Source organism: Amblyraja radiata, chromosome 16 (assembly GCF_010909765.2).
Source record: "Amblyraja radiata isolate CabotCenter1 chromosome 16, sAmbRad1.1.pri, whole genome shotgun sequence".
Taxonomy (NCBI): domain Eukaryota; kingdom Metazoa; phylum Chordata; class Chondrichthyes; order Rajiformes; family Rajidae; genus Amblyraja; species Amblyraja radiata.
Window position 1 is genome coordinate 7,776,002 of NC_045971.1, and position 144,179 is coordinate 7,920,180.

Below are 144,179 nucleotides of genomic sequence, written 5' to 3' on the forward strand. Positions count from 1 at the left end.
AGCTTGAGCATTTAGCTAGGAGCATTTTGCTGTTTGAGCATTTAGCTAGGATTAAAAGAAAAAACCTCATCCCTCCTTAGCAGGCCAGAATGGGAATATTGCTGAGGTAAATAAAATGCCAGGGGGCTACTTGCAGTAAATCCTCGATATTGCATTAATATAATAGATGGCAGAGCCATAAATGTCAAACAACGAACTGTAAATTAAAACCAGATATTGAAAGGAATTCCTTAATCCTTCTTGAACATAGCACATATTCGGTATCATCAAAAGTGAGTGGTTTTGCAGATAGTGAAGATGGTTGTGAAAGTTGCAGCAGGATCTGGATCGATTGGCCAGGTGGGCTGAGGAAAGGTTGATGGAATTTAACACGGAGAAGTGCGAGGTGTTGAATTTTGCGACGTCTAACAAGGGCAGGACCTACACAGTGAATGGTAGGCCTCTGGGGAGTGTTGTTGAGCACAGGGTTCTAGGAGTACAGGTGCATGGTTCCTTGAAGGTTGAGTCACAGGTAGATAAGGTGGTCAAAAAGGACTTTAGCACATTGGCCTTCTTCAGTCAGAGTATTAAGTATAGAAGTTGAGAGGTCATGTTGCAGTTGTATAAGATGTTGGTGAGTCCGCATTTAGAATATTGTGTTCAGGTCTGGGCACCATGTTATAGGAAAGATATTGTCAAGCTTGAAAGGGTTCAGAAAGGATTTATGAGGATGTTGCCAGGACTGGAGGGTGTGAGTTATAGGGAGAGGTTGAGTAGGCTGGGTCTCTATTCCTTGGAGCGCAGGAGGATGAGAGGTGATCTTATAGGGGTGTACAAAATCATGAGAGGAATAGATCGGGTAGACACTCTTGCCCAGAATAGGGGAATCGAGGACCAGGGGACATAGGTTCAAGGTGAAGGGGAAAAGATTTAATAGGAATCTGAGGGTTAACTTTTTCACACAAAGGGTGGTGGTTGAATGGAACAAGCTGCCAGAGGAGGTAGTTGAGGCTGGGACTATCCCATCATTTAAGAAACAGTTAGACAGGTACATGGATAGGACAGGTTTGGAGGGATATGGACCAAGCGCAGGCAGGTGGGACTAGTGTAGCTGGGACATTGTTGGCTGGTGTGGGCAAGTTGGGCCGAAGGGCCTGTTTCCACACTGTATCACTCTATGACTCTATCCAACAAAATGAGTAAGAAAAGGTGGAGAATTTGAAAGCATTTAATTCTAATTGGATATTATGCTGAGAAACTACTAGAGGGATGTAGGTTTTGATGTGGTGAATAATTTCATATTCACTTAAGTATTTTTACTGAGTGGTTATTAATCCCCTTTGATCGGTTATTTTTCTGTTGAGTTCCTTTGTTTCTTATGCTATGCACCTTATTTAGTCAAATCGCTGGGTGCATAACTTGCTTGACTGCCTTGAGACGAAGGGATCTGTGTAGATGACTCTCACATTCTCTCTCTTTCCTTCCCTGTAGTGATAACACTTGGATTCTGGGTGGGTGCTTACCCACAATAGCATGGCTGAAATTAGTCGCTGAACTACAATGGTGAACTACAAGTCCAGTTAAAAAAGAAAGTACAAAGTAAATGGGAATTAATCAGGGGAAGATTGTACTATTTGATCTTACATGGGATCAATGATACAACTAATCTCAATATGGTTACGAGCAGTTAGTCTTGTTTCACCACACAACCACTTCCACACTGTTATCAGGCTTCTGAATTGTCCTTCCATAAGCTAGGGTACTGTCCCATTCACTTCTACTCCAATGTAGACACTGGACTTTGTCTCTGGAACTGGTGCGCTACAATGCTAGAAGAACTATATTCTGTACTTGTAACCTTCCCCTTTGCTCTACCTATTGTACTTCAGTATGGCTTGATTGTATTTATAATAATGGATGGGATTTATATAGCGCCTTTCTAATACTCAAGGTGCTTTACATCGCATTATTCATTCACTCCTCAGTCACACTCGGTGGTGGTAAGCTACTTCTGTAGCCACAGCTGCCCTGGGGCAGACTGACGGAAGCGTGGCTGCCAATCTGCGCCTACGGCCCCTCCGACCACCACCAATCACTCACACACATTCACACACATTCACACACAGGCAAAGGTGGGTGAAGTGTCTTGCCCAAGGACACAACGACAGTATGCACTCCAAGCGGGATTCGAACCGGCTACCTTCCGGTCGCCAGCCGAACACTTAGCCCATTGTGCCATCTGTCGTCCCGTGTGGTTGTGTTTATGTGTGGTATTATCTGATTTGATTGTCTGGCATCTATATATTACTAAAACTCTCATCTTGTGTGTGTGTGTGCATGTGTGTGATTCATGGCCTGAATTACTCCAAAACCATACACAATAGTGCTACAATTTTTGGACCACCTTACTCACCATTGTGCTGTGGTGCATCAAGTTTCCTTCAGATTGATGGTAAATTTTACAAGTTATTCACATTTAAAACTTTAAAACATTTACTTTTCACTTAACTTCTCAGTGTCAAAAATCCAAATCCTTCCTGGTCCAGCCCGCAGCAATGTTGCAATCACAGACACTGAGTCCTGGCTGCAAGTGAAATTCAAAGTTTTTTCCTGGCAGCATTTTTTTTAAAGTTTAAAATGAGGGAGGGTGAATAAGAGGAAATTAGTCGCCCTTGCACAGTTGGGGCCTATGGGTGAGTGGTGGAATATTGTGTTGGGGAACAGGTTGCATTGGGGGACCAGGCCTCCCGTGTGTCAGGGACCCAATGGGTCCCACTTGGTCTAGTGTAAAATAAAGCTTTTCACTGTGCCTTGGTACATGTGGCAATAATAAACCTAAACTTTGATTAGTACGGGTGTCGGGGGTTATGGGGAGAAGGCAGGAGAATGGGGTTGAGAGGGAAAGATAGATCAGCCACAATTGAATGGCAGAGTAAACTTTATGGTACAAAAGACCTTATTCTGCTCCTATAACTTTTGAATTATGAACCTAGAAAATAGAGGCAGCACTGTGGTATAGTGGTAGAGTTGCTGCCTTACTTAATGAGTGTTTGTGAATAAATTACCAGGAGGTCAGTGTAAGAAGAGGAGAATCTAGGACAAGAAGTCATGGCCTCAGAATAAAACGATGTTCCTTTGGGAAGGAGATGAGGAGGAATTTCTTTAATCAGAGGGTGATGAATATGTGGAATTCATTGCCACAGTAGGCGGTGGAGACCATCAACGAATATTTTGAAGGCAGAGATAGATAGATTCTTGATTAGTATGGGTGTCAGAGGTGATGGGGAGAAGGCAGGAGAATGGGGTTGAGAGGGAGAGATAGATCAGCCACGATTGAATGGCGGAGTAGACTTGATGGGGCAAATGGCCTAATTCTGCTCCTATCACTTATTAATTAATTTGTGTTTAAGAAGGAACTGCAGATGCTGGAAAATCGAAGGTACACAAAAATGCTGGTAAAACTTAGCGGGTGCAGCAGCATCTATGGAGTGAAGGAAATAGGCAACGCTTCGGTCTGAAGAAGGGTTTTCTTCACTCCATAGATGCTGCTGCACCCGCTGAGTTTCTCCAGCATTTTTGTGTACCACTTATTAATTCATGATGGGATTACATGGAGAACAGCCATAAACTCAATGGGCTGAATGGTCTTCTTCTATGTCAAATGGAAATATGAAATACAAAATGAAATAGGTTAAAAACCATTCTTTCAGCCCACAAACACATTCTTTGATTACCCACCCCTGCAGTGCCAACTGTCTTGTTGACTGGTTGCTAAGGAGATGCATATTTCAATTGAGTGCAGTATATGTCCCTCGGCCTTTTGAAGTCATTTTTTCTGCGTTTGGTTTTTCACAGCGTTCCTCTCCGCTGCCTCCATTTATGATTTTATTGTCCTGTTTATTGCTCTGGCAGCATTGAAATAGAAAGGAAAATGTAAAAATAGATCAGAGAACAAGAACGGAGGACCGAGAGGAGGGGAAGAACAGCGGAGTGGGCAGATAAAGAGGTGTAGCGGGGAAGCACCGCGATGCAGTGTGAAGCTTTAAAACATGTAAGATTATAAAGGGTTTGGACACGCTAGAGGCAGGAAACATGTTCCCGATGTTGGGGGAGTCCAGAACCCGGGTCCACACAGTTTAAGAATAAGGGCTAAGCCATTTAGAACGGAGACGAGGAAACACTTTTTCACACAGAGGTTGTGAGTCTGTGGAATTCTCTGCCTCAGAGGACGGTGAGGGCAGGTTCTCTGGATACTTTCAAGAGAGAGCTAGATAGGGCTCTTAAAGATAGCGGAGTCAGGGGATATGGGGAGAAGGCAGGAGCGGGGTACTGATTGGGGATGATCAGTCATGATCACATTGAGTACTGGCTCCAAGGGCCGAATGGCCTACTCCTGCACCTATTGTTTATTGTCTATTGTCTCATATCACCGGCGAGCCAAGTTCAATCCTGACTTCTGGTGTTGCCTGCATGGGGTTTGCATGTTCTAGCTGGGAAGAAACTGTCCCTGAATCTGGTGGTAGACAAAAAATGCTGGAGAAACTCAGCAGGTGAGGCAGCATCTATGGAGAGAAGGAATAGCCGACTTTTCGGGTCTTTGGAGTGTGGGAGGAAACCATGGATCTTGGAGAAAACCTACGTGGTTTCGGGGAGAATGTACCAACTCCTTCCAGACAGCACGCATAGTTGGGATCGAACCCGGTTCTCTGATGCTACAAACGCTGCAAGGCAGCAACTCTACCGCTGCGCCACCGTGCCACCCGGGAATGATCTTAACTTTCTGTTTCCGTGCTGTTGGACTGTCAGACTCAATAAATAATTGTGCCAAATCTAGAAAGCAGTAGAAAAGTTACTTGTAATAACTATCTCCAATGCTGTGAAACACAAAGCAACAAAATGTGATGAGAACAATCAAAGTTATTTGTGAAGCTTTTATCTGCTGATTAAAATAGGTTCAATTATAGATTAACTGCTTGTTAGAAAAAAGACCAATCTTATTGGTCATAATTTTCCAGCATGATTCCAGCAGATTTTCCGGCAGATTCCATTCCGTGAAAATCAGAAACGGCAGCTGCTGGAAATCTGAAATCGAAACAGGAAATACTCTTGAGAAACTGTCATCATACCCAAAATGGTAGTTGGTTTTTCTTTCCACAGAAGCTGATAGAAATGTTCCAGCATTTGTTGTTTATATATATTAATATAAACCTGAAGGGTAACTTTTTTTATACAAAGGGTGGTGGGTATATAGAAAGAGCTGCCAGAGGAGCTGGTTGATGTAGGTGCTGGCTCGAAGGGCTGAATGGCCTCGTTCTGCACCTATTTTCTATGTTTTTTCTATGTAATAGTGCAACGTTTAAGAAACATTTAGACAGGTACATGGATAGGACAGGTTTAGAAGGATATGGGCCAAAAGCAGGCAGGTGGGATTAATATAGATGGGACATGTTGGTCGGTGTGGGAAAGTTGGGCCAAAGGGGGGTTTCCATGCTGTAAGACTCGATGACTATCATAGTAGATACGATGAGAATAGTGGAACTGGGAGATTAGAATGACATCGCTGCAGGAAGCAGAGCTAGTGGAAGTGTAGTTCCACCTAAACAACTTGCCTATGGACAAATATGTTCAAGTGAGGACAAACGGATGGGTAACCTTAGTGATTGAAACATTGCTTTAGATTTTAGATTAGATTAGAGATACAGCGCGGAAACAGGCCCTTCGGCCCACCGAGTCCACGCCGACCAGCGATCACCCCATACACTAGCACTATCCTACGCACACCAGGGACAATTTACAATTTTTACCGAAGCCTATAAACCTGTACGTCTTTGGAGTGTGGGAGGAAACAGGAGCATCCTGAGAAATCCTGGGTCACAGGGAGAAAGTACAAACTCCGTACAGACAGCACCTGTGGTCAGGATCGAACCCCGGGTCTCTGGCGCTGTAAGGCAGCAACACTAGTACTGCACCACCGTGCCGCACATTTGCTGTCCAAATTATGGCACCTACCATGCACGTAAAAACGGTTCCTTTTTACCCTTTTAATTTTAAATTACAAATTTCCTTCTACATTTCCTTTCTCTTTCTCACTCCTTGTAATCCCAACTTTCAACATAAAAATTCATTGAATGGGATAAAATTAGGATGTCTAGAAAAATAAGTTTTGCTTATTTCAGTCTACATATCCGTTTAAATACCGCCTGTCAGCTCTCAAGCATTAAAATTAACTGTTACATCACTTCAGCGGCATCTCTTGAGATCTTAATTATTGTTTCAGACGATAAGATGTCAGCAGTAAGTTAAAAATGTTCCTTTTTGACATTTCTTTTCAGTTTCTTTTCTCTTTCTCTAAACCCACTGTTTTTTAAATTTTCCTTGCTCTCCTAAAGGCACGTGCTTTGATAGGATAAAGTGTAGGAAATTGCAGCAGATGCTGGATTAAACCGAAGATAGACACAAAATACTGGAGTTACTCAGCTGGTCAGGCAGCATCTCTTGAGCAAAGGAACAGGTGATGTTTCGGGTCGAGACCTTTCTTCAGACTGAGAGTCAGGGGAAAGGGAAACGAGAGATATAGATGGTACACAGAACAAATGAATGAGAGATTTGCAAAAAGTAATGAAGATCAAGGAAAGGTGGAGCCCACAATGGTTCATTGTTGGCTGTGGGCGAGATTCTTCTTCTTTTCGTGTCTTTGAAGCTGGTTGACTATATGACAGTTTCCCATTCCTTTACACAGTCCTTTGCGTTTTTGTTGAACACTGCAAGATCCTTTGAGCTGCACTGGTTGGGTAGTAGGGGGCAGACAAGGCAGTGCTGCATTGTATGGTCCTCTTCTCCACATTCACAGGTGGTTTGGCCAGTTTCATAGCCCCATCTGGCCATGGCAGCTTTTGATCGCCCTGTTCCTGTTCTCAGGCGGTTGAGCGTCTTCCACTGGACCCATGGTGCTTCTGAGCCCGGAGGGAGGGCTTCAGAAGGAGGGATACCCATGTCAGTAGGAGGGGGGTCGTCCTCAAGCCTTTTTGTCCATAGTTGGAGTCTGGTTTCTTCCCATGATGTTATTAGGGGCTGGACATGGCTGAGAAAGCTTCTCCTGGACTTCAGCCGTTGGGCCGGGGGTACACGTCCATAGAGGAGGTGGCGTTCGTCACTGGTGGCCTTGGTCATCTCTACTCGGCTGGCGGCTTCCCGTCTCACATCAGCGAGATGAAAACGAGTTATACAGACAATGAAACTCAAAAGCAAAACTAGTACGATGACTAGGGTGGGGGAGGGACGGATGGAGACGGAATGCAAGGGTTACTTGAAATTGGAGAAATCAATATTCGTCGTACCACTGGGGTGTAAGCTTCCCAAGCGAAATATGAGATGCTGTTCCTCCAATTTGCGTTTGGTCTCACTCTGACAATGGAGGAGACCCACGTCAGGAAGGTCAGTGTGGGAATGGGAGGGGGCGTGAATGCATTTCACTTAGAGTCTGCAAACAGAGGGAGGGGGTGAAGAGAGCGGCTTTTACTTGAAATTGGAGACTTCAATGTTCATGCCTTTGGGTCGAAGGCGGTCTCATACCGTAGAGATTTTTACAGACCAATTGACGTCATCCACAGCGATTGATTCTGGATCGAAGGGACTTGGCTGCGTTTTGGATATTGACTGCCCAAGGCAGGAACTGGCTCTGGCTCTGGCTGACCGACCACCCCCCCCCCCCCCCCCCCACACACACACACACACACACACACCATACACAAATATCAGTGAATATACCCGACGGCTAAAATGGTTCGTTGCTGCTCTCGTTTCCCGAGTTTCCATCTCAGACACCCAGCATTGATTCTACCTTGAATTTCAAACATTTGCAACATTCGCTCTCTACTCTCCAATTTCAAATCTCCAGCTTTGAAATTACGACAAACAACAAGTGTTTTAACTGCAAATTTCCCACCAGACAAATCACAGGGCGCCGGTAGACTCACTGAACCCCAATGTGAATGGAACCACTCCGGCGATCAGCAGTGGGCGAGAAGAGAGACTTCGAACCGTGTATCTTAGTGCAGTGAAATCAATCAAACAGCGAGGCGTGTTAGAAATATTTATTTTAACCAACAGTGAAATATTTCGGGAAAAAAAATCCAAATCTTCCCACTCGTTTTTTTTTTGTTGACGCTGCAGTTAAAAAAAACCCTAAAACGACAACATCTGAACAGATGATTTTTCTAAATGAACAGGTTTTTTTTTAAAAACATTAGTTGTGACGCCCCCTCGTTGTGTTTAAAGGGGCCGCTTTCTTTACCCAGAAAGTGGTGAGCTACTATCGGTTGGCAAGTGGACAAGAATTAATATCCTGTCCATAAAATATGCAAAGTATATTGTTATGTACAGTGTGTGAACAGTTTTGAAGAGCGATCTAATCCGGATATTGATGTGGTTTACTGATGTAGTCCTTTTTGTTTTAACAACAAAAAACACACAATATACTTGGTTGTGGCAAATGGTGATTTGTAAAAAAAAGATATGCATTCTTAAAGACGGAAATGCCTCTTTAAAAGAGGGATTGCTGGCGAGAGCAGCCGCCTTGGAAATCCCTGATGTCAACAAACCGCCCACTTGTATCAGTATGTCGAAGATGGCAGCCCGCTGCCCCAGCGATCTGTTCAAGGCAGGGTTTTTGCCAGAACATTGGCTCGCGAGAAATTCTCACCTGCCCGTCCGAGAAGCCGCCGGGACCGTCGTCAGCAGCGAGGTACAATTATAAAAGAAAGGTAAATAGCCATGAAAGGGAAGAGGAAAGAGGAAAATAGCCTGAGCCGGTGCGGAAGCGGATTGGAAAGGATACAAAGAGAACATGTATCCGTGGATTGATACTGTACTGTAGAGGTTTGCGCCACCACGTGGTGCTTCTGCGGGGAGTGAAATTGCAACATTGGTGTAAGTTACAAAGAGACCGAGCCTGGATAGTGTGAGTGAGTGAGTGTGTGTGTGAGAGAGAGAGAGAGAGACACTACCACAGCCAAATGGGGTCCCAGGATCAACCACCAACACGTGAGTGCAACCTTTCACCCACACACACCCACCACCAGCGGCTCAGAAACCACAATCAACCTCTCTCTTCCTCATCTTTCGCCCTTCAGATAAGGCACACACACACACAGCCATATTTTTTCCCCTTCTCTCGATTGGACTCCCGATTTAATTCTCCGCTTAAAATGTGCATTCTGGCATTTACTTCAACGTTAACACGTGTACTTGACAATCGTCTTATAAAAATCGGCAATGATTTTTTTTTTTTGGTGTGTATGTGTGTGTGTGTGTGAGATCTTGCCTTGTGTTACTGTTCGAGGCGAGATGCTGGGTTGGATTAGAACAAGTGCGCAGGCGTTTCCATCCGCCGAGAAAATGAGGCTGAATCTACCGTGGCCAACATCACAGCTTTAATGAGCAGATGCTGGTTTAAACCGAAGATAGACACAAAAAAGCTGGAGTAACTCAGCGGGACGGGCAGCATCTCTGGAAAGAAGGAATGGGTGACGAGACTGAGAGTCAGGGGGAAAGGAGACGAGAGATATAGACGATGATGTAGAACAATGAATGAACGATATGCAAAAAAAAAGTAACGATGCTAAAGGAAACAGGCCATTGCTCGCTGTTTGCTGGGTGAAAACGAGAAGCTGGGGGTGGGGAGGAATGTAGAGGGAATACTTGAAGTTAGATAAATCAATATTCATACCGCTGGGTTGTATGCTTCCCAAATGAACCATGAGATGCTAATATTCAGCTTTAATATTTTCTCAAGTCTGCTTTGGTATAGATTATTCTGTGGGATTTCTCCATATTGCAATAAATCCCCTATAATAATTCCAAATATTTCAAAGAGCAATTTAGTGGGGTTTCTTTGACACTGCCTGTTAATGTAAACCATTTATTCCGAGCAATGAAGAAACTTTAGATAAATTATACACCATTTTTAAGGTCGCCATGATAAATGGTTCAGCTTAGCATAAATTTTACTTTTGCGAAAGTTCCCAGGATCGTAAACATAGATGCTCCACTGAATATTATGAATGAGATCCCCACACTAAGATAATATTGAAGGAAATATTTTCATTTATATTTGAAGATTATACTCTCCAGATCTTGTATCCAATGGTTGAAAGGAGCGATAGGATACAATGTATTTCATGCCATAAAGATCAACTGGGCCTGGTGGGGTTTATTCCTGGAGATAGAGTGATACAGTGTGGAAACAGGCCCTTCGGCCCAACTTGCCCACACCGGCCAACATATCCCAGCCTGCGTTTGGTCCATATCCCTCCAACCCTGTCCTATCTATGTACCTGTCTAACTGTTTCTCAAATGTTGGTATAATCCCAGCCTCAACTACCTCCACTGGCAGCTTGTTCCATACACCCACCACCCATTGTGTGAAAAAGTTACCCCTCAGATTCCTATTAAATCTTTTCCCCTTCACCTTAATCCTATGTCCTCTGGTCCTCGATTCACCCAGCCTGGGCAAGAGACTCTGTGCATCTACCCGATCTATAGATCTCATGAGTTTATTAACCTCTATAAGATCACTCTTCATCCTCCTGTGCTCCAAGGAATACAGTCCCAACCTACTCAACATCTCCCTAAAGTTCGGACACTCTAGCCCTGGCAACATCCTTGTAAATCTTATCTGCCCCCTTTCCAGCTTGACAACATCTTTCCTATAACACAGTGCCCAGAACTGGACACAATATTTTAAATGCGGCCTCGCCAATGTCTTGTATAACTGCAACATGACCTCCCAACTTCTATACTCAATACTCTGACTGATGAAGGACAATGTGCCACACACCTTTTTGACCACACTATCTACCTGCGACTCCACCTTCAAGGAACTATGCACCTGCACTCCTAGATCCAATGAGACAGTTCTTGCATCCAACACCATTATAAGGTTTAGGAAGTATTCCTGCTCTCCAGAGATGCTGCCTGTCCCGCTGAGTTACTCCAGCATATTGTGTCTATCTTCACCGTTATAAGTTAGAATTTACTACCTGATCTGAAAATTAACCAATGCTCCAGGTTTCAGCTCCGATCTACTATTCGGAAGAATATCTGCATTTATCTAGCACTCTTCATGCCCCAGTCAGGATTGCCAAAGCAATTTACATCCCAAAGTAGTTGTTAGAATGCAGGGAGCACAGCAGTCAAATTGTGAACAGTAAGTTCTTACCAATAACAATGTAATCATTATAATATAATCTGCTTTTCCAGTGATGTTGAAGGACAGATAAATACTTACCAGAAGACCAGACATGTTACCAGACAGAGAGGCACAGCTTCTTCCCCTCTGTCATCAGGCTTCTGAATGCTCTGTCCACTGTCCAGTTCGCCTCTACCCCATTGCGGACATTGGACCTTGTGTGTGGAACTGATGTGCTTCAATGCTGAGAACAATATTCTGTACTCTGTATCTTTCCCTTTGCTCTACCTATTGTGCTTGAGTTTGGCTTTATTGAATTCAGATAGAAGGGTCTCGACCCAAAACATCACCCATTCCTTCTCTCCAGAGATGCTGTCTGTCCCGCTGAGTTACTCCAGCATTTTGCGTCTATCTAGAGTATTATCTGAAGAGAGACACAAAATGCTGGAGTAACTCAGCGGGACAGGCAGCATCTCTGGAGAGGAGGTATGGGTGACGTTTCGGGTCGAGACCATTCTTCAGAGAACGTGTCAAATCTACACAGACAGCACCCCATCACGAGTGCATGGTTGTCTCTGGTGCTACTCGTTTTCATCACGTGGGGGATTTCCAGTCAGAGTTTGAGGAGTTTATTGCCACGTGTACCGAGGTGCAGTGAAAAGCTTTTGTTGCGTGCTATCCAGTCAGCGGAAACACAATCCGAGCCATCCACAGTGCACATGATAAGGTGAATAACGTTTAGTGCAAGATAAAATCTGATCGAAGATAGTCAGAGGGTCTCTAATGAGGTAGATAGTAGTTCAGGACCGCTCCCTAGTTGTTGGTAGGATGGTTCAGTTGCCTGATAACAGCTGGGAAGAAACTGTCCCTGAATCTGCAAGGTGTGCGTTTTCACACTTTTATACCTCTTGCCCATGGGAGAGGGGAGAAGAGGGAAAGGCCGGGGTGTGACTCTTCTTTGATTATGCTGCTGGCCTTGCCGAGGCAGAGTGAGATGTAGATGGAGTCAATGGATGGGAGGTTGGATTGTGCAATACATTTAAGCACCGTATTAATACATTTAAGCTCGTGCTCAATGGTCAATTAGGAGTGAGAACATTTACCAATAAATACCTGAGACCAGTGGCGGACTGGCCAGGGTGTCAGCTTGCCTGATGGCAAGTGGGCCCCTGATGAAGTGGGCCCCATTTGTCGCCTGGCAACCAATATTTTTAGACCCAGTCCGCTACTGCCTGAGACCAGCGTATGTTTTCTCCGGGATCTCCGGTTTACCCCCACACTCCAATGACATGCAGGTTTGGAGGTTAATTGGCTTGGTATTGTAAATTGTCCCTAGTGTGTGTAGGATAGTGTAATTGTGTGGGGATCGCTGGTCGGCGTGGACTCGGTGGGCCGAAGGTCCTGTTTCCACGCTGTATCTCTAAACTAAACTAATATTAAAAACATGGTAGACACTGATTTATTTGGCATTTCTTCAGGTACCTGACCAGTGATGAATAGCTGCAATGCCAAAGGTGCCACCTGTTTGAACGTAGAAATAATATAGCACAGGAACTGGCCCTTCGGCCCACAATGTCCATGACGAACATAATGCCAAGACAACTAGCCTTGTCTTCCTGTACGTGATCCATGTCCCTCCATTCCATGCATATCCATGTGCTAATTGTGTCTTACACACTACTATCGTATCTGCCTCCACCACCACCCCAGCCAGTATGTTCCAGGCACCCATCGGCCTCTGTGTATGAAACAAAAACCTGCCGCTCACAACCCTTTTGGTTTGAAGGGCAAAAGTGAGTGTTCTGTCTCCCCTCTGTTAAAAAATAATTCCGCTGATATCCTCACTGATATTCCTTGTGCCAAGTACCATGAAAGCAGATGATCTGGTCATTTATCTCAATTATGTCCTGTTCTTTTTAATGGGCTGCCAATTTGCCTGCAAAGAATGAACTGCACTTAAAAAAACAAACCTTTTACTGGCTGTAACTACTTGGCATGTTGGGGGCTGCGAAAGATTCCAAATGCTATCCATGTACCTGTCTAAATGTTTCTTAAACGTTGTGATAGTCCCTTACGTCACCTGAGACCACATCATGAAATCCAAAAGAGATATTGTATGTAGACAAAAGTGCTGGAGAAACTCAGTGGGTGCAGCAGCATCTATGGAGCGAAGGAAATAGGCAACCTTTTCGGGCCGAAACCCTTCTTCAGACAAATATATTGTACGTTAGTTATAGGTTAACATGCTGGGCGATAATCCCTCTAGATTGGGCAGTTTTAAACTTCACCTGATACTTATTTTGATATTGAATAATATAATTGAGCAGAATAGAAAATGAACATTAAAACCAAACCTGTTGGATTATGGTGGAAAGGAACTGTAGATGGTGGTTGACACCGAAGATAGACACTAAACGCAGAATAAGGGTCTCGACCCGAAACGTCACCTATTCCTTCTCTCCAGAGATGCTGCCTGTCCCGCTGAGTTGCTCCAGCATTTTGTGTCTACTGTTGGTTAAAGTAGGTTAAATGGCTTCAATGTGTGAATGTAACACTTCAGCTGTGACTCTGCTCACTTTATCTGTTATGTATTTCTCTTCAGTTCCCAGCACCATGCAGTAAGCCCTATATTTTTTGTACAGTGTTTGGTCCTGGATAGATGCCCTAATCCCAATATTGTCAGTTAATGCTGCCATACAACCCTCTTTATGGTGGTCATAGTGGACAGATTTCAATTGCTTCAGTTTGAAATGCACAGGGCTTTTAAACAAATCATCTAATCCACTCGGGCTGATTATCAGTCAATGCTTTCATTGTGGTGTCCCAGATTTACTACTTAGAATCTGTTTACATTAAGTTTATGAAGACTTGCATCATAGTGTGAGTGGTGGAGTTTTCAGGCAGTTGTTTTATATATGTTTGTACACTTGACAACTCTCACACCAATGAAGAAAGGCACCAAGTTGCTGGGGTAACTCAGCAGGTCAGGCAGCATCTCTGGAGAACATGCATAGGCAACATGGGGTAGGGAGGAACTGCAGATGCTGTCTTAAACCGAAGACAGACGCAAAAGGCTGGAGTAACTCAGGCAGGCAGCATCTCTGGAGAAAAGGAATAGGTGATGTTTTGGGTTGAGACCCTTTAGTTTAGTTTAGAGATGCAGCGCGGAAACAGGCCCTTTCGGCCCACCGGGTCCGCGCCGACCAGCGATCCCCGCACATTAACGCTATCCTATTACTCACTAGGGACAATTTTTACATTTACCAAGCCAATTAACCTACAGACCTGCACGTCTTTGGAGTGTGGGAGGAAACCGAAGATCTCGGAGAAAACCCACGCATGTCACATTGGAAGGACGTACAAACTCCGTACAGACAGCACCCGTAGTCAGGATCGAACCCGGGACTCTGGCGCTGCATTCGCTGTAAGGCAGTAACGCCACCGTGCCACCCTTCTTCAGACTCTGGGGGGGGGGGGGGGGGGAAGGGAACGAGAGATATAGACATTACTTAGGAGAATGAATGGAAGATAAGCAAAAAGTAACAAAAATGAAGGAAATGTGGGGCACACGAGGCCATTGTTGGCTGTGGGGAAGATGATAAGTTGTACAGACAGATAAGCGCAACAGCGCAACAGTAAAACTAGTATAAAGACTAGGGTGGGGGAGGGATGGAGAGAGAGGGGATGTAAGGGTTACTTGATGTTGTTCATACTGCTGGGGTTGTAAGCTGCCTAAGAGAAATATGAGGTGCTGCTCCTCCAATTTGCGTTTGGCCTCGCTCTGTCAGTCGAGGAGGCCCAGGACAGAAAGGTCAGTGTGGGAATGGGAAGGGGAGTTAAAGTGTTTGGCAACTGGGAGATCACGTGGGCTGAGGCAGCATTTTGGGTAAGGACTGTTCTTCAGACTGAATAATTTCTATCCATATTCTCCAGAGATGCTGTCTGACCCGCTGAGTTATTCCAGCACTTTGTGTCTTCTTTTTGTCAGCAAGCATCTGCAGTTCCTTATGTCTAGAGCAGTGAAGGTGGTTTACAGATTGATCTATCATAACAAATATTTGCCATACATTCCTTCGATAAACTCAAATGTATACACAAGGAACTGCAGTTGCTGGAAACTTGAGCAAACCACACAAAGTGCTGGAGGAACTCAGCGGGTCGGACAGCATCTATGGAGGGAGATGGATAGACCATGCTGTCTGTCCATTCCCTCCCCCGATGTTGCCTGGCCCGCTGAGTTCCTCCAGCATTTTGTGTTTCGCTCAATGAACTCCAAGCCTGACACCCAAGAACTTCTTAAGAACTCTGTGGGAAGGAACTGCAGATGCTGGTTTAAACCATAGACACAAAATGCTGGGGGTAACTCAGCGGGGCAGGCAGCATCTCTGGAGAGAAGGAATGGGTGACGTTCCAGGGCGAAACCCTTCTACAGACTAGTCGGGGAAAGGGAAACGAGGGATATAGACAGTGTTGCCAATTTCCTTTATCATCTTTACTTTTTGCATATCTTTCATTCTTTTCTTCTATATCTCTCTACATATTCTATCTATCTATCTATCTATCTACATCACTGTCTATATCTCTCGTCTCCCTTTCCCCCAACTAGTCTGAAGAAGGGTCTCGACTCAAAGTCACCCGTTCCTTCTCTCCAGAGATGCTGCCTGTCCCGCTGAGTTACTCCAGCATTTTGTGTCTATCTTCTTAAGAAAACTGAGGCTTCGGCGAGGAACATTGTGAAGCCTTGTATTTTACCAGTGATTCGGCTGTGATTGGGAAGGGGAGGCACAAAAGCACAATGCCAGTGATTTCTGATCCTTCGACTCTACGGACGGCTGCAGTTGGCAGATTTTTAATGACCTGCGTATAATCTATTCATGGAGATGGCAATGATTTCTGCCACTCAGATTTACAAACAGAAACCAGGAATTGATCAGTGGGAAGTAATAATTTGGCCATCACGGCTGTGCCTAAGTCTTTGAACCACGTATCCAATTAGTCTTGCACCCTGCTGTGAGTCCTCAGCGCTACAATATTTTCCTTTTTAAATATAATGACAAACCTTCACATCTCGACCTTAAAGAGATGAATTGCTAAACTATATGCTGGGGGGGGGGGGGGGGGCGGGGGGCGGCACAGTGGTAGAGTTGCTGCCTTACAGCGTCAGAGACCTGGTTTCGATCCTGACCATGGGTGCTGTCTGTATGGAGTTTGTACGTTCTCCCCGTGACCGCATGGGTTTTCTCCGGGATCTCGGGTTTCCCACACTCCAAATATGTATAGGTTTGTAGGCTAATTGGCTTTGGTAAAAATTGTAAATTGTCCCTAGTGTGTGTGGCATAGTGTTAGTGTACGGGCTTCGCTGTTCGGCACGGGCTCTGTGGGCCGAAGGGCCTGTTTCCGTGCTGTATCTCTAAACTAAACCATAAGGCCTGTAGATCATTAACATTTTAAATAATTTTGTTATTTTATGATCAATAAAACTAATTATTGAAAATGATATTAATGAAAAAAACGAAACTAACCCCAGATAGCGAATAATAACTGAGAATAATTTTGTGTTTTTTTTTCTTTTCAATGAGATTTCTTATTGCACCAGTTATTGCAAGGCCAGAGCCTCTCCAAGAGCTTGGGCCCTTGTAAAATTGTAAAGTTGTCCCTCGTGTGTGTGTGTGCGTGTGTAGGATTGAGCTAGTGTAATGGGTGATTGCTGGTCGGCATGGAGTTGGTGGGCCTGTTAACGTGCTGTATCTCGCAAGTAAATTCTGGTTAAAATTCACTGGAAAGTTTTGAATTGTATATGGTTGGTTTTCTTTGCTCACCTTTAAGGATTCAGAGAAAACATTTGCGCTTGTCATTGTTTTGGTACCTTTAGCTGGTTAATCACCTTGAAGAAAGCCCACAATTGTGTGGCATCTGGTCTCAGATGAAAAACTAACTTGCTGTAAGGAAGCTAAATCATCTGTCTCCAGCCCTTCATCACACTGACACATTTCTTTCTCTGCCCACTGTCTCAGACAGGTTCCGGTTCGATCCTGGCGTCTGTATAAACTCCTATTTCCTTCCCATTGAACCTAGATCATCACAAACATCCGACCAATCGGCCTCAATACAACAATACAATTAAAACATTTATCTTTGCTTTTGCTACACGTAGACTTGTTTAAAGAGTCATAGAGTCTTACAGCGTAGAAACAGGCCCTTCGGCTAACTCGCCCACACCAACCAACATGTCCCATCTAGACTAGCACCACCTGCCTGCATTTGGCCCATATCCCTCTAAACCTATCCTCTCCATGTACCCATCTAAATGCTTTTTAAATGTTGTGATAGCCCCGGCCTCAACTTCCTCCTCCGGCAGCCCTTTCTTTATACCCACCACCCTTTGTATAAAAAAAAGTTACCCCTCGGGTTTAAAAGCAAATGCTGGAACTTTTCTATCGGCATCTGTGGACGGAGAAACCAGCTAACATTTTGGGTCCCAATACATTATCTGGCTTATTTTTCCATGTATGCTACTTAACTATCAAACCCAATGACAAAGTCCAATGTCCACAATGGGGAAGAGATGAATTGGACAGTACCCTCACTTATGGAAGGACCATTCAGAAGCCTGATAACAGTGGGGAGGAAGCTATTCCCGAGTCTGGTGTTATGTGGTTTCTATGCCAAAAAATCTAAACCAATACCGGAAAATCATTTTCGTGTCCGTTTAAAAATAAATAAATAAATAAATAAATATATATATCTATATCTATATATATATATTTTTTCAATTAGATTTCTGGTTTGGCGACCAGTTATACCAACCCCTTTGCCTCTTACTGACCTTGGGCCCTGCTCGTTTAGTTTAGAGATGCAACATAGAAACATCACCAAGTCCACGCCGACCATCGATCACCCAATCTCATGTTCATAAGTTCTAGCAGCAGAATTAGGCCATTACGTCTACTCTGCCAATCATGACTGATCTATCTTTCCCTCTCAACCCCATTCTCTTGCCTTCTCCCCATTACCCCTGACACCCATACTATTGAAGAATCTGTCAAACTCCTCCTTTTAAAAATATCCATTGACTTGGCCTCTACAGCCAATGCATTCCACAGATTCACCACCCTCTGACTAAAGAAATTCCTCCTCATCTCCTTTCTAAAGGAACGTTCTATAACTGAGGCTAAGTCTCTGGTCCTGGGCTCTCCCACTATTGGTGACGACAGATGGCACAATGGGCTAAGTGTTCGGCTGGCGACCGGAAGGTAGCCGGTTCGAATCCCGCTTGGAGTGCATACTGTCGTTGTGTCCTTGGGCAAGACACTTCACCCACCTTTGCCTGTGTGTGAATGTGTGTGAATGTGTGTGAGTGATTGGTGGTGGTCGGAGGGGCCGTAGGCGCAGATTGGCAGCCACGCTTCCGTCAGTCTGCCCCAGGGCAGCTGTGGCTACAGAAGTAGCTTACCACCACCGAGTGTGACTGAGGAGTGAATGAATAATGCGATGTAAAGCGCCTTGAGTATTAGAAAGGCGCTATATAAATCCCATCCATTATTATTATTATTATTGGTGACATCCTCTCCACATCCACTCTATCCAGACCTTTCACTATTGGGTACGTTCGAATGAGGTTCCCCCTCATCCCTCTACTTTACTGATCCTTCCTGTACGTCCTTCACTACCTTCCTGTCTGCTTCAGTGTCTGGTTTTATTTTTTGTTCCTATCCCTTTGCTCGAGGGTCTGCATGGCTCAATTTCCACCCAGATCAGACTGTATATAAGTTTGCTTGCTATGTGCAGTTTCTTCAATATTCTGGGGTTTTGGTTAATGAGAAACGAGTCACTGTAAATTCGCAACCAGGAAGTGAAAGTGTAAGAGGAATAACCTTGGTGCAACTGAAACCACAATCGGTATCAAAACCTGAGCCTGGCCTTTTGCAGTGAATAACATTGGGTTTGACTAGATGCCTGAAGGCATCAAAACATTTCTTGGAGAATCCCCGATGGGTTGTGGAGGGATGGAATGAGAATGATCAAGAAAGGTTTATGAAACATTTTGTTCATAAATTCATAAGTGATAGGAGCAGAATTAGGCCATTCGGCCCATCAACTCTACTCCGTCATTCAATCATGGCTGATCTATCTTTCCCTCTCCACCCCATTTTCCTGCCTTCTCCCCGTAACCCCTGACACCTGTACTAATCAAGAATCTATCAATCTCTGCCTTAAAATATCCATTGACTTGGCCTCCACACCCTTCCATGGCAATGAATTCCACAGATTCACCACCATGTGACGAAATAAATTCCTCCTCATCTCCTTCCTAAAGGTACGTCCTTTTATTTTGAGGCTATGGCCTCTGGTCCTAGACTCTCCCACTAGTGGAAACATCCTCTCCACATCTACTCTATCCAGGCCTTTCACTATTCAGTAAGTTTCAGTGAGGTGTCCACTCATCCTTCTAGACTCCAATGAATACGGGCCCAATGCTGTTCTTATGCAGATTTTATTCAGGCATGCAGGAGAGATGGGTGGTGGCAGGAACCTTGTATGCAAACCTGTTGATTTATGGTCACCAAGTTGCAGTACTTGGTATAATGTGTAGAAAGGAACGGCAGATGCTGGTTTAAACCATGATAGACACAAAATCCTGGAGTAACTCAGCGGGTCAGGCATCTTCACTGGTGAAAAAGGAACAGGTGATATTTCGGGTCGAGACCTTTCCTCAGGCTGTGACACAAAATGCTGGAGTAACTCTGGTGCATCTCTGGTGAAAAGGAATAGGTGATGTTTTTGGGTCAGACCCCATCTTCAGACCAGATTGAGGAAGGGTCCCGACCTGAAATGTCACCTTTTCTTTTTATCCAGAGATGCTGCCTGACCCACTGAGTTACTCCAGAATTTAGTGTCTATCTTTGGTATAAACTAGCAGTCTGAAAAGTGAAATATTTGTGGATCAGGCAGCATCTGGGGAGGGAATGGACGGATGACTCTTTGGGTGGGGACCCTTCTTCAGACTCCCCTGTAACTCTGAGGAGTTTGAGTTTGGTGATTTGGATTTAAAGTTGCAATGGGAAATCAACTTCAAAGGTCTATTTTTAATCATTATATATAGAAAGGAAACCATCAGCAAAGTCAGGAAAAAGCTTGTATCTCTGCCAATTGTGGTTAACTCTTTTGTTCCCAAATGAATTTATTTCTAACTTAGGAAGAATTTATCTTGTAGTGCAAAATATTCGTCATAGTGGAGAAATAGGGTGGGTGAAGTCTGAATTTTAACCTTTAGTAAGTTTTGTTGCGATTAATGGCAGTGACTGGCAGAAGAGTGGGGAGGCTGGAGCAAAGGGGAGTCAAATGTTTAGTTTAGATTAGAGATACATGGAAGAGACGGGACCTTCGGCCCACCGAGTCTGCACCAACCAGCGATCCTACACATTGGAGACAATTCACAAATTTTTTTTTTTTACCCGAAGCTAATTAACCTGCAAATCTGCACGTCTTTTGAGTTTGGGAGGAAACCGGAGCACCCGGAGAAAATCCATGTGGTCACGGGGAGAACGTACAAACTCCGTACAGACAGCGCCCGTAGTCAGGAACGAACTCTGGTCTCCGGCGCTGGAAGGCAGCAGCTCTACTGCTGCGCCACCGTGCTGTCCAAATTGGCAGGTTAAAATACAGTAAGATAATATCAAAGTCAACAACGCAAGGCTCACTGGGTGGATATTTAATATCTCCCTGGCTTCGTTTGAAGAGTAGACCCATGAAGATGTTGAGACTCTTTCTCTCTGGGTTGTGTATGGATGGAATGAGACTGATCGAAGTGACGCAGATCTAGTTTCCTTTGTCAGCCCTGGAATGGGAAGAGTTAAAAGCAGCAAACTTCATTGTGAGCTTTGCTTTCGGTTTGAATCTAGAGGGAGTGCAACGTTACTGAGGGAGAGGTGTACCATCAGGGCTATCAGCCTTGAAACGGGACGTTAAGTGGGCACAGGTCGTATAGCTGTTGTCTCGAAGCTCTGAGTGAATGATCCTGACATCCGGTGCTGTCTGTGTGGAGTTTGTACGTTCTCCTTGTGGCTGCATGGGTTTCCTTTTAGTTTCCTCCCCCATCGCAAGGACGTATGGATGGGTAGGTTGATAGGCCGCTGTAAATGGCTCCCAGCGTGTAGCAGTGGTAGAATGCGAGGGAGATAATTGGAATATGTGGAGAATGACATGGGACTAGTCCACTGGCTGCTTGGTGGCCAGGGATTTCTCAGTGTGTTGAAGAAACTTGTGTAAAACTCTGACTTGAACTTGACTCTGCAGCTGAATGTTATAGCCCTGTCCCACGGTACGAGTTCATTCCAAGAGCTCTCCCGAGTTAAAAAACAATCAAACTCGTGGTAAGCACGGAGAATGAACGTAGCGGGTACGTCGGAGCTCGGGGACGTCTCTTAGCGGCTCGTAACGCTAACGGCAGGCACTCGGGAAGACTAGCTAACGGCAGGTAAGCACGGGAAGACTCGTGAAGATTTTTCAACATGTTGAAAAACGTCCACGAGAGCTCCGAGTACCGACGAGTGGCCATTACCGTAAATCTCCGAGTTCGAATCAGGGCAAACTCGGGAGAACTCTTGGAATGAACTCGTACCGTGGGACAGGGCTTTGAAAGTTTAACCTGAGCGGTAATTTTTTTTACACAAAGGGCGGTGGGCGTATAGATGCCAGAGGAGGTAGTTGAGGCAGGGACTATCATTATGTTTAAGAGATATTTGGACAGGTACATGGATAGGATGGTTTAGAGGGATATGGGCCAAGTGCGGGCAGGTGGGACTAGTGCGGTTGGGACATGTTGGTCGGTGCGGGCTAGTTGGGCCAAAGGGCCTGTTTCCACGTTGTATGACAAAGACTGTATGATTCCTATGGGATAGGTTTGTGGAAGTTCTCCCAGTGTTCTGGGCAATCTCCATCCCTCAACAAACATCACGAGCAGAGATGATTTGGTCCTTATCACATTCCCGATTATTAGCGTTTATTGTGCATGTATCATCTGCTGCATCCTGTGTGGAAAGATTGGACAGACTGGGCTTGTATCCATAGTTTAAAGGAGTGAGAGTGAACGAGAATGAGTTGTATGAGATTCTGCTGGATGCATGTGGACTGGACGTCCACTCTAGTGGTCAACTCCACAACCAGCGGTCACTATTTTAGAATAAAGATTTAGTGATACATCATGGAAACAGGCCCTTCCATCCATGGAGTCCAGGCCGACCCATATACTAGTTCAGGCCTACACACTAGGGACACTTTTACAGCAGCAGATTAACCGACAAGCCTGCTCATCTTTAGAATGGGGGAGGAAGCAGGAGCACCCGGAGAAAACCCACTTAGTCACAGGAAGAACGTGCAAACTCCACACGGCCAGGATTGAACCCAGTGTCTCTGGTGCTGTCAGGTAGCAACTCTACCGCCGTTTAAGACACAAAGTTGAGAATTTGTTTTTCTGGAACTGCCGATGCTGGTTTATACTGAAGATAGACACAAGATGCTGGGAGTAACTCAACGGGTCAGGCAGCATCTCTGGAGAAAAGGGATCTATCTGAAAGTTTCCGATCTGAAATGTCACCTATTCCTTTTCACCAGAGACGCTGTCTGACCCGCTGAGTTACTTCAGCATTTTGTGTCCATCTAAGAACGTGAATTTAGTTTTGTTGATAACAACAGGGAAACAGGCCCTTTGGCCCACCTAGTCCATGCCGACCAGCGATCACGCCATTCACTAACACTATCCTACACGATAGGGACATTTACAGTTTTTACCAAAGCCAAATTAACCTACAAACGTGTACGTCTTTGGAATGTGGGAGGAAACCGGAGCACCTGGGGAAAACCACGCGGTCACAGGGAGAGTGTACAAACTCCGTACAGACAGCAAGCACAGTCAGGATGGAACCCGGGTCTCTGGCGCTGTAAGGCAGCAACTCTACCGCTGCGCCACCGTGCCGTCCCAAACTAGAACACAAGATAGGTTTTCTGCTTGAATAAAGGGGAGGCTGATTTGTAATTGTCTCTCACTTGTAACAGTTTCCTGATGACGGCCTACTATGGATTCTTACAACTTCTTCGAAGAAGATATCAGTATTCTGGAGCAGGAGGGACTCCACGATGAGGAGCTCTGGGTGGAGACGCCCAACACTGACCTTACAGGAGAGGAACACTCCGCGTCCCACTTTGCACTGATCACCGCCTACAACGATATCAAGCAGAGGTTGATCGGGATGGAACGGGACAACTCCACTTTGAAGAGGAAGCTCCGACAGTACGATCTCAAGGTAAATCTCGGCAGCAGATATTGTGATTTTTAAAAAATATATTTTTTTTGTTCGTTGCTGTGAAGCCACACAGATGAGGATGTTTGGTTTTTGCAAAAGTGGGTGGTTTTGCAGATAGTGAAGATGGCTGTGAAAAATTGCAACAGGACCTTGATCGATTGGCCAGGTGGGCTGAGGAATGGCTGATGGAATTTAATACAGAGAAATGTGAGGTGTTGCAATTTGAAGGTGTTGCAGTTCTAATCTAAAGTAGGTATGAATGGTAGAGCTCCGGGTAGTGTTGTGGAGCAGAGGGGTCTAGGTGTGCAGGTGCATGGTTCCTTGAAGGTGGATTCGCAGGTAGTTCAGGTAGTCAAAAAGGCACATTGGCCTTCATCAGCCAGAGTATTGAGTATAGACGTTGGGAAGTTACGTTGCAGTTGTATAAGGCGTTGCTGAGGCCGCATTTAGAATACTGTTTTCAGATATGGGCACCATGTTATAGGAAATATATAGTCAAGCTAGAAATGGTAGAGAGAAGATTTACTTGGATGTTGCCAGGACTAGAAGGTCTGAGCTATAAGGAGAGGTTGAGTAGGCTGGGACTCTATTCCTTGCAGTGCTGGAGGATGAGGGGTGATCTTATAACAGTGTATAAGTTCATGAGATGAATGCAGCGGGTAGATGCACAGCGTCTCTTGCCCAGAGTAGATGAATCAAGGACTAGAGGACATACAATAGGTTTAAGGTGAAGGGGAAAAGATTTAATAGGAATCTGAGGGGTAACATTTTCACACAAAGGCTGGTGGGTGTATGGAACGAGCTGCCAGAGGAGATAGTTGAGGCTGGGACTATCCCAACTTTTAAGAAGCAGTTAGACAGGTACAAGTATAGGACAGGTTTAGAGGGATATGGCCGAAGGGCCTGTTTCCACGCTGTATCACTCTATGACTCTAAGCCGTGAAGTGTCCTATCTTAGTTGAATATTCCTCTGTGTATTAAAACATGAGCTGCCCATGTGCTTTTACTGCTGGCAGCATGATTGGTGACAAACCTAAATGCAAGGTTTACAGAGAATGATAAGTTATCTAGGGCGGCGCAGTGGTGGAGTCGCTGCCGTACAGCGTCAGAATGATGGGTCTGAAGAAAGGTCTCGACCTGAAACGTCACCCATTCCTTCTCTCCAGAGATGCTGCCTGTCCCGCTGAGATACTCCAGCTATTTGTGTCTATCTTCCGATCACATATGCCATACATAGGTACAATTAGTTCAAACTCAAGTACAATCGATAGAGCAAAGGGGAAGACACAGAGTGCAGAATATAGTTCTCAGCATTGTAGTGCATCAGTTCCCTAGACAAAATGTGGGGAAGTCAATCAGTTTGATGAAGGGCACTGATCTGAAACGTTACCTGTTCATGTTCTCCAGCCTTTATGTATAACCTGCCAGGTACCTAGTCCAGCTATTTGCGTCTTAAATGACATAGAACGGGTTTGATTGAGTTTAGAGATACAATGCAGAAACAGGCCCTTCGGTCCACTGAGTCTGCACCGACTAGCGATCACCCCATACACTAACGCTATCCTACACAACAGGGGAAACTTACAATTTTACCAAAGTCAATTAACCTACAAACCTGTACGTCTTTGGAATGTGGGAGGAAACCGGAGCACCCGGAGAAAACCCACGCGGTCATGGGGAGAACGTACAAACTCCGCACAGACAGCACATTGTCAAGATCGAACCTGGCTCTCCCCCTGTGAGGCACCAATTTTACCACTGTGCCGCCATGAGAAGAATAATTGAGAAGAAGGCTCTCGATCCAAAATGTCACCCATTCCTTCTATCCAGAGACACTGCCTGTCTCGATGAGTTGCTCCAGCATCTTGTGCCTATCGTTGCTGCCCCTGGTCGTGATGAGTTGATTTGATTGAGTTGGAAGTTTGGGCAAAGTCAGTAATATACCAGCAAAATTAATGGACTGAATCACCACTCATATTTAGTTACATTGCTGTCCTCCACATGGAGCACACGCATGTATGTATATATTTATACAATGGAATATGGACACACTGATCTGTTCTGTATTCATGCCTTCTATATTCTGTTGTGCTGAAGCAAAGCAAGAATTTAATTGTCCTATCTGGGACACATGAATAAACTCTCTTGAAGCTTGAATCTTTAATCCCCGTGACCTGCATGAGTTTTCTCCAAGATCTTCGGTTTCCTCCCACACGCCAAAGACGCACAGGTTTGTAGGTTAATTGGCTTGGTGTGGGTGCAGGACAGTGTTAATGTGCGGTGATCGCTGGTAAGCGCGGACCCGGTGGGCCAAAGGGCCTGTTTCCGCGCTGTACCTCTACACTAAAGTTAACTAAAAAGCAAGAGGTTCCTTTGTTAAAGTTGAAGCTACAATTGAATCTCTGGGCCAGCAGGGGAGCTGGTGCTCAAACCTAAATATAGCACGGTGTATGTGAACGGGATACGGTGTGATCTGTGTGAAAGTGGGTCAGTTTGTGAGCTCCTCGATTACCTGAGACATGAGGGTTACCCAGCAAACGCGGGCAATCAGCCAGTCAAATCTTTCTCTCCTGAAGGGGAGTTTTAGCGCGAGGGAATTAGCAAATAGGTGTTTGGGTAAGCAGTAACCGAACTGCACAAGCTAAAATGTTTTTAATTCACAAATATATTCAAAGCCAGAACAGACAAAGGGCTCAGGTATTCATGGCTCCAGTCTGAGCAGCTTTTTCGATTGTAGCATTAACATTCTTATTGTCTGATTTCAAACTGTGTCTTATCAATGAATAATGAAATCTTCACCAGTCCTCCTCTGATATCTCTATTCTAAAATTCTCACTGGCATTGAAAATGGCTTTGAAAGCTGAGAGTTGAGTTTGGTTTGGTCTATTATGCTCACCTGTACTGAGGTACAGTGAAAAGCGTTTTTGTTCCGTGCTGTCCAGTCAATGAAAAGACTATACGTGATTAGAGTCAAGCCTCCAACAGTGTACAGATATAGGATAAAGCAAATAACGTTTAGTGAAAGGTAAAGTCTGATTAAAGATCGCATGAAGGCCACCAATGAGGTAGATAGTAGCTCAGGACTAGTCTCAAGTTGTAGATAGGATGGTTCAGTTACCTGATCATCTTCTTAAGGGGCTGTCCCACTTGGGTGACCTAATTGGCGAGTTTTGAAGAGTTTAAAAAAATGACACGTTGAAGACCTCCTTCGACTATGTTGAAGACTAGCTTCGACTAACTACGACTAACTTCGGGAAAATTGGATACCGAATGGTGGAGAGCGAAGACGACCTCCTTCGATCTCCCTTCGACCTCCCTTCGACTATGATGAAGACTATCTATGACTGCCGACCAACTACGACCTATTACGACTAAACCTACGAGTAAAAATATAATCGATTTTTTTCCATGGCAACCTTATTTTACTCGGGGGCATTTTTTAACATATTGAAAAAAACGCCGCGACTTAGCCAATGCCTCGAGCACGCGGAGACCACTCTCGAGCATGAAGGAGAGTTACGAAGACCTCCTGTGACCTGGTGTCGACCATGCTGCGAGTATGAGTCGAGGGCAAACTCGCCAGAATTTGCGGATTAGGTCGCCCAAATGGGACAGGCCAGGCCCTTATCGAGTCCACACACAAGATTAGTTGTTGTTCAGCCAGAGCTGAACACACTTCTCGGCATCTGCACACAATGGTGTCTGTCTTGTCGCTTCTTGTGCTTCTTGTGCGTGCTGGTGGAAAGACTGGTGGAAACAGGGCCGCGACGTGAACGCTCTTTCCTTGACCCCAGTTACGTGATATTTGCTGGGGAAAAAACTATCTGTGAATCTGGAGGCATGCATTTTCAAAGTAGGGTAAACAGTGAAACACATTTCCCTTTGCTGAAGCTAGACAAAAATGCTGGAGAAACTCAGCGGGTGAGGCAGCATCTATGGAGCGAAGGAATAGGTGACGTTTTGGGTTGAGACCCTTCTTCAGACTGATACCTCCCTTCCCTGAGATCTATAAACACAAGGCAAAGCTTTAAGCTGAGAGTTAGGAGATTGATAGGGCATTTGGAGAATAATTTTTTTCACCCACTGGGTAGCTGAAATTTGAAATGCATTGCCCGAGGGGGTGGGGCAGGCAGCGACTTCATAACATCTGATTGGTATTCAGATGTGCACTTGGAAAGCAGTGGCATAAAGGCTGCAATCTAAGTGTGTTTAGTTTAGATATGTTCTTCAAGACTAGTCAAGGGTGTTTCATTATCTCACGCACTGGGACCAGAAAAATGAAATTCCTACGCGCTGCAGTTTTATAGGCATATTAATGCAACAATAGAACAAATGAATATACACAGAGTGCTGGAGTAACTCAGCAGGTTGGGCAGCATCTCTGGAGAATATGGACAGCTGATGTTTTGGGTTGGGACTTGTAACGTCATGTATTCATGTTCTCCAGAGATGCTGCCTAACACGCTAGCACTTTACTTATTTTTCTTTTGTAAACCTGTATCGGCAGTTCTTTATTTCTGCAAATAAATATACAATAAACTATAATAAAAAATTATACTCATAAAAGTTACCCAGTATAACTTAAAAGTTAAAAGTTATACTAGCTATTTTTTGTAAGTATAATGGCATAATATGTTATACTAAGTAGCCAGACTATAATAGTACAGGCCCAAGTAGTTTGAGTTTTTTTAATTTGTCACATGTATCGAGGTACAGTGTCGAGTATTGAGTGCAAAGTTGTACAAACTCTATAGTGGTGAAGTAGGGTTGTGGTTAGGGATGTACAGGGTGATTCAAGAATCTGATCACTGATGGGAAGAAGCTGGAGGTTAGGGTTCTCGGGCTCCTGAACCTACTTCTCAATGGTTACAGCCAGATGACGCCATGGTCAGGGTGGCGTGGATCTGCCTTCTTGAGACGGCGATTCCCGTGGAGTTAAGCTGGGATAGACATGTTGGGCCGAAGGGCCTGTTTCCGCAATGTATGACAAAGACATTCAGTGTCTCTTCAAACAGTGCAATGGAAACACACGAGAGGCCGAGACGTGTCCCTGGTTGGAGATCTTATCCAAGAAAGATTCCCGTCCATCATCTTAACCCTCCTTTGGTGCTCGAGTGTCAGTTGGCATATGATGAAAGAACGGATCGACTGGGCTTATATTCATTAGAATTTCGAAGGATGAGAGGGGATCTTATAGAAACATATAAAATTCTTAAGGGATTGGACAGGCCAGATGCAGGAAAAATGTTCACAATGTTACATAGAAACATAGAAAATAGGTGCAGGAGTAGGCCATTCGGCCCTTCGAGCCTGCACCGCCATTCAATATGATCATGGCTGATCATCCAACTCGGTATCCTGTACCTGCCTTCTCTCCATACCCCCTGATCCCTTTAGCCACATGGGCCACATCTAACTCCCTCTTAAATATAGCCAATGAACTAGCCTCAACTACCTTATGTGGCAGAGAATTCCAGAGACTCACCACTCTCTGTGTGAAAAATGTTTTTCTCATCTCGGTATTAAAAGACTTCCCCCTTATCCTTAAACTGTGATCCCTTGTTCTGGACTTCCCCAACATCGGGAAGATTCTTCCTGCATCTAGCCCGTCCAACCCCTTAAGAATTTTGTAAGTTTCTATAAGATCCCCCCTCGATCTTCTAAATTCTAGGGGGAGTCCAGAACCAGGGGTCATAGTTTAAGAAAAAGGGGTAGGCCATTTAGGACTGAGATGAGGAAAAACCTTTTCATCCAGAGTTATGAATCTATGGAATTCTCTGCCACAGAAGGCAGTGGAGGCCAATTCACTGGATGTTTTCAAGAAAGAATTAGATATTGCTCTTTGGGCTAACGGAATCGAGGTATATGGCACGAAAGCAGGAACGGGGTACTGATTTTGGATGCTCAGCTATGATCATATTGAATGGCGGTACTGGCTCGAAGGGCCGAATGGCCTACTGCTGCACCTGTTTTCTATGTTTCTATGTTTCCATGAGATGCTTGTTCTGAAATCTTGTAAAGTGTGGCTGCAACCTGCAGCTTCCTTATTGCACTCAGAATTGTCACTAACTAAGCTGTGATTGCTGGAGAGAAATAAAGTTGGTGGGTGGATGGTGTGGGGAGAATTCTCCCGCTCGGATGTCAGTGGATGCTCAATGAACCAACCTGAGGTGTTTGAACCAGACGGCTGACAATTGTAGCGATCAAAATGTTATTTGGTTTAGATTGTAATTGCCACGTGTGCTGTGGTTGTGAAAAACTGTTTGCTTGGTGCTACCCAGTCAGCGAAAATACAATACATGATTACAATCAAGCCTTCCACAGTGTACAGATACAGGCTAAAGGGAATAACATTTTGTGCAAGGTAAAGTCATATTAAAGTTAGTTTGAAGGCCTTCACTGAGGTTGAATATAGGCCAAGACTGCTCAAATAGGTGATAGGATGGTTCAGTTGCCTGATAACAGCTGGGAAGAAACTGTCCCTGAATCTGTACGCATTTTCAAACTTTTGTACCTCTTGCCTGATGGGAGAGGTGAAAAAGCTACTTTTCTTAACAACTAAACAGGTTCGCTTCTTAATAAACAGACACCACACAAACTGTTTGGTAGACCAGTTCAAAACTTTACTTAACATCGGCCGATGGAAGGGAGCGAGAATTCCAGTCAAGTGACCAATACAGACACTTGACCGTCCTCCGTCCACTTCTCTGAACAACAGAATTACATTGCCTTAAATAGGGTTTTTTGTCCCCTTAGCACATTCCACAGACATTAGTCATGGTCAGAGGTACAGGAAAAGGTTTCCACAGAATGCATCACATCAAAGGCATTTTGTTTACATGGTACAAGATAACATTGGCCATTTGGTTTACGACATTTTATCTTTCTACTTCCCTGGTTCCTCTCTCGTCACTTCGTCCTTCATAAACATTGGCCATTTGGTTTATGCCATTTTATCTTCACAGAGATCACCCTAGCTCTTTCGCTGCTTCCTCTCTGTCATTTGGTCCCTCATAAACATTGGCCATTTGGTTTACGGCATCTTACTTCACAGATATGACTAGCTGTTTCTCTCTTCCTTTCTCGCCTCCTCCCCCATAACATTGGCCATTTGGTTTACGGCATCTTACTTCAAAGATGTGACTAGCTGTTTCTTTCTCTGTCACTTCCTCACTTGGGAGACAATGTTATGGTATTTATTATCCCACACACTGCAACCTGAGGCAAGCCTAATTTGACACTAAATATAAGCTGTAAGCTAGCCCAGAAGCCAATTTAATATCTTCTTATATTTTAACTAAAATTCGGCTTCATCATTCCATCCTTTTATCAAATTTTTGATAACAACTACAGTTCCTTGCTGAGTACATACGAAAGACCATAAGCATCTCATCAGACAAATTAATAGTACACTAGTAACACAATCAATTCATAGTGGACAATCGTTCCACAAGTCCCTCCAAACATTTTAAATGGCCACCAACCTCCCCCGGACGTGACACTAAGATACTACCATAGGACAGGAAAAGGATTATAAAAATTGCTCAGCCTTTATTCGGCTTCGCTTGGAACTCCCCTTGTGCTGGTGTAACTGGTTCATGCTTCTTTTGTGTGGCACTGCAATTGCAACATAACAATGCCCTGTCACAAATATACTGTTTCCTAAAAATACACCAGTGCCTTGGTTGTGGCAAAAACAGGTAGATTTAACTGGCCTTTGCAGACCTCTTACTGTCTGTAGTCAGGGTATCTTTGCTGCGCTTGTCATGTTTGACTCCAATCTTGTTTAAAAGGAGGTGTGTACCATCCTTTAAATGTGGGTTAGTCCACAAGCTTGCCATTCTGAAGAAAGTTCAGTCCATGTGGGCTGGGCCACCCCAGAATAAAGGGAGCATCAATAGCCCATCGTCCTTGTTTCCACAAACTGTTCACAGTCAATCAAATGTAACCAGCGACGATGATCTTCAATCTTTACAGCAGTTCATGTTGTTAGCAACACCTGGTTGTTCTTTTCAACACAATCTCAATTTCTTCTTGTCCCAGCACCATCATCGTATAGCTTTTATGGCCTTGGTCACTGGTTTCCAGCAAAAACTCCTCCAACCTGGGAATGTAGATCTGGCAAGACATGGGTTAATTGCCGTCCATACATAATTAGTTAATTGCCCAGGGCCTGTAGGTGGCTTCCCCCCACTCTCCAGGGGGTGGACACAGCAGCTTTTCCTGCATCAATAAAAAGTTGTAAATCTTGTTCACCAGCTGAGTTTCTCCAGCACTTTTGTCTACCTTTGATCCTCCAGCATCTCCAGTTCCTTCTTAACACTTCCCTGTGAATTTATTCTTTAATCCGATTATATCCGAAGAGGCTCACTCCACCTGAATATTCAATTCACCAAATATGTTCTCTTCCCCAATCTAGTTTATCTTCTCACCTTTTATCCATCATTGTGAGTTCCCTCAAACCCCCTTTTGTAAGCCATAAGACAATTTTTCATCTACCTTCATTTCCCTCACACAGCACATGCTTCAACATCTTTTTGTTTGCTTGAAAACAGTAATCTTGCTTCATTTGCATTTTAAAAGACAACCTCTGTTATCATATCAAAACAATCTTTCCCAAAAGAACTCACTCAGAATCAGTAATCAATAATACATTTTCTTTTTCTCTGTAATTTTGACATTTCCAATCTCATTTAACACTTTAATCGGGATGAGTCTATTTTTTTAAAACTTGGTTCAAAAGCTTTATAATCAACCAACATTTTATCATTCGAGTATAGCTCCGCCCCCCATTCATGCCTGTTTCTTAACGGAGCACACCATAAACTGTCCATTTGCATTTTCAAGGACAATTTCTTAAAGCGACACACAACTTTGCTCATTGCTTCGAATTTCACACATTCCACATACAAAAAACATTGCTTTACAATCAGTACATATACAAAAACATTGTTTTATCAGCAGTATATAATTTCATCTTCAAAGACGTCTCTTTGTAATTTACTTTCCCTTTTTCTGACAAGACTTCTGTTTACCAAAATCCTGGTTACCTAACCCTAATTGGACATTGATCCAGATCATGATTAGTCAGACTCCCCTTGACTTTTCAGTCTCCCTAACTCTTTCCTCATTTCTCCATCAAATTTTCCTTCATCCCCAATTTTTTTTATAACATAGTTGCCTGTCAGAAAAAGGATTTACCTCCGGGGTAATTTTGTTTTGCAATCCCCATTAACTCTTTCCGCCATCCCAGATGCCTGTGGGTGGTGTACACAGTGAAATTGCAGTTGAATATTAAAATGTGCAAATTTTTCCTTATTAATAGTGGTTAAAATGAGGACCATTGTCCGAGTTTATGGCAGTAGGTAGGCCAAACCTGGGATTAACAACAATGTTACTGTAGTTTCAGCAGTATTATTTGTGGTTGGTAGAGCTTCACTCCACCTGCTAAATAAATCTAAAATCACTAACCAATATTTATAACACTGGGCCCTTGGCATTTCAATAAAATCAATCTGTATGCATTCAAACGATCGTGATGGCATTGGCGTCACCCCTGAGGGTATTTTAAATGGTTTGCCTGGATTACTTTGTTGGCAAATTTTTACATTAGATGCCTGCTTCAGTGCCTCTTATCAAATTTTCGGGTGCCACCACGTTTCCTTTGTTATCCTATCATTCCCTCCTTACCAGCATGGGTAAGACGAGTAAAAATGTATCGAATACACCAACTTGTCCAAGCGGGGTGTGCTGAATCAATGGCACAGCCCTCTTGTTTCCATAGTTATTTTTATATATTAGAGGCGTCCCTCTGTAATGTACATACCTCCCTCATGTTTGGCAGGACCGTTCTATTTGCTAGCATCTGTTTAGCTGCTGTCACTACGCATTTGGATGTACAGGCTGCACTGTTTGGATACACTATCGGCAAATCATTGCCTTTTGCTATAGGGTCCCCAGCACCAGTGTGTGAAGTACATTTAATAATGACCGGCTGTTCTGGTAGCATCAATGCTTTAAACAAATTACGCACAGAAAGGCATTCCCCTGCTCCCAATCCTGGGGAGCTTTGTAAGGTCAGAACTTCAAGGTATAGGGATGTTACTGACGGAACTGTCACAGGTAAAGATGCCATTGCTACTGGTAGGGCATAGGGAGGTGGACATCTCCCAAAATTATCTAACTCCTCATCTTCATTACCAAATAGGGTCGTCGTGCCAGACATGAAGTCTCCTCCAGAGGATTTACCAGTACTGGGTTTATTTTTTACTAACCATCACCTGTTTCTCACCTCCTGTCTGTCTTTTAATTATTTTCTCTTGTTCCTCTGCCCACTGGCATTCTAGTTGCAATACGTTCCATCCTTTCCGAGTGCTATCCTTGTTTCTTAACTCTATCCCCTTCTTACATACAGCATCCATCCAACTTCAAACTCTATACTCTCCTCATGCTTCTTCACTGCGTCTGCGTCCCATGTTTTAATTCCTTTCTTCCATTTCTTTCCTGCCTTCCTTTCCCATATAAATGTCTCTACATTCCATGTTCCCCCTACTGGCCAGGCTTCATCCCCTAACCGTTTGGTCAACTTGTAACTTAACATTCTAAATTTCTTATTATACTTAGGATTCAAATAACACATATGTTGGACTGTTATCCAGAGCATTCCCCATAGATAGATAGAAAGAGAGAGAAAACAGACTTCTTAATTCCGAATCGTTCCAAATATATCAACCAGGCCGACCCGCTAAATGAGACCCCAGTTTCTCAATTTGGCTGACTTTTTAATTCTGAATTGTTCCAAATATATCAACCAGGCCGACCCGCTACTCGAGACCCCAGTTTCTCAATTTGGCAGACGTTGTAAACATAATATACAACGCCACTTATTTCTCAATCCGACAACTCTTCGGATGTCTCAATAAGCCAGACGCCTCAACCCCCATTCAACCCGACAAATCACGGATGTCTCAACGAGGCCGATGAGCCCTTAATAGAGATAGAGAAAAAGAGAAAACAAAGAGAGATAGACAGAGAGAGAGAAAGAGAAAGAGAAACCGCTCAAGTCCTTCTTAAAAATATACACAAGCCCTTCTTAAAAATACATGCACAATTCTGTCTTAAAAATACATACACAATCCCTTCTTAAAAAAAACATATAAAGCCCAACTGCTCTTACCTTTGTCTGTATCTAAGAACCTCGGCAGGGAACCAATTCAATGTCTGATGAAGGATCACAGACGTTCCCGGGAGTTTCTAGGGAGTCGATCTTACAAAGGGGCCGATAGAGCTCAGTTATCTCCCTTCCAATCCCGGCAACCACTGCAACCTCTTGCACAGTCAGCTGTTGATGTGGTCCCAGCGAGGCCTGCATAACTACGCCAATGAAAAAGCTACTTTTCTTAACAACTAAACAGGTTCGCTTCTTAATAAACAGACACCACACAAACTGTTTGGTAGACCAGTTCAAAACTTTACTTAACATCGGCCGATGGAAGGGAGCGAGAATTCCAGTCAAGTGACCAATACAGACACTTGACCGTCCTCCGTCCACTTCTCTGAACAACAGAATTACATTGCCTTAAATAGGGTTTTTTGTCCCCTTAGCACATTCCACAGACATTAGTCATGGTCAGAGGTACAGGAAAAGGTTTCCACAGAATGCATCACATCAAAGGCATTTTGTTTACATGGTACAAGATAACATTGGCCATTTGGTTTACGACATTTTATCTTTCTACTTCCCTGGTTCCTCTCTCGTCACTTCGTCCTTCATAAACATTGGCCATTTGGTTTATGCCATTTTATCTTCACAGAGATCACCCTAGCTCTTTCGCTGCTTCCTCTCTGTCATTTGGTCCCTCATAAACATTGGCCATTTGGTTTACGGCATCTTACTTCACAGATATGACTAGCTGTTTCTCTCTTCCTTTCTCGCCTCCTCCCCCATAACATTGGCCATTTGGTTTACGGCATCTTACTTCAAAGATGTGACTAGCTGTTTCTTTCTCTGTCACTTCCTCACTTGGGAGACAATGTTATGGTATTTATTATCCCACACACTGCAACCTGAGGCAAGCCTAATTTGACACTAAATATAAGCTGTAAGCTAGCCCAGAAGCCAATTTAATATCTTCTTATATTTTAACTAAAATTCGGCTTCATCAGAGGGGAGAAAAGGGAGTGACTTGGGTGGGACTGGTCCTTGATCAACTGAAGAGAGACACAAAAAGCTGGAGCAACTCTGCGGCACAGACAGCATCTCTGGAGAGAAGGAATGGGTGACGTTTTGGGTCGAGCCCCTTCTTCAGACTTGATTATGCTGGCGGCCTTGCCAAGGCAGTGTGAAGTGTAGATGGAGTCAAGGGAAGAGGGGTCGGTTTGCGTGATGGTCTGGGCAGCTTCCCACAGCTCTCTGCATTGTGATTAACGGGTCGGGTTCAAGGAGCTGAATTGTCTTTGATCTCTGGCGTTCAATCTCTCCTCTTCACTTCCCAGTTTTCCTTCTCCAACGAATGTGCAGATGATCGGAAATCACCTCAAGGCCTGCTCGATGTCACCTTGCTTCGCAACGAGAACAGGCGTCTGAGGGAACAGCTGGAGCATCTCCGGAATCAGGTTCGAGTTGCGTTTAAAGTCCGTGGCCTCTCCCTCCGAACCTTCCAACCTTTCAGGGCGCTCTTTTAGAAAGGAGGTGAGGAGGAGCTTCTTTAGTCAGAGGGTAGTTAATCTGTGGAACTCATTGCCACAGAGGGCTGTGCAGGCCAAGTCAGTGGGTATTTTTAAGGCAGTGATGGACAAATTCTTGATCAGAACGGGTGTCAAGGGTTTAGGGGGAGAAGGCAGGAAAATGGGATTGGGAGGCAGAGATCAGCCATGATTGAACGGCGGAGTAGACTCAATGGGCCGAATTGTAAATGTGACTTGTAAATGTGAACCAAAGGGGCACAGGTTTAATGTGAGGAGGTAGAGATTTACAGGGATCTGAGGAAGAATATGTTCACCAGAGGATGATTAGTGTTTCAGTTCAGTTTTGTTTATTGTCACGTGTACCGAGCTACAGTAAAAAACATTTGTCGTCTGCTAACCAGTCAGCGGAAAGACAATACATGATGACAATCGAGCAATTGTGCAGGGTGTAGATACATGAGTCGTAGAGTGATACAGTGTGGAAAAAGGCCCTTCGGCCCAACTCGCCCACACTGGCCAACAATGTCCCATCTAGTCCCTAGTCCCACTTGCCTGCGCTTGGTCCATGACCCTCCAAATCTGCCCTATCCATGTAGCTAGGGTAGGCAAAAGTGCTGGAGAAACTCAGCGGGTGCAGCAGCATCTATGGAGCGAAGGAAATAGGCAACGTTTCGGGCCGAAATTTTGCCTATTTCCTTCGCTCCATAGATGCTGCTGCACCCACTGATTTTCTCCAGCACTTTTGTCTACCTTCGATTTTCCAGCATCTGCAGTTCCTTCTTAAACACTATCCATGTACCTGTCCAATTGTTTCTTAAACTATGGGATAGTCCCAGCCTCAACTACCTCCTCTGGCAGCTTGTTCCATACACCCACCACCCTCTGTGTGAAAAAGTTACCCCTCGTATTCTCATTAAATCTTTTCCCCTTCACCTTGAACCTGCGTCCTCTGGTCCTCGATTCACCTACTCTGGATAAAAGACTGCATCCACCCGATCTATTCCTCTCATGATTTTGTATACCTCAATAAGATCTCCCCTCATCCTCCTACGCTCCATGGAATCGAGACCCAGCCTACTTAACCGCTCCCTATAGCTCACACCTGGCAACATCCTCGTAAATCTTTTCTGAACCCTTTCAAACTTATACATCGTTTAGTGCAAGGTAGTGCCAGCTAAGTCCGATCAAAGATAGTCTGAGGGTCACCAATGAGGTAGATAGTAGCTCAGGTCTGTTCTCTTCTTGTGGTAGGATGATTCAGTTGCTTGATAACAGCTGGGAAGCATGTCTACCCAGGAAATGTGTCAAAAACAGGAAAGTAGACTATTATCTGAATGGTGGCCGATTAGGAAAAGGGGAGATGCAACGAGACCTGGGTGTCATGGTACACCAGTCATTGAAAGTAGGCATGCAGGTGCAGCAGGCAGTGAAGAAAGCAAATGGTATGTTAGCATTCATAGCAAAAGGATTTGAGTATAGGAACAGGGAGGTTCTACTGCAGTTGTACAGGGTCTTGGTGAGACCACACCTGGAGTATTGCGTACAGTTTTGGTCTCCTAATCTGAGGAAATACATTATTTCTATAGAGGGAGTACAGAGAAGCTTCACCAGATTGATTCCTGGGATGTCAGGACTTTCATATGAAGAAAGACTGGATAGACTCGGCTTGTACTCGCTATAATTTACATGATTGAGGGGGGATCTTATAGAAACTTACAAAATTCTTAAGGGGTTGGACAGGCTAGATGCAGGAAGATTGCTCCCAATGTTGGGGAAGTCCAGAACAAGGGGTCACAGTTTAAGGATAAGGGGGAAATCTTTTAGGACCGAGATGAGGAAAACATTTTTCACACAGAGAGTGGTGAATCTGTGGAATTCTCTGCCACAGAAGGTAGTTGAGGCCACAGTTCATTGGCTATATTTAAGAGGGAGTTAGATGTGGCCCTTGTGGCTAAAGGGATCAGGGGGTATGGAGAGAAGGCAGGAACAGGATACTGAGTTGGATGATCAGCCATGATCATATTGAATGGCGGTGCAGGCTCGAAGGGCTGAATGGCCTACTCCTGCACCTATTTTCTATGTTTTCTATGTCCCTGAATCTGGAGGTGTGCGTTTTCACAATTCTGTACCTTTTGCCTGATGTTGAGAGTGGAGAAGAGGGAGTGGCCAGGGTGCGACTTTTCCTTGATCATGCTGCTGGCCTTGCTGAGGCAGCGTGAGGTATAAATAGAACACAACACGCTGCCTGAGAAAGTGCTGGATCTACAACCAGATAATCTAGCTGAGCACTTGAAATACCGAGGCATAGAAGGGTCAAGGTGTAATTGGGTAATTGGCCCGATGACTTGGTTCCAGTGGAGAGGTGACTTGATGGAACTGAACCCCAGTAAGTAGTCAAATGATCAGAGACATTTAATTTTATCCCCCCCCCCCCCTTACCCCTCCCCCCCTGCATCCTTCTACCCATGTCTCACCCTCTAGCTTTACATTTTGTACCTCTTATTGTTCACCATGTACTATGTTTATACATCCTGTTACTTTGTTGCGTGTCTTTCATTCATTGTTCTTTATCTCTCTACATCATCGCCTAAATCCCCTTTCCCTGACCAGTCTGAAGAAGGGTCTCGACCCGAAACGTCACCCATTCCTTGTCTCCAGAGATGCTGCCTGTCCCGCTGAGTTACTCCAGCTTTTTGTGTCTATCTTCGCAAGTAACAACTTCATCGTTCTGTCTGGGACACTCTTGACTCTACTTATCTGACGCCCTTTGGTCTCCTTTTCACCTTTTACTCCGCCCATCTGCCAAGCGCCCACCCCCCCGCCACTCCCCCACCACCACCCCTCCCCCCCCCCCCCACTCAACTGTATCCACCTATCACTCGCCGGGCTTTGCCCCACACTCGCCTCTCTTTTGCCACACTCTATCGGTCTGAAGAAGTGTCCTGACCCTAAAAGTCAACTGTCCATTTTCTCCCCAGATGCTGCCTGACCTGCCGAGCACCTCCAGCACTTCTGTGTTTTGCTGAAGATTCCAATATCCGCAGTTTCCTGCAGCTCATTCCCTCGAAATACAGTAAAAAATATACATTCAGCTGAGATATATAATAATGAAGGAAGTGCAGTACAATGCTTCTGCCCCCTCCCCCCTCCGAGAAGATAGATTCCCCCCTTGCTTCTCATCAGTCACATGATTTTTCAATTAATTTCCAGCTTCAAGACAGCAAAGAGAGAGAGGACCACCTGGACGAGGTTATTCAAGCGTACGAAAAGCTAAGTGTGGAGAAAGAAGACCTCAGTCACCAGCTTGAGGAAATGGTACATCACCTCTCTGACTCTATCAGTGCTGTGACTGATTCATTATTTTGCACCTCAGCGAGTTAACACACCCGTCATTTTCTGATTGGGTCAGCTGGCAGCAATTCCTCGGAGAACTGCCACCGACTGCTTAAATAGGGGTGAACCTTTCACAGTTATCCACAAAGGTTGCAATCGGAATAAAGAATAACTGGCGCTGTGTTATATTACTGTGCAGAAAGTCCAGTCAATTTATTTGAGTGCTCTTGTGAAGAAGTAACAAGCTGTGGATAAAGAGGAGCAGGGACTGTAGAGGGGGGGTTATATGCGAGCATAGTTAGATTTATGTTTAGTCTTTAGGCTTGGGTTTGTTAATGTCACGTGGACCGAGGTACAATGAAATATTTAGCATGTTATCCGAACATATCAGATATACTGAAGATAAACACAAAGTGCTGGAGTAACTCAGCAGGTCAGGCAGCATCTCTGGGGGGGAAATTGGATGGGTGGTGTTTCAGGTTGGGATTCTTCTTCAGACCCTTCACCAGATCCTCCACCCGAAACATCACCCATATATTTTTCTGAAGAGGGGGTTCCCGGAAGAAGGCTTTTTCTTCTTCTTCTGAAGAAGAAGGGTCCCAACCCAAAACGTTACCCATCCACTTTCTCCACAGATGCTGCCTGACCTGCTGAGTTACTCCAGCATTTTGTGTCTGTCTTTGGTATAAAGCAGCATCTGCAGTTCTTTGTTTCGACAAGATCAGATATACCTTACATCAATACAATCAAGCCAAACTCAAAGGCAATAGATGGAGCAACAGGGAAGATACAGAATGCAGAATCTCGTCCTCAGCATTGTTAAGCATCAGTTCCATAATTGCCGCAGAACGCACTTGACATAAATATTTATCTTCTAGTTTTGCAAGATGTAATGACTGCTATGCCCCAGGGAGTACTGTTTGTGCCTCTGCTTTTTACTCTTGATATAAATAACTCGGATGAAGGCATCAAAGGGTACTGTATTTGCTGACAGCACAAGAATAGGATGCAAGTCGAATTGGTAGTAAAGAAAGGGAACTCAATGCTAGCATTTATTTCAAGAGGGCTTCTATTCAAAAACAGGGATGTAATATTGAGACTCAATAAGGCCGCATTTGGAATATTGTGAGCAATTTTGGTCACCATATCTGAGGAAGGATGTGCTGGCTCTGGAGAGAGGAGGTTTACAAGAATGATCCCAGGAATGAGTGGGTTAACCTATGATGAGCGTTTGTCGGCACTGGGCCTGTACTCGCTGGAGTTTAAAAGAATGAGGGGACGTAATTGAAACATACAGAATAATGAAAGGCTTGGATAGAGTGGATGTGGAGAGGATGTTTCCACTAGTAGGAGAGTCTAAGACTAGAGGTCTTAATTAAAGGACATTCTTTTTGGAAGGAGATGAGGAGACATTTCTTTAGTCAAAGGGTGGCCAATCTGTTTCAGATAAATGTTGGAGGGATGTGATGCTTTAGAGTGGAAATATCAAATACTGGAGGGCATAGCTGTAAAGGGCCTGTCCCACTGTACGAGCTAATTCAAGAGCTCTCCCGAGTTAGAAAAAAAATCAAACTCGTGGTAAGCATGTAGAATGTACGTAGCGGGTACGTCGGAGCTCGGGGACGTCTCTTAGCGGCTCGTAACGCTAACGGCAGGTACTCGGGAAAGGCGGTAAGCTCGTGAAGACTCGTGACAAATTTTCAACATGTTGAAAAATGTCCACGAGAGCCCCGAGTACCTGCGAGCGGCTATTACCGTAATTCTCCGAGTTCGAATCAGGGGAAACTCGGGAGAACTCTTGAATTAGCTCGTACAGTGGGACAGCCCCTTTAAGATGAGAGGGCAAAGTCTAAAGTCACTGTGCTGGGCAAATTTTTCTTTTCACAGGGTGGGAGGTGGGTGCCTGGAACGCACTGCCAGGGATGGTGGATGAGGCAGATACAGTAATGCATTTATGAGCCTTTTAAATAGGCAGGGAATGCAGGATATGGATCACATGCAGTCAGATTAACTTAGTTTATGGTAGACACAAAATGCTGGAGTAATTCAACTGGTGAGGCAGCGTCTATGGAGGGAAGGAATTGGCGACGTTTCGGAAATTGACGAAACGTCGCCAATTCCTTCTCTCCATAGATGCTGCCTCACCCGCTGAGTTACCCTAGCATTTTGTGTCTACCTTCGATTTTACCAGCATCCTAAGCTTTAAATTAATTTATCTTGGCTTCATGTTCAGCATGGACATTGTGGACCGAAGGGCCTGTTCTTCTGCAGTGCTGTTCTATGTCCTGTGTTATTCTAAACGCCGTTATCACTGCCAAGTTTTTATTTCAGAATTTATTTTGCATAAAGCGGAATTGAGTTGATTAAATCGTGCCGAATTTATGGCTTGCATCCCCTGACTGCCGATGCAGCCTTGTGAATTGTTAAAACTGTACTCGGAGTGTCACCATACCCCCCTGAAAAGCTGGTCAACATTTTGAGATCATCTTGGAACAGCTGGAGCTGTTTTTTTTTTTTTTTAACGTTTCTTTTGATTTTTGCAATATTCATGGCTTGTTCCGTTCCACTGCACTAGAGGCATGCGAGAAATTGTTTTCTCTTTTGCCTGCTTCTATTTTCAGCAACTGATGCCCCAAGGGGGCTTCTGAGCAAGAGTTTCGAAGCGTTAAGACATGCTTCCTGTGATCTCTGTGTACGCTGGGATTTTGAGCTAACCTGCTTCAAGGGTTCAGTCCGTGTGCTTGACATTGGGGCCCTGTCGGGTTTGTTACGCTGAAGCACGCTGACCCTGAGGCTAGAGATGATTGTTTGCAAAAATAATGTAATTCCAATCACACCGTAGCGAGCTACTCCACTTGCCCGGTTACAGTCTCCATCTAGACCTTTGAACTGATTGTGTTAAGACCACAATGTGCAATGTCCTCTGATTGTCGATTTCCTTTAGAGACGACGCATCTTAAGGGCAGAGCAGATGTTGTTCCAGCAATCCTGTGGGATATTAAACAGTTATAATCTCCACCATACATTCTGTTCCCAGTAAGGGATGAGATTCACTTCCCATAGAAACAAAGAAACATAGAAAATAGGTGCAGGAGTAGGCCATTCGGCCCTTCGAGCCATGGAGGGGGGGATCGCGCGCGGACTCGGTGGGTGGAAGGGCCTGTTTCCGCGCTGTATGTCTAAACTAAACTAACATTTTCCCGGTGGTTTTCTCCCCCACAGACAGTCCTGGTGGAAGATCACGTGTCAACGATTCGGAGGCTGGAGCAGGCTCTGCGGCTGCGGGACAATTCCGTTCAGATACTCAGCGACCAACTGCAGGCGAAGGATGAGCGGATCGTACAGCTGAGCCCGCTGCCGGGTAGTCCGCACGGTAGATTGAGGATTATTATTATCCCCTGTACCGAGGTGCAGTGTAACGTTTGGTTTTGCATGCTGTCCACGCAGATCAGATACACCGCACACAAATACAATCAAGTCAAACTCAAGTACAATAGATAGAGCCAGGGGGAAGATTCAGAGTCGATGCCGACCAGCAATCCCCGCACATTAGCACCATCTCACTGAAACATATAAGATTGTTAAGGGCTTGGACACGCTAGAGGCAGGAAACATGCTCCCGATGTTGGGGGAGTCCAGAACCAGGGGGCCACACACAGTTTAAGAATAAGGAGTAAGCCATTTAGAACGGAGACGAGGAAACACTTTTTCTCACAGAGAGTGGTGAGTCTGTGGAATTCTCTGCCTCGGAGGGCGGTGGAGGCAGGTTCTCTGGATGCTTTCAAGAGAGAGCTAGATAGGCCTCTTAAAAATAGCGGAGTCAGGGGATATGGGGAGAAGGCAGGAACGGGGTACTGATTGGGGATGATCAGCCATGATCACATTGAATGGCGGTGCTGACTCGAAGGGCCGAATGGCCTACTCCTGCACCTATTGTCCTACACACACACACACACTAGGGACAATTTACAATTTTTACTGGAGCCAATTAACCTACAAACCTGTACATCTTTGGAGTGTGGGAGCAAACCGGAGCTCCCGGAGAAATTCCACGCCATCACGGGGAGAACGTACAAACTCCGTACAGACAGCACCTGGATCGAACCCGGGTCTCTGGCGCTGTAAGCGATGTAAGGCAGCAACTCTACCGCTGCTCCACCATGCTGCCCACATTGTATTATTGATCATTACAGACAGAGTATAGGTTTTATTCAGGATTAAAAAAGTGTGTTCAAAAGGCTTGCAGTTGTATAAGATGTTGGTGAGGCCGCATTTAGAGTAGACAGGTTTGGAAGGATGTGGACCACACGCGGGCAGGTGGGGACTAGTGTAGCTGGGACACGTTGGCCGGTGTGGGCAAGTTGGGCTGAAGGGGCAGTAACTCTATGTGGCTGGGTTTGGGCGCTAAGGGTCTGCCTTTCCATTGCAGCGCTGGAGAGCCCGCGCCGGCGGCAGAGTTTGCAGACCCTGGGGCGTCAGCTGGACGAGCAGGAGGTGCAGCTGCTGCAGGACCAGGTGGACGAGCTACAGCGGAAACTGCGCAACTGCCAGTGGCGGGAGGGGCAGTACAAGGAGGAATGCGACCGTCTGCAGTCGCAGCTGAGCCAGCACAGTCTGCAGGAAAGCTGCCCAACGGTCAGTGCAGCTCAACTCCCCTCCCTCCCCCTCCTCCCTCCTCCTCCCTCACCCCTCCTCCCCATCCTCTTCCCTCACCCCTCCTCTCCCTCCTCTCCCCCCTCCCCCTCCTCTTCCCTCACCCCTCCTCCCCCTCCCTCCCCTCCCCCCTCCTCTTCCCTCCCCCCTCCTCTTCCCTCACCCCTCCTCCCCCTCCTCTCTCTCCTCTCCTCCCTCTCCTCCCTCTCCTCCTCCCTCTCCTCCCCCATCTCCTCCCCCATCTCCTCCCCCATCTCCTCTCCCCCCCTCCTCTTCCCCCCCTCCTCCCAGTTCTATCGTATCGTATCGTTAAGGGTGGAAACATCCGACCCAAAACGTCACCCATTCTTTATCTCCAGAGATGCTGCCTGACCCGCTGAGGCACTCCAGCACTTTGTGTCTCTCTTCGGTATAATCCAGCATCTGCAGTTCCTTCCTACACATATAACAAACAGCACAGCACAGGATCGGTCCCTTCGACCCACAATGTCTGAGCCAAACACGATGCCAAGTTGAACTGAAATCTAAGATAGACACAAAATGCTGGGGTAACTCAGCGGGTCAGGCAGCATCTCTGGAGAAAAGGAATAGTTGTTTTCGGAAGCCGCGGTCTCCGGTAAGGGAAGCAGCCGTTCCAGGGTTCCCAGGCCGCTGAGAGGATTCTCCCGACACCGGAGCACTATCACCAGGCGAGAACGGCCTGGAACATCGGGCCTCCGTAAAGGCAACTGTGGAGGCCTCAATGGGCCCGACTATGGGTGGACATGGGGGATGGGGACTGGACTTTGTGCCTTCCCTCATAATGGGAACCATTGTGGGGGGATGTTTTTATGTTTAAATTTCTTTATTACTGTTATGTTTGTATTCTTTCTTTATGTGCTGCACGGCAAGAAGCATTCAACTCCACCCATCGGTGTATGTGAGAAGTAAAATAACCTTTTGAACCTTTTTTTAGTTGACATTTTGGGTCGAGACCCTTCTTCAGTCTCGACCCAAAACCCGACTAGATTTCACCCATCCCTTTTCACCAGAGATGCTGCCTGTCCCGCTGAGCTACTTCAGCGTTTAAACCAGCATCTGCAGTTCCTTCTTAAACTAAAATCTCCTGGATCTCTAATTCCCTTCTGGTGAGAATCCCTTCCACAATCAAGACTCCAGGCTCCTGCACTGACCCCTCATTCTCTCTCGATGCCCGAATGAGCCACTTGGGTTGAGATAATCACAGGTAGTTTTTAATATCAGCTCAGCAAGTGATATTCACGGCCGATGAATAAATAAAGATGCAGCTTGAGTCATGTGGATATAAGGTTGAGTGGTGTGGGTTTTGTGTCTACACATCTAGACATTGCCTCTCTCTCTCTCTGTGGGTTGAATCACCAGCAGTACCATCCCAGCGAGCTGATTCATTGATCGATACAGTATTGTCACGTGTACTTGGTACTCCCCCAGGGCCTCTTTGTTCTCGGTGACCACCCCCCCCACACACCGGGTCCTTGTTGTTCTTCTGTCTCTGACGTTCAGTATAAAGGAACATAATCAAATTTGAAGAGTGGTTTAAAATGTATAACTATCTTGGTGTAAGGAATACACTGAGCCAGTTAGCTCATTGAAGGGAGATGATTATTCCTGTGTAGCTCAGAGATAGGGAGAACGTGCAAACTCCACACAGACAGCGCCCGAGGTCAGGATCGGGCCTGGGTCTCTGGCGCCATGAGGCAGCAACTCTACCAGATGGGGCTGTCGTGGAACATCGTAAACCGATTGAAAGCCGATCGGTGGCGATCTTCCTGTCGTGGTGATCACACCCAGGAACGGGAGGGTGGGATTAGATCAGCCAAACAGTGATATGTTGCCCAGGTTTTAAATCATTTCCATAGTTTTCCCTTAATAGGTGTTTTCCTTAATATCTCTCCCCTCCAGGAGCTGACCTGTGACCCCCATGACATGGAGTGGATAAAGATCACCGAGGAAGAGCAGTAAGTACTCGATCAGAATGTCTCCGTGACTGGACTGAATGAATCTGCTTTACTTTGTACTATGTCGGTTTATTCTTGGTATCGTCCTGCAGTTGGGATAATATCTCTGGCGTTAGAGGTGGCACGGTGGTAGAGATGCTGCCTTACAGCGATTACAGTGCCAGAGACCCGGGTTCGATCCTGACCATGGGTGCTGCCTGTATGGAGTTTGCACGTTCTCCCTGTGACCTGTGTGGGTTTGCTCCCACGCTACAAAGACCTACCGGTTTGTAGGTTAATTGGCTTGGTATAAATGTTAATTGTCCCTAGTGTGTGTGTTGGATATGCAGGTATCGCTGGTCGGTGCGGGCTTGGTGGGCCGAAGGGCCTGTTTCCCACACTGTATTTCTAAAATCACTAAACCACTTAACCGTGCAAGTTTGTAGGTTAATTGGCTTCGGTAAAATTGTCCCTGGTGTGTAGGATGGTGCTAGTGTACGGGGTGATCATTTGTCGGTGTGGACTTGCGACGAGGAACTCAGCGGATCAGGCAGCATCTGCGGAGGGAATGGGCAGATGATGTTTCAATCCGGCACCCTTCTCCCGAGTGATCTGTTCCTCCAGCACTTTGTGTTTTGTTCCAGATTCTAGCATCTGCAGTTTCTTGTGTCTGGAAGTTGGTGTTAGTGGGGGTGATGTTGGCAGTGTGCTGCTCCACAACTCACCCAGTGCCCCATGGCCTCTCTGGTAACCCCTGGATAGTCAGCGGTTGAGGAGGTTATGGGGACCTACAAACACTGTAGGTTGAAGGGCCTGCTCCTGCACTTTAGTTTAGTGAGACCTTTTTTATCTACCTTCACTGCCATGTCCAATAAATCATCCTGTTGCCTGCATGGCGATGAGATAGCTCCGAATGAGCTGGTCACAGCTCAACAGGAAGACATTTTGTGTTTTAGCCCAGCCCTTGGAGCTCGAAGTTGGAAAAAGAAGGACCACATGACACACTAGATGCAGGAAAAATGGTCCCGATGTTGGGGGAGTCCAGAACCAGGGGTCACAGTTTAAGTATAAGGGGTAGCCCATTTAGGACTGAGATGTGGAAAAACGTTTTCACCCAGAGAGTTATGAATGTGTGGAATTCTCTGCCACAGAAGGCACTGGAGGGCAATTCACTGGATGTTTTCAAGAGAGAGTTAGATATAGCTCTTGGGGCTAACGGAATCGAGGGATATCATATGGGGAGTAGGCAGGAACGGGGTACTGATTTTGGATGATCAGCCGTGATCATATTGAATGGCGGTGCTGGCTCGAAGGGCCGAATGGCCTCCTCCTGCACCTAGTTTCTATGTTTCTATGTTTCCATGAAAGCACACAATGATGATGTGAAGATGTGTGAAGATGCTGGTTTAGGCAAAGGCACAAGATTCATCCTTGAGAATTATTAAGGATCAGTATCTATGATGCCCAATTTTGCCAATTAATTCATATCTTCAAATCAGGAAACCAGCGAGCAACTACACAAAAGGAAAAGCAAAGAGAATGAGATGATGTTAGCAATGTCAACGTTGGAAATGAATTGAAGAACACCAAGAAAATGATAATAGCAGTAAGTCGGGCCAGACGGATTTCGAAAAGGGCAGTCATATTTGATTAGTCAGTTGGAGTCCTTTGAAGACCTGACAATAGAATTAATCGGAGTAGATTTAAGTTTTTGAAGGCTTCGGATAAGGTCTTATCAGTTTAGTTTACTTTAGAGATACAGTGTGTGGTAACAGGCCCTTCGGCCCACCGAGCCCGTACCGACCAGCGATCACCCCGCACATTAGCACTACCCTACACATTAGGGACCACTTAGTTTCACAGAAGACAATGAACCTAATAGGCATATGGACGGGAAAGGAATGGAGGGTTATGGTCTGAGTGCAGGTAGATGGGACTAAGTGAGAGTAAGTGTTCGGCACGGACTAGCAGGGCCGAGATGGCCTGCTTCCGTGCTGTAATTGTTATATGGTTATATGGAACCTACAAACCTGCACGTCTTTGGAATGTGCGAGGGAAACCGGAGTACCCGGAGAAAACCCACGCGGTCACGGGGAGAACGTTCAAACTCCGTTCAGACAGTGCCCGCGGTCAGGATTGAACCTGGGTCTCCAGTGATGGTAAGGCAGCAACTCTACCGCTGCGCCACCGTGAAGTACCGTTCCGTGTTATATCCGGAGCTGGTGTCAATCTCTGATTATGAGAACAAATCGACCACATCCCTGTTTAGAGGGATTAATGAGGAGGAATTTCTTTGGCCAGAGGGTGGTGAATCTGTGGAATTCTTTTGCCACAGACGGCTATGGAGGCCAAGTCATTGGGTATTTTAGAAAAAGAGATTGATAGATTCTTGATTAGTAAGGGTGTCGGGGGTTATGGGGAGAAGGCAGGAGAATGGGGTTGAGAGGGAAAGATAGATCATGCATGATTGAATGGCGGAGTAGACTTGATGGGCCGAAGTGCCTAATGCCCCTGTCCCACTTAGGAAACCTGAACGGAAACCTCTGGAGACTTTGCGCCCCACCCTAGGTTTCTGTGTGTTTCCCGGAGGTTGCAGGCAGTTGCCGGAGGTTGCGGGTAGTGGAAGCAGGTAGGGAGACTGACAAAAACCTCCGGGAACCTCCGGGAACCGCACGGAAACCTTGGGTGGGGCACAAAGTCTCCAGGGGTTTCCGTTCGGGTTTCCTAAGTGGAACAGGGGCATAATTCTGCCCCTATGTCTTATGGAAATACCAACCATCAGTTTTTGCTGCCCCCTCCTGGTTATCATAATCTATTACAACCCTTCCCGACATGATGCAATCGATTAGTTTAGAGATACAGTGCAGAAACAGGCCATTCGCCCCTTCGAGCCAGCACCCCCATTCACTGTGATCATGGCTGATCATCCCCAATCAGTACCCCGTTCCTGCCTTCTCCCCATATCCCTTGACTCCGCTATTTTTAAGAGCTCTATCTAACTCTCTCTTGAAAGCATCCAGAGAATCGGCCTCCACTGCCTTCTGAGGCAGAGAATTCTGCAGATTCACAACTCTCTGGGTGAAAACGTTTTTCCTCATCTCCGTTCTAAATGGCCTATCCCTTATACTTAAACTGTGGCCCCTGGTTCTGGACTCCCCCAACATCGGGAACATGTTTCCTGCCTCTAACGTGTCCAATCCCTTAATATTCTTATATGTTTCAATAAGAAAACCTCTCATCCTTCTAAACTCCAGTGTATACAAACTCAGTCGCTCCATTCTTTCAACATATGACCGTCCTGCCATCCCGGGAATTAATCCTATGCTGCACCCCCTCAATAGCAAGAATGTCCTTCCTCAAATTTGGAGATCAAAACTGCACACAATACTCCAGGTGTGGTCTCACCAGGGAACAATCCAGCGAATTCCACTCCCGAGTGGCTGCTGATCTTTTATTTAATGAGTGGCAGCATTTTGATATATGAAAGAATTATTTATTTATTTAACAACTGCAGAAGGACCTCTTTGCTCCTATACTCAACTCCTCATGTTATGAAGACCAACATGCCATTAGTTTTCTTCATTCTGGAGTGTGGGAGGAAACAAGAGCTCCCGGAGGAAACCCACGCATGTCACAGTGAGAACGTGCAAACTCCGTACAGACAGCACCTGTATTCGGGGTTGAACCCGGGTCTCTGGCGCTGTAAGACAGTAACTCCACTGCTTCGTACTAATGAAGGGTCTGAAGTAGGGTGTCGACTTCAAATGCCTACTATCCATATTCTCCAGAGATACTGCCTGACCCGCTGAGTTACTCCAGCACTTTGTGTCTTGTACTGTTCTCATTGGAGCTTGTATCTCCAATTAGGTAGAAGGTTGGTCAGGACCGCTCTCGAGTTGGTGATGGGGTGGCTCATTTTTCCGATGACATCTGGGAGGAAACTGTCCCTGAATGTGGAGGTGTGCGTTTCCACACTTCTGTACCTCTTGCCCGATGGGAGAGGGGAGAAGAGGGAGTGTCTGGGGCGAGACTGATCCTTGTTTATGCTGGTGGACTTGCCGAGGCAGCGTGAGGTGTAGATGGAGTCAATGGGAGGGAGGGAGGTTGGTTTGCCCGGATGATCAGGGCTGCGTCCACAATTCTTTGCAGTTTCCTGTGGTCTTGTGTGGAGCTGTTCCCAAGCCATGCGGTAACGAATCCCGATAAAATCTCTGCTTACCTTAAAGCTGTGTCCTCCAGTCTTTGACATTTCCACCCAGGGAAAAGGTTCTGACAACCACCCTGTCTATACCCCTCATCATTTTATAAACCTCTATCAGCACTCTCCTCAACCTCCGAAGCTGCAGAGAAAACAATCCGAGATAGACCAGGCTTCCCTTGTATCTAATGTCAAGTCAAGTCAAGTCAAGTTTATTCGTCACATACACATACGAGATGTGCAGTGAAATGAAAAGTGGCAATGCTCGCGGACTTTGTGCAAAAGGACAAACAAACAAACAACCAAACAAACTACAAACAGGATGGAACAGAATGACATATTCTTTTACATATTAAATATTGTGGGCGGAAGGAAAAAGGGGAAAAAACAGCAACTTAAAAAAAAAAGCAACAGAGTGGTCCAGTAAAAGTTAGTCCCTGGTGAGATAGGAGTTTACAATCCTAATGGCCTCTGGGAAGAAACTCCTTCTCAACCTCTCCGTTCTCACTGCATGGCAACGGAGGCGTTTGCCTGACCGTAGCAGCTGGAACAGTCCGTTGCAGGGGTGGAAGGGGTCTCCCATGATTTTATTGGCTCTGGAGTTGCACCTCCTGATGTATAGTTCCTGCAGGGGGGGGCGAGTGAAGTTCCCATAGTGCGTTCGGCCGAATGCCCTTGAATCCAGGCACCCTGCTGGTAATCCTGAGCTGTGTTCTCTCCAAAGCCATGCTTCCTGTAATGGGGCGACCAGAACTGTGGGCAATGAAGGGCTGGTGAGGCGGTTTCAAATCGGGATGGTACCTAACTTCTTCTTATTGAGTCCACACACAAGATTAGAAGGTGGAGAAACTCAGCGGGTGCGGCAGCATCTATGGAGCGAAGGAAAGAGGCAACGTTTCGTCCCGTGGGACGAAACGTTGCCTCTTTCCTTCGCTCCATAGATGCTGCCGCACCCGCTGAGTTTCTCCAGCAATTTTGTCTACCTCCGATTCTCCAGCGTCTGCAGTTCCTTCTTGAACACACAAGATTAGAAGTTGTTCAGCCCAGAGCTGAACGCATTTCTCGGCATCTGCATCCAATGGTGTCTGCCTTGTGCTGCTTGTGCGTGGTGCTATAAAGATTGGTGGAAACAGGGCCGCGACGTGAACGCTCTTTCCTTGACCCCACTACCTAACTGAGAGGGAGCAGTGTCCCCATGTGCCTACTCCCCCAACCCTTGGTGAAGCCTGTGACCTGTTTGAAAATAACCACTACGTCTTGTGGTGATGACTGGGCAATGCGGTCACAGAGTGGTAGACTGGAGATTATAGAGTCATAGAGTGATACAGTGTGCAAACTGGCCCTTCAGCCCAACTTGCCCACACCGGCCAACATGTCCCAGCTACACTAGTTCCACCCATAAGCATTTGGTCCATATCCCTCCAAACCTGTCCTATCCATGTAGCTGTCTAATGCCCCTGTCCCACTTAGGAAACCTGAACGGAAACCTCTGGAGACTTTGTGCCCCACCCAAGGTTTCCGTGCGGTTCCCGGGGGTTTTTGTCAGTCTCCCGACCTGCTTCCACTACCTGCAACCTCCGGCAACCACCTGCAACCTCCGGGAACCGCACGGAAACCTTGGGTGGGGCGCAAAGTCTCCAGAGGTTTCCGTTCAGGTTTCCTAAGTGGGACAGGGGCATAACTGCTTCTTAAATGTTGGGATAGTCCCAGCCTCAACTGCCTCCTCTGGCAGCTTGTTCCAAACACCCACCACTCATTGTGTGAAAAAGTTATCCCTCAGATTCCTATTCAATCTTTTCCCCTTCACCTTGAACCTGTGTCCTCTGGTCCTCGATTCACCTACTCTGGGCAAGAGACTCTGTGCGTCTACCCGATCAATTCCTCGCATGATCATATGCACCTCTATGAGATCGCCCCTCATCCTCCTGCGCTCCAAGGAATAGGGATCCAGCCTACTCAACCTCTGCCTATACTGCCCTACTTTGACAAAATGAAGCAACTGACAGACAGGAATTTTCTTGTAAATGAGGAAAATGTGTTTTTCTTTCAGCTCTCTGTGATGGAATCTCTTACTTCCCTGGTATAAATATTTTCAAATTGTACTCGGAGAAGGACGTGTTTTGTTCACCATTGTGTGGAGCATATCTCAAATACCCTAAAACAAGCAATAACTCAATGTTGACAAAATTGTCAGTTGCTCTAGAGCTGGCGACATCCTCGTGTTGGGATTGTTTCCCTCCTCTTGCTGTGAGACTGGTGGGTGTGTGAGAGAGTCTGGCATGAAATGTGTGACGGGGTCAGATGAGTGAGCACAGCCCTCGAACGGGCCTGAGATCATCATCAGTCCGTCTACTCATACACTTCTTCCTCAGATGAAAACTCTGTGGCTGTTCTCAGGGTTAGTGATTGTTCCCTCAGTAAACTTGACAAAGACTTGGGTCCATCAGGGCGTACTTAGTACACATGACAATAAAACCCCCTCCGGTTTGTCGAGAAAATAGCAAGAATAGCCTGCGATAAGGCTGTTCAGAATCTGAAGGGGCAGGCGGAGGGATCTTTATCAAACTAAAAGAAGAAACAAACCTTTCTCAATAGTGTGAGGGAGAAGGGAGGAGCTGTGATTGTAGCGGTTCTGTAAGAACCTGGGCCTAAACTCTCTCTCCTTTCCGGTATTGATCCAAGCCAGCAGCTGCCGGTGCAGGTAGGGCCAATGTGAATTTTAATGCTGTAACTGTGGACATTGTAAGGAGGCAGAGATCTGCCCGCTGATATTGGACAGGGTACATTAAGTGAGGTAAACCACACCAACGAATGTCGGCTTGTCGACATGTGGTTAACTAGAGCAGTTTGTACAGTGGCTGAACAGCCTTGCAGCTTATGGTTTAGTCCCGAGAGGTACGGCACGGAAACAGGCCCTTCGGCCCACCCAGTCCGTGCCGACCCAGCGATCCCCACGCACCGACACCGACACACCAGGGCAGTTTTACATTTATACCAAGCCAATTAGCCCACAAACCTGTACGTCTTTGGAACGTGGGAGGCAGCCGGATATCCCAGTGAAAACCCACGCAGGTCACGGGGAGAACGTACAAACTCCGTACGGACAGCACCCGTAGTCGGATTCGAACCCAGGTCCCTGGCGCTGTGAGGCAGCAACTCTACCGCTGCACCACCGTTCAAGTTCAAGAGAGTTTATTGTCATGTGTCCCTGATAGAACAATAAAATTCTTGCTTTGCTTCAGCACAACAGAACATAGTAGGAATTGTCTACAAAACAGATCAGTGTGTCCATATGCCATTATATAAATATATACACACATGAATCAATAAACTGATAAGGTGCAAATAACAGATAACCGTTAGCTAAAGAAATATAGTCCTGGCCATCTGATAAGAGTTCATTTTAGCTTATTGTCACGTGTGCTGAGGTACAGCGGAAAGCATTGTGCTGTGCGCTAACCAGTCAGCGGGAAGACAAGACATAATTACATCCATAATGTACAGATGCATGATAAAGGGAATAACGCTTAGTGCAGGATAAAGTCATACAGTCCGATTAAAGATAGTCGGAGGGTCTCTTATGAGGTAGATAGTAGCTCGCGACTGTGCTCTTTAGTTGGTGATAGGATGGTTGAGTTGTTCAGGTTAAGGAGTTCAGGCTTGGGTGTGTTTATTGTGTGTTTATCCGGTCACCCCTTTACAGGAGAGAATGTGGAAGAGGTTTACCAGAATGCTGCCGGCGTTGAGGGCATTAGCCACATGGACAAACTTGGATGGTTTAAGTGTCGGATGTTTAGGGGAGACCTGATAGAAGGGCATAAAATTGTGAGACAATAGGTGCAGGAGTAGAGGCCATTCGGCCCTTCAAGCCAGCACCACCATACAATGTGATCATGGCCGGTCATTCTTAGATGGGGAGATGGTCAGAACCCTTTCCCCCCCCCCCCCCCTAAGAGTAAAATGTCAGAGACTAGAGGGTAGAGCTTTAATGTCAAAGGGAGAAAGGTTAAAGGAGATGCGTGGTACAGCCACACTGGGTGGTGAGTGCCTGGACTGGGCTGCCAGGAGCAGCAGTGAAAGCAGGTGGGCAGCAGAGTGGCACATCGGTAGAGTTGCTGCCTTGCAGAGCCGGAGACGGGGTTTCGATCCCGACTACGGGTGCCATCTGTAGGAAGTTTGTACGTTCTCACTGTGACCATTAGACAGGTACGTGGATAGGACAGGTTTAGAGGGATATGGGCCAAACGCAGGCAGGCGGGACTAGTGTAGATGGGACATGTTGATCAGTGTGGGCAATGTGGGTCGAAGGGCCTGTTTCCACACTGTATAAGTCTGTGACTCTTCAATCCTTTTGTCTCGCGCCTTGTCTTGACGTGTCGATTGTATGTTAATTACAGTTATTGAAGTTTTGCCCCTCGGGAAGCAGGAGACTGGGAAGTGAATGGATGCAAGAGGGAGAATGGGATTGGGGATGGATGAGGGGCTTTTGGTCGGCCTGGGCGCATCAGAAGTAGATAGAAGGCGTACTGAATTCTCCAAGACAGTAAAATGAGCAAAAAAGACTGCAAAAAACATCCCGTTAGGGCAAAATCACATTAAGAAATTACAAGTCCATGGTCGTGTAAGAAGAGGTGTAAGAATGAACTGCAGATGCTGGCAAAATAGAAGGTAGACACAAAATGCTGGAGTAACTTAGCGGGTGAGGCTGCATCTATGGAGAGAAGGAATGGGCGACGTTTCGGGTCGGGATGTCTGAAGAAGGGTCTCGACCCGAAACGTCGCCCATTGCTTTTCTCCAGTCGTGTAAGAGGTGGACCGTGGTGTTCTGTTGTTGAGGTACCACTAGTTGATAATCAGCACTGAACAATTCTAGGTTTCTTAGTTTTGTTCAGACTGGGGTTTCTTGTCCTCTGCTTCCAGAGGCTGCGAGGTGTATACTTTCAAGCAGTTTCTTCACTTGTTGCAATTGCACCCTAGTTCCACTTGGAGGAGCTGGTGAGCTTGAACTGCCTAGTGCGTGAACATAGAGCTGCCATCTTTCTGGCTAGAAGGATTAGGGCAGCACGGTGGCGCAGCGGTAGAGTTGCTGCCTTACAGCACTTGCAGCGCCGGAGTCCCGGGTTCGATCCCGACTACGGGTGCTGTCCGTACCGAGTTTGTACGCTCTCCCCGTGACATGCGTGGGTTTTCACCGGGATCTTCGGTTTCCTCCCACGCTCCAAAGAGTTTGTAGGTTAATTGGCTCGGTAAATGTAAAAATGGACCCTAGTGTGTGTAGGATAAGTGTTAAGGTGCGGGGATCGCTGGTCGGCGCGGGCTCGACGGGCTGAAGGGCCTGCTTCCGAGCTGTAGCTCTAAAACTAAAAAAACTAAAGGATGAGGAGGGGGACCTCATTGAAACTTACCGAATAGTGAAAGGCCTGGATAGAGTGAATGTTGAAAGGATGTTTCCACTTGGACCAGAGGCCATAGCCTCAGAATAAAAGGCCGTTCCTTTAGAAAGGAGATGAGCCCTCCAGCACAGCCTATTCTTGATGCCCAAGGTGCCACATCCTAGCTGGTCACATTTGCCCGCTTCTGGCCCACATGCCTCCAAACCTATTCCTGTCCATGTAACTATCTGAGTGTCTTTTAAATGTAAACTCATTGCAAAGTCGGCACTGAACAATCCAACAGAAGAAACTTCTCCACCCAAGGAAGAGTTTGAAGTCATGCGCATGGATGCATATTAGGGGATTGTGGACAAGAATATAAGGAGAAAGGAATAAAGGGCCACTTGGATGATGAAAGTTGGGAGGTTCAAATGTAGCACAAAGGCTGGCATGGAGAGGCTGGGCCAAAGTGCCCTGTTCTGTGCCCTTATGGAATCAAGGGAGATGGGGAGAAAGCCGGAAAAAGGGTACTGATTTTGGATGATTATATTGAATGGCGGTGCTGGCTGGAAGGGCTGAATGGCCTACTCCTGCACGTATTGTCTATGTTTCTATTTCCACGTCATCCTATATGTCCTGACTCTTTAAGGATTGTTACTGTTAATTTCAGGATCATAAGTTATAGGAGTAGAATTAGGAAATTCGGCCACACTGACCAACGTCCCATTTACTTTAGTCCCACCTGCCTAGGTTTGGCCCATATCCCTCTAAACCTGCACTATCCATGTACCTGTATAAATGTTTCCTAAAGGTTGCGATACTATCTGCCTCAACTACCGCCTCTGGCAACTCATTCCACGCTATCCAGTCTGTGGAAAGACTTTAAATGATTGCAATCGTGCCGTCCACAGTGTACAGATACATGATAATGGGAATAATGTTTAGTGTAAGATAAAGTCCAGTAAAGTCTATTGCAGCTTTCTCCCTCCTACTGCATGGTACCGACCCAACCCGACCCTTATGGGGCTGTCCCACTGTACGAGCTTATTCAAGAGTTCTCCCGAGTTTCCCCTGATTTGAACTCGGAGAATTACGGTAATAGCCGCTCGTAGGTACTCGGGGCTCTCGTGGACATTTTTCAACATGTTGAAAAATCTTCACGAATCTTCACGAGCTTACCGCGTTTCCCGAGTACCTGCCGTTAGCGTTACGAGCCGCTAAGAGACGTCCTGAGCTCCGACGTACCCGCTACGTACATTCTTCGTGCTTACCACGAGTTTGATTTTTTTTTAAACTCGGGAGAGCTCTTGAATTACCTCGTACAGTGGGACAGCCCCTTAAGGCTGCCGAACCCGCTGAGTTCCTCCAGCACTTTGTGTCTACAACTGCTCTAATTGTGTTTATTCTTCTGAATTGTTGTTTTAAATGAGAAGCTAAACAACAGCGGGTCAGGCAGCATCTCTGGAGAAAAAGAATGAGTGACGTTCTGAGTTCGGACCCTTCTTCAGATTAAAGATTGATTAAAGATTGCAGATAGCCTGAGGGTCTTCAATGAGGTGGATAGTAGCTCCCTAGTTAGAAACGATCCCTAGCTGTTGGTACTAGAATCGAAATAGACAATAGGTGCAGGAGTAGGCCATTCGGCCCTTCGAGCCAGCACCGCCATTCAATGTGATCATGGCTGATCATCCCCAATCAGTAACCTGTTCCTGCCTTCTCCCCATATCCCCTGACTCCGCTATTTTTAAGAGCCCTATCTAGCTCTCTCTTGAAAGCATCCAGAGAACCTGCCTCCACCGCCCTCTGAGGCAGAGAATTCCACAGACTCACCACTCTCTGAGAAAAAGTGTTTCCTCATCTCCGTTCTAAATGGCTCGCTCCTTATTCTTAAACTGAAATAGAACTCGAGTGAAGGAAAGTCGGAATGCCGAGGAGAACATCTCTCCTAAGTTCCTGTAATACCTTTTCATGTCATTTCAAAGAGCAGAGAGGGGCTTGGTTTAATGTCTCAGCTGAAAGCTGGCACCTCTGTCAGTGCAGCACTCCCTCACTTCTCCAGTGGTATGGTGGCTTCAGGGATAAATTACTGCCACGCCATCGCCCCAGACCTTTCCTGCTTCAAAGTTGCACCTCGCTCGCCTCCAACACGTTTCCCGCTGAAGTCGAGCTGGCCCATAGAACAAATGGGGAAAATGGTAAAACCTGCTTCGTCTCCTTTCCAGAGCTAAGGTCACATTAGCTTTCTGCATTGTGCTTCAGTGTGCACATACCTCTTGTGTTCGTGTCTATTCAGAGGCTGACATCCAATTCATGATGGCTGAGCCATTCATGAAATGGCAGTCTTGACACTTTTCATCCATATATCTGAGATCCTCTTCAACATCCTCCAGTTGCACAACGCTGGCCCTCTATGTGACCCTGGGTACTATGAGCCACCACTTTCAGAACCTCTTCTCGCAGAAGCCAGATATCCACCAATGAATATTTAGCTAGAACTCTATCTCGGATGTAGCTGACGTATACAGCTATCTCAGCTATGGATGTGAAAGACCTCATCCATCTCAGAGCTAGATGGTGTGAGGACCATCAGTCCTGCTCCTGAGGTTAAAAAAAAAAAACAGCCCTGGTTGAATGAAGAAGTGGGCACAGAAAACTAATGGGCCTGTCCCACTTATGCAACTTTTTCAGCGACTGCCGGCATCCGTCATAGTCGCAGTAGGACGCCGAAACTTTCAACATGTTGAAAATCCAGCGGCGACCAGAACAAGGTACGACTCTTGGGGCAACCACTCACGACCATACAGGCGTCACCCCGCGACATGTCGCCAGGTTGTCCCCCGTACGGTCGTGAGTCGTCTCTTCAGTCGGCCAAAGAATCGTAGCGTCTTTCTGGTCGCCGCTGAATTTTCAACACGTTGAACATTTTTGGCGACCTGCAACGACCTACGACGGGTGTGGGCATTCGCCAGTAAAAGTCTCGCAAGTGGGACAGGCCCATTAGAAGCCTACCCCAACTTGTTTTCTTTGGTGCTGTCTGCCCTCTTGGGTGGCTGTAAATTAAACAAAACTAGTTACCAATCCAGCAACCACTTCTTCAGTCTCGACCCCTTTCTTGTTGCGTATGGCGTGCAAAACCTAAAGTTGGAGGACAACTTGTTCTATTTAATCTATTTGTTTGTGCACGTCGAGTTGATTGCATCCAATAGATCACCCATTCCTTTTCTCTGGAGATGCTGCCTGACCCGCTGAGTTACTCCAGCTTTTTTGTGTCTGTTTTCTGTTTAAACCAGCATCTGCAGTTACCTCCTACACACTGAGAATACAATCTATCGCAGGCGTCCAGTACAATTCTAACGTCCCACCCGCCAGTAATCCCTTCAGTACATGGCCATGCCTTTTGTAAGCGATGTCAGACTCGCATACACATTGAGCAAGGGACATGGTTCAAAGGTCAGTCAGGGACAGACGCTAAACATCAGAGGCGCTTTCACCTTGGAACAAACACCTTTGTGCTCAATGTTCTGCTACTGCTTGGGGGCGGAGGCTGCATCTGCTGCGGCAGGTGTGATCGAGACTGCTGGCTGTTGCGAGCTGGGTTGCGTAATGTGTTGTTTGTTGGCCAGTTTCCATGGCTGGCAGCATGAGGGCGGGTACTTCATGTGGTCACCCCAACCGCTGGCCACGTCCTTCTGCGCTCTCCGCACCCGAGTCGCACTGCGAGCGACCGGTGGCAGCACAGGCCTGTGGTCAGGTGCGCGTGCGGTGCCTCAGCAGAGGACTAAGGGTCCCGTCAGCTCGCAGCTCTGGCTCTCAGCCTCGTGCTAAGCAAGTATCCGGGCTCAATGAAAATACCAGCTTCAGGTTGACCACAAATGCAACGAAACGCTCTGGGGGGGAAAGAGCACACCGTGAGGTGGCCTGGCGCCCAATGTAAAGGACTGCTTGCTGCAGTACGTCTCAAACTGATTTACTCCGCACCATAAATTCCAAGCACCATTTCAAATGAGGCAGCGAGTATTTAATAGACACAAAAAGCTGGGGTGACTCAGTGGGACAGGCAGCGTCTCTGGAGAGGAGGAATGGGTGACATTTCAGGGCGGGATTGGGCCTGAAGGAGGGTCTCGACCCGAAACGTCGCCCATTCCTTCTCTCCAGAGATGCTGCCTGCCCCGCTGAGTTACTCCAGCTTTTTTGTTCTATCTTTGGTTTAACGAGCATCTGCAGTTCCTTCCTATAACGCAAGTAATCAATAATGGTGCCAGATGGTAATAATGGTTCCTCTGCCTACCTGTGAGTTACTACCATATTCAATGGGTAGTATATCTCCTTTCTGAGTCAGTGTAGATAGTCAGTGTAGATTAGTCAGTGTAGATTTCACTCATAGTATGCATGCTGAGATGAAAGCTCTTTGAGTTACCTCTGCAGAGTTGCTAGTAAAAGACTATGGATTCTAATCACTTTGTGTGCGTCTGGTCTTTATCCAACAGTCAGAGAGTGGGGGGTTTGTCCCAGTATAAAATGCAGGCTAACTTTCCCAGAGTAGAACCATTGGAGTGCTACGCTGAAAGAGGTGCTCTTATTCTGATCCAATGCACATTGAGTTATAGAATTATACCGTGTAGAAACAGGTCCTTTCTGCCATCTTGTCCATGCTGACCAACATGCCCCATCTACACTAGTCATACCTGCCTGCGTTTGGCCCGTATCCCTCTAAATCTCTCCTCGACATGTACCTTTAGATTAGTTTGGACATACAGCGGCCCTTCAGTCCACCGAGTCCACGTTGACCAGCGATCCCCGCACACTAACACTATACTACACTACTCTACACACACTGGGGACAATTTACATTTGTATCCAAGCCAATTAGCCTGCAAACCTGTACGTCTTTGGAGTGTGGGAGAAACTGGAGCACCTGGAGAAAACCCACGCAGGTCACGGGGAGTACGTACAAACTCCGTACAGACAGCACCCGGGTCTCTGGCCAAGAATCCCTGTCCAAATATCTTTGAAACATTGTGATAGTGCCTGCACCAACTACCTATCGAGGTGTGAGATTGTTAGATGTTTAGATGTCAAGGGATGGTGTGGGAGATTGCAACCTTCGCCGGGTCCGCCCTGTTTCGACGAATGCAATCAACCCAGCGTGCACAATCAGATAGGATCAAATAGAACAAGTTGTCCTCCAACGTTAGGCTGTGCACGCCATACGCAAGAAGAAGAAGAAGATGTCAAGGAATATGAAGCTAGAACTAATGGTCCTGAGGTAAAGGATCAACGATGGTTGAATGTTTACGAAGGAACTGCAGATGCTGGTTTGTACCAAAGGTAGACACAAAATGCTGGAGTAACTCAATGGGACAGGCAGCATCTCGACCTGAAACGTCAACCATTCCTTCTCTCCAGAGATGCTGCCTGTCCTGTTGAGTTACTCCAGCATTTTATGTCTAACCATGGCGGAGTAGGCACAGAGAGCGAAGATGTCTTCTCCTATGTGTTTTTTTCTTGTGTTTTAAACCAAGGTTGTGTCTGCCCTCTTTGGTGTTTAGTTTAGTATTAGTTTTGCTTAGAGATACAGCGCAGAAACAGGCCCTTCGGCCCACTGGGTCCGTGCCGACCAGCAATCCCCGCACACTAACGCTATCCTACACCCACTAGGGACATTTATTACATTTACCAAGCCAATTGACTTACAAACCTGTACGTCTTTGGCATGTGGGAGGAAACCGAAGATCTCGGAGGAAACCCACGCAGGTCACGGGGAGAACGTACAGACAGCACCCGTAGTCGGGATCGAACCCGGGTCTCCGGCGGTGCATTCACTGTAAGGCAGCAACTCTACCGCTGCACCACAGCGACCTCCTATATAAAAAAAAAAAACTAGAATTCTCAAGTGATATACAGTGCTGCCCATCTTCGGTGTAAACCAGCATCTGCAGTTCCCTCCTACACAAGTGTTTGTACGCTCCATTTTACAGAGGTGGGATATTCGGGTCCATATTGTGCTCCAGGATCAATGGAGCATTACATTCCAGCATACTTACAGAACAAGCAGCTACAATAGCATTGTACATGAAGTGGTTTGGAGCGCTACTGAGACACCTGAATTAATGCATGACTTTATTTCTAAGTTACATTGTGGTATTTGAATTGAAAAAAAAACGTTGCAATTTCCGTAACCTACAGAGGCGGCATGGTGATCCAATAGACACTAGACAATAGGTGCGGGATTAGCCATTCGGCCCTTCGAGCCAGCACCGCCATTCAATGTGATCATGGCTGATCATCCCCAATCAGTACCCCGTTCCTGCCTTCTCCCCATATCCCCTGACTCCGCTATTTTTAATAGCCCTATCTAGCTCTCTCTTTAAAGCATCCAGAGAACCTGCCTCCACCGCCCTCTGAGGCAGAGAATTCCACAGAATCACCACTCTCTGTGTGAAAAAGTGTTTCCTTGTCTCTGTTCTAAACGGCTTACTCCTTATTCTTAAACTGTGGCCCCTGGTTCTGGACTCCCCCAACATCGGGAACATGTTTCCTGCCTCTAGTGCGTCCAAGCCCTTAACAATCTTATATATGTTTCAATGAGATATCCTCTCATCCTTCTAAACTCCAGAGTGTACAAGCCCAGCTGCTCCATTCTCTCCGCATATGTCAGTCCCGCCATCTCGGGAATTAACCTTGTAAACCTACACTGTACTCCCTCAATAGCAAGAATGTCCTTCCTCAAATTAGGATCCAGCGGTAGTGTTGTTGCCTCACAGCCCCAGTGACCCAGGTTCGATCCTGCCTACGGGTGCTGTCTGTATGGAGTTTGCATGCCCTCCCTGTGGACGCGTGCGTTTTCCCCGGGTGCACCTCTTTCCCTCCCACACGCCAAAGGCGCACAGGTTTGTAGGTTAATTGGCTTTGGTAAAATTGTAAATTGCCCCCAGTGTGTGTAGGATGGTGCATGCAAATATTCAAATGTGACTGCTTCTGAAGTGGTGACAAGCATGCAAATAGTGGGTGCAGGCGTGCAGTGCTTAGCATACTTGATGGATATTAGGTGCGGGTGTGGGGAAGACCCTGTGATAGCCAGCACTCCATTATGAACACATCTGCCATCTGCAGAGGGTGCTTTGTATTAGTGTTGCACTTCAAAAACGTGGTTGCACTTGCAGCGCAGGAAACACAGCAGTTGAAGCTCCCAGAAGCTTCCCATTTCTTACCCACACTGACCTTTCTGTCCTGGGTCTCCCCCAGTGACAGACTGAAACCACACGCAAATTTGAGCAACAGCGTCTCATATTCCTCTTGGGCAGCTTACAACCCAATGGTATAAATATTGAAGATAGACACACAATGCTGGAGTAACTCTGCAGGACAGGCAGCATCTCTGGAAAGAAGGAATGGGTGACGTTTCGGGTCGAGACCCTTCGTCAGACTCTAAGTAACCCTTGCATCCCCTCTCTCTCCATCCCTCCCCCTCCCTGGTTCTCTGACTAGTTTCACTTTCATGATTAATTTTACTGATTGAACGCCTTGTCACCTTCCCCTCAGCTAACAATGAACCGTTCTATGTTTCCTTATCATTGTCCTTGCTTTCCCTTTCTCTCCGTCCCTTCCCCACCCACGGCATCATATTAGTTCCACAACCGACCTGCTCGTTTCACTCATTAGTTTCACTCGTTATCCCCTTCTCCACAACCAACAATGGACCATTGTGGGCTCCACCATTCCTTGATCATCATTGCTGGCTTTGATTTGCCGACCTTTCATCCATTTGTTCTTTGTACCTCTTCATATCTCTTAGTTTAGTTTCCCTCTCCCCTGGCTCCCAGTCTGAAGAAGGGTCTCGACCCAAAACGTCACCTATTCCTTTTCTCCAGAGGAACTGCCTGACCCGCTGAGATACTCCAGCACTTTGTGTCTATCGCAGAAGTAAAGTCGAGGGGGAGGACTCTGACAAAGAGCAATCCAACCAAGACCTCAACGGTGGAACAGGCGGAGGACGATGGCTGACCTTAGTGGAACGTCACAGCATGAGGGCTGCAGCAGAAAAGGGTCTCCGGTCGTCTTGGACTCCATGCCACTGGATCCTGACCCAGATCTGTCAAGGATCGTGTGCTGTGGTGGCTGTCTGTGCACCAGTCTCACCACGTTAAACAAAGTCACGCACAGGCATCCTCCAACCCTGGAGACACCCATGGTCAGCCATGACCGAAGGGAGGCCTAACTAAACTGACTATGGTTCCTCTGCCTACCTTTCAGTTACTGCCACAGTCATTTTCAGATCTTCCTCTACCACTGCCATCAAAGATGCAAAGTTAGGGCATTCCTCAATTTGATGCTGCAAGCTGGTATTGATTCCTGAGGACTATATTTTTTATATTTCATAAATAAACAAAAAGCTTTTGACTGTACCTAGGTCTGTACACGTGAGAATAAACCAAACTAAAACTAAACTTTATTCATAGTTAAATATACACACAAAAAAAACTCTTAGTACCTTCTTAGTTTAGTTTAGTGTAGCGATACTGCATGGAAACTGAGTCCGCACCGACCAATGATCCCCGCACATTAACACCACCCTACACACACACTAGGGACAATTTACATTTTTAACAAGTCAATTAACCTACAACCCTGTACGTCTTTGGAGTGTGGGAGGAAACCGAAGATCTCGGAGAAAACCCACGCGGTCACGGGGAGAACGTACAAACTCCATGCATACAGCACCCGTAGTTGGGATTGAACCAGGGTCTCGGGTGTTGTAAGTGTGTTCTAGTACAATACTCAGTCGTATTAGCACCTGTCTTTGCACAAAACACCCTTGCCATTCATGTGGCCTCCTGGGGTGATATTATTTCACTTGTTTGAGGGGTGTCCCCACCAGATTCTGCCCCTCAATGTCCAGCAGCGGAAGGACCCTAGACTGTGGTCCTCATCCCACAGAGCCTTGGCGTTGGCTGCCCCGAGTTTCAGTCGGTCCCTCAACAGATACTTGAACCGTATGGGTGGAAACATAGAAACATAGAAAATAGGTGCAGGAGTAGTCCATTCGGCCCTTCGAGCCTGCACCGCCATTCAATTTGATCATGGCTGATCATCCAACTCAGTATCCTGTACCTGCCTTCTCTCCATACCCCCTGATCCCTTTAGCCACAAGGGCCACATCTGACTCCCTCTTAAATATAGCCAATGAACTGTGGCCTCAACTACCTTCTGTGGCAGAGAATTCCACAGATTCACCACTCTCTGTGTGAAAAATGATTTTCTCATCTCGGTCCTAAAAGACTTCCCCCCTTATCCTTAAACTGTGACCCCGTGTTCGGGATTTCCCCAACATCGGGAACAATCTTCCTGCATCTAGCCTGTCCACCATCTAGACTACAGAGATGCAGAGGGGCTATTGGCACAGGGGACTCAGGATGGCATCGTGCGGGTTTTATTTATATCGGGACCAATGTTAGAGCGCAGGCGTTAAGGAGTTGACAGGAGAGAGAGGGAGGGAAGCCACTGGCCCTCGCCCCAGGTTCTGGTCTGAAGCTTTACAGGTCTGCTTCAGAGAGCAGCCTTATGGCACAGGCAGTCAAGGTGAGCTTTCACACGTCTCTCAACCACTTTCAACCCTGTCTGGTGAGACTTATCACCTTCTCTGAGTGAGAACGTCAACAACACATGCCCTCGTCTAGAAGGCATCCCAGTCTGTCGATGACAGCCCTTCAGTCCGAGCGGCAACCTCACTGCATATCTGCTGAGATCAACATGTACACTAGACAGGAGGTGGCGGAGAGCACACCACCAGCGTTCTGGAGAACGTCAAGCCTTCCTCAGCAAGGACTGGGTGACTTGGTCTGTATATTACACCTTTGGCATTTTGCTCAGTGTTAATTACTGTTCTGTATAACATTTATAACAGGCAGCTGTCGTTGCCCACCACCAGTTGTGTCCATGAGCGGCACAGTGGCGCAGCGGTAGAGTTGCTGCCTCACAGCGCCAGAGACCCGGGTTTGACTACGGGTGCTGACTGTGCGGAGTTTGCCTGTTCTCCCTGTGACCGCGTGGGTTTTCTCCGGGTGCTCCGTTTTCCTCCCACACTCCAAAGACGTGTGGGTTGGCTTCGGTAGAATTGTAGATTGTCCCTAGTGTGTGTGTAGGATGGTGCTAGACTACTGGGGTGATCGCTGGGTCGGCACGGACTCGGTGGGCCGAAGGGCCTGTTCTCTGTTCTCTGTATCTCTAAAATCTAAAGATGGCATTAATCTGTGGTTCATCTCCTGCCTGTGTCATGTGATCGGCAGTAAATGGACCATGCGATGAAATAAAGGGGTGTCATTTAAAAAAAGAAACCACAGCTCTGTCCAAAACAGGTGAAATAAGCAAAAATGTACAGAGGCGAAGCTAAATATAGTCCGGAAATTCCAAACACCTTAGTGACCCCAGCATTTCCTCTGCCCCTGTCGCTGATTCTAAACTGCTTCATCAGTTCAGGAGCATTTAGAGATGGACTATCAATGCCAGCGGTGTCTAAATCTCATGGGTTTACAGTCAAATCTAACCCTGAGAGAGTTTTATTGCTGCAATGTTTCTTCGTTGGTTATGCAAGATAAACCAACACCCCTTTCCGGCTGTAACTAAAACTCCACTGTGCAAAGTTAATTTATCTCACAATAATTCATCCGATGGTTAGATTCCTTTTTTTGTTGTTGCACGGGGCAAATTAGCACCCATATTTGGAGCAGGAGTTGTTGTGGGGATAGATAGAGGGTGGTGGTGGGGGGGGGGGGGTGATATGGGGCATAGAGTGCCTGGCACCGGTTCTAGTGAGATACGATGCTATGTTTGTCGCGGAGCAAGTTTCCGTTTTGCAGTTTCACACAACCTGCTTGTAAAACTGCTCACGGTTCAGGCAAGGCGCGCGGAAATCTCACCGACCGCCTGTGGAATCACAAACCATTTATTAAAAATCAATAAATGGTCACTGGAAACTTGCTCCACACATGGTCCTGCACTCGCTGGAGTTTTAGAAGGATGAGGGGGGAGGACCTCATTGAAACTTGCCGAATAGTGAAAGGCCTGGATAGAGCGGTTGTGGTGAGGATGTTTCCACTCGTGGGAGAGTCCAGGACCAGAGGTCATGGCCTCAGAATTAAAGGACATTCCTTTAGGAGGGAGATGAGGAGGAGCTTCTTTAGTCAGAGGGTGGTAAATCTGTGGAATTCTTTGCCACAGAAGGCTGTGGAGGCCAGGTCAATGGATATATTTAAGGCAGAGATAGATTGATTCTTGATTAGTATGGGTGTCAGGGGTCAAGGGGAGAAGGCAGGAGAATGGGGTTAGGAGGGAGAGATAGATCAGCCATGATTGAATGGCGGAGTAGATTTGCTATGCCAAATGGCCCAATTCTGCTCCTATCATTTATGGCCTTATGACGTGAGTCGCTCTGCTTGTTGGGACTTGCGTTGTCCAGAACAATGGAAAAATGTTGCTCTTTGTGGCTTATGTTTCACATTGCACCTCAGCGGGCGTTACTGTGTCATGGACTGTGTCAAGTCATACATTGCAATAGGAATCCTGACCTTTACAACTTTACTGTTGTGTGTAGGAAGAAGCTGCAGACGCTGACTCTGAAGATAGACACCAAATGCTGGAGTAACTCAGCGGGTCAGGCAGCATCTCTGGATAGAAGGAATGGGTGACGTTTTGGGTCAAGTCCCTTCTTCAGACGTCTGAATGTCTCGACCCGAAACGTCACCCATTCCTTCTATCCAGAGATGCTGCCTGACCCGCTGAGTTACTCCAGCATTTGGTGTCTATCTTCAGCTTTACTGGCATCTTGTTCGAACTAACATCCCGTCTCTTTCTCAGCATCTAAAGCCAATTTTCTTGAAAGAACAAATCTATCTGACAGACAGATTCCCTTGCGACAGGAATGTTCTCGAGGCATCCCAATGCACTGCATGCTTGATGATTAGTTTGGTTTGGTGCTGTCATGTGTACAGTAAAAAGCTTGATGTTGTAATGTAGGAAATGCCATGGTCAATTAATTTTTTAATTTTTTAATTTTTTAATTTTTTATTTTTGTTAGAAGTACAATAATGTGGAATCACAGTACCTAATACTTATTGACATATTACATTTCATATACAACTTCTTATTTTTACTTTAATAATAAAACAGGAAGAAAAGAGTTGAATAAGAGAGGTTGTCATAGATTGGTGCGTGAGATAGTAAGATTGCCTGAGAGAAGAGAGACGTACACAAAAAGAGAGAGAGATAGAAAAGATGAAGTAAAAAGAAAAAGAGAAAGAAACAAAGGAGATTGAAAGAGATATACCTATTTAATGTTGTTGGCCACCCGTCACCTGATTCTGCCATGGTCAATTGAAACAAGTTGAAACAAGTTTATTCATGGATAACCCCTTGAGATGGACAGTCATCTCGTTTTCGAGGGGGTCCAACATAGAACATACAGCACAAGACATAACATACATAGAGTCTCTCATTGACCCACCTACCCACACGCCAATCCCAAAACCCCTCCATCCCCGCTTGTTATAGTTTATAACAATTGTTAATTGGCTTTACATATCCAATAATAATAATAATAATAGTTATGTGTTACAACATAATGTTGATGCATAATACCATATACCACCTATCATACATCGTACGTTAATACATACTTTCAACATTATTACATGATATATTATTTCATGATATTGTGACATAATACAATATAAGACCTTGTTACACTATGCAATACAATAATACATAAGTGTAATGGCCATGCATATACAATAGTTATGCCAAATGATCACACACAGAGCAAGCTAGATAAAGGAGCTCGAAGACTCTAATACTAGAAGCAGGTACATGGTTTTGTAAGGAAGGGTAAAAGTGTATTTTTAAATAGACGAAATGAGCTAATAGTTCTTATGGTACTAGGCAGAGTGTTCCAGTCAGAAGGAGCTTTGAATTTAAATGCACGTCTCCCAATTTCTTTGTTAGTTCTTGGAATGAAAAAGAAGGGTTGCTGAATATGTCTTAGTGAATATGAGGGTGTGTATGGTAATGGGTCTTGTTTTAAATAAGAAGGGTAATTGAGATGGATGCATTTAAAGATGAACTGGAACCAGTGGTAGCATCTTCGAGCGTGGGGGGATAACCAGTTTAGAGTTTCGTACATAGAACAGTGGTGAGTTATCAATTTATACCCAACAAGCTAGCACAGACAGCACAGTGTAATTATCTTCAATTTACATGAAGCTTGTTGTGAAATGAATATCCAGCACCATTCCCTGCGCATTGAGACTGTTCATCAGATGAGGGTGGATCTTGCTTAGCTTAGACAAGACTCCATTGGATGTTTTGTCTGAAAGATGGCAGCTTTAGCTGTAGCATGTTGCCTCCGTACTGTAGTGGAAGAACTAGGCCAAGTCAATAGATATATTCAAGGCAGAGATAGATAGATTCTTGATTAGTACGGGTGTCAGGGGTTAAGGGGAGAAGGCAGGAGAATGGGGTTAGGAGGGTGAGGGAGTTTTGCATTTGAGCTGGACCACGAGACATGTTTTTAGAGTCACAGAAAAACAGAAAGCAGGTTTTTTGTTCCATCTATGAGAGGAGGAGTTCTTCAAAGTAGGCAAACCTTGAGAACCTTCTTCAGAAGGGTCTCGACCCGAAACGTCACCATTCCTTCTCTCCTGAGATGTTGCCTGTCCTGCTGAGTTACTCCAGCATTTTGTGTCTATCTTCGGTGTAAACCAGCATCTGCAGTTCCTTCCTGCATACTTGTTCCATCTAGTCCATTGAGAGCAGTTGGCAATCAATAGGATATTTAAGAGTCAAGTTGTCCAGAGTGTTAAATTGTCCTATCTTCTGACACCGGAATGATGATATTCGTACTTGCCACAGCTTAATAGGCTTTAGGTTTTTTTCTAGGTTAGAGATACAGCGTGGAAACAGGCCCTTCGGCCCACCGAGTCCACACCGACCATTGATCACCCGCACACTAATTCTGTTATGTCACTTTCGCATCCCACGCACTAAGGGCAATTTACAGAAGGCTATTAACCAACAAACCCGCATGTCTTTGGAGTGTGGGAGGAAAGCTGAGCACCCGGGGAAAACCCACGTGGTCACGGGGAGAACGTGTAAACACCTCACAGGCGCACATGATGTCAGGGTCGAACACGAGTCTCTGGCGCTGTGAGGCAACAGCTCCGGCACTGTGCCACCGTGCCACCCATAAATGCAAAGCACACATATATAAAATATATATGTTTTAATTGAATAAACACGGGCCTCTGGCATGCTGAGGCAGTGGCTCGACCAGTTACGCTACTGTGCAATGATGTGGAAATCTAAATCAATGCAAAGCTCAGGGTAACTCCTCCACTGCAGTATCAGTTGGAGCTTCCATTGGCCAGGTGCTTTTAAATGGAAAAAGTCTGACTTCAAGTTCAAGTGAGTATATTGTCATGTGTCCCTGATAGGACAATGAAATTCTTGTTTTGCTTCAGCACATAGAACATAGGAGGCATTGACTACAAAACAGATCAGTGTGTCCTTATACCATTATATAAATATATACACACATGAATAAATACTGATAAAGTGCAAATAACAGATAATGGGTTATTAATAATCAGAGTTTTGTCCGAGCCAGGTTTAATAGCCTGATGGCTGTGGGGAAGTAGCTATTCCTGAACCTGGTTGTTGCAGTCTTCAGGCTCCTGTACCTTCTACCTGAAGGTAGCGGGGAGATGAGCGTGTGGCCAGGATGGTGTGGGTCTTTGATGATACTGCCAGCCTTTTTGAGGCAGCGACTGCGATAAATTCCTGGATGGCCATAAAGAATCTGGCACCACCTCAATAAAGAGCGCGGACAGTATCTCCTTAGCTGTTCAAAACTTTTAAGATATGAATCTGTGGAAGGTTATAGTGAGATACAGCAAGAATACCAGTTCTTTGGACCACTGCGTGTACTGAGGTACAGCGAAAAGCTTTTGTTGCGTGCTGTCCAGTCAGCAGAAAGACGATACATGATTACAATCGAGCCATTTACAGTGTGCAGATACATGATAAAGACTCATCCATGCCTTCATTTCCTCCCGACTGGACTATTGCAACTCACTTCTCCTTGGCATCAGCTCCACCTACATCAACCGACTCCAACTGGTCCAGAACGCAGCCGCCCGACTCATCACCCACACCAAATCCTGGCATCACATCACTCTAGTCCTCAAACAACTTCACTGGCTTCCCATCTCTCACCGGATCACCTACAAAATCCTGGCCCTCACCTACAAAGCCCTCCACCATCTGGCCCCCCCATATCTCACTGACCTCCTCTCCCCCTACCAACCCTCACGGTCCCTCAGATCCACATCAGCCGGTCTCCTCTCCATCCACAAATCCAACCTCCGCAGTTTTGGGGACAGAGCCTTCTCCAGGGCAGCTCCCAGGCTCTGGAACTCCATCCCCCAACTGATTCCGCAATTCCGTGTCCCTCACCATCTTCCAGTCCCGCCTCAAGACCCATCTCTTCACCTCTGTCTATCCTTAGCCCCACAGTCCCCCTCCCTTTTCATCTGTGCATTAATTGCCTCATATTGTGTTTTGAATTGAATTCTGTCTTTACTTTGTGTACTAGTCATGTCTCTACTATTTATTTCATTCCCCTTACATGTTTTCCTCTACCTGCTAAATTTTTGTAAGGTGTCCTTGAGACTCTTGAAAGGCGCCCATAAATAAAATTTATTATTATTATTATGATAAGGGAATAACGTTTAGTGTTAGGTAAAGGCAGCAAAGTCCGATCAAAGATAGTGAGAGGGTTACCAATGAGGTAGATAGTAGTTCAGGACTGCTCTCTAGTTGTGGTAGGATGATTCAGTTGCCTGATAGCAGCTGGGTAGAAACTGCTCCTGAATCTGGAGGCATGTGTTTCACACTTCTATATCTTTTGCCCTGTGGGAGAGGGGGGGAAGAGGGAACGGCCAGGGTGCGACTCACCCATGATTATGTTGCTGGCCTTGCCGAGGCAGCGTGAGGCATAAATGGAATCAGCTGGAGCCTGATGAGGCGTACGTACTCCTGCCTCTCAGTTAAACGTTTCTGGGTCCGAGGGCCTCAGTGAAAACCAGAGAACAAAACAGTACCAGTGGTGGCATCTGAGTGTGGTAATGGGAGACGGCCTCACTGCCTCACCTGCTGTCTTTCACATTAAGCCAAAGTCCTGCCTTCTCACACAAAATGTAAAGAATTCCCTCAGTAAATTTCAAAGAAAGCAGGAAGGGAAATATCCACAGTGCACACATTGTTTAACCAGTATTTTTATTTCTACTATCTTGCACTATGACCAGACGCTAAACTGCATTTCGTTGTACTTGTACTCGTATTTGTGCAATGACAATAAAGTTGAATTGAATTGAATTGAAACTAATGGCCCTGTCCCACTGTACGAGTTCATTCAAGAGCTCTCCCGAGTTAAAAAAAAAAATCAAACTCGTGGTAATCACGGAGAACGAACGTAGCGGGTACGTCGGAGCTCGGGGACGTCTCTTAGCGGCTCGTACCGCTAACGGCAGGTACTCGGGAAACGCTGGTAAGCTCGGGAAGACACGTGAAGATTTTTTCAACATGTTTTGAAGAATGTCCACGAGAGCCCCGAGTACCGACGAGCGGCCATTACTATAAATCTCCGAGTTCGAATTGTGGGAAACTCGGGAGAGCTCTTTGAATGAACTCGTACAGCGGGGCAGGGCTTTTTTTAGTGTGTCCTTTCACCAGGTTAGTGAAAACGAGAACACGAATCGAGAGTTAAAGGAGTCAAGAGTGTTTAATTGACAATGGAACAATGAAACTCTCATTTGCAGCAGCTTAACAGGACCGTAAACACAGTGCTCATGGATTATATAATGAATGAAAAAATTAAATAAATTGAAAGCCCCAATTTTAGTGGCAAAAGGCCAAAGTCCTTCGTGCGAGTAAGACAGATCATGGTTGAACATTGCCAGTCAAGTACTTCTACAGAGTGCTCAGTGGTGTCCAGTTTTAAGAATGATGTTGAAGTTGCGATTTAAATGCAATCTTCAATTCAATTAAGAAGCAGGTCGATAATTCACAATTGAACATATAAACCCACCTATCTGCAACTGTAAGAACGATATAGGTGTGAATTACAACTCCCGTTGACATCTTGCTTTGGAACTTTATAAATTATGATATTAATTAAACTTTAAAATGTGTTTGGCTTGGTTTAAAACTTCGTCGCTTAATTATTAAACTCTCCATTTCATGAAAACCAAGTCACAAGTATAAAATACTAACAGTGGGACTGGTTGCTCTATTATTGTGCGGCTTTAAGCAACTTAGTGTGGGAGTATTTTTTTAATAAAATGTTCTCGCTGTTATTTTTTTGCAACGAGTGTGCAAACTGCCCCGCTAAAGGTGCTAGTTGGCTCTTCCTGTATCAATGTGTCGGTCTTTGTGGTTATCGAGACCATCTCTGATAATGAGATAGATATCAGAAACATTTCCCTTAATTTGCACCATTTCATACAGGATTAGACACTCTCTCTTTCAAACCCAATCATAAGAATTCACCATAAAATATATTTTTGTTTCTAGTCTTCCTTGATTTTATCTGGGCGTGCGTGAATATACTTCCCGTGCTTCGTGTGCTTGTATCAAGTTGAGTATACAATCTAGGACGCTCCTCTAGTGCCCTCTTAGTGTAAACTTTCCCAGGATTTGATGGCGAATACTATGCTAGCATTTATTTCAAGAGGGCCAGACCTCACTGTGACCATGTGGGTTTTCTCCGGGTGCTCCGGTTTCCCCACACAGACGTGTGGATTTGTAGGTTAATTGGCTTCTGTAAAATTGCCCCTAATGTGTAGGGAGCGGATGAGAAAGTGGGATGACGTGGAAGAATTTAGTCCCTAAATCTCTTAAACTGGGCCTCGCAAAATGGTTCTGCTTTAATGCAACTTTTCTAGTCTCTGATACACCACTCGGTGTGAGGTTACTAACTTAGTGTCGATTTATAGCATCTTACACCTATAGGTGCAAAAGTCTCTTTTTTTTTTGTCCTACCTGTAAGGTTTAGTTTCACACCTAGACTTTTTCGTGTGAAAAAAACTTCACGGACTGTGCTGCTCCTTAGCCAAATCTAAAGATTAATGGGGAAATCTACGGGAAAATACCCAATGTGTCAATGAAATTTATCATTGCAATATCTAGTATGTTTGTGTCAGATTCAGATTCAGATTCAACTTTAATTGTCATTGTCCGTGTACAGTACAGAGACAACGAAATGCATTTAGCATCTCCCTGGAAGAGCGACATAGCATATGATTTGAATAAATATTTACATTGGCATATATACAGATATAGTGTTTTTCCTGTGGGAGGAGTTTCCGGGGGGGGGGGGGGGGGTGATTGGCAGTCACCGAGGTACGTTGTTGAGTAGTGTGACAGCCGCCAGGAAGAAGCTGTTCCTGGACCTGCTGGTCCGGCAACGGAGAGACCTGTAGCGCCTCCCGGATGGTAGGAGGGTAAACAGTCCATGGTTGGGGTGAGAGCAGTCCTTGGCGATGCTGAGCGCCCTCCGCAGACAACGCTTGCTTTGGACAGACTCAATGGAGGGGAGCGAGGAACCGGTGATGCGTTGGGCAATTTTCACCACCCTCTGCAGTGCTTTCCGGTCGGTAGACAGAGCAGTTGTCCATACCATACTGTGATACAGTTGGTAAGGATGCTCTCGATGGTGCAGCGGTAGAAGTTCACCAGGATCTGAGGAGACAGATGGACCTTCTTCAGTCTCCTCAGGAAGAGGAGACGCTGGTGAGCCTTCTTGACCAGAGTTGAGGTATTGTGGGTCCAAGAGAGGTCATCGGAGATGTTAACACCCAGGAACCTGAAGCTAGAAACACGTTCCACCTCCGTCCCGTTAATGTGGATGGGGGTGTGCGTGCCGCCCCTGGACTTCCTGAAGTCTACAATGAGCTCCTTGGTCTTCTTGGAGTTAAGGGCCAGGTTGTTGTCAGCGCACCATGCTGCTAAGTGCTGGACCTCCTCCCTGTAGGCCGACTCATCGTTGTTGCTGATGAGGCCAATCACCGTTGTATCATCTGCATACTTGATGATGGTGTTAGTACCATGTACAGGTGTGCAGTCATAGCTGAAGAGGGAGTAGAGGAGGGGGCTCAGCACACAGCCCTGTGGAACGCCGGTGTTCAGGGTGAGGGTTGAAGAGGTGTGCTTGTCTAACCTAACAGACTGTGGTCTGTTGGTTAGAAAGTCCAGTATCCAGTTGCAGAGGGTGGGATCGATGCCCAGGTTACCGAGTTTGGTGATCAGTTTAGATGGGCAACTGCCAGTGAAAATGCAGGTTAATATTTCCACTGGGCAAACGTGAAGGGGATGAAATATTAGAAGTGAGTCAAGTCAAGTCAAGTCAAGTTTATTCGTCACATACACATACGAGATGTGCAGTGAAATGAAAAGTGGCAATGCTGGCGGACTTTGTGCAAAAAGACAAACAAACAAACAACAAACAGAATGGAACAGAATCACATATTCACATATTACATATTTGTGGCAGGGAGGGAAGAAAAAGGAAAAAAACAGCAATTTAAAAAAGACACCACCTAACAGTAAAATGCTACAGTAAAGTTAGTCCCTGGCCTCTGGGAGGAAACTCCTTCTCATCCTCTCCGCTCTCACAGCATGGCAACAGAAGCGTTTGCCTGACCGTAGCAGCTGGAACAGTCCGTTGCTGGGGTGGAAGGGGTCTCCCATGATCTTGTTGGCTCTGGAGTTGCACCTAGAGAAAGCAGCGGTGGAGTTGCTGCCCTACAGCGCCAGGGACCCGGGTTCGATCCTGACTACGGGTGATGTCTGTACGGAGTTTGTACGTTCTCCCTGTGACCGTGTGGGTTTTCTCCGGATGCTCCGGTTTCCACCCACACTTCAAAGATGTGCAGGTTTGTAGGTTAATTGGCTTCTGTAACATTGCCCCCACATGTGTAGGATGCAAAACTGGGATCCAAGAGAAGAATTGGTCTTGGGATCTTGTTTGGCGCAAACATTGAGGACCGAATGGCCTGTTCATGTGCAGTACTGTTCCATGTTTTATAATAATAATAATGGATGGGATTTATATAGCGCCTTTCTAATACTCAAGGCGCTTTACATCGCATTATTCATTCACTCCTCAGTCACACTCGGTGGTGGTAAGCTACTTCTGTAGCCACAGCTGCCCTGGGGCAGACTGACGGAAGCGTGGCTGCCATTCTGCGCCTACGGCCCCTCCGACCACCACCAATCACTCACACACATTCACACACATTCACACACAGGCAAAGGTGGGTGAAGTGTCTTGCCCAAGGACACAACGACAGTATGCACTCCAAGCGGGATTCGAACCGGCTTACCTTCCGGTTGCCAGCCGAACACTTAGCCCATTGCGTCATCTGTCTTCCCAATAATTTATGTTCTCATTTGCTTCCAATAGCAGCTTTATGCTCATGATTCCAGCACTGGAGTTTCTTGTGTCTTTGGTCAACCTTGCTGACCATAAGACCCATCATCACCAGAGTGTCTAACTTGAAGACTTGTATACTTACACAGCATGGAAGGAAACAAACCCTGTGGCCTAAGTCATCAATGCTGACACAAAGTGCTGGAGTTAGATTAGATTAGATTAGATTAGATTAGATTAGATTAGATTAGATTAGATTAGATAGCCTTTATTGTCATTCAGACCGAAGTCTGAACGAAACTTCAGCAGTCATACATACAATACAATACAATAAAAAACAACAATAAACACATATTAACATCCACCACAGTGAGTCCACCCAGCATCTCCTCACTGTGATGGAGGCAAAAGTCTTTAGGGCTGCAGTCTCTTCCCTCCTCTTCTCCCTCTGCGCTGAGGCGATACCCCCCGGGCGATGGCACAAACAGTCCCGCGGCTCAATCACCGCGCCCCGGGACTGGGCCGTCACCGCCCACCCAGCAGCCGCTGGCCCGCGGCCGAACCCCGGACTCAGGCCACCACCGCCAGAACACCGTCCCCAGCCACCCTCACGTGAGTATCGTGCCGTCTTCAGCCTCGGGCTGGGCCGTCCCCGACATGGGCGCCGTACCTCCCTCGGGCTGGGCCGCCCCGACATGGGCGCCGTACCTCCCTCGGGCTGGGCCGTCCCCGACATGGGCGCCGTACCTCCTTCGGGTTGGGCCGCCCCCGACATGGGCGCCGCTCCTCCCTCGGGTTGGGCCGCCCCCGACATGGGCGCCGTACCTCCCTCGGGCTGGGCCGTCCCCGACATGGGCGCCGTACCTCCCTCGGGTTGGGCCGCCCCCGACATGGGCGCCGTACCTCCTTCGGGTTGGGCCACCCCCGACATGGGCGCCGCTCCTCCCTCGGGCTGGGCTGCCCCGACATGGGCGCCGTACCTCCCTCGGGCTGGGCCGCCCCCGACATGGGCGCCGCTCCTCCCTCGGGCTGGGCCGCCCCGACATGGGCGCCGTACCTCCCTCGGGCTGGGCCGCCCCCGACATGGGCGCCGCTCCTCCCTCGGGCTGGGCCGCCCCGACATGGACGCCGTACCTCCCTCGGGCTGGGCCGCCCCCGACATGGGCGCCGTACCTCCCTCGGGTTGGGCCGCCCCGACATGGGCGCCGCTCCTCCCTCGGGCTGGGAACGCCATACCTCCCCGAGCTCAGCCACTCCGACGGGAGCACCGTTCCTTCCTCGGGCCAGGCCGCCCTCCCGGGAGCGTCACAGCCCCTCACGGAAGCACTGTTCCAGCCCCGAGCCGGGCCGCCCTCACGGGTGCGAGCTCAGGGCGAGTCCTGGCGGGCTCTGCCTCCTGAGCCTCGAGGTCGCCAGCCCCGCCATTAGGCCTCAGGGCAGACGGAGGCAGAGAAGGGGAATACAACAAAAAAGTCGCATTCCCCCGCAGGGTGAGACAGCAAGCCCCGTTTCAACCCCCCCCCCCCCAAACACAAACTAAAAACCAAAACTAGACTAACCAAAAACGAAATAAACAACACAAAAAACACAAAACAAACAGGACTGCCGGTGAGCCGCTGCAGCCAGAGCCGCGCCGCCACTCCGCTGGTCAGGCAGCATCTGTGGAGAACATGGATAAGTGACATTTTTGTTCGAGACCCTTCTTCAAACTGACCAAGTTGCAAATCTTAGCCAGTCAGGGAATGGAGGTATATGAATCATTTGCAGACAGTGGTGATTAGTTTACCTGTAGGGTAGCACAGTGGCGCAGCTGGCACAACTGCTACCTCACAGCGTCAGAGACCCGGGTTTGATCCAACCATCTGATGAATCCAACCTTTGTTTAACCATCTGCATATCACCTCCCCCCTAGCCTGTGTTCACCTATGACCTACCATGCTTTGTCCTGCCCCTCCACTCTTCCAACTCCCCCCCCACCCCCCCCCCCCCATCCCTGCAATCAGTCTGAAGAAGAGACCCGACCTGAATCATCACATACCTGTGTTCTCCAGGGATGCTTCCTGACCCACTGAGTTACTTCAGCACTCTGTGTCTTTATTGAGGGGTAATTGCTGTTGCAAATGGCAAGTCTTGCCCTTTTCAACATGTCATAGATTCATAAAAACGACTGCCTCCATAAATTCCATCGTTTTCCTTGTGGGGGGTGATGGGGGTGTTTGGCTTTGGGGGGGGGTGCCTGTCTCTGGGGTGAGCCCACCCCCACCCCCCCCCACCCCCCACCCCCCCCCACCCCCACCCCCCCACCCCCCCCCCCACCGCGCGTTGGGGGACAAGGCCCAACAGGTCCCACTTGGTCTAGTAGCTTAATAAAACTCACAAAAACTGATGGGAAAGAAGGTACAAAGTGTTATAGTGATGAAGAATTGTAGTATGTATCGGGCATTAATCACAAACCTTGATTGGGCGAGAAAGTCAACATAATCGTTTGCAAGATCACCAGCGCTGATATCCTGCATTCTGTTTGCGGCTCTTTAAGAGTTAATTCTTTTTGCATACTGATATACAACCAGATACGACATATGCAAAGAATATAATAATTCAAATGCATTGCAAAGTTATTATCCACTATCAACATCCAACATCACCATCCTACCTTTTCACCATGCTAAGTATGCCCAGGTTAAGCATGACTTATGTTCACCATCCGGTTCTGTCTAATAGCTGCCAATAAGGTCTGTGGTTTCAAAAGATTGTACTCAACTCAGCAAATTTGTTTTCAAGCAGCAATTGCTTTTGACTCTCAAAATAAATAATATGATAGGTATCCAGTTATATTTCCAACCACTCCTTTCTATGCACAACCACCGTACAGTAAAATCAATCTGTTGCCAACTGCGTTCTGTGTAAGGTTATCAGGGGGGCAGAGACTGAGAGATTGGGGACATATTTGTTTGTGGATTGTCACGTACACTAGGGTAAGGAAGATCAGGAAGTTTAGTAAAAGATCGGGGTCTTAACAACAACAAGAAAAGACAAAGTGCCGGAGTAACTCAGCGGGCCAGGCAGCACCTCTGGAGAACATGGGTAGGCGACGTTTCAGGTCTGGACCTCTCTTCAATCCCATCCTGAAAGGTCACCTATCCATGTTCTCCAGAGATGCTGCCTGACCCGCTGAGTTACTCCAGCACTTTGTTGTATTTGTGTTGTTGTAAACCAGCACCTGCAGTTCCTTGTGTCTGCAGTAAAACATAAGTTTATTTAGCACCATTACCCCAATGAAGCACTACAACTGGCTAATCAGAAGGGACGCGAGCACAATTAGATGCTGAGTCACACTTAGTCGTGAATATTTGGATTGATGTCCCAGAGGGATAGTAGCTAAGGAACTACCAAACGGGGGGGGTGGGCAGAGAGGGGAAGGGGGCAGAGAGGGGAGGGGGGCAGGGTGGGGAGGGGGGCAGAGAGGGGAGGGGGGTAGAGAGGGGAGGGGGGTAGAGAGGGGAGGGGGGCAGAGAGGGGAGGGGGGCAGGGTGGGGGAGGTACAGCCTCGTCACCAATAGTGGATTGAGAAACATCCATTAGAGGAAGTATGTGGATGCTTTGGAAAGGTGCAGAGGAGGTTTACCAGAATGCTGCCTGGAATAGAATCAGTTACAAGGAGAGGCACTGGGTAGGTTCATGGATGGGAAAGTCTTGCAGGTAAATGGCCCAAATGCTGGCAGGTGGGACTAGTCCAGATGGGGTATCATGGTCGGAATGTTTCCGTGCTGTATAACTAGATGATTGTAGCTTTATAACTTTTATAATGTCAACTTCATTGCATCAAAGTCATTAAAACCACACAACATACTTGCCGCCACTTGCAGGCACTGCACTTCCAGGAAGTGGAACTTACACCACAACGGACAAGCCATTATGTCCAGCTGGTCTGGACTGATTTACCCCACTTAAACCATCTCTGAACCTTTCTCTCCCTTTCACCACTTTTCTCTGTTTCCTTCTTTGACTTGTGTTAATCTACTGTATGTTGCCCTTAAACATTTCGATGCCATTTGCAGCCAGTGTAGTGTGTTCTCAATAGTCTCCGGGTCGGGAGATTTGCTCTGCATTTGTTCGTTGATGACTATCTTATTAACTTTGGACTTGCATAGTGCTGAGAACTGTGGCTTGTGGGTTTGATAAGATCATGCTGAGAGAGTGGTGCACTTGCAGAAATGCTCCTCTGCAGATGAGATACTAAAGCAAGTCTGGTATTGGAGAGGGGAACGATTTAATAGAAACCTGAGGAACAACCTTTTCCACGGAGGAGGGGAGAGGATCTATTGAATGAGCTACCAAAATGTTGGAGTAGCTCCGTGGGTCAGGCAGCATCTCAGGAGAACATGGATGGGCGACATTTCAGGTCGGGACCCTTCTTCAGACTGATGGATGGAACAAGACCTGAAACGTCTGAAGATCAAGTCAAGTCAAGTCAAGTCAAGTTTATTCGTCACATACACATACGAGATGTGCAGTGAAATGAAAAGTGGCAATGCTCGCGGACTTTGTGCAAAAAGACAAACAAACAAACAACCAAACAAAGTACAAACAGAATGGAACAGAATCACATATTCTTTTCCATATTAGATTTAAGAGGGTTTCCCTGCCATACTTTGTTAGTGCTAGGGAGTTAGAAATAATTTGAAAAGGAACATGAAAGTTAAAAACACACACAATCTTCGCGCATCTGCCACAACGGCGACTGGACAGGGCCCCGCCTTTTTTTGTATTTTTATTTTACTTATTTTTTTGGAATGATGGATACCGACCCAAAATATCACCCATCCATGTTCTCGTGAGATGCTGCCTGACCCGCTGAGCTACTCCGGCACTCTGTGTGTAACATTGAACGATGAATAAAGATTTAAGATCACAAACCTACACTGATCTTCCATCATTGAGAAGTGTTGCATCAAAGACGAATCTGTTTGAAAACTTCAGCTTAAACATCGTTCTATTTAACTGAATGGATGATTCTTGTTTAGGCATAAACACACAAGCGAGGTTTGTGCTCTAATGGTAGATTTATTTATATGGATAAATATTCAGGGTGATTAACAACAGCTGACGCACTTGCAAGAGACGCAGCCACTAATGTCACCTCGTTTTCATTTATCGTCAGAAGTCGGTGAATTCATGTTTTATTGAGTTTGTCCTGTCAGATATCTGTGGGTAGCACGGTGGCGCAGCGGGAGAGTTGCTGCCACACAGCGCCGGAGACCTGGGTTCGATCACGACTACGGGTGCTGTCTGTGCGGAGTTTGCACGTTTTGCCCTGCGTGACCTGCGTGGGTTTTCTCCACGATCTCCGTTTCCTCCCACACTCCAAAGATGAGCAGGTTTGTAGGCTAATTGGCTTGGGTATAATTGTAAATTGTCCCGAGCGTGGGTAGGATGGTGTTAGTGTGCAGGCAATTGCTGGTCAGCGGGGACTCGATGGGCCGAAGGACCTGTTTTTCTGCGTTGCATCTGCAAACAAAACTGAACTAAACTAAACTAAAAGGCTGGGTCGATTCGTACTGGAATCTAGGAGACCTTAAAGCAATGTCCTCTGGTTTTCTTTCCACACTCCTTCTATGTTATCCCACTATCTCTGCCACGCCCGACACACTAGTGGCCATTTTACGGAGATCAATTCACCTACAAACTGGGATGTGGCAGGTAACCAAAGAACCAACAGACGAGGGCATTCGATCCAATTTGTGATCCCAGCTACAAAGACAGATGTGTACAGCAATTCGTTCTTCCCCCGCACAATTAAAGCATGGAATAATCTCCACCCTACTATAGTTACCCAACCAGATGCAACTAAATTTAAAGTAGCTCTTTCTTCCCAATAACCATTTCTGGCTTAAGCCCTCCCTCCACCACCTCCAGTTTCAATTCCATTTGGAATATTTTGGAGGACCAAGAAACCAAGAACCAAGAACCTGGAGGAATCCCACACGGTCACAGGGAGAACGTGCAAACTCCACACACACACGCACAACATCTGGCTGTAGAGGACAAGTCAGTGGATATTTTTAAGGCAGAGATAGATAGAATCTTGATTAGGACAGGTGTCAGAGGTTATGGGGCGATGTCAGGAGAATGAATGGGGTTAGGAGACAGAGATAGATCAGCCATGATTGCATGACGGAGTAGACTTGATGGGCTGAATGGCCAAATTCTACTATTCCTTATGACCTTCAGACTTATGACCTTGTGACATCCGAGTTCAGGATTGATCCGGGTCTCTCGCGCTGCCGTTCCTTCCTACACATAATTGTATTTGTTTATTGTCTCTATGTTTGGCCTGTGATTGAGGGGGGCATTGTTTGAATTATCCTTAGGTGGCATTATATTGGAGGGAAAGGGAGCAATACTGTATTTTTTCAGTTCTGAAGGGGTCGGTGGCAAGCAGGCTTTAATGTTGCGTGGGTACACGTTTAATCTTGACGAAGGTACTTTGTTTTCCACATCTAAAGGATAAAGAGTCAAACCTGACCCAAAACAGAAAGCCACAGTCTGGAGCATGATTAATAACAGTGACAATGACAAGTACAGCGTGGCACAGACAACCATGAACGGATGACTCACTCGTCATTTCTTCTAAACATGTTGGATTCTTTGAAACATTTTCAGAAGCTTGGCACCAACTGTTCCTTCCAGTACTGATTTGTTTTTTTTCTCTTCATAACAGTGTTTAAATTAACGCAAGGAGCCGTACAAATTTAACCCCGAGCAGCCTTCGAATGCCAGCGCAGGAACCAATAAAGAGAAGATAGAGACAAAATTGCTGGGGTAACTCAGCGGGACAGGCAGCAGCAGCATCATCGCTGGAGGGAAGGAATGGGTGACGTTTCTCGGTCAGGTCCCTTATTCAAACCCTTCTTATTCGGAGTTCAGAAACGCCACCTAATCCTTTTCTCCAGAGTTGCCGTCTGACCCGGCTGAGTTACTCATAAATAAACTGATAGTGCAAATAACAGAAAGTGGTTGGTAATAATCAGAGTTTTGTCCGAGCCAGGTTTAATAGCCTGATGGCTGAGGGGAAGTAACTATTCCTGAACCTGGTTGTTGCAGTCTTCAGGCTCCTGTACCTTCTACCTGAAGGTAGCAGGGAGATGAGTGTGTGGCCAGGATGGTGTGGGTCTTTCATGATACTGCCAGCCTTTTTGAGGCAGCGACTGCGATAGATCCCCTCGATGGAAGGAAGGTCAGAGCCGATGATGGACTGGGCAGTGTTTACTACTTTTTGTAGTCTTTTCCTTTCCAGGGCGCTCAAATTGCCGAACCAAGCCACGATGCAACCGGTCAGCATGCTCTCGACTGTGCACCTGTAGAAGTTAGAGAGAGTCTTCCTTGACAATCCGACTCTCCGTAATCTTCTCAGGAAGTAGAGGCGCTGATGTGCTTTTTTGATGATTGCATTAGTGTTCTCGGACCAGGAAAGATCTTCAGAGATGTGCACGCCCAGGAATTTGAAGCTCTTGACCCTTTCAACCATCGACCCGTTGATATAAATGGGGCTGTGGGTCCCCCTCCTACTCCTTCCAAAGTCCACAATCAGTTCCTTGGTTTTGCTGGTGTTGAGGGCCAGGTTATTGCGCTGGCACCATATGGACAGTTGCTCGATCTCTCTTCTGTACTCTGACTCATCCCCATCAGTGATACGCCCCACAATAGTGGTGTCGTCAGCGAACTTGATGATGGAGTTCGCACTGTGGTTCGCTACGCAGTCATGGGTATAGAGTGAGTACAGCAGGGGGCTGAGCACGCAGCCTTGAGGTGCTCCCGTGCTGATTGTTATTGAGGCTGACACATTTCCACCAATACGAACAGACTGTGGTCTGTGGACGAGGAAGTCGAGGATCCAGTTGCAGAGGGATGCGCAGAGACCCAGTTCTGCGAGTTTGGTAACCAGTTTGGAGGGGATGATTGTGTTAAATGCCGAGCTGTAATCAATGAATAACAGCCTGACATATGAGTTTTTGTTGTCCAAGTGGTCCAGTGCGGAGTGGAGGGCCAGCGAGATCGCATCCACCGTTGATCTGTTGTGGCGGTACGCGAACTGCAGTGGGTCCAGGTTTTTGTCGATGTAGGAGTTGATTTGCTCCATGATCATCCTCTCAAAGCACTTCATCACCACCGGCGTTAGTGCCACTGGTCGATAGTCATTGAGGCATGTCACCTTACTCTTCTTGGGCACCGGTATAATTGATGCCCTTTTAAAGCAGGTGGGGACCTCAGACCTCAGAAGTGAGAGATTGAAAATGTCCGTAAAAACTCCCGCCAGTTGGTCCGCACAGGTTTTTAGAACACGGCCGGGTATACCATCAGGACCAGGTGCTTTTCGGGGGTTCACCCCTCTGAAGGATTTCCTGACATCGGCCTCTGTGACTGAGACTGAAATGCCATCGCAGCGAATGGGGGATCGGGAAGGCACATCAGTATTCTCCCTGTCAAAGCGTGCGTAAAATGCATTGAGCTCGTCAGGGAGTGATGTTACTCCAGCTTTTTGCGTGTACCTTCGGTTTAAAGCAGCCTCTGTAGTGCCACCTTACACAACAAATAAAGAGAGACAAGAATGGAAACAAGATCGGCAAAGGAAACGAGACCCAAAGAAGAGGCTAGCTTCATGAAAAGATTAGTTTCTTTGACTGAATTGCCTTTCGTAGGAAATCACACAAAATCATCTAAAATTAAAGTCAAAATAGCAACATAATAGTATAGTATAGTATATCTTTATTGTCATTTTCCTGAGTACTCACATACCCAGAGGAAACAAAAAAACATTGCTCAACCAGTGTCCATTCAGTGTGCAGTAAAAAATAAATAGAAATAAAAATACATATATCATGAACAAATTAAACACTCTACTCTCTACTAAACATCAACAGGCGTTCCGATCGGCAGCGGCACGACAGTGGCTCTGCTGCAGTGTGTCCAGGTTGGTGGTTGGTGCGCGATACTTTGGCAGGGGGCAAAGTCCGTTTATCAGTCTTATAGCCTGCGGGAAGAAGCTGAGGAGCATCCTGCTGGTTTTGCAGCTAATGCTCCTGTACCTCTTCCCAGATGGCAGGATGGAGAATATGTGATGCGATGGGTGGTACGGGTCTTTGATGATGGAGATGGCTCTGCTGATACATCTCTTCCTGTATGTGTCCAGCAGGAAAGGGAGTGGAGCACCAATAATCCTGCTGGCGGTCTTCACAATCCTGTCTAGTTGGTGCCGTTCGTACGCCTTGCAGCTCCCGAACCAGGAAGTGATGAATAATAATAATAATAATAATATTAATAATAATAATATATTTTATTGTCATTGCACATAGGTGCAACGAGATTTAGTATGCAGCTTCCATCCGATATTCATAACTTAAACAACTAATAAAATTTAGGTTCCCCCGAGAAACATGATTTATATTAAAAAAAACAGTAAAACAGTAAAACAGTAAAACAGTCTAAAGTGCACATATGTCTGTGCCGGGTCGATGTGTGTGAATACAGTTCATGGGGGTGGGGGGCACTCAGCAGGGTCGGTTCAGAGCAGCTTTAGCTCTGGGGGTGAAGCCGTTCCTGAGTCTGGAGGTGCGGGCGTAGAAGGCCTTGTAACGTCTGCCGGAAGGTAGGAGTTCGAACAAACTATTACAAGGGTGTGAGGAGTCTTTGTGGATGCTGACGGCCTTCCTGAGGCACCGTGTGTAGTAGATGCCCTCCAACATAAACCATTTAAAAAAAAAATGCATACCTTATAAAAATAACATTTAAAGCAAAATTGATTTTTTTTAAAAAGGAGTGGAAATTGCATCCAAAATGCTAACCTGCAGACAGATCAATGGAGAAAATAAAAGAATCGGAATCTTACTGAGAGCATTGCTGCAGCTGTAGTTTAAAGCAGCTCCTACATGCGGGATCAGTATTGGTTCTTGGTTTCTTGGTCCTCCAAAATATTCCAAATGGAATTTAAACTGGAGGCTAATTGGGGGTAGACACAAAATACTGTCACTGCCAGAGACATGGTGCTCAAACCCAATGACGGGAGGTGTCTGTACGGAGTTTGCACCTTCTCCCCGTGACCACGTGGCTTTTCTCCGAGATCTCCGGTTTCCTCCCACACTCCAAAGACGTACAGGTTGGTAGGTTAATTGGCTTGGTATAAATGTAAATTGTCCCCCAGTGTGTGTAGGATAGTGTTAATATGCGGGGATCGCTGGTCGGCGCGGACTCGATGGGCCGAAGGACCTGTTTCCCCGCTGTATCTCTAAACTAAACTAATCATGCACGGTTTCTTTGATAATACGTCACTTTTCCAATTGGTCCCGGGAATCGCTGCCCCATTCCTGTACAGAATGGAGAAGGAGCATTTAGCAAAGAGGCAGAACACATCAGGCCTCTGCAATAAGAGTATGCAGAGGTTGTGTGAACAGTGCAAGGAGCTCATGACATCCCTGCACACCCACCCCATTCACTCCATCTCTGGCAGACTGCTTGGATGCCACATGGGTCTATTTAGGTTAGTTTACTTTAGAGGTACAGTGTGCAAACTTGCCCTTCAGCCCACCAAGTCTGCACTGACTAGCGATCCCTGCACACTGACGCTATCCATACACACATTAGGGGCAATTCACACTTACACCTACGAACCTGAACGTCTTTGGAGTGTGGGGGGTGACCGAAGATTTGGTAGAAAACCCACGCGGCCGGGGGGAGAACGTACAAACTCCGTACAGACGGCACCTGTAGTCAGGATCGAACCTGGGTCCCTGGCGCCGTAAGGCAACAACTCTCCCGCTGCGCCACCGTGCCGCCCTTGAGCTACCTCAGAAACCACAGCAGCGTCAGATTGAGCGTGGAGTAAGCCGTTCCCAATCCCATGGAACTGTAAGTAGCAGAATCACTGTAGCTGTTAACTCATTTGAAATGACCACTTTGCCAAGCAAGCCCTCGACACATTTGCACACTACATTACATGTTTCCTTTGCAAAGAGCCCTTGTGATGGTTTGTATTTCCACATCTTGCGGTGTTAAAAGTGAGGATCAAGACAAACCATTTTGCTTTCCTGTTTGGCTAAATATTTGGAAGGACGTTTATTTCCTTCGGAGCTCAACACTCGATTCTTAGTTAGTGAGAAAAGTCAGACTAGCCTTTGTGTAGGGTCTTTTACAACTACAAAGTACATAGGCAAAAACAGACTTCTGTTGAAGCAAGGGAAGTGTGAGAATCTATCAGTGGTGACTATCGCAAGAGTTTCCTGCATCTGCTGCAGGTAATTTGTACACAGCAATTCATCACCAATGGCAGCAATTTATACAGAGAAGGCAGCATTAGTAGACATTGTGCAAATAATGAACTGCTTTTGGTCTTGTTGGGCAAGATATGGATAGGATAGGTTTAGAATGGATAGTATAGGTCCAGACTGGATAGGATAGGTTTAGGTACTTTCCCCCGCAACTGCAGGAGATGTAACAACGGCCCCTTTACCTCCCCCCCTCAATTCCATCCAAGGACCCCGACAGTCTTTCCAGGTGAGGCAGAGGTTCACTTGCACCTCCTCCAACCTCATCTACTGTATCCGCTGTTCCAGGTGTCAACTCCTGTACGTTGGGTGAGTCCAAGCACAGGCTTGGCGATCGTTTCGCTGAACACCTCCGCACAGTCCGCCTTATCCTACCTGATGCCCAGGTCGCTCAGCACTTTAACTCCCCCCTCCAATTCCCAATTTGACCTTTGTGTCCTGGGCCTCCTCCATTGTCAGAGTGAGGCCCAGTGCAAGTTGGAGGAACAGCACCTCATATTTTGCTTGGGCAGCTTACACCCCAGTGGTATGAACATTGACTTCTCTAACTTCCAATAGCCCTTGGTTTCCCCCTCTCTCCATCCCCTCCCCTTCACAGTTCTCCCACCAGTCTTACTGTCTCCGACTACATTCTGTCCCGCCCACTCCCCTGACATCAGCCTGAAGAAGGGTCTCGACCCGAAACGTCACCCTTTCCTTCTCTCCAGAGATGCTGCCTGTCCCACTGAGTTGCTCCTGCATTTTGTGTCTATCTAGGATAGGTTTAGAATGGATAGACACAAAATGCCGAGGTAACAGCAAGTCAGGCAGCATATCCAACATTTTGTGTCTAACATTGGTGTTTACCTTTCCAGCATCTGCAGTTCCTTCCTACACACCTAGAAGGGGTAGGATAGGTTTAGAATGAATAGGTTATGTTTAGAATGGGTAGGAGAGATAAAATAGAATATATAGAGTCATGGGCTAAATGTGGGCAGGTGGGACTAATGTAGATGGGGCATGTTTGTTAGCATGGGCTAGTTGGGCTGAAGGGCCTGTTTCCACGTTGCATGGTGCTATGTCTCAATATCATGGAACCCTTCCTGTCCTTGTAATATCTGACTTGATCCAATAAAACATAATGTAACAATGCATCAGTCCCTTAGTTCTCCACTGGACTGAGTCTCCAGGTTAATATTTTAATTGTTCCCCCCCAAAGAATATCATAAAACCAGCCATTTAATTCAATTTTTCATTGATAATTTTAGTGTTTGGAGAATTATGTTTCCTTAAAAATAGAACTCAAACAATTGCTCTGTTTAAGCAGTACTTTGAAAAATGTATTGGCAGACGTATAAATAGTCTTCAGTCTTCTTCTAAATGATTGTAACTAACGACTATAGAATTCACATGGGTTCCAGTGCCAACAAATGTGTGACTACAAATGATAGAGATTTAGTTACAGAATAAAACTAAAAGTAAAACCTAAATCGTGAGCCAGTTAAAGCAGTAGTGAGTGTCTCACTCCTCTCTGCCTGTCTGAGAGTTTCCAGCTCAAAAAAATCAGTCTCTCAATTTGAGTCGTCTATTTTTGCATTTCTGCATATTCCTCAATATCAGTCTCATGACTCGCTTTCTCACCACACAAAGGGCACCGCAGGGCTTTTAATCTGTCTGAATTTCTGTCTGTCGAAGTCTGAGTGTGAAGAAGGGTCTCGAACCCAAAACGTCGCCCATTCCTTCTTCCCCCAGAGTTGCTGCCCGTCCCGCTGATTTACTCCGGCACTTGGGGTGGGGAGATTGCAACCTTCACGTGGTCCACCCTGTTTCGACGAATGCAATCAATCTGGCGTGCACAGACATAAGATCACGCAGAGCAAGTTGTCTTACAGCTTCAGGTTGTGCACGCCACACGCAAGAAGAAGACATAGATACATAGATACATAGAAAATAGGTCATGTAAAATGTCCCTCAAAGACTCCAGCACTTTAAGTCTATCTTTTGAATTTCTGGGATTTTGCGTGGGCCATTAGCTCTTAATTAATGGAAATTAAGATGCTTATACCTCGTTTAGTTTAGTTTAGAAATACAGCACTGAAACAGGCTCTTCGGCCCACCGACTCTGCACTGACCAGCGATCCCCGTGCACTATAATAATAATAATAATAATAATAATAATAATAATGGATGGGATTTATATAGCGCCTTTCTAATACTCAAGGCGCTTTACATCGCATTATTCATTCACTCCTCAGTCACACTCGGTGGTGGTAAGCTACTTCTGTAGCCACAGCTGCCCTGGGGCAGTCTGACGGAAGCGTGGCTGCCAATCTGCGCCTACGGCCCCTCCGACCACCACCAATCACTCACACACATTCACACACAGGCAAAGGTGGGTGAAGTGTCTTGCCCAAGGACACAACGACAGTATGCACTCCAAGCGGGATTCGAACCGGCTACCTTCCGGTTGCCAGCCGAACACTTAGCCCATTGTGCCATCTGTCGTCCCATAACGCTATCTGTCGTCCCACTAACACTATCCTACACACACCAGGGACATTTTACATTTCTTACCAAACCAATTAGCCTACAAACCTGTACATCTTTGCAATGTGGGAGGAAACCGGAAACCGGAGCACCTGGAGAAAACCCACGTGGTCACAGGGAGAACGAACAAACTCCATACAGACAGCACCCATAGTCAGGATTGAACCCAGGTTTCTACCGCTGTGCCCATAATTCTATTTTTCTTGCAACAGACTTCTTTCCATCCAAGCATTCAGTAGAAACTAAATGCAATTGGCTATGGTGAAGATGGAGGCCATATGAAGAGCTCTTTTATATATATGGACGACAGATGGCACAATGGGCTAAGTGTTCAGCTGGCAACCGGAAGGTAGCTGGTTCGAATCCCGCTTGGAGTGCATACTGTCGTTGTGTCCTTGGGCAAGACACTTCACCCACCTTTGCCTGTGTGTGTCCTTGGGCAAGACACTTCACCCACCTTTGCCTGTCTGTATGGAAGTAATTGTGTGAAGCACTTTGGGGTCAATGCAAGTTGACTAAAAATGTGCTATATAAATAAAGACATTATTATTATTATTATTATTATATTAATGGATATGGAGTTAGTGCAGGCAAGTGGCACTGAGGTTATGGATCGGTCATGACCTTGTTCAATGTTGGAGCAGGCACAACTATTCCTTTTCTCCACAGATGCTGCCTGACCCACTGAGTTAATCCTGTACGTTGCGTCTATCAATGGGGAGTTTATGCCACGTGAAGTCTTGAATTAGTGGAGAGCGGAGTCTTCAGGCGAGCGTATATCGCGAAAGACACAAAGTGCTGGAGTAACTCAGCAGGTCAGGCAGCATCTTTGGTGAACATGGATAGGCGAGGTTTCGGTGTCTCAGAGTGTATCATGGCTTGTTGATCGAGGAAGGAATGTAAGGCCAAGCTCCCCCTCTCTCCCCCTCTCCTCCTCCCCGAGGAACTGGGGAAGAAAAAGGAAAAAACAATCCAACCACCAGACACAAAATTAAATAAAACAATCTGCATGTGTGAAAGTTTCCCATCAGAGGAGCACCTGCTGCCAACCAGCTGCTGGAGTCTGGCATGTGAATTAATTTGGAGAATAATGAAGGTGAGAAAATGCAAATTTGTCAGTGTTTTGTTCTTTACAAGCTAGATGGCACAGACTGGTACTGAGTGAGTCCAGTCTCAAAGTGTGGGCGTCCCAAATCCCACAAACTCTCCCCTCACTCCTGCAGTCAGAGGGCTCTCCTTGGGTGAAACATTGCATGACTGGACGTTTTCAAGAGAGAGTTAGATTTAGCTCTTGGGGCTAAAAGAAATCAAGGGATATGGGGGAAAAAGCAGGAACAGGGGTACTGATTGTGGATGATCAGCCATAATCATATTGAATGGCGGTGCTGGCTCGAAGGGCCAACTGGCCTACTCCTGCACCTATTTTCTATGCTTCTATGTTTTCCATGAAGGTTCAGGGAATAATTGATGCACAGAAGTTGGAGTGGCGCGGTGGTGCAGCGGTAGAGTTGCTGCCTAACAGCGCCAGAGACCCGGGTTCGTTCCTGACTATGGGTGACTGTGTGGGTATTCACTGGGTGGCCCGGTTTCCTCCCACACTCCAAAGACGTCTCCTGATCCATGGTCCATTAGATGGTCTTGTTGCAATGCATTTTACAGCTAGAACATAAAACGTGGTTCTAACGCAGTCTGAAAAAGGTTCCTGACCTGGCCTTTTCCTCCAGAGATGCTGCCGGACCCGCTGAGTTACTCCAGCACTCTGTGTCCGTCTTCGGTATAAACCTGCATCTGCAGTTCCTTTCTACACATTTGATTCGTGGTATTGGATTACAAATCGGTGTTATGCTTCGCGTAGAAAAGGTCAGACTATGTCCATGTTGGCCTTTATAACAAGAGAAGTCGAGTATAGGAGCAAAGAGGTCCTTCTGCAGTTGTACACGGCCCTAGTGAGACCATACCTGGTGTATTGTGTGCAGTTTTGGTCCCCTAATTAGAGGAAGGACATTCTTGTTATTGAGGGAGTGCAGCGTAGGTTTACAAGGTTAATTCCCAGGATGGCGGGACTGTCATATGCTGAGAGAATGGTGCGGCTGGGCTTGTACACTCTGGAGTTTAGAAGGATGAGAGGATATCTTATTGAAACATATAAGATTGTTAAGGGTTTGGACACGCTAGAGGCATGTTCCCGATGTTGGGGGAGTCCAGAACCAGGGGCCACAGTTTAAGAATAAGGGGTAAGCCATTTAGAATGGAGACGAGGAAACACTTTTTCTCACAGAGAGTTGTGAGTCTGTGGAATTCTCTGCCTCAGAGGGCGCTGGAGGCCGGTTCTCTGGATACTTTCAAGAGAGAGCTAGATAGGGCTCTCAAAGATAGTGGAGTCAGGGGATATGGGGAGAAGGCTGGAACGGGGTACTGATTGGGGATGATCAGCCATGATCACATTTAATGGCTTGAAGGGCCGAATGGCCTACTCCTGCACCTATTGTCTATTGTCTATTGTCACAAGTATCTTGGTTTAAATCAGTGGCGTTGGTGGTTGAGGGGAGGGTTGGAACAACCTATTGTTGCAGTTGAGGAAGGAAACTACTGCAGATTTCCATGACTCACCAATGAAGCCCATTGATTTTTTGTTTCAAAAATTGACTTAAGAATGCCGCGCTGTCTTTCACAGACGCAGGCACCTGCACAAAATTACTGAAGGGGAAAGTTGTAGGAAGCAGTTTCATTTTTTTCCTGCCTGCAGTTTGGAGAGATACCTATTTTGTGTGGGCCATTAGCACTTAGACAATAGGCAATAGGTGCAGGAGTGGGCCATTCCTGCCCTTCGAGCCAGCACCTCCATTCACTGTGATCATGGCTGATCATCCACAATCAGTACCCCGTTTCTCCCTTCTCCCCATATCCCTTGACTCCGCTATCTTTAAGAGCTCTATCTAACTCTCTCTTGAAAGCATCCAGAGAATTGGCCTCCACAGCCTTCTGAGGTAGACAATTCCACAGATTCACAACTCTCTGGGTGAAAAGGTTTTTCCTCATCTCCGTTCTAAATGGCCTACCCCTTATTCTTAAACTGTGGCCCCTAGTTCTTAATTAGAATTACTCTGCACTTGAGTAACAAAAAACACAGACAATTGGTTTAAAACTGTAATAGCCTTTCTATATTTGTGTAGTTCCATGTACAGTTGGATTTAGCTCTTAGGGCCAAGGGAATCACAGGATATGGGGAAAAAGCCGGAACGGGGTACTGATTTGGGATGATCAGCCGTGAACATATTGAATGGCAGTGCTGGAACGAAGGCATGGCCTACTCCTGCATTTATTTTCTATGTTTCTAATTGACAAAAAGAGAGGTACGAAATGTTAAGACGTATCTGTATTTCTCCCGGTAATGGGAGAGTCTAGGACTAGAGGGCACAGCCTCAGAATAAAAGGACGCACCTTTAGAATGGAGATGAGGAGGAATTTTGTTAGCCAGACGGAGGTGGATCTGTGGAATTCATTGCCGCAGACGGCTGTTGAGGTCAAGACATTGGGTATTTTTAAAGCGGGGATTAGTAAGGACATCAAAATGACGAAAAGGCTATACACGTTTACATTCAAGCCTTCCACAGTGTACAGATTCAGGATAAAGGGTATAACGTTTAGTGGGGTCAAGGAAAGAGTGTTCACGTCGCGGCCCTGTTTCCACCAATCTTTCCACCACCACGCACAAGAAGAGCAAGACAGACACCATTGTGCAGATGCCGAGAAGTGTGTTCGAGAAGGGCCGAATGGCCTACTCCTGCACCTATTTTCTATGTTTCAGCTCCGGCTGAACAACTTCTAGTCTTGTGTGTGGACTCTATAAGAAGATAACGTTAGTGCAAGTTAAAGTTCAGTAAAGTTAGGTTTAAGATAGTTTGAAGGTTTCCAATGAGTTCGATGGGAGGTGTCTGTCATATGCTGAGAGAATGGAGCAGCTGGGCTTGTACACTCTGGAGTGATCACATTGAATGGCGGTGCTGGTTCGAAGGGCCAAATGGCCTACTCCTGCACCTATTGTCTATTGTCTATTGTCAGGACTGCTCTCTAGTTGGTGATAAGATGGTTCAGTTGCCTGATAACAGCCGGGAAGAAACTGTCCCTGAATCTGGAGGTACAGTATGTGTTTTTGAAACTTCTGCACATCTTGCTTGATAGAAGAGGGGGTGGCTGGGGTGAGACTAGTTCTTGACAATGCTGGTGGCCTTGCCGAGGCAGCGTGAAGTGTAGATGGAGTCAATGGAAGGGAGGTTGGTGTTGGTGTGTGTGTGTGATGGTCTGGGCCACAACTCTCTGCAGCCACAATCACACCGTCTATTGCGAACCCCTGCCTTGGAACCATCATTATAATCAGACTACAACCTTGACTCATGGCAACAAATGGTTCTGGATGCTGGCCAAGCCTCTGGCTAACATGTAATAGGTCACACATCTCACACCTCAGACTCCAGACATGAAGTGCTGCATGTGGTGGCTTAATAGGTCGTGTGAAAATAATTGTAAAGTTAAAATAAGAAATGAAACAAAAGCAGGAGCCTAAGAGACGCACAGTAATTTATTGACCCCCTCCCCCCTCAAATCAACACCCAACCTCCCCCCCCATGGGTAATTGTGAGATTCATCGCAAAATCATATTTCACCAAAGAGTCTCCTTCATGTGTGCAGAGAGTCACAGGATGTGGGCAAGCTATCCTGAATTACACTTGATCTGAGTGCCTTGATAATCCATTTGAATGAGGATGTTAAGAGTAAGACATATGCTTGTTGGGAGGAGAGGCTTACACGGGCCAGACCAGGGAAAAACGACCAACGCATAAAATCAATTTAAAATTACTAATCTGCCAAAATAGGATTTGCCAACAAATTGCTATCAATAATGGCAGTGCCGCAGCGGGTAGAGCTGCTGCCTCACAGTGCCAGACACCCAGGTTCGATTCTGACCTTGGTCTGTGAGGAGTTTCTCGTTCTCTCCGTGACCGTGTGGGTTTCTTGCGGGTGCTCCGGTTTCCTCATTCATCCAAAGAGTTGCTGGGTTTGCATGTTAATTGGCTTAGAGTCATAGTCATAGAGTCTTACAGCATGGAGCTAGGCTCTTTAGCCCAACTTGCCCACACCGACCATCTACATTAGTCCCACCTACCTGAGTTTGGGCCATATCTCCCTAAACCTGTTCATATCCATGTACCTGTGTAAATGTTTCTTAAATGTTGCAGTGTAAATGTTGCCCCTGGTGTGCAGAGAGATGATGCAAGTGTGGGATAGCATAGAACTAGTGCGAACAGGTGATCAAGGTCGGCATGGACTCTATGGGCTGTAGTCCTCTGCTTCCATATTGTTCAATCAATTAATTTGCACTACAACGATATTCCCATCTACAGCAATCGATATTCTCTGCCAAACTTAGCATTAAATGTTGATGCGAGGATATCAACGCAAATCACAAGCGGCACGGTGACACAGTGGTAGAGTTGTTGCTTTACAGCGCTCACAGCGCCAGAGACCCGGGTTCGATCCTGGCCACGGGTGCTGTCTGTACGGAGTTTGTACGTTCTCCCCGTTCTCTGGGATCTCTGATTTCCTCCCACACTCCAAAGACGTTATTGGTTTGTACGCTAATTGGCCTGGTATAAATGGAAAAGTTGTCCCTAATGTAGGATAGTGTTAATGTGTGGGGATCGCTGGTCGATGCAGACTCGGTGGGCCGAAGGGCCTGTTTCTGTGCTGTATATCTAAACTAAACTGAACTCAACAGCCAGAGGAAGTTAGACGGGGGAATGATTGCATACTCAATGTTTAATTATTTTTCATATATTTTATCGATCTAGGTGTGTAGAGGAAGAAGTTATTGTCAGGGGTATTGATTGGACTGAGAAAGGAACAGGGAGATTGGAATTGATTTTACTATGCTTGGAGTGTATTATTTCCCCCAAGGTTCCTTAGTTCAGTTTAGTCTAGACTAGAGATGCAACATGAAAACCGGCCCCTTGTCCCACCGACTCCATACCAACCGTCAATCAGCCCCGTTCACACTAGTTTCTATCCCACTTTCGCATCCACTCCCTACACATTAGGGGCAATTTACAGAAGGTAATTAAACCCACGTGTCTTCGAGATGTGGGAGGAAACCCACAAGGTCACAGGGAGAACGTGCAAACTCCACACAGACAGCACCCAAGGTCAGGATTAGACCCTGGTCTCTAGAGCTGTGAGGCAGCGGCCCCTACCAGCTGCACCACCGTGCCACCCACTGCTTCCTTGCCACTCACAGTTTGGATCAGCGGTACTGTTCATTTCTTTCAGCTGTTTCCAAGGAAGTTGGGCTGGAAGTATCACAGGTCTCCCTGGAGCTCTGAAATGATGTAAATCTTATTGTATTAATTTCACAGTTTAGAAATGGACAATGAGATCTCAGGTCAGCTAACTGCGATGCTTCACAGGTATCACCAACTGGCACGAACACAGGAGACTTAGATGCTGAAACCTTGAGCAAAATACATAGTGCTGGAGAAACTCAATGGATCAGGCAGCTTCTGGATAGAGAATTACTGTGTCGGTGTTTCCTGAAACAGGGCCCGGACCCAAAATGTTACCCGTCTATTCCCTCTCCAGATGCTGCCTGTCCCACTGTGTTCCTTCCTACAGCCCTTTGTGTTTTGCTCAAAGATAAGGTTTCATAGAAACACATAGAAAATAGGTGCAGGAGTAGGCCATTCGGCCCTTCGAGCCTGCACCGCCATTCAATATGATCATGGCTGATCATCCAACTCAGTATCCTGTACCTGCCTTCTCTCCATACCCCCTGATCCCTTTAGCCACATGGGCCACATCTAACTCCCTCTTAAATATAGCCAATGAACTGTGGCCTCAACTACCTTCTGTGGCAGAGAATTCCACAGATTCACCACTCTCTGTGTGAAAAATGTTTTCCTCATCTCGGTCCTAAAAGATTTCCCCCTTACCCTTAAACTGTGACCCCTTGTTCTGGACATCCCCAACATCGGGAACAATCTTCCTGCATCTAGCCTGTCCAACCACTTAAGAATTTTGTAAGTTTCTATAAGATCCCCCCCTCAATCTTCTAAATTCTAGCGAGTACAAACCGAGCCTATCCAGTCTTTCTTCATATGAAAGTCCTGCCATCCCAGGAATCAGTCTGGTGAACCTTTCAGAATTGTACATGTGGAGCAATCTCATTTGGCACATTGGCCTTCATCAGTCAGAGCAATGAGTATAGAAGTTGGGAGAACATGTTGCAGTTGTATAAGACATTGGTGAGGCCACATTTAGAGCATTGTGTTCAGTTTTGGGCACCTTTTATGTTGTCAAGCTGGAAAGGGTGCAGGGCGACTCGAGCTGTAGGGAGGAGGTTGTGCAGGCTGGGACTCTATTCCTTGGAGCACAAGGGGCTTATGGGGGTGTGATCTTATAGAGATGTACAAAATCATGAGAGGAATAGATTGGGTCGACCCTCAGAGCCTCTTGCCCATAGCAGGGGAATCGAAAAGCAGAGGACATGGGCTAAAGGTGAGAAGGAAAACATTTAATAGGAATCTGAGGGGTAACTTTTTCACGCAAAGGGTGGTTGGGGTATGGAACGAGCTGCCAGAGCAGGTAATTGAGGCAAGTACTATTGCAACATTTAAGAAAACATTTAGATAGGACAGATTTAGAGGGATATGGACCAAATGCAGGCAGATGCGACAAGCGTAGATGGGACGTGTTGGTCGATGTAGGCAAGGTGGGTCGAAGGGCTGGTTTCCACACTGCAGGACTCTATGACTCTTATCACACCCACCGCCTCCTTGCAATTTAAGCCGCTATGCGACCACCCTCTCTCCCCCCCCCTCTCCACCCACTACCTACATCAGGACACTGTGGTCACCGTGGTAGGTGTTCAGTTTTTAAGTATTTTGGTAACCAGATCATTTTAATTTCCAATTTCTAAATTTCCAATGCCCACATACTTCCTCTTCCCCCGGCCCCCCCGCCTCCTCCCCTCGTAGGCAGCCTAGTTGTGGGGAATCAGTTTTATAAACAGGAAAGGCCTGTGTTAAAATAGTAGAGAGATTGACAAACACCCAAGTGCCATAAACATCCGGCGTTCAACATCACCAAATGGACTACGAAAGCTAAGAAATGTGCTGTGGTTTCAGTATTCTGGAGCAATCTGGCCCAAGGATCAAGAAAAAAAAGCGTGTCTGGTTCATCAGTCTGACAGTAATCTAGTCACGAGATTCCCAGTCAGCTTGGAACACAAGAGCATTAAGACAATGGAGCTAGAGAGAGCTCTTAAAGATAGCAGTTGTACAGAGCCCTAGTGAGACCACATCTGGAGTATTGTGTGCAGTGTTGGTCCCCTAATTTGAGGAAGGACATTCTTGCTATTGAGGGAGTGCAGCGTAGGTTAACAAGGTTAATTCCCGGGATGGCGGGACTGTCATATGCTGAGAGAATGAAGCAGCTGGGCTTGTACACTCTGGAGTTTAGAAGGATGAGAGGCTATCTCATTGAAACATATAAGATTGTTAAGGGTTTGGACACGCTGGAGGCAGGAAACATGTTCCCGATGTTGGGGGAGTCCAGAACCAGGGGCCACAGTTTAATAATAATAATAATATCTTTTATTGTCATTGCACGTCAGTGCAACGAGATTTAGTATGCAGGTCCAACCGATGAAAAAGAAAAGTAAAATAAATAAATAAGCTGTGTGTCGTGACCATCCGAGGGAGACAGTCCAGGGGGGGTGGGGGGCACTCAGCAGGGCCGGTTCAGAGCCGCTATAGCTCTTGGAATAAAGCTGTTTCTGAGTCTGGAGGTTCGGGCGTAGAAGGCCTTGTAACGTCTGCCGGAGGGAAGTAGTTCGAACAGACCGTTACAGGGGTGTGATGAGTCTTTATGGATGCTGACAGCCTTCCTGAGGCACCGTGTGTGGTAGATGCCCTCCAAGGCTGGTAGCTCTGTCCCAATGATCCTCTGCGCTCTGTGGACGACGCGCTGAAGAGCTCTCCTCTCCGCCTCCGTGCAGCTGAGATACCACACAGAGATGCCATACGTTAATATGCTCTCTGTGGTGCAGCGGTAGAAGGTTGTCAGCAGCTGTTGGGGCAGACCAGTCTTTTTTAATGTCCTCAGGAAGAACAGTCGTTGCTGTGCCTTCTTGACCAGCGCAGTGGTGTTGGTGGACCATGTGAGATCCTCTGAAATGTGAGTGCCCAGAAACTTAAAGCTGGACGCTCTCTCCACACTGTCCCCGTAGATGGAGATTGGGGCGTATTCTCCATTATGTGACCTCCTGAAGTCAATAATCAGCTCCTTGGTCTTGGAGGTGTTTAGTGACAAGTTGTTACGTGCGCGCCAGTCCGCCAGGTTCTGCACCTCCGCTCTGTATTTTGTTTCATCAATAAGGAGTAAGCCATTTAGCACGGAGATGAGGAAACACTTTTTCTCACAGAGAGTTGTGAGTCTGTGGAATTCTCTGCCTCAGAGGGCGGTAGAGGCAGGTTCTCTGGATGCTTTCAAGAGAGAGCTGGATAAGGCTTTTAAAGATAGCAGAGTCAGGGGATATGGGGAGAAGGCAGGAACGGGGTACTGATTGGGGATGATCAGCCATGATCACATTGAATGGCGGTGCTGGCTTGAAGGGCTGAATGGCCTACTCCTGCACCTATTGTCTATTGAATAAGCTGCTCAGCGCTTCAAGTGCATCCGCCATTCAACAAGTGGCCTATTCCTGCTCCATTGTCTGCATGTTCTTGGGTCCCATGATCTTGGCTTATCTCCCTCTGTGTCAGTCCTCCCCATTTCCATTTGGGCCTCTATCCCTCTAAACATTTCCTAACCCTGTATCTCGTTTGAGATTCTCCCACCACTAGAAACATCTAGACTTTGTCCAATCAACCATTGGACTCGTGAACCAGCTTAGATCTGTTCATCATTTCTCATCCAATCTGTTCAGACTTGATATCTGTTTCCAAACAGGTAGATTTCCAACATTTTCTTTGATATTCTGGGTTATCTTACTTTTCTCAGATCGTTCTAGTTCTCTACTAGAACTCAGAACCTCTTACCCCTAAAAAGGACGCAAGTAGCTGGAGTAACTTAAAGGGTTAGGCAGCGTCCTTGGATAACATGGATAGGTGACGTTTTGGGTTAGGATCCTTCTTCAGACTCCACAAAGTGCTAGAGTGTTGCCCGCGTCCCACTTGGGCGTTTTTTACAGGCGACTAGGCTGTCGCCACATGGTCGCCGGGGTGTCGCCTGTACGGTCGTGAGTCGCCTCCTCGGTCGGCCAAAGAATCGTAGCGTCTTTCTGGTCGCCGCTGGGTTTTGAAATGTTTTGGCGGCATTTGGCTTGATGCCAAATGAGCGTAGCTTGACTTCTCCTGACGTAGGTGCTGTCATAGGTTGTCGCCGGTGTGGACGGTCTTTTTTTTAATGTTAAAGTATGATTCTATTTCAAATTTTATGTCGAAGGGGGGGGTCCAGTCGCCGTTTTTTCAGCGACCTGCTACGACTATGACAGTCGCCTACAAATAGCCTAAGTGGGACAGGCCCATAACTCAGTGTAAGGCGGGAACTCTACCGCTGCGCCACTGTACCAGAATTAATAACCATATAACAACAACAATTACAGCACGGAAACAGGCCATCTCGGCCCTACAAGTCCGCGCCGAACATTTTTTTTTTTCCCTTAGTCCCACCTGCCTGCACTCATACCATAACCCTCCTATTCCCTTCTCATCCATATGCCTATCCAATTTATTCTTAAATGATACCAACGAACCTGCCGCCACCACTTCCACTGGAAGCTCATTCCACACCACTACCACTCTCTGAGTAAAGAAGTTCCCCCTCATGTTACCCCTAAACTTCTGTCCCTTAATTCTGAAGTCATGTCCTCTGGTTTGAATCTTCCCTATTCTCAAAGGGAAAAGCTTGATCACATCAACTCTGTCTATCCCTCTCATCATTTTAAAGACCTCTATCAAGTCCCCCCTTAACCTTCTGCGCTCCAGAGAATAAAGACCTAACTTATTCAACCTATCTCTGTAACTTAGTTGTTGAAACCCAGGCAACATTCTAGTAAATCTCCTCTGTACTCTCTCTATTTTGTTGACATCCTTCCTATAATTGGGCGACCAAAATTGTACACCATACTCCAGATTTGGTCTCACCAATGCCTTGTACAATTTTAACATTACATCCCAGCTTCTATACTCAATGCTCTGATTTATAAAGGCTAGCATACCAAAAGCTTTCTTTACCACCCTATCTATATGAGATTCCACCTTCAAGGAACTATGCACGGTTATTCCCAGATCCCTCTGTTCAACTGTATTCTTCAATTCCCTACCATTTATCATGTAAAATGAGAGTAACGTACGAGGAAAATGAATGGGGGGAATGGGAATGCCCTCTGAGGCAGCGTAGACTGAATGGGTCGAAGGGCCTTCTTCAGGAAACTATGTGGATGTGACTGTGAGTCCATCTGGCTACTTGTGGTTCAGGAAGTTTATAAAATCTCTTCTACGTAAGTCACAACGGGCAACATTTTTCCATTGACAACGCAAGTCCCAACAAGCAGTGACTGGACATTCATCAGGTCATAAGGCCATAGGTAATAGTAGCAGAAATAGGCCAATTTAGCCCATCAAGTCTACTCTGCCATTCAATCATGGCTGATCTATCTCTCCCTCCTAACCTCATTCTCCTGCCTTCTTCCCATAACTCCTGACACCCATACTAATCAAGAATCTATCTATCTCTGCCTTAAAAATATCCATTGACTCGGCCTCCACAGCCTCCTGCGGCAAAGAATTCCATTGATTCACCATCCTCTGACTAAAGAAATTCCACCTCGTCTTTCTAAAGGAACGTCCTTTAATTCTGAGGCTATGACCTGGTCCCGCGACTCTCCAACTGGTAGAAACATCCTCTCCACATCCACTGTATCCAAGCCTTTCACTATTCAGTAAGTTTCAAGGAGGTAGTATCATATCTTGATGCTGCTATCTATCTCTATGCACAACCTATTGGTGTTGCTGCCAACATTACATTTGCAAGTCATAAGTGAATCACAGTAGGTGGCGTCCTTGGTTCAGTGGTGACGTTCTCTATTCTCAGTCAAAAGATCGCCGGGTTTGTGGCTTGATCAAAGTTGAGCAAGTCATCATGGATGGTGCTTCTGCGCTGAAAAATGTAAAATCATGGTGATTTGCCAAATTGATCAGAGTTTTGTTTGAAGAAGTACTACCCATTTCCAGAAGGGATTTGATAAGGTGCAGAAGAGAAAATCACACTGCGGGAAGTATCATTTCGGCAGAGATTTTTAAAGAAAAGATTGGCTGACTAAAAGGTATCAAAGGGTCAGTCTGAAGAAGGGTCTCGACCTGAAACGTCACCCATTCCTTCTCACCGGAGATGTTGCCTGTCCCGCTGAGCTACTCCAGCATTTTGTGTCTTGTCTTAGGTGTTGAGGTTTGTTTTGTTTCGGGATCTGAGCAACTGGTCAAAATGTGTAGGGAGGAACTGCAGAGGCTGGTTTAAACCAAAGACAGACACACAAAGCTGGAGTAACTCAGCGGGTCAGGCTGGATCAGGGTCTCGACCCGAAACGTCACCTATTCCTTCTCTCCGGAGATGCTGCCTGTCCCGCTGAATTACTCCAGCATTTTGTGTTTACCTTCTGGATGAAAGGATCTGTTCCTGTCGATAAAAGATTTGACACAGAGATTGGCGTAAGGACATCAACATCTTACAACTTGTATTGGTGACTCGGATGATAGCACCAAAGGTGTGGTCGCTAAATCTGCTCATGCCATGAAGCTCAACGGGAAAGTAGGTTGTGACGTCTTTGTCACGAGTCAAGAGTGTTGTATTGTCATATGTACCGGAATGGAACAATGACATTCTTACTTGCATTGGCAGCACAATACGTTTGTAAACACAGAACTCAATAGCTAAGACCACCAAATAAAATTTAATATAAAGAAAAACAATATAGTGCAAAAATATAACAGAGGCAAAGTCTGCAGTTATCAAGGAGGAAGTGTTGTTGCTAATCCTAATGAATTAAAAAAGGAAAGTGGCTTTATTTAGTTTATTGTCACGTGTACCGAGGTACAGTGAATAGCTTTTGCTGCGTGCTAACCAGTCAGTGGAAAGACAATATATGATTACAATCGAGCCGTCCACAGTGTACAAGGTACATGATAAAGGGAATGACGTTTAGTGCAAAGCTGCCACAGCCAGACATAAAAACAGCTTTTTTCCACGAGTAGTAGCTCTATTCATTAACCAAAAATCTGTAGCCTCCTTTCGCTCTGTTAATTTATTTAATTCACATGTTTAATCAATAATGTTTTATTATTAATGTTTAATGTTTTATGCGTCATTCCTAACTGTCACTGTACGTCATGTTGTCACTTGCGGGCGGAGCACCAAGGCAAATTCCTTGTATGTGAATACTTGGCCAATGAACTTATTAATTAATTCATTCATGGTAAAGTCCAGTAAAGTCTATTCCAGCTTTCTCCCTCCAAGGTACCGATCCAAAACGTCGCCTGCCCATTCCCTCCTGATGCTGCCTGACCCGCTGAGTTCCTCCAGCACTTTGTGTTTTGTCTCTACATCTGCTCTAATTGTGTTTATTCTTCTGCAATGTTCTCTTGAATGAGAAGCTAAACAGAAGCCTTAGATAGACACAAAGTGCTGGAGTCACTCAGCGGGTCAGACAGCATCTCTGGAGAAGGGTGAGGATCCAAAACGTCACCCCGGAGCCTGAAGAAGGGTGCCAACCCGAAACGTCACCCATCCTTTCTTTCCCAGAGATGCTGCCTGACTCGCTGAACTACTCTAGCACTTTGTGTCTATCTTGGGTTAAACCAGCACTTGCAGTTCCTTTCTACACATTAAACGGAAGCCCTCTCGGATAATGTAAGCGATCCCTTGACCGGTTCAAATGATAGCTGTCTCCGGGGTCCTGGCAAGACCAACCTCAGTGGCAACCTCAGTGATGCCTGTGACAAATAAACTGCAACCTTGAACCTTGAAACACAGTCCGACAAGTTTGATTGTCATTTTAGCCATGGGTGTTTGTGGGAACTTGCTGTGCATTAAATGTCCAACGCGGTTTTTTTCCTGTCATACAATGCAGTTCAAAATCATTTCATTGATTGAAACATGCCCTGAGAAAGACTGGAGAAACGCAAGCACTTTCTTTCGAGGAATTTGGCAACCATTTGAGATCTGTTTGCCAAAAGACTCCACACAATGCGTTAGCTGGCATCAAAGTGTTTCATTACAGGGTAGAAATTACCACTGTCACTCTCATATGAACATTTAATCTGTTTCACACCAAAACCCCGACTGTGCTATTTTGACACAGGCTCTGACATTTTAACTCTGTGCCTCAGTAGTGAGCAGGAGTTAAATGATTTTACCAAGTACAATAACAGATCAGATTGTTGGGTCAATGCAATATTGTCCCTCGCATCAGAGAAATTAAAGTTGTAAATTATAGTTATTGATGTTACACGAATAATATTTGTAACTGTTCTGCAGTAGACACTTGAACTGGGTACCATTAAATTAATGGGGGAAGAACCTGTTATGTGTGGACTATTCTCATCCTAATGGCCCTGTCCCACTGTACGAGTTCATTCAAGTGCTATCCCGAGTTTAAAAAAATCAAACTCGTATTGAACGTAGTGGGTACGTCGGAGCTCATGGACGTCTCTTAGTGGCTCGTAACACTAACAGGCAGGTACTCGGGAAACGCAGTAAGCTCGGGAAGACTCGTGAAGATTTTTGCCACGAGAGCCCCAAGTACCGTCGAGCGACTATTACCGTAAATCTCCGAGTTCGAATTGGGAGAACTCTTTGAATGAACTTGTACAGTGGGACAGGGCTTTTACACCGTTGCCACTCTTTCTTTGGTTTAGTTTAGAGATACAGGCCCTTCGGCCCAGCAAGTCCGCACCACCCAGCGATCTCCATACACTAGCACTACCTCGAGCACGAGGGATAGTTTACAATTTTAGTGAAGCCAATTAGCCCGCAAACCTGCACGTCTTTGGAGTGCGGGAGGAAACCGGAGCTCCCGGAGAAAACCCACGCAGGTCACGGGGAGAAGGTACAAACTCCGTACAGACAGCATCTGAGGTCAGGATCAAACCTGGGTCCCCGGCGCTTTAAGGCAGCAAGTCTACAGCTGCGCCATCGTGCCGCCCACATGCCATCCACTGAACGGCACAGCACAAGCATTTCATGGCGGCACGGTGGCGCAACGGTAGAGTTACTGCCTTACAGCGAATGCAGCATTGGAAACCCGGGTTCGATCCCGACTACGGGTGCTGTCTGTACGGAGTTTGTACGTTCTCCCCGTGACCGCGTGGGTTTTCTCCGAGATCTTCGGTTTCCTCCCACACTACAAAGACGTACAGGAATGTAGATTAATGGGCTTGGTAAATGTAAAAAATGTCCCTAGTGGGTGTAGGATAGTGTCAATGTGCGGGGATCGCTGGTCGGCGCGGACCCGGTGGGCCGAAGGGCCTGTTTCCGCGCTGTATCTCTCTAAGCTAAACTAAGGGTGGTCCCCAAGAGCGAGTGGATGTGATGAATTATTCATTCAATACACATTTGCTGTGAATAAGAGTCAGACTTTTATTGTAATCACCATTTATGATTATTGGAAGTGGTAGTGATAGCGATCAGAAAATCTGAAAACAGTTGTAATAAAAATAACCTGTGGGTGGTCTGTGTGTGTTGTGAGTGGTTGAATGAGACCTATTTAATCTAAAGGAAGAAAAGCACCCAACTTTCTTATAAATCTCACCACAAGAGCTTATCTTTTATCATTTGTATTTTCTTCCTACAATCTCATTTCCTTGCGGCGTTAGTTGGTGCAGGGTTTATTTCCATTTCAACCCTTTCAACCATCGACCCATTGATATAAACGGGGCTGTGGGTCCCCCTCCTACGCCTTCCAAAGTCCACAATCAGTTCCTTGACACTGGCAGATACACCACATCCACATGACCATATTGAATGGTGGTGCTGGCTCGAAGGGCTGAATGGCCTACTCCTGCACCTATTTTCTATGTCTATGCTTCTATTCCTTTTCTCCAGAGATGCTGCCTGACCTGCTGAGCTACTCCAGTATTTTGTGTCTATCTTCGGTGTAAACTAGCACCTGCAGTTCCTTCTTACACAAGGCCATCGATGTTGTTCGGTGGTTCAAGTTTAAGTTCAAGATTCAAGAGAGTTTATTGTCATGTGTCCCTGATAGGACAATGGAATTCTTGCTTTGCTTCAGCACACAGAACATAGTAGGCATTGACTACAAAACAGATCAGTGTGGCCATATACCATAACATAAATATATACACACATGAATAAATAAACTGATAAAGTGCAAATAACAGATAATGGGTTATTAATAATCAGAGTTTTGTCCGAGTCAGGTTTAATGGCTGTGGGGAAGTAACTATTCCTGAACCTGGTTGTTGCAGTCTTCAGGCTCCTGTACCTTCTACCTGAAGGTAGCAGGGAGATGAGTGTGTGGCCAGGATGGTGTGGGTCTTTGATGATACTGCCAGCCTTTTTGAGGCAGCGACTGTGATAAATCCCCTCGATGGAAGGAAGGTCAGAGCCGATGATGGACTGGGCAGTGTTTACTACTTTTTGTAGTCTTTTCCTCTCCGGGGCGCTCAAGTTGCCGAACCAAGCCGCGATGCAACCGGTCAGCATGCTCTCTACTGTGCACCTGTAGAAGTTAGACAGAGTCCTACTTGACAAACCGACTCTCCGTAATCTTCTCAGGAAGTAGAGGCGCTGATGAGCTTTTTTCGTGATAATTGCATTAGTGTTCCCGGACCAGGAAAGATCTTCAGAAATGTGCACGCCCAGGAATTTGAAGCTCTTGACCCTTTCAACCATCGACCCATTGATATAAACGGGGCTGTGGGTCCCCCTCCTACTCCTTCCAAAGTCCACAATCAGTTCCTTGATTTTGCTGGTGTTGAGGGCCAGGTTATTGCGCTGGCACCATCTGGACAGTTGCTCGATCTCTCTTCTATACTCATCCCCATCAGTGATACGTCCCACAACAGTGGTGTCGTCAGCGAACTTGATGATGGAGTTCGCACCGTGACTGGCTACGCAGTCATGAGTATAGAGTGAGTACAGCAGGCGGCTGAGCACGCAGCCTTGAGGTGCTCCCGTGCTGATTGTTATCGAGGCTGACACATTTCCACCAATATGAACAGACTGTGGTCTGTGGTCTGGTTGCCCAAAGGCCCCCTTAATACCTGGTTTACATGGACCTGGTTGTTGAGAGTCTCCAGCCCTTTGCTCACTGACTTCTCTTCACTTTCTCCTTTCAGGCAAAGGCTGTTGCTGGCCTACAGCAAGTTGGCCCAGGAGTTCTGCCGTCTCCGTAGCCTGACAGAAGCCCAGACCGAGATCCTCACACGACTCTCTGAGGAACAGTCAACGAATAACGGTAAATAACAAATTAAACGACAGGCGGACCTGGGCACTGGTGGAGGCGCGGATGGTGTGAGTACTGGTGGAAGATGTAGAATGCAACATACATACCTTGACGTGTGTAGGAAGCAACCGCAGGTGCTGGTTTAAACCGAAGATAGACCAGGATGTGCTAGAATTTAGAAGATTGAGGGGGGATCTTATAGAAACTTACAAAATTTCATAAGGGGTTGTACAGGCCAGATGCAGGAAGATTGTTCCCGATGTTGGGGGAAGTCCAGAACAAAGGGTCATAGTTTAAGGATAAGGGGGAAATCTTTTAGGACCGAGATGAGAAAAACATTTTTCACACAGAAAGTGGTGAATCTCTGGAACTCTTTGCCACAGAAGGTAGTTGAGGCCACAGTTCATTGGCTATATTTAAGAGGGAGTTAGATGTGGCCCTTGTGGCTAAAGGGATCAGGGGGAATGGAGAGAAGGCAGGTACAGGATACTGAGTTGGATGATCAGCCATGATCATATTGAATGGCGGTCGGTGCAGGCTCGAAGGGCCGAATGGCCTACTCCTGCACCTATTTTCTATGTTTCTATGTAAAAAAAAAGTTGGAGTAACTCAGCGGGTCAGGCAGCATCTCTGGAGAGAAGGAATGGGTGACGTTTCGGGTCTGAAGAAGTGTCTCGGCCCAAAACGTCACCCATTCCTTCTCTCCAGAGGTGCTGCCTGTCCCGCTGAGTTACTCCAGAATTTTGTGTCTATCTAAGGTTTAAACCAGCATCTGCAGTTCCTTGCCACACAGAGATATCGACGTCCATTCTCTCTACTGATGCTGCCCAATCCACCGAGTTCCTCCAACACGTTGTCTATTGCTCGAGATTTCAACAACGGCAGTTCCTTGTGTCTACACTATTCATATAAATATCCAATTCGTTAAGGGTTTAAGAAGGAACTGCAGATGCTGGAAAATCGAAGGTACACAAAAATGCTGGAGAAACTCAGCGGGTGCAGCAGCATCTATGGAACGAAGGAAATAGGCAACGTTTCGGGCCGAAACGTTGCCTATTTCCTTTGTTGCCTATTTCCTTCGCTCCATAGATGCTGCTGCACCTCCTGAGTTTCTCCAGCATTTTTGTGTGCCTCCAATTCCTTAAGCCTTGCTTCCGCTATTCAATATAATATAGTACAGTTTAGTTTATTGCCACGTGTACTTGGTTTATACTCTCTAGAATTTAGAAGATTGAGGGGGGATCTTATAGAAACTTACAAAATTCTTAAGGGGTTGGACAGGCTAGATGCAGGAAGATTGCTCCCGATGTTGGGGAAGTCCAGGACAAGGGGTCACAGCTTAAGGATAAGGGGGAAATCCTTTAAAACCGAGATGAGAAGAACTTTTTTCACACAGAGAGTGGTGAATCTCTGGAACTCCCTGCCACAGAGGGTAGTCGAGGCCAGTTCATTGGCTATATTTAAGAGGGAGTTAGATGTGGCCCTTGTGGCTAAGGGGATCAGAGGGTATGGAGAGAAGGCAGGTACGGGATACTGAGTTGGATGATCAGCCATGATCATATTGAATGGCGGTGCAGGCTCGAAGGGCCGAATGGCCTACTCCTGCACCTATTTTCTATGTTTCTATGTTTCTATGTGTACCGAAGTACAGTGAAAAGCTTTTTGTTGCGTGCTATCCAGTCAGTGGAAAGACTATACATGTTTGCGATCATGCCGTGCGCAGAGTACAGATACAGGATGAAGGGAATAGCGGTTAGTGCACGATAAAGTCCGATGAAAGATAATCCGAATGTCTCCAATGAGATAGATGGTAGCTCAGGGCCGCTCTCTAGTTGGTGGTAGGATGGTTCGGTTGCCTGATAACAGCTGGGAAGAAAGTGTCCCCGATGTGGGATTGTGTTGTCGTTGGCGTGGACCCCAGGTGGGGGCATTTTCATGCTGGATCTTGGGTAGACATGAAGTGGTGGAGTAACGCCCCTGTCCCACTTAGGAAACTGGAACGGAAACCTCTGGAGACTTTGCTCCCCACCCAAGGGTTTCCGTGCGGTTCCCGGAGGTTGCAGGTGGTTGCCGGAGGTTGCAGGTAGTGGAAGCAGGTAGGGAGACTGACACAAACCTCCGGGAACCTTGGGTGGGGCGCAAAGTCTCCAGAGGTTTCCGTTCAGGTTTCCTAAGTGGGACAGGGTCATAACTCAGAGAGTCAGGCAGCATCTCTGGAGAAAAAGGATGGGTGACGTTTTGGGTTCGGAACCCATTCTTCAATCATGGCTGATCCTTTATCTCAACATCTATGTACGTAAAAATGTTCAGTGATTTAACCACTGTGGCCTCCATGATAGAGGATTCAATCCATCATCCCTGTTGAACTTACCAACCAGAAACCATTGCATCTTTTGCACCATCCATCTATCCCTTACACCATTGCCTCCTGCACCATAATGATTGCCCCATCTTCAACTCAACTCTGGCGCGATTCCCCCCCCCCCCCCTCTCCCCCCCCCCCCCCCCCCCCCCCTTCTTCCCCCCCCCCCCCCCCCCCCCTCTTCCCCCCCTCCCCGCCCTTCTTCCCCCCCCCCCACCCCGTCCCTTATCATTTTTGGTCCCACAGATGTAAATGTCCTGTTTGGATGATATATTGAAAAGGCCACAAAGTGCTTGAGTAACTCAGCAGCCAAGGCAGCATCTCTGAAGAATATGGACAAGTGACATTTAGGGTTGGGACCCTTCTTCAGACTGAAAGTAAAAGGGGGAGGGGGGGGGGGGAGAGAATTGGGGGGAGAGGCGTAAACTGGAGTCCTTGCCCGCTACTAAATGGCTTTGCAGTTTAGTTTATTGTCACGTGTACCGAGTTTTTGTTGCGTGCTATCCTGTCAGCGGAAAGACAATACAAGATCAGTATTGGCAATCGGGCCATTTACAGTGTATGATACATGATAAGGGAATGATGTTTAGTGCAAGGTAGAGCCAGCAAAGCCCGATCAAGGATAGTCCGGGGGTCGGCCACCAGTGAGGTGGATGGTAGTTCAGCACTGCTCTCTGGTTGTGGTGGGATGAATCAGATGCCTGATAGCAGCTGGGAAGAAACTGTCCCTGAATCTGGAGGTGTGTGTTTTCACACTTCCGTACTCCGTACCTAATGGGAGAGGGGAGAAGAGGGAGTAGCCGGGGGGGGGGGGGAGATTTGTCCCTGATTATGCTGGTGGACTTGCCGAGACAGCGTTAAGTGTAGATGGTGTCAAATGGTCTGAGCTACGTCCATCAGGCAAACCAACCTCCCTTCGTGACCGGTCACTGGCCATTGTGTTCTTCTTGCCGAGTTCACACTCAAGATTAGAAGTTGTTCAGCCAGAGCTGAACACACTTCCGGCATCTGTACACAATGGTGTCTATCTTGTGCTTCTTGTGCTTCTTGTGCGTGGTGGTGGAAACAGGGCACGCGACTTGAACGTTCTTTCCTTGACCCCGGCCATTGCAATGATACACCTTGTAGTTTCCCCAGTACTGCAGAGTTTCACCTGAATAGACCTGAAGAAGGGTCTCGCCCCTATTCCTTTTCTTCAGAGTTACGCCTGTATTTTGTGTCTGTCACCGGAACCAACGTACGCCTTAAATGTGATGTTTTACTCTTGCAGCCCACCCCCAATCCTCAGCTTACATGAAGCAAGAAGCCTACTCCAGCTACCCCAGGAGCTCAAGGCATCTTCTCCGAAGCAGCTTCCGGGGCCGTCGGAGTTATTCCGAGATCAGCGATGCGAACGTGTACCGCCACACGATGCCGGCGGGGCAGCAGGAGGAGGAGGAGACCTCGCCCAGGCTCGGGCAGTACCACCCCAGCGATTACCTCAAGGTGCCGGACAGCACGGACGATGGGCCGTACGACGGGCAGCTGGAGTCGGACGAGGAGGACTGGATGACCCACAGCCCGCCCGGCACGTTGGACAGGGGAATGAGGAGCACCTCGTCCTGCACCGCCCTCCCCATCCCCGACAGTTCCAGCGGCAGGAATTCCACCGAATACTCCAAGTCGGAACACGCTCAGTCCTGGCCTTCCATCAACGTAAGTCCACACTTTACCACCCCTGTCATCCCCAACGTACGTTCTTCCTGAGTTCCAGGAGCAGGATGCGGCCATTCGGCCCATCAAGTCTACTCCGCCAATCATTCGCGGCTGATCTAGCCCTCCCTCCTAACCCATCTAGGCCATTTAGAACGGAGATGAGGAAACAGTTTTTCACACAGAGAGTTGTGAGTCTGTGGAATTCTCTTCCAGAGGCCGGTTCTCTGGATACTTTCAAGAGAGAGCTAGATAGGGCTCTTAAAGATAGCAGAGTCAGGGGATATGGGGAGAAGGCAGGAAAGGGGGACTGATTGGGGATGATCAGCCATGATCACATTGAATGGCGGTGCTGGCTCGAAGGGGCGAATGATCTACTCCTGCACCTATTGTCTATTGTCTATAAAAACATCCATTGACTTGGCCTCCACTGCTGTGTGTGGCAAATAATTCAACATTCACTGCCCTCTGACTAAAGCAATTCTTCTTTTTCCTTCTTTTAGTGAAGGTAACGGAGCAGTTCTAGCATTCACTTCTGCACGCTTCATTCTTACTCAGCGCAGATTAATCTCAGAGAATTGCAATACAAATTGTGGGTATTTAGAATCAGAGAACATAGAACAAATGTTACAGGGAGAATGTGTAGGAAAGAACTGCAGATGCTGGTTTAAATCGAAGGTAGACACATTCAGACCGTTCTGAAGAAGGGTCTCGACCCGGAACGTCAGCCATCCCTTCTCTCCAGGACTGAGCTTGTTCCTGCCTTCTTCCCATATCCCCCTGACTCCGCTACCTTTAAGAGCCCTATCTAGCTCGCCCTTGAAAGTATCCAGAGAACCGGCCTCCACCGCCCTCGGAGGCAGAGAATTCCCGCTGAGTTGCTCCAGCATTTTGTGTCTATCTTTGGTTACGGGGAGAAGGCAGGAGAATAAGGTAGAGTGGGGGAAAAATGGATCAGCCATGATCGAATGGTGGAGTAGACGCGATGGATTGAATGGCCTATTTCTGCTCCTGTACCCTTGTGATCTAACAGTACAGCATTGGAGCAGGCGCTTTGGCCCTCACTGTCTTTGCTGAACATAATGCCGTGATAAACCACACATCTGCCTACATATGATTCGCACCCCTCCCTTGATTATTAAGGGCGTCCAAGGTTACGGGGAGGAGGGGAGGAGAATGGGGTTGAGAGTTAAGTTTAGCTTAGTTGAGTTTTAGAGATACAGGGGGGGGAAAATAGACAAAAATGCTGCCTCACCCGCTGAGTTTCTCCAGCATTTTTGTCTACCTTCGATTTCTCCGGCATCTGCAGTTCCTTCTTAAACAGGGGGAAAAAAATAGGTCACCCATGATCGAATGGCAGAGCTGACTCGATGGGCTGAATGGCCCTATATCTTATGGTCATTCCCTGCTATTCACGGCTTCTCCATGTGCCAACAGTATCTAAACAACACTTCCATGCCGAGTAAGGGGTCATTGTTGATTCTTGTTGATTCAAAATGAAACAGTTAACTTATCTGACAGAAGTTCAAGTTCATGTTCACATTTATTGTCACGTTCCCCAATTCAATTCAATTCAATTCAATTCACTTCACTTCACTTCAATTCACTTCAATTCAATTCAATTCAATTCAATTCAATTCAATTCAATTCAATTCAATTCAATTCCACTTCAATTCAATTCAATTCAATTCAATTCAATTCACTTCAATTCAATTCAATTCAATTCAATTCAATTCAATTCAATTCAAGGTACAGTGATATTTGAGTTGCCAAACAGCCATACTAAGTGAAAAGAACATTGATACAAATATATCGATAGATGCTCCTGAACACATCATCAGTGATGTAACCTGGGGTCATTGGGTGTTTCGGGCCTTTCAACATCAGACACCCTCACCCGGGCGACCCAGCCGTGGTTGACCAGACCACGATTTGCGTTCAGGTGGCATTCGCTCCCCCTCCCCATGGACCTCCTCTCCTGATCCTGAGCCATCTCGAGGCCTTCTCCGCTGCCTCTGTGGCGTTCCCGATGGCTCACAATACACACATAGAATAAAATTTAACATAAACATCCACCACAGTGGAATCAACATTCCTCACTAATGATGAAAGGCACTAAAGTTCAGTCATCTTCCTCCTTTGTTCGTCCGTGGTCGGGGCCTCGAACCCTCCGCACTTGCCTTTGCCGACGGTCCGATGTCCGAAGCCCTCTCGTCGGGATGATCGAAACTCCGGCGTCGGGACGGACTGGAACACTCCGCGGCGTGGAAGATCATTTCCATTTTTGAGTGTAATTGGATTTGATTTGAAGACTGGAGGGTCACCAATGGCCAAAATGAATTGGGAATGGACATTCAACAAGAGATTTGCTATTTTCGTGACTCAGGGTGTGTCAGCTTTACAACTGACTGGGGAATTTCAGATGCAAATCACATTCAATGTCTGAAGAAGGGCTTCGACCCGAAGCTTTGCCTATTTCCTTCGCTCCGTAGATGCTGCCTCACCCGCTGAGTTTCCCCAGCATTTTTGTCCACATTCAATGCAAATTGGGTTTTACATCAAGTTCACTAGACCTATTGTCATTTCATCACAACAGTCATTTTTAAAAATCCCACTTATGTTAATTTGCATAGCTTCAATGTGACTATAAAAAAATAAACTTTCTTTGGGTGCGTAGAGATTAGTGTGCACATTTTAAGAGGTTACTAAATGGGAGTTGACCAGAGGGCTGAGAGTACAGTGAAAGATATTGGCGGGATGAGACTAGCCCTTATAGCACAGGGTGGCACGGTGGTGCAGTGGTAGAGTATATTGCCTTACAGGGTAATGACCTAGGTTCGATCCTGACTACGGGTGCTGTCTGTATGGAGTTTGTACGTTCTCCTTGTGACCGCATGGGTTTTCTCCGGGTGCTCCGGTTTCCTCCCACACTCCAAAGACGTCCAGGTTTGAAGGTTAATTGGCTTTGGTAAAAGTTGTAAAATTGTCCCTAGGATAGTATTAGTGTGCGGGGTGATTGCTAGTTGGCGTGGACTCTGTGATATTGGCCTTCGGTGCTAATATTATTTTATTCTCACTCATTGCATTAAACTCACAATATATAGGAGCTGAGAATTGAACACCTGATGTTCAGTTCCAGAGAACTTTCAGCAGAGCATGATAATGTAATATATCGTGGGCTTCACACGAGAGGTTTTCATCCCTTATAAGTAACGTGATATTAATTTAAGAGGCCTGTGATAAAAAATAATTCAATCGCAGGAGGATGAGGGGGTGATCTTATAGAGGTGTACAAAATCAAGAGAGGAATAGATCGGGTGGATGCTCTTGCCCAGAGTAGGGGAATCGAGAACCAGCGAACATAGGTTTAAGGTGAGTGGGGGGAAATTTAATAGGAACCTGAGGGGTAACTTTTTCACACAAAGGGCGGTGGGTGCATGGAACGAGCTGCCGGAGAAGGTAGTTGTGGCAGGTACTATCGCAGCTTTTAATAAACAATTAGACAGGTACATGGATGGGATAGGTTTAGAGGGATATGGGCCAAACGCAAGCAGGTGGGACCAGTGTAGATGGGACATGTTGGTCGGTGTGGGCAAGTTGGGCAGGAGGGCCATTTTCCATGCTCTATGACTCTATGAAAAGCATTATAAAGTTATGATCCACTGTCAACATCGAACCTTATCACCATGCTAAATATGCCCAGGTTAAGTATAACTTCTTTTTCACAACCTATTTATGTGTAATAGCTGCCAGTAAGGTTCAAGTTCAAGTTCAAGTGAGTTTATTGTCATGTGTCCCTGATAGGACAATGACATTCTGGCTTTGCTTCAGCACACAGAACATAGTAGGCATTTACTACAAAACAGATCAATGTGTCCATATATTATAATATAAATATATACACACATGAATAAATAAAATGATAAAGTGCAAATAACAGATAATTGGTTATTAATAATAATCAGAGTTTTGTCCGAGCCAGGTTTAATAGCCTGAAGGCTGTGGGGAAGTAGCTATTCCTGAACCTGGTTGTTGCAGTCATCAGGCTCCTGTACCTTCTACCTGAAGGTAGCAGGGAGATGAGTGTGTGGCCAGGATGGTGTGGGTCTTTGATGATACTTCCAGCCTTTTTGAGGCAGCGACTGCGATAAATCCCCTCGATGGAAGGAAGGTCAGAGCCGATGATGGACGGGGCAGTGTTTACTACTTTTTGTAGTCTTTTCCTCTCCAGGGCGGTCTGTGGTTTCAAATGATTGTACGTAGCACTCAGGCAAGTGGGACTAGTGTAGATGGGACATGTTGGCCGTCGTGGGCAGGTTGGGCCGAAGGGCCATGAGTCTATGACGCTGAGCTCGTTACTGATTTGTTTCTTTCCTTTGGCCAGCTCTGGATGGAGACGGGAGACTCGGACATGAGGAGCTGTCCACTGTGCCAGTTGGCCTTCCCCATCAATTATCCAGACGATGCCCTGATAAAACACATCGACACCCACCTGGAAAACAGCAAGATCTGACTGATACTCTCCGTGCTGAACCGCAGGACTGAAGCACGCTAGGCAGCAAAGCAAAGGCTCTCGAAAGATGACCCAAGACAACCAACGTCACCCAAAGCAACGCACCATCTAATTCTCTACCTGGCTGATGTCTTTTGTTACAGCTGCGGGGGCAGCGGCCTGGGTAGGACCGGTGGTGGAGCACGAGATTGAGGAATGCAGGTTAATGATCAATGAACATAACGTTGAGTGATTGGGAGGAGGATTGCAAGTTATTGATCGGCAAGAGTTCAGTAGGACAAACGATATGTCTTCCAGTAGAATCAGTTTACTTCCAAAAGCTAAATACTTGAACATTGGTAGGCGGGGAACTTAGCTGTGCTGAATGGGAGATCACACAATGGGAAGGGTTAGGAAAATGGATGTTAAACTGTCAACCCGTTCTTTAATGGAATAAACTGAGTTAGTAGAACACACCATGGGATCCTGTGGAGATAACCACATCAATATTGTGTAAGAAAGAACTGCAGATGCTGGTCGAAACTGAAGATAGACACAAAAACAAGTTGGAGTAAGCTTTTTTTGTGTCTACCACATCAGTGTGGTTAGCTTCCAGTTGGAGAAGATAACTAACTACTTTCGGTGAGTAGTGAGATGCAGAAACTGATCCCTGGCATGGCATTCAAAGGATGCAGGTTGAGCTGGGCTTTCCACCAATGTAACTTTAGAGCCCATCGCTCATCTCATTGCAAATTCTATTTACTGTAAGATATTACACATCTTAATGTAGCACAGTAGAAGAAGAAAACTAATTTGACATTAATATTGGCAGTCACTTGAACCTAAGTCATGTAGCATCATTGCACGCATGCCTTCCATTCACATTTCGTCGTACTTAAAACATTTATGCTGGCCAGTGTATTTTGAGTGTTGTGCGTTACCTCAGCCCTGCTCAATGCAACGGATATTCCACATATCCCGAGTTTACACTTGTACACGGCCGCATACTCATATGCACCCATGCACCCATGCACCCATGCACAAGGGCATTCTCACACACAATACACTCACACACACACACACACGCAGGCAAACTCACTGATAATGAATTGTTCTAACAGGTCATCACTTGCAGTATATTGAATACCCATTGATCCAAAGATCCTAGTGATTGACTACAGGGAAGGAGATTCTAATACTAGGATTTGTACTGGGCGCGATCTCAAAGAGATCATGAAATTTTATATTCTCTGTGTATGTGTGTATATGAAATAAAAATCTAACACCTGCTATTGTTTCTATCACCATGTTTCACATTCGACATTTAGAATGGGAATTGGCTTTGGAAAATTGCCAGACTGTGCTGGTCAGAATCTGGTGACACTGTGGCACAGCTGGTAGCAACACTGTGCTGCCTCACAGCTCCAGAGACCCGGGTTCACTCCTGACCTCATCTGCGCTGTCTGTGTGGAGTTTGCACGTTCTCCTTGTGACCGCATGGGTTTTTCCTCCGGGTGCTCCGGTTTCCTCCCGCATCCCAAAGATGTGCAGGTTTGCAGATTAACTAGCAAGCTAGTGTGCAAGGGAGTGGATGAGGAAAGTGGGATAAAATGAAATGAAGTGTGAACAGGTGATCGATCGATGGTTGGTGCGAACTCGGTGGATAGTAGGGTCTATTCCATGCAGTACCTCTTAACTCTAAACTCCAGTTCAGCCACTGTGGTAATGCAATTACAACTTAACTTTAACACAGGAAGCTAACATTAAAAATGTGGTATAATTATATTAGAAAGCAAAATGTGAATTGATTTTTGTCTGTGTGCCCTGATGCAAATAATGCCCAGCTTCCTCCAGACAGTCTCCCCTGGGACATATATATTTACAAAGCTTGCCCAAATTAACAGTATAGTGATTAGCCTCTTATTTCTAGGCTCATAATGCAATGTCTAACGGAGCTCTGCATAGGTGGAGGTGGCATCTTTCAGGTGAGATATTACACTGGCAACCCATCTATGCTCTTGGTCAGTGTAAAAAATCTTATGGGAACAAAAGCAGAAGTATTATCCCCGATAATAGTCGATATTCATCCTTAAACCAACATCTATAAAATAAGGATTAAAAGCAAGGAACTATGTATACCAGTTAATACACAAAAGGACACAAAGTGCTTGAGTAACTCAATGGGTTAGGCAGCATCTCCAGAGAACGTAGATAGATGCCTTCTTCAGACAGATAAGATATCAATACAATGTCTTAACTTCTATATTCAATTCCTTGACTGGTGACGGTTAGGCTGCCAAAAACCTACCTCATCACCACAACTCCTTGATCCCTCTGCTCTACAACGCTCCCAGGATCTTACTGACCACTGCAAAGTTCCAGTCCCGGTTTGACTTCCTAAAATGCAACGCTTACCTGAAATAAACTCCATTAGCCATTCCTCAGCTCGCTTACCAAGCTGATTGAGATTTATTATGTGGAGGAAGGAACTGCAGATCCTGGCTTAAACCGAGAGAGACACAAAAAGCTGGAGTAACTCAGCGGGACTGGCAGCATCTTTGGATAGAAGGAATGGGTGACATTTCGGGTCGAGACCCTTCTTCTGTTAGGGATAAGGGAATCGAGAGATGTATCAGTCTCGACCCGAAACGTCACCCATTCCTTCTCTCCAGAGATGCTGCCTGTCCCGCTGAGTTACTCCAGCATTTTGTGTCTATCTTTAAGATTTATTCTATTCAATTCCTTGATTGATGAAGGGCACCTATCTCCCTGCGACGGGGAGAGCTGGCAAGGATTTTGATAAAGCAATGTGATGGAATAGTGCAAGATAATGAGTAAGATTGGTACCCAGGAAAGACAGCAAGGTGGAAGACCTGCAGTCAATATCAAGAGACTCCAGTGTGATCGCTGAGCACAGGATGGCTTTATGTGATGGCTAGGTTCCTGAGATTACATTGGAGTCAGCATTATGCCCGCAGCCAACTGTTGTTTCCTGTAATATATGCAAGAGTGTGAGAGGCTTTAAATTTGAACAGTTGGCTGCCTTAGCATTTCTCATCTTCCGCTCAGCCACCAAATGTTGCTGTTAGGGTTTCCGTGCCCCCTGGGGAATTTTACCATTCGCTTTGCATCTCACACTCTGCCAGCAACTTGTTTCACTGTCCATTTTGTACTTCCGCTGATTGCATCTTAATCTTCTGCTGAGAAGCGGATTGACATCACTTGTTGAGATAATAGATGTGATGCACGTCTTGAGTACAACGTGAGGAGATAGGGTCTGGTGATGGAGAGTACTTTGACCACACACGATGCGACTGTTTATGTTTGTGCATCTCATATTGACATCTATGTCTTCAGTTGAAGTAAAGTAATGCCCCTGTCCCACTTAGGAAACCTGAACGGAAACCTCTGGAGACTTTGCGCCCCACCCAAGGTTTCCGTGCGGTTCCCAGAGGTTGCAGGTGGTTGCCGGAGGTTGCAGGTAGTGGAAGCGGGCAGGGAGACTGACAAAAACCTCCGGGAACCGCTCGGAAACCTTGGGTGGGGCACAAAGTCTCCAGAGGTTTCCGTTCAGGTTTCCTAAGTGGGACATGGCGATCACCTGCATGAGATCGACAGATACTTTAATAACCGGTGTGGTCTCACCATTACTAAATGCAGAGAGCAGCTGAAGAAAAGCACCACACAGGTCAGATTGTCCCATATTGCAACCTGGAGTGGAAAAGGCTGCAAAATGTTGTAAACACTGCCCAGTCCATCATCGGCTCTGACCTCCCTACCATCGAGGGGATCTATCGCAGGCACTGCCTCAAAAAGGCTGCCAGCATCATCAAGGACCCACACCATCCTGGCCACACACTCATCTCTCTGCTGCCATCAGGCAGAAGGTACAGGAGCCTGAAATCTACAACATCCAGGTTCAGAAACAGCTTCTTCCCCACAGCCATCAGTCTATTAAACACAACTTCAAACAAACTGTGAACTATAACCGCCTATTGCACTTTATCTATTTATTTATGTGTGTATATATATATATATATATATATATATATATATATTCTATAGTATATGGTCACACTGATCTGATCTGATCTGTATTTATGCCTGCTATATTCTGTCGTGCTGCAGCAAGCAAGAATTTCATTGTCCTATCTGGGACACATGACAATAAACTCTCTTGACTTGACTTGGCTCAACCACTGGCCTTTGCTAAATAAACTAAGTTCACTCAAGGAGGCAGCTAATTCACTTTGGAATGGAAACTGGATTAAGTACCTGATATCATGCAGAACTGGCATGGAGGCCACATGTTGTCCATTTTCCTAACATTAGTCATAACTTTTGTTTTGACAGTTGCCCTTGGCGTCATTATTTGTCTTGATGTTAGCTTTCTGATTATTATTCCAAAAATGTTATGTAATCCTGTGAATTGCTGTCATTAAGACTATTGCGTGGCAATGGACAATCCCAGTGTAGATGCATCATGTTCTATCTACTGAGCGGATTCTATTCATTCCAAGCAATCTTCTCTATTATTTTTGGATATTGAAGAACGTGAATTAGATCAATTCATTCCTGAATGGATTTGTGCTGTTGAGTTTCATAGAAACATAGAAAATAAGTGCAAGTGGAAGCCATTCAGCCCTTCGAGCCAGCACCACCATTTATTGTGATCATGGCTGATCGTCCCCAATCAATAACCCGTGCCTGCCTTCTCCCCATATCCCTTGATTCCACCAGCTCCCAGAGCTCTATCTAACTCTCTCTTAAATCCATCCAGTGATTTGGCCTCCACTGCCCTCTGTGGCAGGGAATTCCACATATTCACAACTCTCTGGGTGAAAAAGTTTTTTCTCACCTCAGTCTTAAATGCTCTCCCCTTTATTCTAAGACTGTGGCTCCTGGTTCTGGACTCGCCCTACATTGGGAACATTTTTCCTGCATCTAGCTTGTCCAGTCCTTTTATAATTTTATATATTTCTATAAGATACCCCCTCATCCTTTTAAACTCCGGTGAATACAAGCCTAGGCTTTTCAATCTTTCCTCATATGACAGTCCCGCCATCCCAGGGATTGTCGGTAAGATCCCAGTTTCAGTCGGTAAGATTGTACTTTCACCTGTATTACTACTTTTTACTTGATAAGTACGAAACATAGTACCGAGGGAGCTGAAGAATCCGCTCATCATTTATAACATTCTATGCTGTCTTCAGAAAAATGACTGAAACCTTTCTTGCATAACCAGCAATGCTTTGGGATTGCCTCCTCCAATTGCCCCCTCTGCCTCAGAGGGTGGTGGAGGCAGGTTCTCTGGATGCTTTCAAGAGAGAGCTAGATAGGGCTCTTAATAATAGCGGACTCAGGGGATATGGGGAGAAGGCAGGAACGGGGTACTGATTGGGGATGATCAGCCATGATCACATTGAATGGCGGTGCTGGCTCCTTTCTGCTACTCCTGCACCTATTGTCTATTGTCTATTGTTAAGTCTGGTACTAAATGAAATCACAGTAGAGTTGACCGAGAAAATGTATCAGGAAACTGCAGCTTAAGCAAGATGTAGTAATTATAGAATATAGGAGTTAGAAGTTAGAATATAGAAGTTAATGGGCCTGTCCCACTTAGGCAATTTTTTAGGCAACTACAGGCGACTAATTTGTTGCCGCATGTTCGCCGGTGGTCGCCGCATGTTCGCCCGTGGTCGCCGGTGGTCGTCGGGAGTCGCCGTGAGTCGTCTCCTCAGTCGTGCTAAAAGTCGTAGCGTCTTTCTGGTCGGCGCTAAATTTTTAACATGGTGAAAATTTTTCGGCGACAGTGGGTTTGACGCCAATGAGCGTAGCTTGACTTCTCCCGACGTAGGTGCTGTCGTAGGTCGTCGCCAGGATGACGTAGGTTGTCGCTGGTTATTCGGCGACCTGCTACGACTATGACAGCCAAGTGGGTCAGGCCCATATGATATGTAGAACTTAGAGGTAGAACTTAGAATTTAGAATGGAGAACATGGAACCGTCCAGCACAGAGACAGACCTTGAACATACAATATCAGTGGTGAACATGATAACAAGATAAATTAATCTCCTCTGCCTGCCCGTGATCCATGTCCCTATATTCCATGCATATTCATGTGGCCATCTAAAAGCCTCTTAAACACCACTATCGCATCTGCCTCCACCATCACCCCTGGAAGCGAGTTCCAGCCACCACCCACCACCCTCTGTGTAACAAACTCACACCGTGCATGGACTTTAAACTTTGACCCTCTTACTGTAAGCCTATGTCCTCTAGTCTTTGACATTGGGGGGGAAAAGGTTCTGACTGTCTACCCTATCTATGCTACTCATAATTTTTGTAGACTTCCACCAGGTCTCCACACAACCTCTGGAGGTCCAGAGAAAACCATCCAAGTTAGTCCAAACTTCCCTTGTAGCGAATACCACCCAAAGTTGATGTTATTTCAATTTCTCCTTCCAAGGGCTTGTGCAGTTAGTGCAGACCTCGTGAGCCTGGTTTCATTAATGACATCATTAACAACTTTAGATAGCCCACGCCTACAGTTTCCAGTTTCCATTTCCTCTGACCGACTGTGTTCATATTCTTTTAAGATGCATCGCATCGCTCTTATTAAAGCAACTTCTGTTCTGATGAGAAGAAGTTGGATGCAAGGTTGTCTATACAATATCTCACTTGCTAATTGACAACATCATTTTATGAATATAAAACTGTAATCTTGGTTCCTGGGCCAAGTGTTCGGCGTTTCTGCGATGGGATGTAATAAACGGGGCCTACTCTGGAATTCACAATGGGCGTTCACCATTCACTGTAACAGGGTGCCCTGCTAAATGTATTCTTCAGTCAATATAGGTGGCAATGACTACTGCTGGGGACATTTACAATGAAAGGCATCATTGTTAATCAGGAGCCTCTTATAAAAATTGGTTCTTCAAACCTTGAGAAATTCTTAGGATATGGTTTTGTATAAGCAGGAAGGTGACTGTTTAGTTCCATGAGTCATGTCCCACCATTCAATTCAATTACGCCCAAACTGTGCCTGGCTTTTATGGTTGATATTCTTGGTGCCCAACAAACATCTATTAATTTCCATCTTCTAAGTGTCACCCCTTACTGTCCTTTGTGGGAGAGACCTCAGATTGCAACGACTTCTGATATATGAGAGTTGTGTTTAAGAGGCTTTTAGATGGACGCATGAAAGTGCTGGGAATGGGTCATGTGTAGGCAGATGAGATTAGTTTATCCTGGCAGTGTGTTCGGTTTACATATTGTAGCTGAAGGGCATGTTCCTGTGCTATACTTCTATATTTGTTATGTTCTATATACTTTATATACACAGGGCTGCCAACATTGGGTGAGAGTTGAGAATGAGAAATCTGGGCCCACCCTATGACAATGTCTACAACAGGCCAAGTCGACGTCAAGCTACGACAAGCTATGTCGACTGGCGACACAATTCCTCATGAATTGGGACGTCCACCTACGACAACCTACAGCCACACCTACGACAACCTACGACCACACAGGCGACAACCTACGAAAACCGAAGTCAACTTACGTCCACTCGTGACAAGAAACGACAAGCTACGACCCTGTCGGCGGCAACTGAAGACGTCAAATTCTGTGATCAGCGTGAGAGCGTGAGAATTGCGTGAAATGCGTGAGTCTCACGCTCAATTCGTGAGAGTTGCCAACGCTGGATAGAGATAGGCGGGCACAGTGGCGCAGCAGTTGCTGACTCTGCCAGGATGGTCTGATCCTGACCACGGGTGCTATCTATATGGAGTTTGCACGTTCTCCCTGTGTGTCCGCATGGCGACCAGCGATCCCCGTACACTAACGCTATCCTACACACTAGGGACAATTGACAATTCTTACTGAAGTCAATTTTCTCCTGGTGCTCCGCTTTCCTCCCACATTCCAAAGACGTACGGGTTTGTGGGTCAAGTGACTTTAGTAAGAATTGTAGATTGTCCCTAGTGTGTAGGATAGTGTTAGTGTACGGGGACCGCTTGTAGCCACGGACTCTGTGGGCCGAAGGACCTGTTTCTACACTGTCACTCTGAACTAAACTAAGCTGAAAGGACTGTGCCTGTGCTGTATTTTTTTTTACAACCAATGGACTTTATATACAGATGTACACAACAAGGCTCAGTGTTATTAAACAAAACGAGCCTGGATGAAGCTTATTTTAAAATACTCAATCGCATGTGGAACAAAGGCCATAGATGGGACATGAAGATCTTAAAATCAACTTGGATTAAAATTTCCATTATTTCCTCAATTCCTTGTTTTGCTGTTATACATATTTATTCTCGAAGAGAAAATAATAATATAATCTAAGGATAATAATTATAAAATATATGTCCTTTAATCATTGGTTTCCTCTGACAACATAATTAGCACCAGATTTGTACATTTTTACAAGTTGTATTCAGGGCTCATGTTCATTTCTGCTGTCATTTAAGGAACAATGATGGACAGGGAGCTTCTAAGCAGTGTTTAAGCACCAAAAGTCAAAGTATAATTAGGTACTATGTATAAATAGGTATTAAATGTACATTGTAAAAATGATTAAGGAGATGACGGGTCCAAATAGCCCAAAAGTTTGAAGTGATTTTTTTTTCTCTTCAATTTGTTCTTGAAATTGGCATTTACCCAGTCAATGGTTCAATCAAGGGTTCAATGGTTCTTTATTGCCTCGTATGCTCTACACAGTGACATTAGAGTCAAAGACTCACACAGTGTGGAAACAGGCCCTTCAGCCCAACTTGCCCACACCGGCCAACGCCCCAGCTACACTAGTCCCACCTGCCTGTGTTTGGTCCATATCCCTCCAAACCTGTCCCATCTATGTATCTGTCTAACTGTTTCTCAAATGTTGGGATAGTCCCAGCCTCAACTACCCCCTCTGGCGGCTTGTTCCAGACACCCACCACCCTTTGTGTGAAAAAGTTACCCCTCAGATTCCAATGAAATCATTTCCCCTTCACCTTAAATGTAAATCCTCTGGTCCTCGATTCACCTACTCTGGGCAAGAGACTCTGTGCATCTACCCCATCTTTTCCTCTCGTGATTTTATACAATTAGTTCTTTTGAACACCCACAATTGCACAATGGCCGTTTTACAAGCCAGTTCATTTTCATTGTGGAGAAATCCGATTCATTACCTCTTACTCTTTGGATAGAAAATCTCGGTCTGACTCTCTGACTACTTTCCAAAGTCCCAGGGTCAGGTTGTCTGTGCTGAGAGCCGATGTCTCATCAGATGTTGACTCAGGCAGGACAAGGTCCTCCAACACTCTGCTTCATTCTCAGTAAGAGTTCCACGAGTTGCAGATGCTGGGACTCCTCAGTAGAGTTCACACATCATAGCGACACGAGGTTTGTTAAATTTATGACACGATTCTGACTCAGGGCAACATGCGAAAGGAAAAAAGACTTTTCATCAGTCTCCTGCCCTTCAAATTGTGCATCAGGATGTAAAGAGGTTCAGTGTAGTTTATTGTCATGTCTACAGAGGTACAGCAAAAAGCTTTTGTTGCGTGCTATCCAGTCAGCGGAAAGACAATACATGATTACTATTGAGCCATTTACAGTGTATAGATACATGATAAAGTGAATAATGTTTAGTGCAAGGTAGAGCTAGCAAAGTCTGAACAAGGATAGTCCGAGGAGTCTCTTTTGACAGTCAATATGAATGGTAATTCTTGACTGTTCTTTGGATTGTTGTTAAGAAGAAATGGTGACAATTTGAAGAAGGGTCCCTTCCAGACAGGAAGCAAAGAGGAGGAGTGAACAGGTCCTTTTCAGAATGGCCAGCACTGGCGAGTGGAGTGCCGCAAGGCTCAGTGTTGGGGCCGCAACTGTTTACCATATATATTAATGATTTGCAAGAGGAAATTAGGAGCAACACTAGCAAGTTTGCGGATGACACAAAGCTGGGTGGCAGTGTGAACTGTGAGGATGATGTTAGGAGGTTGCAGGGTGACCTGGACAGGTTGAGTGGGCAGATGCTTGGCAGATGCAGTCTAATATGGATAAATGTGAGGTTATCCATGAATAAAGGGGAGGTCATTTAAGACTGAGGTGAGAAAAAAACTTTTTCACCCAGAGAGTTGTGAATTTATGGAATTCCCTGCCACAGAGGGCAGTGGAGGCCAAGTCACTGGATGGATTTAAGAGAGAGTTAGATAGAGCTCTAGGGGCTAGTGGAGTCAAGGGATATGGGGAGAAGGCAGGCACGGGTTATTGATAGGGGACGATCAGCCTTGATCACAATGAATGGCGGTGCAGGCTCGAAAGGTTGAATGGCCTCCTCCTGCACCTATTTTCTATGTTTCTATGTAAAGAAGCTAAAAAAATCTGCACACATTTTTAACTTATCTCTTCCGTTTTCAACACGGTGGGCATATTAGATAAGCATCTTGACCTTGACCTTAGAAATGTCATCATTAACATCCCAGCACAAATTTCCTACCTGTGACCAAAGATAGAGGAAGATAGAGTTCTCTCCATGAATTATACATTGTGAAGCCCCGGTCTCCGGTAGGAAGCGGCTGATTCGGGAACTCCAAGCCGCGGCAAGAGTGTCCATCCATCCCGACGTCGGAGTTTCGAGCATCCCGACGAGAGGGCCTGTACATCGGGATATCCGTAGCAGCGACTGCGGAGGGTTCATGGCTCTGACCACGGATGAACAAAGGAGGAGGACTGACAAAAAGTTTTTAAGAAGGAACTGCAGATGCTGGAAAATCGAAGGTAGACAAAAGTGATGGAGAAACTCAGCGGGTGCAGCAGCATCTATGGAGCGAAGTTTCGGGCCAAAACCCTTCTTCAGACTGATCAAAGTTATTGCCTTCCACCAGACTGTGGTGGATGTCCATGTTATATTCTATTGTGTATTGTACTCTTTTGTTTATATGGCTGCATGGTAAGTCAAATTCCACTGTACCTTAATTGGTGCATGTGGCAATAAATGTAAGCTTGCACTTGAACTTGAATCTGTTTTGAAGGCAGACAGATGGTATCTACAAGTGACCGAGATTATTCTCTAAACAAAGGCAATGTACATTGACCCCATTGTGGCCTGGGGCTCGGCTGGACCGGGCGCCGCTCTAAGAGGCCAAGCACGTGGACCGCACGCGGCCTACAGCGGTGGAGCAGCGGTAGAGGCCGACCCTGCAACATCGCCATGACAACGGGCCTTCACGGTCAGATGAAGATCAAGGCACTTACAACAACTGGGGCTTGGAAATGGCGCCAAACTGGCGACCCTGTTTTCTGTTTGTGTACCACTGCTGTACGCATGTGCTGTATCTGAGATGCTTATCTAATATGTATCTAAGTACTTATGTATAATGATAGGGTCTGAAGAAGGATCTCGATCCGAAACGTCACCCATTCCTTCTCTCCAGAGATGCTGCCTGTCCCGCTGAGTTACTCCAGCATTTTGTATCTACCGATGTATAATGTTAGTTATACTGAACTGTACAGAAAAATGAATTTCCCTGTGCCTCGGTACACCTGACAAATAAAGTGCCATACCATAGTGTAATCATTGCACTCAGAGATCATTGCTGTCCAGAGATCCTGCCTGACCCGCATATCACATGGATACGTGATGTTTCGGGTTGGGACTCTTCTCAGTTGGCCGACAATGCACCATCTCAGTAAAACACAACGTGCTGGAGTAATTCAGCAGGTCAAGCAGCATCTCTGGAGAACATGGACAGGTGACGGTTTGGATCAAGATCCTTCTGACTGACTCAATCTCCACCTGAAAAGTCACCTATGCAGGTTTTCTCCAGAGATGCTGCTTGACCCAGCCGAGTTACTCCAGCTCTAGGTGTCCTAATGCATGAACTAGCATTTGCAGTCCGGAAAAGGGTCTCGACCCGAAACGCCACCTATTCCTTTTCTCCAGGGATGCTGTCTGACCTGCTGAGTTACTCCAGCTATTTGTGTCTATCTTCGAATGAAACCGGCATTTGCAGTTCCATCCTACACACTCCGTCTGCAGTTTCTTGTTTCTGGATGTGAACTGAAGATGCTGACTGGCAAATTGGAGCCCCAAAGATTCAGAAATCTGTTCGAATTTTCTTGCAATGATGATTTTGCTTCTGGTTCTTTGGCAAGCCTGCGTGTGTGTTGGGTCTCTGTGTGGATACTGGTGCCGGCAAAGGAGCCCGTGTATTTAATCCCTCTGCTTCCATGTGGCCATTCAGCTCATATTATTACACTTCCTGATGAGTTGACACAAACTTCATCGCAGCTGGTGCCGACTTCTCACGTCTTTGGGTGTGACTGCTATTACAGCAGTACCTGTGAGCGCGGAGATGCAGGGCCGTGTCAGATGGGGTGCTAATGGGAATCATTTCAATAGGATCATTATCACAAGCAAGTGTCACATTCCTCCTTGGCGGCTCGGCTGCAGAGCTGCCTGTTCCATATGGAACACCTGACTGGCCTCATTTCCCAAAACTCTAAAGATGAAAGTAGATTAATTAATTAACCATGTAGAAACGGGGAACTGCGGATGCTGCTTTACACAAAAAGACGCAAATTGCCGCCTCCATCGCGGTCTGGTTTGGCTCAGCCACCAAGCACGACACCTGGAGGCTGCAGCGAATCGTCCGATCAGCAGAGAAGGTTATTGGCTGCAACCTTCCTTCCATTGGTGAACTGTACACTGCAAGGGCCAGGAAGCGAGCGGGCAAGATCATCTCTGACCCCTCTCATCCTGGCCACAAACTCTTTGAATCACTTTCCTCTGGAAGGCGACTCCGGACTGTCAAAGCTGCCAAAACCAGACATAAAAACAGTTTTTATCCACGAGTAGTTGCTCTGCTCAACAGTAGCCTCCCTTTGATCGAGTATTTAGTTGGTTCACATGCTTGATCAATGGTGTTTTATCATTAATGTTTTATTATTTTTAATATTTAGTGAATTCTGAGTCATTCGTAACTGTCACTGTATGTCATGTTGTTACTTGTGGGCGGAGCACCAAGGCAAATTCCTTGTATGTGAATATTAGGCCAATAAACTTACTTACTTACTTACTTACTTACTTACTTGCAGCACCAGAGACCCGGGTTCGATCCTGATTAAGAGTGCTGTCTGTACGGAGTTTGCACGCTCTCCCTGTGACCGCGTGGGTTTTCTCTGGGTGCACCGGCTTCCTTCCACATTTCAAAGACATACAGGTTTGTCAGCTAATTGGCTTGGTATAATTGTAAATTGTCCCCAGTGTGTGTAGGGTAGTGTTAGTGTGCGGGCATCGCAGGTCGGCACGGACTCGGTGGGCCGAAGGGCCTGTTTCCCCGCTGTATCTCTAAACTAAACTAAACTGATGGAGTTACACAACCGACAGACTAGAAGTGCTGGAGTAACTCAGCGGATCAGGCAGCATCTCAGCATCTCTGGAGAAAGAGGATTGGTGTCGTTTCGGGTCGGGACCTTTCTTCAGACTGGAGAGAGGAGAACTTCTTAAAATTAGTTTCACCCGCTGAGTTTCTCCAGCATTTTTGTCTACCTTCGATTTTCCAGCATCTGCAGTTCCTTCTTAAACTTCTTAAAATTAGGCATACCTTGAGGAGATTTCACAGTGGAGCAGACGAAATGTGTAGAAAGGAACTGCAGATGCTTGTTTATACTGAAGATAGACACAAAGTGTTCGAGTAACTCAGCAGGTCAGGCAGTATCTCTGGAGAAAAAGGATGGGTGACGTTTCAGGTCGGGACCCTTTTTCAGACTCTGCATCTAAAGAAGGGTCTTGCCCCAACAGGCAACATCTCTGGAGAACATGGATAGGTGACGTTTTGGGTCGAGACCTTTCTTCCCGAACGGTAAAGTACGTAAACTTTCTTTCATGTTCTTTACAGTTCATGAAGAAAGGTCTCACAAACAGTACATGAGTACCTGGGTACTGTACAGGTATCTGAAAATAGACACAAAATGCTGGAGTAACTCAACGGGACAGGCAGCAAAGCTGGAGGGAAGGAATGAATGACGTTTCAGGTCGAAAACCCGCCCCCCCCCCCCCCCAACTAACTACCTATGTCAGAATTCAGCAGCCACTGAAGTGGGTGTTCAACTGCTGTTAAAAATCTATCAATTGCTCATTTTTAAAGAAAGTATTTAGAAAATTAGTTAGTTAGTAACCAGAAAATTTAAATGTACACGGATGTGCAGCGGTAGAGTTGCTGCCTTACAGCGCTTGCAGCGCCGGAGATCCGGGGTTCGATCTTGTACGGAGTTTGTACCTTCTCCCCGTGACCTGCGTAGGTTTTCTCCGAGATCTTCGGTTTCCTCCCACACTCCAAAGATGAATAGGTTTGTAGGTTCATTGGCTTGGTATAAATGTAAATTGTCCACAGTGTGTGTAGGATGGTGTTAATGTGCGGGGATCGGTGGTCGGTGCAGACATGGTGGGCTGTTTCCGCGCTGTATCTCTACACTAAACTAAATAACCAAATTTCCAATGCGTACATACCTCCTCTCTCTCAGCCCACCCAACTTCCCCTGGTGCATAAGTGAGGGGGCAGCTTAATAAACAGGAAGGACCAGCATTAAGACAGAGGAGAGATTGAAATTGCATACAATTTTCAAAAATATCCGCCTGTAAACACACCAAATGGACAACGAATGCTCAGAAAAGTCCCGTTGTGAAGCATTCTGGAGCAATCCAGTGCAGGATTCAAGAAGGGTCTCGACCCGAAGTGTCCCCTGTCCATGTTCTCCAGAGATGCTGCCTGATCCGCTGAGTTTGGGTTAGTTTAGTTAAGTTTAGAGATACAACGCAGAAACAGGCCCTTCGGCCCACCAAGTCCATGCCAACCCGCACATTAACACTACCCTCCACACACTACATTTACACCGAAACAGTTAACCTACCAACCTGTACGACTTTGGAGTTACTCTTGTGCACTTTGTGGCATTTAGTAGACACTTGGACAGGCTCATAATGGGACGAGCTTAGATGGTGTATCTTGGTTGTTGTGGACAAGTTGGGCTGAATGGTCCTGTTTGAATGCTGCATGACTCCAGGACACTAAAATATCTCAAATTGGAATAACTAAGCCTTGTACAGACTTACCTGTGCATTTTTCCATTCTGAAATACCATACACTTAATCAAAATGCATTGAGTTATGGAGCACCTGAAATAGTTTCATTGATTTATGCAGCCCTCATTGTTCCTGGTTTATTTAATTAACTCAATGTAAATGTAACGGCTGTCACACTGGGAATTTGAATTAATTGACTCTGACATTTGTATTTCTAGGCCAGTAATTTAACCATGATGCCACCAGTTAGTTTTTTTTTCTTTTCTTGTCAGGGTAAGGCAAAATGCTTGAAAAACCTCCATACATAGGCCAGAGGCCGACTCATTGTTGTGTCTGTACTGGGTGCTGTTATTTCAGCTTGACATTTGTGCTGCTTATGCTGGGCGGCACGGTGTCGCAACGGCAGGGACTTGTCTTCAACCCTGACAATGGGCGCTGTCTGCACGGAGTTTGTACGTTCTCCCCGTGACCTTCACGGGATTTCTCCAGGATCTCTGGTTTCCTTCCACACTACAAAGACATACAGGTTTGTAGGTTAATTGGCTTCGGTAAAATTGTAAATTGCCCCGAATGTGTAGGATTGTGTTAGTGTTCGGGGATTGCCGGTCGGTGCGGACTCGGCGGGCCGAAGGGCCTGTATCGGCAGTGTATTTCTAAAGTCTCCACTTTCGGGGAGCAATTGGCCTCTTTCTATCCTCTGATGCCTTTAATATTGCACCGTTGCAAGCCAGCCACCAGGAGGCATGCACGAGCAAGCTGCTGATCACAAGTAGGACTTGGAAAAGCAAGATGGCAGCACATCATTCTGCTGTCGCCCAGCACGTATGTTAGTTTGCTTTAGTTTAGAGAGGCAGCGCAGAAACAGGCCCTTCGGTCCACCGAGTCCGCGCCGACCAGCGATCCCCGCGCACAAACACTATCCCACACACACACTGGCTCGTGGACATTTTACAATTTTACCAAGCCAATTGGCCTACTAACCTGTACGTCTTTGGAGAGTTTTTGTGATGAAACCAGAGCACCCGGAGAAAACCCACGCAGGTCGGGGAGAACGTACAATCTCCATACAGGCAGCACCTGTAGTCAGGATTGAACCAGGGTCTCAGGCGCTGTAAGGCAGCAACTCTACCGCTGAGCCACCCCATGCTGTGTGATGATACAGGACTTAACGGACCCTGATAAGATTAACTCCGCACTCATTACCTAGCTCTCTGTCTCTCTGCTGGTGGGAAGGGCAACGGGGGGGGGGGGGGCAGGGAGGCTGTGGGTAAGATCGGACAGGATGGGTGGAACAATTTCACACATCCATCTCAGTTTGACGCGGCATTCAGCATTAACACGGCGAGCATTGGTTTCATCTCATTTCAAAACCAAACAGTGAGATAAATGTCCCCGAGACTCGGCGGACTGTGGAAACCCCCCCCCTAACCCCCATCCCAACAGGCCTCCTTGACTTCAACCAACATCAACCAGCTAGCGGAGTCAGCTTTAGAGAGTTCCAAGTACTCTGTGGAACAGTGGTAGAAAAACCTATAGATATTTGATAGATGTGTTCAAAAGGGAACTGCAGATGCTGGAATATCGAAGGTACACAAAATTGCTGGGGAAACTCAGCGGGTGCAGCAGCATCTATGGAGCGAAGGAAATAGGCGACGTTTCGGGCCGAAACCCTTCTTCAGACTGGTGGTATTTGATAGATACTTTGTTTTCAAAATTGGCCGGCGCTCACATTACCTGCAAGGTGTAACATAGGCATTTTGAGCTGAAAGTGACTTTGATGTGAATCTTCCCCCAAACTAAAGGAACGCAAGATTTAAGCATGCAACAGCCATGTGATCTGAGTTGGCACACCAGCACAGTTGTTAGAGTTTCTGCCTCACAGCGCCAGTGACCCGAGTTTGATCCTGACCTTGGGTGCTGTCTGCGACGAGTTTGCATTAAGGACGTTCTCCCTGTGGCCGCGTGGGTTTTCTCCACGTGCTCTGGTTTCCTCCCACATCCCAAAGACATGCAGGTATGTTGGTTAATTGGTCTCATAGAAAATTTGTCCCTATGGTTTCGGGACTGGATGAGAAAGTGGGATAACATAGAAATAATGTGAACAGGTGATCGATGGCTGTACAGTCGTGGAGTCATAGAAACATCGAAACATAGAAAATAGGTGCAGGAGGAGGCCATTCGGCCCTTAGAGCCAGCACCACCATTCAATGTGATCATGGCTGATCGTCCTAAATCAATAACCCGTGCCTGCCTTCTCCCCATATCCCTTGATTCCACTAGCCCTAGAGCTCTATCCAACTCTCTCTTAAATCCATCCAGTGACTTGGCCTCCACTGCCCTCTGTGGCAGGGAATTCCACAAATTCACAACTCTCTGGGTGAAATTTTTTTTTCTCACCTCAGTCTGAAATGGCCTCCCCTTTATTCTTAGACTGTGGCCCCTGGTTCTGGACTCGCCCAACATTGGGACCATTTTTCCTGCATCTAGCTTGTCCAGTCCTTTTATAACTTTATATGTTTCTATAAGACTCCCCCCTCCCCATCATCCTTCTAAACTCCAGTGAATACAAGCCTAGTCTTTTCAATCTTTCCTCCTGTGACAGTCCCGCCATCCCAGTCATAGCGGGACACAAAGTGCTGGAGTAATTTAGCAGGCCAGGCCAGGCAGCATTCCTGGAGAACATGGATAGGTTCAGCGGTGCAGTTGCTGTCTTTCAGCTCCAGAGATCCGGGTTCGATCCTGACTGCGGGTGCTGTCCATACGGAGTATGTACCTTCTCCCCGTGACCGCGTGGGTTTTCCCCGGGTTCTCCGGTTTCCTCCCACACAACAAAGATGTGTAGGTTTGTAGGTTAATCGGCTTTGGTAAAATTGTAAACAGTCCCTAGTGTGTAGGATAGTGTAATGGGCGATCCCCAGACACTAATGGACCTGTCCCACTTACGCAACTTTTTCGGCGACTTGCCGGCACCCGACATAGATCGTTGCAGGTCTCTGAAAATTGTCAACATGTTGAAAATCCAGCGGCGACCAGAACAAGGTACGACTCTTTAGGTGACTACTCACAACCATACAGGCTTCACCCCGCGACATGTCGCCAAGGTGTCGCCTGTACGGCCGTGAGTCGTCTCTTCAGTCGCCCATGAGTCGTAGCGTCTATCTGGTCACCACTGAATTTTCAACATGTTGAAATTTTCGTCGACCTGCAACGACCTACGACGGGTGCCGGCAGTCGCCGAAAAAGTTGCGTAAGTGGGACAGGCCCATTAGTGTCTGGGGATCGCTCGTCGGCGTGGACTCGGTGGGCCCAAGGCCCTGTTTTTGCTCTGTATCTCTAAACTAAAGGTGACGTTTCAGGTCGAGATCCTTTGTCTGAAGAAACATCAGTGAACAGAGTGAACATTTCCTGAGCTCAGAGTGTGGTTGGTGTCTACTCTTTTGATGAGTGAGTAGACATTGGTCCTCGTGGGATTCGTTGCTGTTTCTGACATGGTCTTGAACCCGCAGTAGTTAACCCCAGTGAATGAGGTCCCAATTCCTATCCAATGGGTCTGCCAGGACAGCCCTGTTTGTGGATTTTTTGGAAGGAGATAGAAGTGGGTTGTGCGGGGCTGGGGAACGATAGGGTTGGAGGCTGTGGAGGACAGATCGCCCGAGGAGATGAGATCAGTAACGGTCTGGGAGATGATGGCCTGGTGCTCGTTTGTGGGGTTGTGGTTCTAGGGGTAGATATGAGCGGGTGCCCCTGAGCTGGTGCCTGACCTCAGCATGGTAGAGGTCGACCTGCCAGATGACAATGGCAGGAAAGAAATGCAGATGCTGGTTTACACCGAAGGTAGACACAAAATGCTGGAGTAACTCAGCGGGTCAGGCAGCATCTCTGGAGAGAAGGAGTAGGTGATGTCTCAGGTCAAGACTGAAGACACTTCTTGAGTCTGAAGAAGAGTCTCGATCCAAAACATCACCTATTCCTTTTCTCCAGGGTTGCTGCCTGACCCGCTGAGTTACTCCAGCATTTCGTGTTTATCTTCGGACAACAATGGCACCTCCCTTGTCGGCGGGTTTGATAAACAATGTTGGGATTGTTTTTGAGTCAATCACAGAAATCAATACACAGCCAATGCTTCATCTTGTTTACAATCAAACAAATAATACCCCGATGTGTTTAAGAAGGAACTGCAGATGCTGGAAAATCGAAGGTACACAAAAATGCTGGAGAAACTCAGCGGGTGCGGCAGCATCTATGGAGCGAAGGAAATAGGCAACGTTTCGGCCGAAATCCTTCTTCACACTGATACCCTGATATGAATAATACCCCTGATATGAATTCAGGATTGGTGAGAAGACTAAATGTGTTAAATGCAATCTGAACTTGTAAACCACCTCCCACTGCCAGCTAACACTCTGCTCTACCAATGTCTCATTCGACTAGTAATGCAAATTTTGTCTGTCACTGCTAGAAAGAGATGTGAGGCCCAACGCAAATTGGAGGAACAGGACCTCATATTTCGCTTGGGCAGCTTACACCCCAGCAGTATGAACATTGACTTCGCTAACTTCAAGTAACGCTTGCTTTCCCTCTTTCTCCATCCCCTTCCCCTTCCCAGTTCTCCAAGCTGCCCAAGCAAAATATGAGGTGCTGTTCCTCCAATCTCCGACTACATTTTATCTCTGCTTACTTTGTCGTTACCTTCTCCCAGCTAACAATGATCTGTTCTACATTTTCCTTGCTCACCATTCCCTGTGACCTGTTTTCACACCTCACACTCCCTTATCAATGTTTTCTACCCTTCTCCTGACATCATTCTTAAGGAGGGCCTCGACCCTAAACGTCACCCATTCCTTCTCTCCAGAGATGCTGCCTGTCCCACTGAGTTCCTCCAGCTTTTTGTGTCTATCTTCAATTCTTTTAGCAGCTTAGAAGCCTACAATGTCACAGGTAGAATAGGCAAACTCGGAGGAGGCGCTGTCCTGAACGGCTGCCTGTCCTGCAGCTGTCCGTTTTTTTTCCCTTCTTTTTTTATTATTCTTAGTACATTGAGTGTACAGTCAGGGGGCCTAATCTTTTTATGTGTGGGGGGTGGTGGGGGGGAAGGGGGAAACTTTTCGAGTCCCTACCTGGTCGGAGGGGTTGCCTTCCTCCGAGCAGCGTCTTCGACCTGTCCTCGCGGCCTACCAGTGGGTCCTGGAGCGACGTTTCCCTGAGGGGACCTGGCCAGAACATCGGCTTTGGCGGCGGCGCAGAACATCGGCTTTGGCGGCGGCGCAGCGCTGGAGCGCTATTGCGGAGCGGGCGATGCCTTTCCTGGGTCGCCGCGCTGGAACTCCAGTATGCTGGGACCGCAGATGAGAACATTGTGGAGCCGCGGTTCTGTGGAGCGGCCAGCTGCGACGCTGAACTTTACATCCCGGAGCCTGGGATCTCTTGCCGAGATCGCCAGTGTGTGGAGATCCGTTCGGCGCGGTCTGTTGGCTTGGAAGCCGCGGTCTCCGGTGGGAAGGCGGTCGTTCCTGGCACCCCAAGCCGCTGGGGGTTCTCCCGACGCCGGAGCACCATCACCCGGCGAGAACATCGGGCGCCGTGGCGGCGACTGTGGAGGCCTCAATAGGCCCGACTTTGGGTGGACAAGAGGATGGGGACTGGATTTTGTGCCTTCCCCCACAGTGGGAATCACTGTGTGTGGATGTTTTTGTGTTGAACTTCTTTTTGAATCTATGTTGTATTTTTATTAGTGTGCTGCAAGGACATCAGAATTTCCCCTGAATAAGGGGATTAATAAAGTTTAATCTAATCTAATCTAAACTCCACACAGACAGCACCGGAGGTCAGGATTGAACCCAGATCTACTAGATGCGCCACTGATAATGTGTGCTGCAAGGATATCTGAATTTCCCCTGAATAAGGGGATTAATAAAGTAAATCTAATCTAATCTAATCTAAATAAAAACATAGATTAAGGAGTGTTTCGCTTGCAGATATAACAGCGTTCTTCCTGGGTAAGATGTTTAGCAGGACGTGTGTGCAGTAGCGCAGAACTGGCAAAGTTGAAATGGTTTTACATAACTAGACTTGAAACTAACAGGATTGTAAAAGTCGACAGCGCAGACCAGATAATGATCTCAGAAATGGGGTCGATCAATAACATGATGAAAAGGAGCAAAGAATCTTATCAGCCTGATCCCAGATCACAAGGTGGGTGGGGGCTTTTAAATTTCATAACATGAAGTTCTTTACGAAATTCAGCCGGGCATTCTTATCAGCTGTCAAATGTTCTAGAGGCTGTCTCAGCAACATTGTTAGACCTGATGACAAGAGTTTAGAATTTGCCAGCCATCAGGCCATTCCTGAAGGTACGCAAAAATGCTGGAGAAACTCAGCGGGTGCAGCTGCATCTATGGAGCGAAGGAAATAGGCAACGTTTCGTGCTGCACCCGCTGAGTTTCTCCAGCATTTTTGTGTACCTTCGATTTTCCAGCATCTGCAGTTCCTTCTTAAGCCCTTTCCTGAAGCAGCTTTAATTCAGGAGAGGTGGTGGTGTTGTGGAGACAGGAGTTCAAAGCCCAGCACTGCAAAAAGAATGAATGAATGAATGAATGAATGAATGAATGAATGAATGAATGAATGAATGAATAAGTTTATTGGCCAAGTATGTTCACATACAAGGAATTTACCTTGGTGCTCCGCTCGCAAGTAACAACACGACGTACAGTAACAATTAAACATTAGAACATTAATAATAAAACATTATAGTTTAAACATGTGAATGAAATAAAATACCAGAGCAAAAGGAGGCTCCAGATTTTGGTTACGCCGAAGGGAACTAAAGTTGGGATAATTATTTATTCTCAGAGTAAAATCACTGAACAGGTTAAATATCACTTAAGCATGCGAAGGTAGACAAAAGTGCTGGAGAAACCCAGCGGGTGCAGCAGCATATGGAGTGAAGGAAATTGGCAACGTTTCGGGCCGAAACCCTTCTTCAGACTAGGCCCGAAACGTTGACTATTTCCTTCGCTCCATAGATGCTGCTGCACCCGCTGAGTTTCTCCAGCACTTTTGTCTACCTTCTTTTTTTCCAGCATCTGCAGTTCCTGCTTAAACACTTAACAATGCGACTCCAGAGACCCGGCTTCGATCCTGACTACGGGTGTTGTCTGCAAGGAGTTTGTACGTTCTCCTTGTAACCGAGCGGGTTTCCTCCGGGTGCTTCGAGTTTCTTCCCACACTCCAAAGACGTGCAGGTTAGTAGGTTAATTGGCTTTGGTAAGTTGTAAAGTCCTCACATTAGTCACCTGCACTTTTACCACATCAGTAGAATGTGTAATTGGCCCCAAGTATATCTCTCCATTTGACCAAACTGGTCTCTTGAAGAACAGCGTTGAAAAGACAATCAATTCTGTCATAGATATGGACGATAGAGGCAAAGCGTGGAGTAAGTCAGCGGGTCAGGCGGCATCTCTAGAGAAAAAGGATGGGTGACTGGTCTATTGACCGCAAATCATCATTAATGTCAATAAACAATGGACAATAGGTGCAGGAGTAGGCCATTCGGCCCTTCGAGCCAGCGCCGCCATTCAATGTGATCATGGCTGATCATCCCCAATCAGTACCCCGTTCCTGCCTTCTCCCCATTTCTCCTGACTCCGCTATTTTTAAGAGCCCTTTCTAGCTCTCTCCTGAAAGCATCCAGAGAACCTGCCTCCACCGCCCTCTGAGGCAGAGAATTCCACAGACTCACAACTCTCTGGGAGAAAAAGTGTTTCCTCGTCTCCGTTCTAAATGGCTTACCCCTTATTCTTAAACTGCGGCCCCTGGTTCTGGACTCCCCCAACATCGGGAATATGTTTCCTGCCTCTAGCGTGTCCAAACTCTTAATAATCTTATATGTCTCAATAAGATCCCCTGTCATCCTTCTAAACTCCAGAGTGTACAAGCCCAGCTGCTCCATTCTCACAGCATATGACAGTCCCGCCATCCCGGGAATTAACCTTGTAAACCTACGCTGCACTCCCTCAATAGCGAGAATGTCCTTCCTCTAATTAGGGGACCAAAACTGCACACAATACTCCAGGTGTGGTCTCACTAGGGCTGTACAACTGCACACAAAACTACACACAATACTCCAGGGTACTCCAATGTCAGACTCCATGGTCCTGAAATTGCAACATCCTATCATCGATGAAAGTCATCTTTTGGTAGCCAACCAGATGTCTGGTTTCTGGACTCAGTGATTTCAACCAAAGATAGGTTTGTGATTGAACAACCTTAGAACAGTTAAACCTGTACAGCACAGGGACTGAGCTTTTGGTCCACAATGTCCATGCCGAACATGATGCCAGGTTAGATAGGTCTTTAACCTTGAACTATCTTCAATCAGACGTTATACTATCTTTAATAGGACTTTACTGGACTTTATCTGGCACCAAATGTTATACATGTTTACACTGTGGACGGCTGGATTGTAGTCATATATGGTCAGTTCGCTGACTGGAAAGCACGCAACAAAAGAGCTCGGTACAATGGTAATAATAAATAAACTAGTTCAGGTTAGACAGAATGGGAAAGAACTGATAATAAGAATCCTAGCATCCAAGGTTGCAGAATGATTCATACTCGCTCACTAATATTGACCAGCCAGTACCAGGACTCCAGGACTAGCAGGAACTGAACCATTGAAAAGTACAGCATGGAAACAGGCCCTTCAGCCCACCGAGTCCACGCCACAATCGATCTCCTTTCCACAAGAGTTCTATCTTTTACAGAGGCCAGTCAACTTCCAAGCCCGCTCTACTTTGGGATGTGGGAGGAAACCTGAGCATCTGGAGAAAACCCAGGTGGTCACAGGGAGAAACGTGCTAACTCCCCACAGACAGCACCCGAGATCAGGATCGATCCCGGGTCTCTGGCGCTGTGAGGCAGCAGCTCTACCAGCTGCGTTAGTGTCCCAACTCAAACCACAGAGTTGTTAGATGTATAAAACTTGCATTCCTTTAGTTTGTGGAAGATTCACATCCAAGTCACTTTCAGTTCAAAATTACTATGTTAGCCCCTGCTGGACTCTGAGACAGGCATTGTGATTTAATTGTGTAGGAAGGAACTGCAGATGCTGGTTTAAACCGAAGATAGACCAAACATGTTGGAGTAACTCAGCGGGTCAGACTGCATCTCCGGAGAAAAGGAACAGGTAACATTTCGGGTCTCTTTGCACCAGAGATGCTGTCTGACCCGTTGAGTTACTCCAGCTTTTTGTGTCTATCTATTGCGATTTAAATCTTTTATTAGTAATGTCATTACTGACTTTCCCTGCTGATAATTCATGTTCTGGTCAATTTTCCAATAAAAGACAATGATGAATGACAAAGACAGGTAGACAAAAATGCTGGAGAAACTCAGCGGGTGAGGCAGCATCTATGGAGCGAAGGAAATAGGTGACATTTCGGGTCGAAAAAGGGTCCTTCAGTCTTGAAGAAAGGTCTCGACCCAAAACGTCACCCACTCCTTCTATCCAGAGATGCTGCCTGTCCCGCTGAGTTACTCCAACATTTTGTGTCTAAATTCTGGATGAGCAAGGTCGAGAAGTCTGATGTACTTCTTCAGACTGATGTACTGATGTGGGTGGGGGGTGGGCGGGAAGATTTTCTTTAGGTTGCCAAAGTAACTTTGATACTAATATTTATTTTCACAGCAGAATCAACGTGTATATGTCGTAAGCCTTGGGCTAACACCTTTTTAAATGTCACACATTAAGAGTAAAGACCAATGATAGATATTCGGTAACCACAAATTTAAAAAAATCTTTTCATGTGTACAATTATTACCACACGGTATTATTGTTATTCTCTCTACGTCTCTGCTCCTCTGATAACATATTGTTGTCTTACTGGGATGGTCAGTGGTTGTCATTCTGTGTAACTTGCTAATCTTTCCATTCATCTGGGCTGTTTGAATGTGGACAGCCTCACAGATAGAAACATGGTCACATAGACAATAGGTGCAGGAGTAGGCCATTCGACCCTTCGAGCCAGCACCGCCCGCCATTCAATATGATCCAACAGCTTCGGTTTCCTCCCGCACTCCAAAGGTGTAGGTTAGTGTTTAAGAAGGAACTGCAGATGCTGGAAAATCGAAGGTAGATAAAAGTGCTGGAGAAACTCAGCGGGTGCAGCAGCCTCTATAGAGCGAAGGAAATAGGCAACGTTTCGGGCCAAAACCCTTCTTCAGTTGGTAAATGTACAATTGTCCCTGGTGTGTGTAGGGTAGTGTTAATGTGCGGGGATCGTGGGTTGGTGCGGGCTCGGTGGGCTGAAGGGCCTTTTTTTCGTGCTGTATCTCTAAACTAAACTAAACTAAACTAAACTAAACTAAACTAAACTCAACTAAACTCAACTAAACTAAAACTATAAAATAGATGTTGCTTCTGACTTTATTTGGAATTGTATCTCATGGTTATTAAAGTGGCGCAGCTGGTAGAACTGCTGCCTCACAGCGCCAGAGACCACGGATCGACCCTGACCTCGGCTGCTGTCTGCGTGGAGTTTGCGTGGTCACGTGGGTTTCCGCTGGGTGCTCTGGTTGCCTGAGATGGCATGACCTGTTTTGAATTCTACTGCCATACAATCTGTAGGCCCCTGGGGGGGAGAATGCTAACAAGTGGCTTGAATGTTGTGGCTGGTAACTACCTTGGAGGGGGTGAGGGGAAGAAGGGTGTTGGGGTAGGTTGACAAACCTTCAAACTCCTGCTTGAGGCAGGAGCCCACCCTCACCATCTCTAGGCGACCAGAATGGAACCGCATTCCACAGGACCCATGGAATTAAAAATAAAGCAAATTCTTGCTTAAAAGCAAAATTACTTCCTAATTAATAGAAATGTAATTAACAAGTTTTACATAAATAGAATATGTAATGGGGACGTGTGAAATACAAGTCCCGCTTGACTAATGAGCTCATCTTCACCTGTGCAATATAAATAGATTGTGCTGTGATTACTTTGCCTCCTATTTTTGTGTCTAATTTCAGTTTAGTTTAGTTTAGTTTAGAGATAGAGCACAGAATCAGGCCCTTCGGCCCATCGAGTCCGCGCCGACCAGCGATCCCCACACACTAACACCATCTCTTACACAATCCAGGGACAATTTACAATTTTACCAAGCCAATTAGCCTGCAGACCTGTACGTCTTCGGAATGTGGGAGGAAGCCGGAGCACCCGCAGAATACCCAGACCGTCACTGGGAGAACATACAAACTCCGTACAGAGAACACCCTTAGTCACGATCGAACCTGAGGCTCTGGCATTGTAAGGCAGCAACTCTACCACTGTGCCACCATGCTGCCCAAAATTGCACATCTCGATCCAAAAATTCACCTATCCACGTTCTCCAGAGATGTGCAGGAAGGAACTGCAGATGAAATGTGTAGGAAGGAACTGCAGATGCTGGTTTACACTGAAGATAGACCCAAAAAGCTGGAGTAACTCAGCAGGGCAGGCAACACCTCTGGATCAAAGGACTATGTGACGTTTTGGGTCGAGACCCTTCATCGGCCAAACTTGCCGAGTTACTCCTGCACTTGGTGTCCTTTAGTGTATTAACCAGCATCTGCAGTTCTTGTGCGGGAAGGAACTGCAGACGTTGGTTTACTCCGAAGATAGACGCAAAATGCTGGAGTTACTCAGCTGGGCAGACGACATCTCTGGAGAGAATGGTTGATGTTTCGGGTCGAGATCCTTCTTCAGACTCAGACCCATTCCTTCTACCCGGAGATGCTGCCTGTCCCGCTGAGTTACTCCAGCATTTTGTGTCTATCTGCAGGTCTTTGTTTCTACCAAGAGAATAGAGACCTTGACTTTTGTTTCCTCTCTGTAGCCTGGGGATATTCAAGTCAATTGCCATTCCCCTATTTACCTTCCTGGCTGAGATCATTAACTCAGCACCGACCAGGGGTCCAGCATCCAACATATGGCACAGTGTCGCATCAACACAGCGTGATTTATCCACCAAGCCATGACTTACTTAACCTTTCCGAGAAGCTGCAATGTATTTATTCTCTTTCTCCCAAGGCTTCCGCAGTCGTTCGAATCACCAGCTTCTCATGCTGGGCTTGCAATGGTTTGTTAAATGCTACCTGATTCACACCTGATATCGAGGTGTGAATTTCTGAATTATTCACACAGAGAACGATACGCACAGTTCTTGCAGGCATTGAGTTATTCTTGCACGGAGGAGTTGCATTGGTTTGCACTTCCCTCCTGAAAAATGTTCTTCTTTATCTTGATAGAGGTGCAGACCTAACACACCTAACAATAAAGACGGACACACAATGCTGGAGTAAGTAAGTAAGTAAGTTTATTGGCCAAGTATTCACATACAAGGAATTTGCCTTGGTGCTCCGCCCACAAGTAACAACATGACATACAGTGACAGTTACGAATGACTCAGAAAACACTAAACATTAATAATAATAAAACATTAATGATAAAACACCAGTGGTCAAGCATGTGGACCAACAAAATACCAGAGTACAGCAACTACTCGTGGATAAAAACTGTTTTTATGTCTGGCTGTGGCAGCTTTGACAGTCCGGAGTCGCCTTCCAGAGGAAAGTGATTCAAAGAGTTTGTGGTCAGGGTGAGAGGGGTCAGAGATGATCTTGCCCGCTCGTTTCCTGGCCCTTGCAGTGTACAGTTCATCAATGGAGGGAAGGTTGCAGCCAATAACCTTCTCTGCTGATCGGACGATTCGCTGCAGCCCCCGAATGTTGTGCTTGGTGGCTGAGCCAAACCAGACCATGATGGAGAAGGTGAGAACAGACTCTACGATGGCCGTGTAGAATTGGACCATCATTGCCTGTGGCAGATTGTGCTTCCTCAGCTGCCGCAGGAAGTACATCCTCTGTTGTGCCTTTTTGACTGTGGAGTCGATGGTAGCCCCCCCCCCACTTAAGGTCCTTGGAGATGATGGTTCCCAGGAACTTAAAAGACTCCACTGTCACAGTAACTGGAGGAATCGGTGGCGTTTCGGGTCGAGACCCTTCTTCAGACTTACTGTTCTCTCCAGAG

At 46.3% G+C, this 144,179-nt stretch overlaps 1 protein-coding gene and 1 long non-coding RNA gene across 5 annotated transcripts in view; both read left to right on the forward strand.

Annotated features, from left to right (window-relative positions):
* Positions 1 to 69, forward strand: part of LOC116982324 — a 3,678-nt gene extending 3,609 nt beyond the window's left edge. The window contains exon 3 of the long non-coding RNA XR_004414420.1: positions 59 to 69. This is a non-coding gene — a long non-coding RNA (uncharacterized LOC116982324). The remainder of the gene's footprint in view (positions 1 to 58) is intronic.
* An 8,196-nt stretch (positions 70 to 8,265) lies between these two features.
* Positions 8,266 to 117,341, forward strand: tbkbp1 (TBK1 binding protein 1). Of its 4 annotated transcripts, none has more exons than XM_033035022.1 (10): positions 8,266 to 8,741; positions 23,219 to 23,469; positions 35,965 to 36,084; positions 39,367 to 39,471; positions 42,712 to 42,862; positions 43,919 to 44,124; positions 46,063 to 46,118; positions 107,399 to 107,517; positions 111,138 to 111,562; positions 115,944 to 117,341. In XM_033035022.1, exons 2-10 carry the CDS (start codon positions 23,242 to 23,244, stop codon positions 116,070 to 116,072), a joined length of 1,539 nt encoding a protein of 512 aa, XP_032890913.1. In that variant the 5' UTR covers positions 8,266 to 8,741; positions 23,219 to 23,241; the 3' UTR covers positions 116,073 to 117,341. The 4 variants fall into 4 exon arrangements, with proteins under 4 accessions (XP_032890913.1, XP_032890914.1, XP_032890911.1 ...); XM_033035023.1 differs by having other exon boundaries at positions 23,222 to 23,469; XM_033035020.1 differs by lacking the exon at positions 8,266 to 8,741 and adding an exon at positions 8,889 to 9,021.
* The last annotated feature ends 26,838 nt before the right edge of the window (positions 117,342 to 144,179 follow it).

What these genes read in the sequence shown, in the direction of transcription:
- tbkbp1 (XM_033035022.1), top strand. Translation starts at nt 23,242, where the DNA reads ATGGATTCTTACAACTTCTTCGAAGAAGATATCAGTATTCTGGAGCAG. An exon ending in GGAACAGTCAACGAATAACG is followed by an intron (nt 107,518 to 111,137) that starts GTAAATAACAAA and finishes TTACTCTTGCAG; the next exon opens with CCCACCCCCAATCCTCAGCT. An exon ending in AGTCCTGGCCTTCCATCAAC is followed by an intron (nt 111,563 to 115,943) that starts GTAAGTCCACAC and finishes TCCTTTGGCCAG; the next exon opens with CTCTGGATGGAGACGGGAGA.